Consider the following 129,723-nt stretch of genomic DNA (forward strand, 5'->3'; position numbering starts at 1 on the left):
GGGCAGGTACTAGAGGGAGATAGGGATATTGGGCGTGAGGGGCGGGTACTAGAGGGAGATAGGGATATTGGGCGTGAGGGGCAGGTACTAGAGGGAGATAGGGATATTGGGCGTGAGGGGCAGGTACTAGAGGGAGATAGGGATATTGGGCGTGAGGGGCGGGTACTAGAGAGAGATAGGGATATAGGGCCTGAGGGGCAGGTACTAGAGGGAGATAGGGATATTGGGCGTGAGGGGCAGGTACTAGAGGGAGATAGGGATATTGGGCGTGAGGGGCGGGTACTAGAGGGAGATAGGGATATTGGGCGTGAGGGGCAGGTACTAGAGGGAGATAGGGATATTGGGCGTGAGGGGCAGGTACTAGAGGGAGATTGGGATATTAGGAGTCAGGGGCGGGTACTAGAGGGAGATAGGGATATTGGGCGTGAGGGGCAGGTACTAGAGGGAGATAGGGATATTGGGCGTAAGGGGCAGGTACAAGAGGGAGATAGGGATATTGGGCGTGAGGGGCGGGTACTAGAGGGAGACAGGGATATTGGGCGTGAGGGGCAGGTACTAGGGGAGATAGGGATATTGGGCGTGAGGGTCAGGTACTAGAGGGAGATAGGGATATTGGGCATGAGGGCCAGGTACTAGAGGGAGATAGGGATAATGGGCGTGAGGGGCAGGTACTAGAGGGAGATAGGGATATAGGGCGTGAGGGGCAGGTACTAGAGGGAGATAGGGATATTGGGCGTGAGGGGCAGGTACTAGAGGGAGATAGGGATATTGGGCGTGAGGGGCGGGTACTAGAGGGAGATAGGGATATTGGGCGTGAGGGGCAGGTACTAAAGGAAGATAGGGATATTGGGCGTGAGGGGCAGGTACTAGAGGGAGATAGGGATATTGGGCGTGAGAGGCAGGTACTAGAGGGAGATAGGGATATTGGGCATGAGGGGCGGGTACTAGAGGGAGATAGGGATATTGGGCATGAGGGGCGGGTACTAGAGGGAGATAGGGATATAGGCCGTGAGGGGCGGTTACTAGAGGGAGATAGGGATATTGGGCGTGAGGGGCAGGTACAAGAGGGAGATAGGGATATTGGGCGTGAGGAGCAGGTACTAGAGTGAGATAGGGATATTGAGCGTGAGGGGCAGGTACTAGAGGGAGATTGGGATATTAGGCGTCAGGGGCGGGTACTAGAGGGAGATAGGGATATTGGGCGTAAGGGGCAGGTACAAGAGGGAGATAGGGATATTGGGCGTGAGGGGCGGGTACTAGAGGGAGACAGGGATATTGGGCGTGAGGGGCAGGTACTAGGGGAGATAGGGATATTGGGCGTGAGGGGCAGGTACTAGAGGGAGATAGGGATATTGGGCATGAGGGCCAGGTACTAGAGGGAGATAGGGATAATGGGCGTGAGGGGCAGGTACTAGAGGGAGATAGGGATATAGGGCGTGAGGGGCAGGTACTAGAGGGAGATAGGGATATTGGGCGTGAGGGGCAGGTACTAGAGGGAGATAGGGATATTGGGCGTGAGGGGCGGGTACTAGAGGGAGATAGGGATATTGGGCGTGAGGGGCAGGTACTAAAGGAAGATAGGGATATTGGGCGTGAGGGGCAGGTACTAGAGGGAGATAGGGATATTGGGCGTGAGAGGCAGGTACTAGAGGGAGATAGGGATATTGGGCATGAGGGGCGGGTACTAGAGGGAGATAGGGATATTGGGCATGAGGGGCGGGTACTAGAGGGAGATAGGGATATAGGCCGTGAGGGGCGGGTACTAGAGGGAGATAGGGATATAGGCCGTGAGGGGCGGGTACTAGAGGGAGATAGGGATATTGGGCGTGAGGGGCAGGTACAAGAGGGAGATAGGGATATTGGGCGTGAGGAGCAGGTACTAGAGTGAGATAGGGATATTGAGCGTGAGGGGCAGGTACTAGAGGGAGATAGGGATATTGGGCGTCAGGGGCAGGTACTAGAGGGAGATAGGGGTATTGGGCGTGAGGGGCAGGTACTAGAGGGAGATAGGGATATTGGGCGTGAGGGGCGGGTACGAGAGAGAGATAGGGATATTGGGTGTGAGGGGCAGGTACTAGAGGGAGATAGGGATATTGGACTTGAGAGGCGGGTACTAGAGGGAGACAGGGATATTGGGCGTGAGGGGCGGGTACTAGAGGGAGATAGGGATATTAGGCGTTAGGGGCGGGTACTAGAGGGAGATAGGGATATTGGGCGTGAGGGGCAGGTACTAGAGGGAGATAGGGATATTGGGTGTGAGGGGCGGTTACTAGAGGGAGATAGGGATATTGGGCTTGAGGGGCGGGTACTAGAGGGAGATAGGGATATTGGGCATGAGGGGTGGGTACTAGAGGGAGATAGGGATATAGGCCGTGAGGGGCGTTTACTAGAGGGAGATAGGGATATAGGGCGTGAGGGGCAGGTACTAGAGGGAGATAGGGATATTGGGCGTGAGGGGCAGGTACTAGAGGGAGATAGGGATATTGGGCGTGAGGGGCGGGTACTAGAGGGAGATAGGGATATTGGGCGTGAGGGGCAGGTACTAGAGGGAGACAGGGATATTGGGCATGAGGGGCGGGTACTAGAGGGAGATAGGGATATAGGCCGTGAGGGGCGGGTACTAGAGGGAGATAGGGATATAGGCCGTGAGGGGCGGGTACTAGAGGGAGATAGGGATATAGGCCGTGAGGGGCGGGTACTAGAGGGAGATAGGGATATTGGGCGTGAGGGGCAGGTACAAGAGGGAGATAGGGATATTGGGCGTGAGGAGCAGGTACTAGAGTGAGATAGGGATATTGAGCGTGAGGGGCAGGTACTAGAGGGAGATAGGGATATTGGGCGTCAGGGGCAGGTACTAGAGGGAGATAGGGGTATTGGGCGTGAGGGGCAGGTACTAGAGGGAGATAGGGATATTGGGCGTGAGGGGCGGGTACTAGAGGGAGATAGGGATATAGGCCGTGAGGGGCGTTTACTAGAGGGAGATAGTGATATAGGCCGTGAGGGGCGGGTACTAGAGGGAGATAGGGATATTGGGCGTGAGGGGCAGGTACTAGAGGGAGATAGGGATATTGGGCGTGAGGAGCAGGTACTAGAGTGAGATAGGGATATTGAGCGTGAGGGGCAGGTACTAGAGGGAGATAGGGATATTGGGCGTCAGGGGCAGGTACTAGAGGGAGATAGGGGTATTGGGCGTGAGGGGCAGGTACTAGAGGGAGATAGGGATATTGGGCGTGAGGGGCGGGTACTAGAGAGAGATAGGGATATAGGGCCTGAGGGGCAGGTACTAGAGGGAGATAGGGATATTGGGCGTGAGGGGCAGGTACTAGAGGGAGATAGGGATATTGGGCGTGAGGGGCGGGTACTAGAGGGAGATAGGGATATTGGGCGTGAGGGGCAGGTACTAGAGGGAGATAGGGATATTGGGCGTGAGGGGCAGGTACTAGAGGGAGATAGGGATATTGGGCGTGAGGGGCGGGTACTAGAGAGAGATAGGGATATAGGGCCTGAGGGGCAGGTACTAGAGGGAGATAGGGATATTGGGCGTGAGGGGCAGGTACTAGAGGGAGATAGGGATATTGGGCGTGAGGGGCGGGTACTAGAGGGAGATAGGGATATTGGGCGTGAGGGGCAGGTACTAGAGGGAGATAGGGATATTGGGCGTGAGGGGCAGGTACTAGAGGGAGATTGGGATATTAGGAGTCAGGGGCGGGTACTAGAGGGAGATAGGGATATTGGGCGTGAGGGGCAGGTACTAGAGGGAGATAGGGATATTGGGCGTAAGGGGCAGGTACAAGAGGGAGATAGGGATATTGGGCGTGAGGGGCGGGTACTAGAGGGAGACAGGGATATTGGGCGTGAGGGGCAGGTACTAGGGGAGATAGGGATATTGGGCGTGAGGGTCAGGTACTAGAGGGAGATAGGGATATTGGGCATGAGGGCCAGGTACTAGAGGGAGATAGGGATAATGGGCGTGAGGGGCAGGTACTAGAGGGAGATAGGGATATAGGGCGTGAGGGGCAGGTACTAGAGGGAGATAGGGATATTGGGCGTGAGGGGCAGGTACTAGAGGGAGATAGGGATATTGGGCGTGAGGGGCGGGTACTAGAGGGAGATAGGGATATTGGGCGTGAGGGGCAGGTACTAAAGGAAGATAGGGATATTGGGCGTGAGGGGCAGGTACTAGAGGGAGATAGGGATATTGGGCGTGAGAGGCAGGTACTAGAGGGAGATAGGGATATTGGGCATGAGGGGCGGGTACTAGAGGGAGATAGGGATATTGGGCATGAGGGGCGGGTACTAGAGGGAGATAGGGATATAGGCCGTGAGGGGCGGTTACTAGAGGGAGATAGGGATATTGGGCGTGAGGGGCAGGTACAAGAGGGAGATAGGGATATTGGGCGTGAGGAGCAGGTACTAGAGTGAGATAGGGATATTGAGCGTGAGGGGCAGGTACTAGAGGGAGATTGGGATATTAGGCGTCAGGGGCGGGTACTAGAGGGAGATAGGGATATTGGGCGTAAGGGGCAGGTACAAGAGGGAGATAGGGATATTGGGCGTGAGGGGCGGGTACTAGAGGGAGACAGGGATATTGGGCGTGAGGGGCAGGTACTAGGGGAGATAGGGATATTGGGCGTGAGGGGCAGGTACTAGAGGGAGATAGGGATATTGGGCATGAGGGCCAGGTACTAGAGGGAGATAGGGATAATGGGCGTGAGGGGCAGGTACTAGAGGGAGATAGGGATATAGGGCGTGAGGGGCAGGTACTAGAGGGAGATAGGGATATTGGGCGTGAGGGGCAGGTACTAGAGGGAGATAGGGATATTGGGCGTGAGGGGCGGGTACTAGAGGGAGATAGGGATATTGGGCGTGAGGGGCAGGTACTAAAGGAAGATAGGGATATTGGGCGTGAGGGGCAGGTACTAGAGGGAGATAGGGATATTGGGCGTGAGAGGCAGGTACTAGAGGGAGATAGGGATATTGGGCATGAGGGGCGGGTACTAGAGGGAGATAGGGATATTGGGCATGAGGGGCGGGTACTAGAGGGAGATAGGGATATAGGCCGTGAGGGGCGGGTACTAGAGGGAGATAGGGATATAGGCCGTGAGGGGCGGGTACTAGAGGGAGATAGGGATATTGGGCGTGAGGGGCAGGTACAAGAGGGAGATAGGGATATTGGGCGTGAGGAGCAGGTACTAGAGTGAGATAGGGATATTGAGCGTGAGGGGCAGGTACTAGAGGGAGATAGGGATATTGGGCGTCAGGGGCAGGTACTAGAGGGAGATAGGGGTATTGGGCGTGAGGGGCAGGTACTAGAGGGAGATAGGGATATTGGGCGTGAGGGGCGGGTACGAGAGAGAGATAGGGATATTGGGTGTGAGGGGCAGGTACTAGAGGGAGATAGGGATATTGGACTTGAGAGGCGGGTACTAGAGGGAGACAGGGATATTGGGCGTGAGGGGCGGGTACTAGAGGGAGATAGGGATATTAGGCGTTAGGGGCGGGTACTAGAGGGAGATAGGGATATTGGGCGTGAGGGGCAGGTACTAGAGGGAGATAGGGATATTGGGTGTGAGGGGCGGTTACTAGAGGGAGATAGGGATATTGGGCTTGAGGGGCGGGTACTAGAGGGAGATAGGGATATTGGGCATGAGGGGTGGGTACTAGAGGGAGATAGGGATATAGGCCGTGAGGGGCGTTTACTAGAGGGAGATAGGGATATAGGGCGTGAGGGGCAGGTACTAGAGGGAGATAGGGATATTGGGCGTGAGGGGCAGGTACTAGAGGGAGATAGGGATATTGGGCGTGAGGGGCGGGTACTAGAGGGAGATAGGGATATTGGGCGTGAGGGGCAGGTACTAGAGGGAGACAGGGATATTGGGCGTGAGGGGCAGGTACTAGGGGAGATAGGGATATTGGGCGTGAGGGGCAGGTACTAGAGGGAGATAGGGATATTGGGCATGAGGGCCAGGTACTAGAGGGAGATAGGGATAATGGGCGTGAGGGGCAGGTACTAGAGGGAGATAGGGATATAGGGCGTGAGGGGCAGGTACTAGAGGGAGATAGGGATATTGGGCGTGAGGGGCAGGTACTAGAGGGAGATAGGGATATTGGGCGTGAGGGGCGGGTACTAGAGGGAGATAGGGATATTGGGCGTGAGGGGCAGGTACTAAAGGAAGATAGGGATATTGGGCGTGAGGGGCAGGTACTAGAGGGAGATAGGGATATTGGGCGTGAGAGGCAGGTACTAGAGGGAGATAGGGATATTGGGCATGAGGGGCGGGTACTAGAGGGAGATAGGGATATTGGGCATGAGGGGCAGGTACTAGAGGGAGATAGGGATATTGGGCATGAGGGGCAGGTACTAGAGGGAGATAGGGATATTGGGCGTGAGAGGCAGGTACTAGAGGGAGATAGGGATAATGGGCGTGAGGGGCAGGTACTAGAGGGAGATAGGGATATAGGGCGTGAGGGGCAGGTACTAGAGGGAGATAGGGATATTGGGCGTGAGGGGCAGGTACTAGAGGGAGATAGGGATATTGGGCGTGAGGGGCGGGTACTAGAGGGAGATAGGGATATCGGGCGTGAGGGGAAGGTACTAGAGGGAGATAGGGATATTGGGCGTGAGGGGCAGGTACTAGAGGGAGATAGGGATATAGGGCGTGAGGGGCAGGTACTAGAGGGAGATAGGGATAATGGGCGTGAGGGGCAGGTACTAGAGGGAGATAGGGATATTGGGCGTGAGGGGCGGGTACTAGAGGGAGATAGGGATATTGGGCGTGAGGGGCGGGTACTAGAGGGAGATAGGGATATTGGGCGTGGGGGGCAGGTACTAGAGGGAGATAGGGATATTGGACTTGAGAGACAGGTACTAGAGGGAAATAGGGATATTGGGTGTGAGGGGCGGATACTAGAGGGAGATAGGGATATTGGGCTTGAGGGGCGGGTACTAGAGGGAGATAGGGATATTGGGCATGAGGGGCGGGTACTAGAGGGAGATAGGGATATAGGCCGTGAGGGGCGGGTACTAGAGGGAGATAGGGATATAGGCCGTGAGGGGCGGGTACTAGAGGGAGATAGGGATATTGGGCGTGAGGGGCAGGTACAAGAGGGAGATAGGGATATTGGGCGTGAGGAGCAGGTACTAGAGTGAGATAGGGATATTGAGCGTGAGGGGCAGGTACTAGAGGGAGATAGGGATATTGGGCGTCAGGGGCAGGTACTAGAGGGAGATAGGGGTATTGGGCGTGAGGGGCAGGTACTAGAGGGAGATAGGGATATTGGGCGTGAGGGGCGGGTACTAGAGAGAGATAGGGATATTGGGCGTGAGGGGCAGGTACTAGAGGGAGATAGGGATATTGGGCGTGAGGGGCGGGTACTAGAGGGAGATAGCGATATTGGGCGTGAGAGGCGGGTACTAGAGGGAGATAGGGATATTGGGCGTGAGGGGCAGGTACTAGAGGGAGATAGGGATATTGGGCGTGAGGGGCAGGTACTAAAGGGAGATAGGGATATTGGGCGTGAGGGGCGGGTACTAGAGGGAGATAGGGATATTGGGCGTGAGGGGCAGGTACTAGAGGGAGATAGGGATATTGGGCGTGAGAGGCAGGTACTAGAGGGAGATAGGGATATTGGGCATGAGGGGCAGGTACTAGGGGGAGATAGGGATATTGGGCATGAGGGGCAGGTACTAGCGGGAGATAGGGATATTGGGCGTGAGAGGCAGGTACTAGAGGGAGATAGGGATATTGGGCGTGAGGGGCGGGTACTAGAGGGAGATAGGGATATTGGGCGTGAGGGGCAGGTACTAAAGGGAGATAGGGATATTGGGCGTGAGGGGCAGGTACTAGAGGGAGATAGGGATATTGGGCGTGAGAGGCAGGTACTAGAGGGAGATAGGGATATTGGGCATGAGGGGCGGGTACTAGAGGGAGATAGGGATATTGGGCATGAGGGGCAGGTACTAGAGGGAGATAGGGATATTGGGCGTGAGAGGCAGGTACTAGAGGGAGATAGGGATATTGGGCATGAGGGGCAGGTACTAGAGGGAGATAGGGATATTGGGCGTGAGAGACAGGTACTAGAGGGAGATAGGGATATTGGGCGTGAGGGGAAGGTACTAGAGGGAGATAGGGATAATGGGCGTGAGGGGCAGGTACTAGAGGGAGATAGGGATATAGGGCGTGAGGGGCAGGTACTAGAGGGAGACAGGGATATTGGGCGTGAGGGGCAGGTACTAGAGGGAGATAGGGATATTGGGCGTGAGGGGCGGGTACTAGAGGGAGATAGGGATATAGGCCGTGAGGGGCGGGTACTAGAGGGAGATAGGGATATAGGCCGTGAGGGGCGGGTACTAGAGGGAGATAGGGATATTGGGCGTGAGGGGCAGGTACAAGAGGGAGATAGGGATATTGGGCGTGAGGGGCAGGTACTAGAGTGAGATAGGGATATTGAGCGTGAGGGGCAGGTACTACAGGGAGATAGGGATATTGGGCGTCAGGGGCAGGTACTAGAGGGAGATAGGGGTATTGGGCGTGAGGGGCAGGTACTAGAGGGAGATAGGGATATTGGGCGTGAGGGGCGGGTACGAGAGAGAGATAGGGATATTGGGTGTCAGGGGCAGGTACTAGAGGGAGATAGGGATATTGGACTTGAGAGGCGGGTACTAGAGGGAGACAGGGATATTGAGCGTGAGGGGCAGGTACTAGAGGGAGATAGGGATATTGGGCGTCAGGGGCAGGTACTAGAGGGAGATAGGGGTATTGGGCGTGAGGGGCAGGTACTAGAGGGAGATAGGGATATTGGGCGTGAGGGGCGGGTACGAGAGAGAGATAGGGATATTGGGTGTGAGGGGCAGGTACTAGAGGGAGATAGGGATATTGGACTTGAGAGGCGGGTACTAGAGGGAGACAGGGATATTGGGCGTGAGGGGCGGGTACTAGAGGGAGATAGGGATATTAGGCGTTAGGGGCAGGTACTAGAGGGAGATAGGGATATTGGTCGTGAGGGGCAGGTACTAGAGGGAGATAGGGATATTGGGCGTGAGGGGCAGGTACTAGAGGGAGATAGGGATATTGGGCATGAGGGGCAGGTACTAGAGGGAGATAGGGATATTGGGTGTGAGGGGCGGATACTAGAGGGAGATAGGGATATTGGGCTTGAGGGGCGGGTACTAGAGGGAGATAGGGATATTGGGCATGAGGGGCGGGTACTAGAGGGAGATAGGGATATAGGCCGTGAGGGGCGTTTACTAGAGGGAGATAGTGATATAGGCCGTGAGGAGCGGGTACTAGAGGGAGATAGGGATATTGGGCGTGAGGGGCAGGTACTAGAGGGAGATAGGGACATTGGGCGTGAGGAGCAGGTACTAGAGTGAGATAGGGATATTGAGCGTGAGGGGCAGGTACAAGAGGGAGATAGGGATATTGGGCGTGAGGGGCGGATACTAGAGGGAGACAGGGATATTGGGCGTGAGGGGCAGGTACTAGGGCAGATAGGGATATTGGGCATGAGGGCCAGGTACTAGAGGGAGATAGGGATAATGGGCGTGAGGGGCAGGTACTAAAGGGAGATAGGGATATTGGGCGTGAGGGGCAGGTACTAGAGGGAGATAGGGATATTGGGCATGAGGGGCAGGTACTAAAGGGAGATAGGGATATTGGGCGTGAGGGGCAGGTACTAGAGGGAGATAGGGATATTGGGCGTGAGAGGCAGGTACTAGAGGGAGATAGGGATAATGGGCGTGAGGGGCAGGTACTAGAGGGAGATAGGGATATAGGGCGTGAGGGGCAGGTACTAGAGGGAGATAGTGATATTGGGCGTGAGGGGCAGGTACTAGAGGGAGATAGGGATATTGGGCGTGAGGGGCGGGTACTAGAGGGAGATAGGGATATAGGCCGTGAGGGGCGGGTACTAGAGGGAGATAGGGATATAGGCCGTGAGGGGCGGGTACTAGAGGGAGATAGGGATATTGGGCGTGAGGGGCAGGTACAAGAGGGAGATAGGGATATTGGGCGTGAGGGGCAGGTACTAGAGTGAGATAGGGATATTGAGCGTGAGGGGCAGGTACTACAGGGAGATAGGGATATTGGGCGTCAGGGGCAGGTACTAGAGGGAGATAGGGGTATTGGGCGTGAGGGGCAGGTACTAGAGGGAGATAGGGATATTGGGCGTGAGGGGCGGGTACGAGAGAGAGATAGGGATATTGGGTGTGAGGGGCAGGTACTAGAGGGAGATAGGGATATTGGACTTGAGAGGCGGGTACTAGAGGGAGACAGGGATATTGAGCGTGAGGGGCAGGTACTAGAGGGAGATAGGGATATTGGGCGTGAGGGGCAGGTACTAGAGGGAGATAGGGATATTGGGCGTCAGGGGCAGGTACTAGAGGGAGATAGGGGTATTGGGCGTGAGGGGCAGGTACTAGAGGGAGATAGGGATATTGGGCGTGAGGGGCGGGTACGAGAGAGAGATAGGGATATTGGGTGTGAGGGGCAGGTACTAGAGGGAGATAGGGATATTGGACTTGAGAGGCGGGTACTAGAGGGAGACAGGGATATTGGGCGTGAGGGGCGGGTACTAGAGGGAGATAGGGATATTAGGCGTTAGGGGCAGGTACTAGAGGGAGATAGGGATATTGGTCGTGAGGGGCAGGTACTAGAGGGAGATAGGGATATTGGGCGTGAGGGGCAGGTACTAGAGGGAGATAGGGATATTGGGCATGAGGGGCAGGTACTAGAGGGAGATAGGGATATTGGGTGTGAGGGGCGGATACTAGAGGGAGATAGGGATATTGGGCTTGAGGGGCGGGTACTAGAGGGAGATAGGGATATTGGGCATGAGGGGCGGGTACTAGAGGGAGATAGGGATATAGGCTGTGAGGGGCGTTTACTAGAGGGAGATAGTGATATAGGCCGTGAGGAGCGGGTACTAGAGGGAGATAGGGATATTGGGCGTGAGGGGCAGGTACTAGAGGGAGATAGGGATATTGGGCGTGAGGAGCAGGTACTAGAGTGAGATAGGGATATTGAGCGTGAGGGGCAGGTACAAGAGGGAGATAGGGATATTGGGCGTGAGGGGCGGATACTAGAGGGAGACAGGGATATTGGGCGTGAGGGGCAGGTACTAGGGGAGATAGGGATATTGGGCATGAGGGCCAGGTACTAGAGGGAGATAGGGATAATGGGCGTGAGGGGCAGGTACTAAAGGGAGATAGGGATATTGGGCGTGAGGGGCAGGTACTAGAGGGAGATAGGGATATTGGGCATGAGGGGCAGGTACTAAAGGGAGATAGGGATATTGGGCGTGAGGGGCAGGTACTAGAGGGAGATAGGGATATTGGGCGTGAGAGGCAGGTACTAGAGGGAGATAGGGATAATGGGCGTGAGGGGCAGGTACTAGAGGGAGATAGGGATATAGGGCGTGAGGGGCAGGTACTAGAGGGAGATAGTGATATTGGGCGTGAGGGGCAGGTACTAGAGGGAGATAGGGATATTGGGCGTGAGGGGCGGGTACTAGAGGGAGATAGGGATATAGGCCGTGAGGGGCGGGTACTAGAGGGAGATAGGGATATAGGCCGTGAGGGGCGGGTACTAGAGGGAGATAGGGATATTGGGCGTGAGGGGCAGGTACAAGAGGGAGATAGGGATATTGGGCGTGAGGGGCAGGTACTAGAGTGAGATAGGGATATTGAGCGTGAGGGGCAGGTACTACAGGGAGATAGGGATATTGGGCGTCAGGGGCAGGTACTAGAGGGAGATAGGGGTATTGGGCGTGAGGGGCAGGTACTAGAGGGAGATAGGGATATTGGGCGTGAGGGGCGGGTACGAGAGAGAGATAGGGATATTGGGTGTGAGGGGCAGGTACTAGAGGGAGATAGGGATATTGGACTTGAGAGGCGGGTACTAGAGGGAGACAGGGATATTGAGCGTGAGGGGCAGGTACTAGAGGGAGATAGGGATATTGGGCGTCAGGGGCAGGTACTAGAGGGAGATAGGGGTATTGGGCGTGAGGGGCAGGTACTAGAGGGAGATAGGGATATTGGGCGTGAGGGGCGGGTACGAGAGAGAGATAGGGATATTGGGTGTGAGGGGCAGGTACTAGAGGGAGATAGGGATATTGGACTTGAGAGGCGGGTACTAGAGGGAGACAGGGATATTGGGCGTGAGGGGCGGGTACTAGAGGGAGATAGGGATATTAGGCGTTAGGGGCAGGTACTAGAGGGAGATAGGGATATTGGTCGTGAGGGGCAGGTACTAGAGGGAGATAGGGATATTGGGCGTGAGGGGCAGGTACTAGAGGGAGATAGGGATATTGGGCATGAGGGGCAGGTACTAGAGGGAGATAGGGATATTGGGTGTGAGGGGCGGATACTAGAGGGAGATAGGGATATTGGGCTTGAGGGGCGGGTACTAGAGGGAGATATGGATATTGGGCATGAGGGGCGGGTACTAGAGGGAGATAGGGATATAGGCCGTGAGGGGCGTTTACTAGAGGGAGATAGTGATATAGGCCGTGAGGGGCGGGTACTAGAGGGAGATAGGGATATTGGGCGTGAGGGGCAGGTACTAGAGGGAGATAGGGATATTGGGCGTGAGGAGCAGGTACTAGAGTGAGATAGGGATATTGAGCGTGAGGGGCAGGTACAAGAGGGAGATAGGGATATTGGGCGTGAGGGGCGGATACTAGAGGGAGACAGGGATATTGGGCGTGAGGGGCAGGTACTAGGGGAGATAGGGATATTGGGCATGAGGGCCAGGTACTAGAGGGAGATAGGGATAATGGGCGTGAGGGGCAGGTACTAAAGGGAGATAGGGATATTGGGCGTGAGGGGCAGGTACTAGAGGGAGATAGGGATATTGGGCATGAGGGGCAGGTACTAAAGGGAGATAGGGATATTGGGCGTGAGGGGCAGGTACTAGAGGGAGATAGGGATATTGGGCGTGAGAGGCAGGTACTAGAGGGAGATAGGGATATAGGGCATGAGGGGCAGGTACTAGAGGGAGATAGGGATATTGGGCGTGAGAGGCAGGTACTAGAGGGAGATAGGGATAATGGGCGTGAGGGGCAGGTACTAGAGGGAGATAGGGATATAGGGCGTGAGGGGCAGGTACTAGAGGGAGATAGGGATATTGGGCGTGAGGGGCAGGTACTAGAGGGAGATAGGGATATAGGGCGTGAGGGGCAGGTACTAGAGGGAGATAGGGATAATGGGCGTGAGGGGCAGGTACTAGAGGGAGATAGGGATATTGGGCGTGAGGGGCAGGTACTAGAGGGAGATAGGGATAATGGGCGTGAGGGGCAGATACTAGAGGGAGATAGGGATATTGGGCGTGAGGGGCGGGTACTAGAGGGAGATAGGGATATTGGGCGTGAGGGGCGGGTACTAGAGGGAGATAGGGATATTGGGTGTGAGGGGCGGATACTAGAGGGAGATAGGGATATTGGGCATGAGGGGCGGGTACTAGAGGGAGATAGGGATATAGGCCGTGAGGGGCGGGTACTAGAGGGAGATAGGGATATAGGCCGTGAGGGGCGGGTACTAGAGGGAGATAGGGATATTGGGCGTGAGGGGCAGGTACAAGAGGGAGATAGGGATATTGGACTTGAGAGGCGGGTACTAGAGGGAGACAGGGATATTGGGCGTGAGGGGCGGGTACTAGAGGGAGATAGGGATATTAGGCTTTAGGGGCAGGTACTAGAGGGAGATAGGGATATTGGGGCGTGAGGGGCAGGTACTAGAGGGAGATAGGGATATTGGGCGTGAGGGGCAGGTACTAGAGGGAGATAGGGATATTGGGCGTGAGGGGCGGGTACTAGAGGGAGATAGGGATATTGGGCGTGAGGGGCAGGTACTAAAGGGAGATAGGGATATTGGGCGTGAGGGGCAGGTACTAGAGGGAGATAGGGATATTGGGCGTGAGAGGCAGGTACTAGAGGGAGATAGGGATATTGGGCATGAGGGGCGGGTACTAGAGGGAGATAGGGATATTGGGTGTGAGGGGCGGATACTAGAGGGAGATAGGGATATTGGGCATGAGGGGCGGGTACTAGAGGGAGATAGGGATATAGGCCGTGAGGGGCGGGTACTAGAGGGAGATAGGGATATAGGCCGTGAGGGGCGGGTACTAGAGGGAGATAGGGATATTGGGCGTGAGGGGCAGGTACAAGAGGGAGATAGGGATATTGGGCGTGAGGAGCAGGTACTAGAGTGAGAGAGGGATATTGAGCGTGAGGGGCAGGTACTAGAGGGAGATAGGGATATTGGGCGTCAGGAGCAGGTACTAGAGGGAGATAGGGGTATTGGGCGTGAGGGGCAGGTACTAGAGGGAGATAGGGATATTGGGCGTGAGGGGCAGGTACTAAAGGGAGATAGGGATATTGGGCGTGAGGGGCAGGTACTAGAGGGAGATAGGGATATTGGGCGTGAGAGGCAGGTACTAGAGGGAGATAGGGATATTGGGCATGAGGGGCGGGTACTAGAGGGAGATAGGGATATTGGGCATGAGGGGCAGGTACTAGAGGGAGATAGGGATATTGGGCGTGAGAGGCAGGTACTAGAGGGAGATAGGGATATTGGGCGTGAGGGGCGGGTACTAGAGGGAGATAGGGATATTGGGCGTGAGGGGCAGGTACTAAAGGGAGATAGGGATATTGGGCGTGAGGGGCAGGTACTAGAGGGAGATAGGGATATTGGGCGTGAGAGGCAGGTACTAGAGGGAGATAGGGATATTGGGCACGAGGGGCGAGTACTAGAGGGAGATAGGGATATTGGGCATGAGGGGCAGGTACTAGAGGGAGATAGGGATATTGGGCGTGAGAGGCAGGTACTAGAGGGAGATAGGGATAATGGGCGTGAGGGGCAGGTACTAGAGGGAGATAGGGATATAGGGCGTGAGGGGCAGGTACTAGAGGGAGATAGGGATATTGGGCGTGAGGGGCAGGTACTAGAGGGAGATAGGGATATTGGGCGTGAGGGGCGGGTACTAGAGGGAGATAGGGATATTGGGCGTGAGGGGCAGGTACTAGAGGGAGATAGGGATATTGGGCGTGAGGGGCAGGTACTAGAGGGAGATAGGGATATAGGGCGTGAGGGGCAGGTACTAGAGGGAGATAGGGATAATGGACTTGAGAGGCGGGTACTAGAGGGAGACAGGGATATTGGACGTGAGGGGCGGGTACTAGAGGGAGATAGGGATATTAGGCGTTAGGGGCAGGTACTAGAGGGAGATAGGGATATTGGGCGTGAGGGGCAGGTACTAGAGGGAGATAGGGATATTGGGCGTGAGGGGCAGGTACTAGAGGGAGATAGGGATATTGGGCGTGAGGAGCAGGTACTAGAGGGAGATAGGGATATTGGGCGTGAGGGGCAGGTACTAGAGGGAGATAGGGATATTGGGCGTGAGGGGCAGGTACTAGGGGGAGATAGGGATATTGGGCGTGAGGGGCAGGTACTAGAGGGAGATAGGGATATTGGGCGTGAGAGGCAGGTACAAGAGGAAGATAGAGATATTGGGCGTGAGGGGCGGATACTAGAGGGAGATAGGGATATTGGGCGTGGGGGGCAGGTACTAGAGGGAGATAGGGATATTGGGCGTGGGGGGCAGGTACTAGAGGGAGATAGGGATATTGGGCGTGAGGGGCGGTTACTAGAGGGAGATAGGGATATTGGGCGTGAGGGGCGGGTACTAGAGGGAGATAGGGATATTGGGCGTGGGGGGCAGGTACTAGAGGGAGATAGGGATATTGGGCGTGAGGGGCAGGTACTAGAGGGAGATAGGGATATTGGGCGTGAGGGGCGGGTACTAGAGGGAGATAGGGATATTGGGCGTGAGGGGCGGGTACTAGAGGGAGATAGGGATATTGGGCGTGAGAGGGCGAGAGGGAGCCAGGAGCAGCGCCGGTGCACGGGTTACATGCGCCAGAGGCGAAACTTTATATTTTCGCCCCAGTTGTATAAAAAAAAATAAGATAAATAAAATAATAAACAGTGGCGTAGCTATCGGGGCTGCAGGGTGCGCCACCGCACCCAGCGCGACGCAAAATACAAATAAAAGGGCGCCAAAATACCGGATAAAAAAACAAAGAAAATAATTTTAAAAAAAAAGATAAATAAATTAAAAAAAATAATAAGAGGAAAAAATAATAATGATTATTAATGCGCCCCTAGGACCTCTGCGCGCTAGGCGACCGCCTATTGGACGACCGGCCCTGCGAGGTATGCGGGAGGAAAAGGGGTGAATAGGATAGATATGCAGGGGGATGGGGGAGCAGGTGAGTTATACACAGGGGCACAAGGGCCCCATCACCCGCATCTCTATATACTGAGTGTGCCCCTGTGTATAACAACGCTGATCTGTGCTGCTCCATCTGATCTCACTGCGCAGTGATCCAGGGACAATCCGATCGCCATTTAATGGGGTCAGGAAGGAATTTTTTTCCCCCATTGCACAGCAGGGGTTATGTTTCGCCTTCCTCTGGATCACAGCAGCAAACTGCCCTTTGTGCATGAACTATCAGTGAGATCTTTATACACCCTGCATTGGTCTTCACCCCTTTGCTGCCGGAGGGGCCTGCAATGCATTGCTCTGCGTGTTACTATATCGCTCTGCAATGTGCTGCAGGCCCCTACCAGCAAAGAGATTCATTATTTCAATAAAATATTCTCTTTAATCCAACCTATGTGTAGTGTCTTTTCTATCCGTTGTATCTATTGCTAACAGCTCAGTGATTCTTCCCCAGGACGCTGCACTAGTGTCACGCTGCCAAGCCCGGGTGTGAAGGAGGTTTATAGGGTCACATATACACTACTGCTAACACACAAGTGCAAACAGGAAGCCCCTCTGATCTGTCATATCTTTTATTACACAAAACGGTATCCAAAAAGGTAAAAAGAACATACATGGGATTCTGCTACAAATATCTCTAATTGCAAACCAATTAACAAATCATTTAGATTGGAGTCGAGTCAAAATTGAAGAGGAGTCAAATATAGGGTAATGGCATACAAATATCCCCAGAAAAGTAGGCTGAACATACTCCTTAGTCCAGGGGTGCACAAAGTTTTTAACCTGCGCCCCCTCATGACTGCTTACCTCCCGGCTCGCACCCCCCTCCTCCTCGGCTCCGGCGTCAAATGACGTCACGGTGTCATGTGACATCACGTTGCCATGGCAACACGACGTCACGTGACCCCCACGGCATCATCTGATGCCGGTTGCCATGGCGACGTGTCGCCAAAGATCAGATAGGAGAAGCTGCAGATGCATCGCGCAGACGGCATTTCATTTAAATGCCTTGGGGGAGAGAGCGGGACCTCTGTAGCCACCACGCCCCCCCTTAAAATCCTCCGGCCCCACTTTGCACACCCTGCCTTAGTCCATATGCATAAAAGGGTGAGCGGAACTGTACGTTCTAATTGTTAAACACAAAAATAATTACATTTTAATAGTAAAGGAGAACGCTGACAAACGTGATAATTATATACAGTGATAACAAAATGTCATTAAAATCCCCAGAGCTGAGAAGGCTGGTCGGGAAAATGCAGGGTAGGAGCCGGAGGCCTCAATATAAATACCCCTAGCAAGCAGATTGCTGTATGCAGCCACGGGAGGCCAACGGCATTAGGCAAGGTGTATGCAGCGGCTGGGAACAATAATGTCCATATAATTATCTGTTTAGGGGCCAGATGGAGTATCTATGGTGTAGGAGTGATTGACCCATACAGGTACATCCAAATAGATATATGCAGTCAGTAGTATATGCTGGTAATTATACAGAGCATTAGAATGCGCTGAAAGGCACAATAGCCATGGAAGGTATATACAGTATAAACACAGCCCCAATACAGCTGTGTCTCCCAGTGGCTCTAAACTTCCAATCTCTGTCTCGCTCGTGAGCGTCACCGGCGTGACGTCACTACACCCCAACGCGCGTTTTGCGTGACGAGTCACGCTTCTTCCGGGGGGAGGAGTCACGTATAGCTGCTTCAGTGTATCAGATATACCCTGTAGCATGGGTGGAGCTAGAGAAGTCAGCCAATAGAAATGTGTCCGGCGGAATAGAAGTCGTCACGGACACCCAAAGGTAAACAATGTTTGGAGGGCACTGTCATATATGGTCAGTATATAAAGGCGTATAGTAACCTGTCAGGGGAGTGATCCAGAGCTTCCCTTATACTGTAGCTCAATTACCACCGGGAGGCACCAAAATCAAAAGAGAAGAGACCAGCATACATAGGTCTCTGGTGTTACATGGATATAGGCACACGTTCATTAGGAGGCAGCAAAGGCCAAACTATCAGAGTCTCTCTCTCTCATGAATAGTTGCATGTCCTCTATCGTTGGCCAGGATGAATATGCACCAAGATGTAGAGGGGCCAGAAATATAGGTGGCTACCTAGATGGCTGATGTTACAATAATGACTGGTCATAAATAGCCACATGCAGCCCCACAGCTAACTTTCAGATAAAATATATTATAAATGTTGGCGAAGAGAGCTCGATTTTGTGCGGCGACTGCAGAAGAGGAGAAGGGTGACAGAAGGGTAGCAGAGTCGGATGGGGGCGAAACAGACTAGTGGGAAGAGTTGGAGTGATGTAGGTTTACATGACAGAGACCAGCCAAATTCATGATCGTCACTTATTTTTGAGTAAACACACACCTATACTTAAGGGGGCATCGCAATCATTTACAGTTAAACAAATTAAAACGATACACAGTACAATTGTTTTGTTAGACAGGAAAAGCGAGAAGGAAGAGGTAAGTCTGACACTGAGCCCCAAACAGTGGTAAAGTAGATATACACCAGAGTTCCAGACCTCTGAAGCTGCTGACATGAAGCCTCACCCACCCAGCATAGGGTGCAGCACCCTTGGCACGGAGAGGCGGAACCCCCTGAGAACCTGAGAAGACCCAGTATCCCTCCGGGGCTTCAAAAGAGACAGCAGATAGGCAGGCCCTGACCTTGCAAGGTTTTAAAGGCCCTTACGGCCAACATGAAGTGAACCCGGTTGACCAGTGGAAGCCGGTACAGATCACGTAAGGTGAGAGTGATATGCTCAAAGCGAGACATTCTGCTGAAACTGTAGGTGATGCAGGTTTACATTACGATGAACACCCACAGATCAATCTTAATGACCCGGAGACTTAATGTGACTATGTATTTGTAGTGCACAGAGTGTAACTGAAAGAAATCACACAACATCCCTTTCACAGCTGCACTCACTCTGTGCCCAGGACAAGCTTGAAAACGAGAGGTAACTCTTTATGTATTACTTCCTGGTAAAACATTTTATACATAAATAAACTTGGACAGCCATGAATAACAACGTTAGGTAGGAGATAGGAGGATTTTGAGTTGAGCAACAGAGATGCAATATTGTCTGTATACACACACACAAAATATATAGCTACTGTATATTCTAGCACCTAAATAGTGAACACAGAATTAGAGTGTGTGGCTATACGTGTGTCTAAGTCTGGAGTGAGGAAGCGCCCAGAATAGGGGGCTACAATTAAGCTCCTAAACGTCAGTATTACCCAAGCTGCTCTTGGAATAGCACGGCTGTAAAATACTAGCCTAATGTGCTACTGGAAGGAATTGCACCCAAGAGTGATGAAGGGTGGAGCCCAGTGCACCTAGGGGGGCCCGATATCATTCGATTCATTCCTACAATAAAATCACTACATGAGTTGACCCCACGGGATGCTGGTGGGTTTTCAGATAGGACAGGAAGGATAAGTCCAAAAGTGAATGACCTCCCTCTCCGGACACTCACCTGGTCCTATATGAGGCTCGGCTTCCTGCAGTACTACCTGCCCTGTTCCTGTGATGTGAGGGGAATAGGGACTTGTGCAAGGAATCCTGGGCCTGCAGGAGTACAGGGGAAAGCTATGATACTCTGAGCCCAAGAACTTACAATCTACTGAGTTGTCATCTCAAAGACTACTGATGGACAAGAAAAATCTATAATACTTTAATAAAACTAGTGTACAATCTACTTCGAGACTATAATCCTCGGGGCCTGCAGAAAAACTCTAACCCAAAGAGGGTACAATCTACTTCTGACAATGACTCCCTCCCCCTGCAGTCACATTGCAGACGTACCTTCTGCGTGATGACATGAGGCTTCCTGCAGTACTGGCCGTCCTGTACTGGGGATGACAAGGAACAGGATCTGTATCGTAGGGAGGAATAACACTGGTTATCATTGGGGTTGTCTCTGTAATAAAGGTGTAATCCCCCAGAATCAATGATCTAAACACATCATATGGGAGAGCAGCCAATTACATGTACGTCCCAAAATGTATCCCAAATTATCTCCATGTCTGACCAAGTGATATTGTCCATCTCAACTTCTGTTATATTGCTGGCTAGATCTCTTGAGATGAGTATATACTGTAGTCCAATTTGAGTGTATTGGCCGTGAGGGGCCGCGTAGTAAGAATAGCCTCTAGACGTAGGTTCATCATTCTCCAAAAGTCTATCGGCATTGTCAATGAAATTATTTTTCAGGACCTTGGAGTTTTTTACCTCTGTGTGGTGTTCTTTGCGGAGGGTTCTTGTCCTACAGTGGCGGCCGCCTTTAATCTCCTGCGGCCGTTTCCCCATGCAGCATGTTTTCAGCCGTTTTCGGCGCCGCGGGCGCTTTCAATGTTAAGCGTCATTAGTGCTGTCTGGGAAATGCGGCTGACGCGCGGCCAAATCCGTGAGAAACGGAAAACATCCCCGAATTTTTTCGGAGATGTAGTGGGTTAAAAGGGGCCACGGCTGTATCTCTAGTATTATCTAGTATGGGTTTAATCCCCACCAATTATCAAATGACCTTTCCTGTATTGCGTGATGGTGTGAAAAACGTCATTCAAATATTTGTCCTGGTTCTCATTTGGAGCATATAAGCTAACTATAGTCAGAACTTCCATGCCTATTTTACCTGTGACGATAACTATTCTGCCTGATTTGTCTCGGTTTAGCTGTACTGTATCAACGAGTTGTTGTGAACAAAACAGGCACTCCTGCTTTTTTGTTTTGCGCTGGTGAATGAAAAAAGTGGGAGAAAGATTTGTCCTTCAATCATGTTACATCCTCTCTATTTAAGTGTGTTTCTTGTATTATAAAGATGTCTCCTTGCCTAGACTTAAAGTTTCTCATCATTCTCCTTTTTGTAGCCGAATTTAGCCCTTTCACATTCAGTGACACAATTTTGAGGCTGCTAACCATTAATTTGTCTGGGGTCTTTTTTGAACTAATTCTCGTGTTTTTATCTCGTCAGTCTTGTTGGTCTCCCGCAGCTTCGTGAGTGGAAAAAGTTGGTGTCGCCTCGCTCACTGGGTTTAGAACAGTGGGAATGGGTAGACGGGTAAAAATGAAAATAATAAAGAGAAAAAAAAGAAGGGTTTTATCTTGGGTTGAAGCTCATGTTCATCTCGGGCCTGTGACTCTGCTTGTGGGGTAATTGTGGTATGCAGAGTCTAATATATGTATATATATTATGTATATGTTCGGGGTGCACTGTGGTACCCGAGATCATTTGTCTGTACATCGCACGATCTTGTCACTACATTCCCAGCGTGTGCCATTTACGTCGTACGTCTTACATCCTGAAAAAATGTCCTTATCCTGTGACTACTATATAAAAACATTGAGTTAACTTGAGCATCTTAAACATATTATACCTGGTTTTTTTTATATATATATAAAAGGTAAGTAATACTTTGGTTTTAACTTGCATTCTATAAAAAAAACAAACTCTGTCTTGTACCATTCTTTATTTTTATGGGACTTGAGTCTCCACCTGGAAGTTTTACAAAAGCCATAGGATTTTTGTAGAGCGCTCTTACTCCCTCAAGGAAGGGACCCCTGAACCCGAATGTAATCATGGTTTGGTCCAGGTTTTGGTCCCACCTTATCCTGTCGAATGCTTTTTCAGCATCCAAACACAAAAGGAATGCTTTTGCACCCACCAGGTGCACGTGGTCGACAATGTTGATTATTTTACGGGTGTTATCTGAGGCTTGTCTGCCTGAGACAAATCCCACCTGGTCTTTGTGCATCAAGCTCGGTAGAATCGGATTAAGCATGTTCGCTAGAATTTTACTATAAATTTTTAGGTCCGAATTTAGAAGAGAGATAGGCCTATAGCTGCCCCATTGAAGCGGATCTCTTCCCTCTTTTAATATTATTGCCAGGTTGGCCGAGGACATGGACGAGGGAACATCCTCTCCTCCCATAAAGGAGTCAAAAACCTCTAGTAGGTGCGGAGCCAGCACTGCCTTAAATTTATTATAATATTGATTTGAAAAACCGTCCGGGCCCGGGGTCGTATTTGTTTTTAGTTGTTTTATTACTTCAAATAGTTCGGTAGTTGTTATTTTCTCATTTAGTTTACGGACGGTTTCTTCCCACTTTCCCCACTTCTTTTCGCGCTATCGATTGAACCTCTGGCGGCAACAATTAGACGAGACCGGGATATAAAAGGGGTTGGCATTGGGGAAAGAGAACACAAAATCTCCCTGTTCGCTGATGATATCTTGTCGCTGGTCTCCCCCATGACAACCTTACCCAATCTCCAGTCCCAATTAGAAAAATTTGGTCGGATCTCGGGATACAAAACCAACAGCGATAAATCAGAAGCCCTGAACCTATCCCTTTTAGCCCACGAAGCAAAACTCTTACAAACAAACTTTAGCTATAAGTGGAGCTCCACGAAGATAAAATACTTGCGGGTCAAAATAACCAACTCCTACTCAGCACTATTTGATTGTAACTCCCCCCCCCCTATTTGCTGAACTTAGAAAAGACCTCCAGAGATGGAACAAATATCATATTTCGTGGCTCGGTAGTGTGGCGTCTGTTAAGATGAACATCCTGCCCAGACTTCTATATTTCTTCCAGACTCTCCCGGTCTGCATATCGTTGGCAGACCTCAAAGACATCCAAAATAGAATCTTCCAATTTATATTGAGAGAGAAAAGACCACGATTGGGCAGATCGGTAATGTTGGCGCCAAAGGAGTGTGGAGGACTGGATGTACCAGATATAATCAAGTACTACCATGCGGCCCACATAAAACAAGCAGTGACATGGAATAATAATCCAGCGTCTAGTTGCTGGTTGGAAATTGAGGCCTCCTAAGTCTCTCCCCTCTCACACAGGGCAATCCTTTGGTCTAGAGGGGGCGGAGAGATACTGTAATAACGGGCGGGACGGGCCTGGGAGCCATAAGATGCATGTGGAAGATATGGTCTAAAAGTAAAGATAGACATGGTCTGACATCCTCCCCCTCCATACTGACTCCTATTTTTGATAACCCGGATTTTCCCCCGGGCTGCGACCCTAGGGATTTCAAACTATTCAAAGAGTCTAATCTAAAAACAGCTTCATATCTTTTGAACAACTGGCATACTTTATTGCATCGGAAATGGCGACTGCCCAGCAGAGGAGCACCATGTGCGATTACAGCAGAAGTGAAAAGACACAGAACTCGCTAAGAGCAGCGTCCACACATCGGGGTCATCTCTCCACCTTTACTATACACACTTGCACAGCCGATTCTGTATATCTTAATTCTAATACAGACCCAGACTTCCCAGCAGTCCTGATGTTGCAGGGACACTTTCATTTCTTAATGTCCCTGTAAAATGCAGTTAAGGGCCGTGACTCCCAGACAGGCAGAAAGCTGCAGTGATACCCAGGGGGAGGTGGAGAGACCTCTGATCGCTTCCTCCTCTCCTGCAGCATCTCCTCCAGTGTATCATCCCGTACAGGAGCCACAGCTTGGGGGGGAAAGGACCCATCCTATAATGCAGAGGAAGGATAGCAGTGCCTGTCCTACCCCTCTTCGTCACATAGGATTAGGGCTATGTTATTGAGTGAGGGGTTGTATGCTTGTATTAGTAGGGACAGGTAAGGCCGGAGCCAGAGGGGTTTCTCCTGCCTCTGTCCTCCCTGTCTCTTGACCCTTCCTGTAGCCGGACATACAGGATATTGGGAAGAGAAGGGGAAATATAACTAAGAGGTGCCGAGAGGAGAAGGCCGTGTCATATCTATTCTTATTAAAGTTATATCACGTTTTGTGCCTTGATCATTCATTTAATTAACACAAAGAAAATATGAAACAGAGGCAGTTCCAGGTGCAAACTGTCATATATTCCCTTTATAATAACGCACAAAGCAGCTCCTCCCCTAACTAGGGTGACCAGATTTTGAAAATGAAAAACCGGGACACAAAAAAAATTATTAATACTGTACAACAAATGACATTGCTAAAAATGAATATTATAATGATATTTATCTAATAGTGTCACCATTGATGCTGTATTATTCATTTTACCTCTTCCCATTCTCTCTCTACATTCTCCCCCAGCAGGGCCGCCAACAGAAATCATGCCTCCCCCACCCCCAAAAAAAAAATCTGCTCGCCCAACCAAATAGAATAAATTCCTAGTAAGAACTAATAACAGGATTCGTTTTTAACATAACAGTTAATTTATTGTATAACACTTATACTGTACTACAATTAGTCCTTGTAACATAGTTGTGTGTGTGTGTGTGTGTGTGCGTGCGTGCGTGCGTGCGCCAGATGACCTCACTAATCGGGAAAAAAAAGTCAGATGTGAATAACTTCTGAACCCATTAACCAGTGTCAGGATGCCCCCTCTTCACAATTTCTAAAGCAGTAATCCCGCCTGGGATCTTACCTGATCCGCAGTCCCTCAAGTTACTATACTGGAGGGGAGGTGTTCCCCACCTGTCTTCTGAGGTCTCACGTGTGAAACTTGAGAGTCAAATCTGGAAGAAAGCCGTATAAGTTATTTCGGTGTAGGTATACGGCAGTTGAGATAAGACAGAGAAAGTGAGTGACAGAGAGAACGTGAGAGTAGAGAGTGAGAGACAGAGTAGAGAGTGAGAGAGAGAGGGACAGAGAGAGAGAGAGGGACAGAGAGACAGAGGGAGAGAGAGAGAGGGACAGAGAGAGGGTGGGGGGGACAGAGAGTAAGAGAGAGACAGAGAGGGACATAGAGAGATAAAGGGACAAAGAGAGAGAGAGAGGGACAGAGAGAGCGAGAGAGGGACAGAGAGAGAGAGACAGACAGAAAGAAAGAGGGACAGAGAGAGGTACAAAGAGAGAGAGAGGGACAGAGAGATAGAGAGGGACAGTGAGAGAGAGGGGGGGACAGAGAGAGAGAGTGGAACAGAGAGAGAGAGATGGACAGAGGCAGACAGAGAGAGAGAGGGACAGAGAGGGGGGAGAGAGAGACAGAGAGGAAGAGGGAGACAGAGAGAGAGGGGGACAGAGAGAGAGGGACAGAGAGAGAGAGAGAGGGACAGAGAGAGATGGAGGGAATGAAGGACATAGAGAGAGAGAGGGGGACAGAGAGAGAGAGGGACAGAGAGAGAGAGAGGGACAGAGAGAGACAGAGAGAGAGAGGGACAGAGAGAGAGAGAGAGAGGGACAGAGAGAGAGGGACACAGAGAGAGAGAGAGACAGAGAGAGAGAGGGACAGAGAGAGAGAGACAGACAGAGAGAGAGAGGGACAGAGAGAGGTACGGAGAGAGAGAGAGAGGGACAGAGAGATAGAGAGGGACAGTGAGAGAGAGAGGGGGACAGAGAGAGAGAGAGGGGAACAGAGAGAGAGAGATGGACAGAGACAGACAGAGAGAGAGAGAGAGAGAGAGGGACAGAGAGGGGGGAGAGAGACAGAGAGGAAGAGGGAGACAGAGAGAGAGAGGGGGACAGAGAGAGAGAGGGGGACAGAGAGAGATGGAGGGAGAGAGGGACAGAGAGAGAGAGAGGGACAGAGAGAGAGAGAGTGGGACAGATAGAGATGGAGGGAGAGAGGGACAGAGAGAGAGAGAGAGGGACAGAGAGAGAGAGGGACAGAGAGAGAGGGACAGAGAGAGAGAGAGAGGGACAGAGAGAGAAAGAGAGAGGGACAGAGAGAGAGAGAGACAGAGAGAGGGACAGAGAGAGAGAGAGGGACAGAGAGAGGTACGGAGAGAGAGAGAGAGAGAGAGAGAGAGAGAGAGAGAGAGAGAGAGAGAGAGAGAGAGAGAGGGGGGGGGCAGAGAGAGCGGGAGAGGGAGAGAGATAGGGACAGAGAGAGAGAGGGGGACAGAGAGAGAGAGATGAAAATATTCAACAGCATCATCACACCCATCCTTCTGTATGGCAGCGAGGTGTGGGGCCCTGTAACATTCCCAGACTCCAAAAAATGGGATACCAGCCCAACAGAAATACTGCATCTGAAATTCTGCAAACACCTTCTCCAAGTACACAGGAATACATCAAACAATGCATGTCGGGCTGAGCTGGGCCGCTTTCCTCTACTGCTCACTGTACAGAAGAGAGCACTGACATTCTGGGCTCACCTAAACAAGAGCCATCTACTAGAGCAATGCAAAGCCAGGACCTCCTCACTAAACCCTGCGCCATCAAACAACTTGTCCTCTCACTCCAAGGACAAAACCCCACACAGATCAACAACCTGCCGAAAAAAGAAATCAATTCACTCTCCAACGAAATGAAGAAGAAGTATGTGACAATGTGGGAAAATGATATCCAACGCTCAAAGAAGCTGGAAACCTACCAAAGCCTAAAGAGAGAATACCCTCTGGCACCCTACCTACTGAAGGTAAAAGACCCAAAACAGAGACAGACCCTGGGCCAGTACAGAATAAGTGCCCACAGCCTAGAAATAGAAACAGGCAGACACAGACAGAACTGGAAGCCCCGGAAGATGAGACTGTGCCAGCGATGTGAGCTAGGAGAGGTGTGTGAGAGACACAGGCAGACACAGACAGAACTGGAAGCCCCAGGAGATGAAACTGTGCCAGCGATGTGAGCTAGGAGAGGTAGAAGATGAAACTCACTTCCTGTTGCGTTGCACACAATACTCTGAAGTGAGGAGTGCCCACCTAGAGAAACTCACTGCTGTTATCCAGAACTTTAATAATATAGAGGAGAACCAAAAAATAGCGATCCTCCTGGGAGAAGATGAAACCCCCGCAGAACTGGCTGCACACTATATCAGCACCTGCCACAAGCTGAGAGACGTCCACTAACCCCCACATCCCTGTGGGAAACTGTTACCCATATACCGTGCAATCATTATACCCTACACTCTAGTATTCGTGTAATTATTATCCCCCACCCCCTATTATTCACGCTTTGGCAATACTGAAATGACCTTTCGTCATGCCAATAAACCTGGTTTGATTTGATTTGAGAGAGAGACACACAGAGGGAGAGAGAGAGAGGAGAGAGAGAGAGAGAGAGAGAGAGAGAGAGAGAGAGAGAGAGAGAGAGAGAGAGAGAGAGAAAGAGAGAGAGAGAGAGAGAGATGGACACAGAGAGAGAGAGAGATGGACACAGAGAGAGAGAGAGATGGACAGAGCGAGAGAGAGGGACAGAGAGAGAGAGAGGGACAGAGAGAGAGAGAGGGACAGAGAGAGAGAGGGACAGAGAGAGAGGGGGGAGAGAGAGAGGGGGACAGAGAGAGAGAGGGACAGAGAGAGGGACAGAGAGAGAGAGAGGGATATCTATAGAGAGAGGGACAGAGAGAGAGAGAGGGATATCTATAGAGAGAGAGACAGAGAGAGAGACAGAGAGAGAGACAGAGAGAGAGACAGAGAGAGAGACAGAGAGAGGGACAGAGAGTGAGAGACACAGAGAGAGAGAGACACAGAGAGTGAGAGACACAGAGAGAGAGAGGGACAGAGAGTGAGAGACACAGAGAGTGAGAGACACAGAGAGAGAGAGACACAGAGAGAGAGAGGGAGAGAGAGACAGAGACAGAGAGACACAGAGAGAGAGAGAGAGAGAGAGAGAGAGAGAGAGAGAGAGAGAGAGAGAGAGAGAGAATACAGATACTTTTCCATGGAGGGATTTACCGAATAGGGAAGGTGATTCAGTAGTGGGTATTATAGTTTTGGCATCAGCATTCACATTTCGTTTGCAGCACATCATAGGGTCACATTGATACTCACCTCAGCTGTGTGTTATATTATCTTTTGCATGGTTTATTTAATTTTCCTGTGTTCTGGTTTGTTCTACCATCTATATATTTTTTTGAGTTATTTGCTACAAATCGGCCGATCTTTGTCACATCACTGGGGGAATTTCCTTTCCCCTGGTTTTGTTATGTTATATCTTAACTCCCTTGAATTGGTTCTTACCAGACTTTTGTGCCTTTTTGGTGTCTAATTTTCAACCTTTGCATCACACAGTTATTTATCATGTGGAATTTGTGTGGGTCTGTCTTATGTGTTTTTTAATACTCATTGCCAATAAAGTCAATTTTTTCTACTTTTTCATTATATATTGTTTGAGTGCACCTTTTTGACCCTTCTTTCTCTCCTTTTGTGTTACATATCATTTGTGGGTCGGTAGCACCACCAGAGGGTCACTCTCTACCCTGACCCCTGGTTATTTCTCATTAACAGGTCATCCAGGGGTGATTTGATTGCGGCATCTATTTTGTGTCTTATTTATATATATATATATATATCTGTCTGTCTGTCTGTCTGTCTATATACAGGGACAAATCCTGGTAGACAGATTTGTAGAGAGGTTATGATATCAAAATCATTCAAAGGGCGTTTGAGCCGCAAAACGGACGGAGATAAAAACTCTTTTGGAAAAATCAAAAAAGAAATATCAGACTTCTAAACCAGTTGAGCAGAAAATTATATTATCAACAACAACTACATGTGTTCCCATAGTCATCACCCAATATAATAATACAGCATTCAGGATTAAAGAAATCCTTAATAAACATTGGGGGATTATACTAAATGATCCTATCATTGGATATAAACTACCACCTACTGTAAGATACCAATTGTATTTCAAAAAGCAAGAAGTATCCAATCTATGATAGCACCTCGCAGGTTATGAACAGAAAACAAGGGGAGTTTAATGAATGGACGTTCCTCAAATAGTCATTTCTCCTGTGGGAGAACACGGTGCCTTACGTGTAAACATCGTAAGAAAGTGGATACGGTTACCTCCCACTCCAATGGAGTGTCATATCCAGTAGTAGGACATACAGACTGTTTGTCTACACATTGTAACGGATCGGGGGACTCGCTCTTCCCAGCGTGTCCCCGTCACCTTGCATCCTCCACCGGCTAACCTCTCCTTACCTCCTCAATCTCTGCCTCATCCCCTCGCGGCGCGGTCTGCACGCTCCGGCTCACGCTCTGCGCGCACGCGCGGTCCCCTCACTGTGCGCGCGCGTTCCCGGTCCCTGGTCTCCCATCGGCGTGCATCCGTCACCCCAGCCCCTTCCCTACCCGATTCCTCCGCTTCTCCATCCTCTCTGACTCCTCTGCCGAACACCTCCTCCGCGATGCTTCCCCCACGCTCTGGTGCTCGTGCGATGCACGCGCGTAACAGTGTTACAGAGGGCGTGCGCACCCGCTCTCCAGGCACTGGCTCCACCCCCATAGGTTGCAGGCTATTTCCCTTGATTACTTCCCTGTCTCCTCCCCTGCTCTCACTGACCTATCCCTGCGAGCTCCCAGACAAACTCCTGCTCCACCCCTTCCTGCTGTTTGTCCTCCTTCCTTTATAACCCCACTCTGTCCTCTCTTTCCTTGCTCTGCATAGCTTTCCTGTAGCTCCTGTGTGTGCAGTGTCTATGCCCAGCACCCTTGTCTGTTTCAGCCCTGGTTCCTGTCCCAGCCCGTTTGGATTCCTTTGGTTTGAACTTGAACTCTGCTTTGGATTTGACTACGCTGCCTTCTCCTGCCCTTCAATTCTGGCTTACGGAAATCACTACGCTGCTCTCTCCAATCCTTGAACTCTGGCACTTGGACATTACCCTCCGACCTCTGGCACCCCGGACTCAGCAAGTATACCTTAACCCTTTCTCACCAGGCCCGGCAACGCTAATTACCACACTCTGGGCACGCCCTCACTGCTGTGGGTGCGTGTGATACCCTTACCCACCTCAGTACTGGGGACTGGCCAGGTCTGCGGGCATACAGGCGTTACACACATATAGTATATCTGCTCACCTGTCCAGGCGGTCCCCAAGTATGTTGAGCGGACAGTGCGTACATGAAGTACGTGCTTCCTAGTATTTCCAGACATTATTCCCAAATACATAATAAGGATCCAGGGTCTTTATCTCTGATCGGCTTTGAAGCTATTCCGTCTTATCTATTAAGTGGTGTGATAGGTTCAAAAGATTGAGCCTTAGGGAAACATATTAGATTTATGTCATGGGAACATTAACATTTTTTCCCCTCATTCATCAAAGGCAAATTTTTGTCAACTTTTGAGAGTCTCGTAGAACGAGACTTAATTCTTTTACATAAGGGTTTCACTTTTGATTCTCGCAGACATACTCACTTTGGCAATTATCTAACTATGGGTGAACGTCAAGCACTTAACAATCTTAAAGCTAACACATCGCTTGTTATTAAAAATGCTGATGAGGGGGCAGTTGTAGTGCAGCATAGGGACGACTATCACAGGGAGGCTTTGCGCCAGCTCTGTGATACTTGTTCCTATGCTGTACTGCAATCTGACCCTACCCCCAAATTCCTTGCTGAACTGAGGGAACTACTTGATGAGGGTTCTATGCTGGGTGTTCTTAATGATAATGATATGACATTTTTGTATAACTCCAGTCCTACCACGGCCGTGTTTCACCATCTCCCAAAGATTCACAAATCGCTGATCTCCCCCCCTGGGAGACCTATTATATCCAGCATTGATTCTTTGGGAGATGGTGTCTCGTGGTACGTGGATCGTTTTTTGCAGCCGATGGTACAGTTATTGCCTTCTTATATCTTAGATAGTGGAGATCTCCTCAAACAAATTGAAGGTATCACATGGAAAAAGAACTGTCTATGGGTGATCCTGGACGTTACCTCGCTCTATACCATGATATCTCATTCTCAAGGGGTTCATTATCTCCAAACGCGTGGAACGGCCATGGGTACGAGCTTTGCTCCCTCATACGCCAATCTCTTTATGGGATGGTGGGAGTCGTTCCACGTGTTTGGAGATATGAACATTTATAGGGAGCACATTTTATTTTATCGACGGTTTATTGACAATTTGTTATTCATTTGGGAGGGTGATGTTCCTACACTATTATCTTTTATTAACACACTTAATGTTAATGACCTAAACCTTCACTTCACGTACACTTATAATTATCACCATATACACTATTTAGATTTTTACTTATATATTGATAACGCACTTAATATTCATACACAGTGTTCGACAAACCTATACATTTGCTCGCCCCGGACGAGTGGATTTAACATCGTGGCGAGCTCCTATTGGCCCAGGCATCACACGTTTGGTACTAGGCGGCGAGTAGATTTTTTTGTTGGGCGAGTAGATTTTTTGGTGATTTGTCGACCACTGTTCATACTGATGTCTTTCGTAAACCAAATTCACGAAACACTTTAAAAAGTATACCAAAAGGGCAGTTGATACGCCTTCGTCGCAATTGCTCTACAGATGAGTTGTATAATATTCAGGTAAAAGATTTGTATGATCGGTTCATCAAGCGAGGTTATAACCATGATAATCTCATTAAAACAATACAGGAGGTCTCCTCTATGGATAGAAGGCAATTGCTCCAACGGTCCCCAAAAAACCTTTATTGGATGATTGTCCTTTGTCCATCACATCCTATAGCAATCAAGGAGAACAGATTAAACAAATTAAAAAAAACACTGGTCCGTTTTGTCATTGCACCCTGTTCTCAGACCTATAATCTCTACAGGCCCTAGGGTTGTATTCAAAAAAGCTAGGACGGTAGCGAGTACACTCTCACCCAGTCTTTTTAAAGCACCAACCAATATCCAACCGAAACTCCCCAAAGGTTCGTTTAGATGCAATAAATGCAAAATTTGCCCTAAAATGAAACAATGTAATACATTCACCTCCACTGTTAATTGGACAACACATAAAACTATGATGTTTATCAATTGTAATTCATCATTTGTTATTTATCTGATCACATGTGGATGTGGATGTCAATATGTGGGACGAACAAACAGGTGTCTCAAAATTAGAATGATGGAACACTTTAGACTTATATCTAATGGAGATCTCAGTCACCCTGTTTCTAAACATTTTCTAGCTGTATTAAGGGAGGTTCTGATCATTTTTTCCTTTCAGGGAATTGAAATAGTTGCCCCCCTAGATAGGGGTGGCAATAGGACCCTACAGCTGGATCGTCGTGAGGCATTCTGGATCTTCACTTTGAGGACCAGAGTGCCTCACGGAATGAACATAGACTGGGATCTCACTCATTTTTTATGATTATTCACTATATATATTCTTTGTGATCATTTTTCATTCGTTTTTTCATATTCGTATTTTTTATATCTTATCCTTTATATCTTATTATTTTTTATGATTATTCTTTTTCTTTTTGCACTTTTTTTTAGTGCGTTTCCATCATTCTTCTTTTGTACTATTAGATGGATAATATATAATTGGTTCTCTTATGTAGATAATTTGTTATTAAGAGTATATCATCTGTGGTTTGGCAGTCAGACTTTTTACAAATTATTGTCTTGTATTTCATGATTCCTGTAGATCTGGGGTGGGGAACCTTTTTTCTGCCAAGGGCCATTTTGATATTTATAAAATCATTTGAGGGCCATCAAAAATTATCAACTTAAAAATTAGCCTGCTGTATTTGTCAAACATTTAATGAACTCACCCCTAATGTGATGGCTGGAACTGCTTCTCTTTGGGTGACTGACTCTTGGGTGGTGGGTGACTATGACTGACTATGGGTTGGTGTCTGTGCACACGCAAATGCACACGCACACACACACACAGAAATCGGGCAGGGGGTAGGGAAATTAGACTCTCAGACCCACTCTCTCTCTCAGACCCTCAGACCCACTCTCTCTCTCAGACCCTCAGACCCACTCAGTCTCAGACCCTCAGACCCACTCTCTCGCTCAGACCCTCAGACCCACTCTCTCTCTCTCTCTCTCAGACCCTCAGACCCACTCTCTCTCTCAGACCCTCAGACCCACTCTCTCTCTGACCCTCAGACCCACTCTCTCTCTGACCCTCAGACCCACTCTCTCTCTGACCCTCAGACCCACTCTCTCTCAGACCCTCAGACCCACTCTCTCTCAGACCCTCAGACCCACTCTCTCTCTCAGACCCTCAGACCCAATCTCTCTCAGACCCTCAGACCCACTCTCCCTCAGACCCTCAGACCCATTCTCCCTCAGAGCCTCAGACCCACTCTCCCTCAGACCCACTCTCTCGCTCAGACCCTCAGACCCACTCTCTCTCTCTCTCAGACCCTCAGACCCACTCTCTCTCTCAGACCCTCAGACCCACTCTCTCTCTGACCCTCAGACCCACTCTCTCTCTGACCCTCAGACCCACTCTCTCTCAGACCCTCAGACCCACTCTCTCTCAGACCCTCAGACCCACTCTCTCTCAGACCCACTCTCTCTCTCAGACCCTCAGACCCAATCTCTCTCAGACCCTCAGACCCACTCTCCCTCAGACCCTCAGACCCATTCTCCCTCAGAGCCTCAGACCCACTCTCCCTCAGACCCACTCTCCCGCTCAGGCTCTCAGACCCACTCACAGACTCTCAGACCCACTCACAGACTCTCAGAACCACTCACAGACTGTCACGGTTGTGCTCGCCACAAACTCGGGTCGGACCGCGTGGCTGAGGTAGGGTTGTAAAAGCACCGACCTTGAACCTCGCAGGCTGATCCGGATTGCGCAGTTCATAGTCGTACGTAGCAGGGTCTGGATTGGAGAAGACAGCATCGTCGTTGTACAAGCCAGGGTCAGGATAGGAGACGTCAGAATAAACATTGTCCAAGCAAGAGTTCGGCAACAGGGAGTCAGGAGAACCCCGCTTCGGCTTATGAGCGCGGGGGGGTTCTCTGCGCGTGCGGCGACCATGGCCCATGGTACTGGTCTCAGGAGGTGGAAGACAGACCAGATTTACACACCGCCTAGCTGCACGGTTAAACCAGCGCTACAGCGCAAGAGTCCTGAGCGGGTTAGGGAATCCTCTGTAGCAGCGCAGGAACCAGGACACGGCCTCTCTAGATTAGGGAAAGAGTAGGCCCCAGGAACCAGGAAGCTGTAGATACACAGGGAGACCTCCGCTTCAGTGTAGGAATCCAGGAGACTGAAGGACGCAGGGGCGAAACCTCCGCTTCAGTGCAGGAATCCAGGAGGCTGAAGGACGCAGGGACGAGACCTCTGCTTCAGCACAGGAGAACAGGAAGCTGACGGACGCAGGGACGAAACCTCTGCTTCAGCACAGGAGAACAGGAAGCTGAAGGACGCAAGGGAAACCTCCGCTTCAGCACAAGAGAACAAGCAAGAGCTTGTGGCAGAACAGTTGGTGACATCCGGTAAGGACTATGCTCGGCAAGGAGCATTATGGGAAGGCAATACTTAAAGGCCAGCAGGCCAATCCCCAGCGGGGGTGTGAAGATATTGCTCCAATGAATGAATGCAAGTCTAGGTTGCATAATAGGCTGCACAGCTGCAGTAGATACCAGAGGGAGTGTGAATAGCTTTGGTGAGTGAATCCAGGCTGCAGCAAACATCAGGAGAGCTGTTCCAGAACTGCACCGGTCTGCAAGGTAAGGTAACCAGTAACCCGCGGAGCGGATTCCTGACACAGACTGTCAGACCCACTATCTCTCAGACTGTCAGACCCACTATCTTTCAGACTGTCAGACCCACTATCTTTCAGACTGTCAGACCCACTATCTCTCAGACTGTCAGACCCACTATCTCTCAGACTGTCAGACCCACTATCTCTCAGACTGTCAGACCCACTATCTCTCAGACTGTCAGACCCACTATCTCTCAGACTGTCAGACCCACTATCTTTCAGACTGTCAGACCCACTATCTCTCAGACTGTCAGACCCACTATCTCTCAGACTGTCAGACCCACTATCTCTCAGACTGTCAGACCCACTATCTCTCAGACTGTCAGACCCACTATCTCTCAGACTGTCAGACCCACTATCTCTCAGACTGTCAGACCCACTATCTCTCAGACTGTCAGACCCACTATCTCACAGACTGTCAGACCCACTCTGTCAGACCCTCTCTCTCTCTCTGACACACTCTCTATCTCTCTCAGACACTCTCTCTCTCTCTCTCTCTCTCTCTCATACACACTCTCTCTCTCTCTCTCTCTCTCTCTCTCTCAGACGCACACTCTCCCTCTCTCTCAGACACACACTCTCCCTCTCTCTCTCAGACACACACTCTCCCTCTCTCCCTCTCAGACACACACTCTCCCTCTCTCCCTCTCAGACACACACTCTCCCTCTCAGACACACACTCTCCCTCTCAGACACACACTCTCCCTCTCAGACACACACTCTCCCTCTCAGACACACACTCTCCCTCTCAGACACACACTCTCCCTCTCTCTCAGACACACACTCTCCCTCTCAGACACACACTCTCCCTCTCAGACACACACTCTCCCTCTCTCTTTCAGACAAACACTCTCCCTCAGACACACACTCTCCCTTAGACAAACACTCTCCCTCAGACACACACTCTCCCTCAGACACACACTCTCCCTCAGACACACACTCTCCCTCAGACACACACTCTCCCTCTCTCTCTCAGACACACACTCTCCCTCTCTCTCTCAGACACACACTCTCCCTCTCTCTCTGACACACACTCTCCCTCTCTCTCTGACACACACTCTCCCTCAGACACCCACTCTCCCTCTCTCTCTCAGACACACACTCCCTCTCTCTCTCTCTCAGACACACACTCGCTCAGACACACACACACACACTCGCTCAGACACACTCTCTCAGACGCACACACACTCTCTCTGACACACACAGGGGGAGGTAAATCTGATTGGGGGGGGATCGGATCAGGTGCCCTCCGCAACTGCTTCTCGGTGTGGGGAGAAGAAGGATCGTGTAAGTGCGCAAGGGGGGGGAGTCTGAGCAGGGGGGATCGGAGCAGGTGCCCTCCGCAACTGCTACCCGGTGTGGGGAGGAGGGCCGTGTAAGTGCACGGGGGGGGGGGAAGGGGCAGAGCATGGGGAGATCGGAGCAGGTACCCTCCACAACTGCTGCCCGGTGTGGGGAGGAGGAGGAGAGGCGGTAGTGAGGTGTCTCTCCCACCGCAGACTCGTTCTTCTATCCCCCAAGCCTCTTATACCCCTTCCCCCCCCATCCCCCACTCCTCTTATACCCTCTCCCCCCCGGAGCGCTGCTTACCCGCGCCGCCCTGGTGATACTCAGGTCCTTCATCACCTCAGGTGGCTGCTGCCACACACAGACAGTGACACACAAACACAGTGACCGTGACACAGACAGTGACACAAACACACACACAGTGACAGTGAGACAGTGACACACAGAGAGATAGTGACACACACACACACACCGTGAGAGTGACACACACACAGTGAGAGTGACACACACACACACACACAGTGAGAGTGACACACACACACACACACAGTGAGTGACACACACACACAGTGAGAGTGACACACACACACACACAGTGAGAGTGACACACACACACAGTGAGAGTGACACACACACACACACACAGTGAGAGTGACACACACACAGTGAGAGTGACACACACAGACACAGTGAGAGTGACACACACACACACACACACACACACAGTGAGAGTGACACACACACACACACAGTGAGTGACACACACACACAGTGAGTGACACACACAGTAAGAGTGACACACACACACACACACAGTGAGAGTGACACACACACACACACACAGTGACAGTGACACACACAGTGACAGTGACACACACACAGTGACACACACACAGAGACACACAGTGACAGTGCCAGTCACACACACACACACACACACACACACACACACACACACACACACACACACACAGTGACATTGACACACACACACACACACACAGTGAAATTGACACACACACACAGTGACATTGACACACACACACACACACACACAATAAGCCCACCTCTGTAAACACACACACACACACACACACACAATAAGCCCACCTCTGTAAACACACACACACACACACAGTGACATTGACACACACACACACACACACACACACACACACACACACACACACACACACACTGACATTGACACACACACACACACACACACACACACACACACACACAGTGACATTGACACACACACACACACACACACAGTGAAATTGACACACACACACAGTGACATTGACACACACACACACACACACACAATAAGCCCACCTCTGTAAACACACACACACACACACACACACACACAATAAGCCCACCTCTGTAAACACACACACACACACACACACACACAGTGACATTGACACACACACACACACACACACACACACACACACACACACACTGACATTGACACACACACACACACACACACACACACACACAGTGACATTGACACACACACACACAGTGACAGATACACACACAGTGACACACACACACAATAAGCCCACCTCTGCAAACACACAATAATAAGGCCTCTCCCCCCTTGGGGTGGGTAAGGTGCCTGGGAGGGGGTATGTGGGTTACCTGGGGCCCGTGGATGGGCTGCTGGAGCAGCATGGCCAGTGCAGCTGAGACTGGCAGGCCCGCGGAGCCTAAAGGGAGGGGCGGAGCCTAAGGAGCCCGGCATTACTGGAGGAGAGAAGGGAGGGAGGCGGTGCTGTAGGAAGAGGCGAGCCAAAAAAAAAAAATCTTGGCAGAGTGACAGCACGGGCAGCCAATCAGGAGAGGGGGAGTTTTTAAAAAAAAAATATATATATATATTTATTTTTATTTTTTTTAATCTTGCAGGCTTCCCGGGGGCCGGACGTTCCCCACCCCTGCTGTAGATTCAGTATTCTTTTTATCCTTAAGGATAGACAATTTCTGCTAAGACTCATGATTTAGTTCATGAGTATGGCGTATCTTGGTCTTACCCTTAATATATATATGTACAGTGTTCGACAAACATATACATTTGCACGCCCCGGGCGAGTGGATTTAACATCGTGGCGAGCTCCTATTGGCCCAAGCAACACCCGTTTGGTACTAGGTGGCGAGTAGATTTTTTTGTTTGGCGAGTAGATTTTTTGGTGATTTGTCGACCACTGCATATGTATATATAGCTATACTACACACACATATATATATATATCGTTTTTAATATATTGTGTTATGCATTTTCTGTGCGGTTTCTGTATGGGCAGGTATATGTGTGTCATAAATCTATTAATAATCTTACTAGCTAATTCATTAGCTTTTTTGTATTATTTTGATCTGTAGCTTGTTGGCACACATGTACTTTCCTGTTGTTTATAGGATGGAGGGTCTGTTTATCCTCTTGGAACCTAATTTTGATATATGTTCTGTGCGGTGGCGGTCACACATAGGTATCTTAGAGAACTTACTCATATTATTCTTTGTTTATACCTTTTTGATTGTGTTGACATCCCTTGCATTTTACATATATTTTATTTTTATATATTCTTTTTCTCTTTTTTTTCTTTTAATATTGGTCCTTCTTTGGTTCCTGAGGTGTGTAGTAGTACTGTTTTATTTTTTTTTTTTTTCATATTTAGAGTAGTTATTACTTTGTTTAATGTTTTGTTATGTCTTTTTGTACTGTTATGATTAAAGTTATGCTATTCAATATGTTTTTTTTATTTCTAGCAGCCAATCCTGGCACCCAGTGAACCTCTTCTGTTACGAGCGCGGCTCAGCTCTGAATCACTCAGTAATAATGCGACTCGGTTTCGGGATGCATGATGATGACGTCATGGGTAGCTAATTTTGGCACAAAGCTTTTTCAGATAAATAGTAAGTCACTATGTCTCTCCCTACACCTTGAGAAAGTCCTGAGGGATGAAATGCGTTTGTGTGTGGTCCTGTACTGTTGCCAAGCTGATCATTAAAGGCTAATAGATATTTTTTTCCATGTCTGGTGTTGCCCTTATTTTTCTGCGTTCATGGACGCTGTGAGCTCTGCTCCTCTTCTCTTCTATTTCTCTGGATTCTTCACCTGAGGACTGCACGCTGAAGAATCTATTTATCTGGAACTGCACCAAGACAGGTAAAGGGCTACGGCCCCTCATTTATTACCTTCTTTTGCTGGACTGTGTTATATTATACCCCAGTGGTGAATTCATGCATATTGGAGACCAAGTTTTGGGGTAGCTGTGTGGGCACCAACAGGTCCCTGTTTTTCACCCTGGGATGTTTATTCTTTTCAATATATTGCTGTTCCTGGATTCTGGATTCATCTAATGGAATTTATATTATCTGAGCTTACTGTGGTGATGCACCAATATACCACACAACCCATGGGAACATTAAGTCCTAAAGGTTTGAATGAATGCATTGGCATTAGTACAGTTGTTTAAATTTGGGGTTCCTCCATTTCCGGTTGTGGATAGGAACAGAGTTCTGGGGGTGAATGTTTTATTACATTTCCTCTGGAACTAGTTCGCAAATAGGATCTTTGGCAGGAATTTATATATACACTATATCTTCTTTAAAACCAGAGACAGAACATGAAACACAGACAGAGCTCAGTGCACATCCAGTGAAACTTATACACGGTACAGTGCCTAAATATATATGTACATTACCAGGAAGAATGATTTATAATAAATCTGTCAAAATTAGTTGCATAGTTCTAAGTCTGATTGAAGCTCTTATTAACCTGTACATTACCAGGAAAAGCACTCTGTATTAGGTTTGTCACAATCAAACTGCAAGCAAGCAAGTTCCCCTGAGAGTGGGAGATGCAATGGAGTGAGCTTTTAACCATTTAAATGTGGGAGGGGGTGAGCTTCAATTAGGTAGGAGGTTGCCACCCTCCAATCAGCTAAGACCAGCTGAACAAGAATTGTAAAACAAACAGGACATCTACAAGCTCATATTGAACCCCCAAAATAACCACAACATATATCTAAGCATATAAGTGTCACAGAGGAGTGTTACTGAGCATAGCAATATATATTTAAAACCAGGGACAGAACATGAAACACAGACAGAGCTCAGTGCACATCTAGTGAAACTTATACACGGTACAGTGCCTAAATATATATGTATAGATATCTATGAAATAAAATGGTCTTTTAGTTTAACATTTTGGCCAAAGTGTTGTAAGCCCTTGAGCCACTACACGGCAGACCACATCTCAAGGGTACCTAACACTAATAAAAATTCTTAATAACCTGTACATTACCAGGATAGATATCTATACATATATATTTAGCCACTATACCGTGTATAAGTTTCACTGGATGTGCACTGAGCTCTGTCTGTGTTTCATGTTCTATATCTGGTTTTAAATATATATTGCCATGCTCAGTAGCACTCCTCTGTGACACTTATATGCTTATATATATGTTGTGGTTATTTTGGGGGTTTAATATGAGTTTGTAGGTGTCCTGTATGTTTTTGTGACGACTCAGAAGATTCCTTCCTCTCCTTGTCCCTCTCTCCCATCTCCTGTCACCCTTTCTATTCCTTCTCACTCCTCTCCTTCACCTTCTACCTCTCTCCCCTTACCACAGCGCGTTCCCTGCAGGTCCCGCATACCCATGCGCTCCCTTAACCCTTGCCTTGATCCTCCCCGTTCTATCTCCCCCGCGATAGCTCCGTTACCTTCTCCTATGGTGACATCCGTCCCATTGCCTCCTCCTCTCGTGGTGCCCGCGGCGCGGCGTTCCGCGCGCCTGGTGACGCGTCCGGTGTGTGCGTCCCCTCAGCCCACAGAGGACGTGCGTGCATGCTCCTCCCTGCCCTTGCTGGCCATCGCGCGGGCACAGGCCTCGCGTGCGTTCCCCTCCTCTTGGCTCCGTCCTCCTCCTGCGGTCTTCCCCTGCTCCGTGCGGGCTGCGTCTGTATTACAACCTGTGCGCGCGCATCCCCAGCTTACAGGGGGCGCGCGCAAAGACGCCTCTTATCAGCTTTCCCTGTCTCCGCCTCCCAAGCTGTACAAGCCATTCCCCTGTCTGCCCCTTCTGTCTCCTCCTCTTCTCTCCCTGACCTATCTCCCACTTCTCTCTCTACTCCTCCCCTCTCTGTCATTGGTGCACCTTCCTTTATAATCCCTGTCTGTCCACCTCTTCCTCGCTCTGCATAGTTCCTGTTTCCCTGTGTGTACCTGACCTATGCTGTGCTCCCTCTGTGCTCCTGTGATTTCCAGCTCCTGTGATACTTTGGATTTCCCTGGCTTTGACCCCTGCTGACCCTGGACTACTCTGCTCTCTGGTATCCCTTGAACTCTGCTACACGTACGACTTCGCTGACCTCTGGCTTCCTAGGACCTGGCTTGCCCTCTGACGACTCTACCCTCTGGATCCCTGGACATTGGCTAACGGACACAACTATTCTTACGGACACTCCCCAAGCGTTGCAAGTATACTTTAACAACTCTTCCAACAGGCCCAGCAATGCTATACCACACTCCAGGCTTGCTCCCACTGCTGTGGGTGTGTGGTATCATACCGTTCCCACCTCAGTACTGGGGTCTAGCTTGGTCTGCGGGCATACAGGCGTGACAGTTTTACACTATATCTTCATCATATTCATAGTAATGAAATTAAAAACACATCTATTCACAGAATTAAGTAGTCACTATGTGGGATTAGTTTAAGATGTATTTATTAGATAATCTATCACTATGTAACACACTTTAAATCACAAATAAATAGATATCACTTTATTGCAATGTATTCAGTTGTGGTAAGATATTAATGTTATTTGTAACACACATTAGATTAGAAACATTGTCACAATAATTAAGTATTACATTTAATATTTAGAGATCACTATAGTACTATTAGAATTTGTTGGCATGGTAACCTATAACAGGGGGACACAAACTTTTGAAGCTACGCCCCCCCCCTGCTGGCCTCCCCTGGTCTCGCGCTCCCTCTCCTACCTACCAGCTGCATCAAATGATGCTACAGGGGCGCGTGACATCACATCACATGACCCCGCGGTGTAATTTGCCGCCACGTTGCCATGGAGACGCGTCTGAATCCCAGTCAGTGTTACTGTTGCAGAGGCCTCACGTGATCCCCGGCATTTAATTTAAATGCCTTGGGGAGGAGCGTGGGACCTCTGCAACCGCCCGCGCCCCCCCAGACAAATCTCCCGCCCCCCAGTTTGCGCACCGCTGACCTATAACATTATGTAGCTTTGTAGTTAGGTTTAAATTCTCTGGATTAGTCTAATTGGATTTCATTCATTCCAGGACTCTGACCATAATCATTGGGTTCAAATCAAGGACACTTTCCATTGAAAAATAGACAAAAGTTTGGGGTCACTGAGTACTGAGCACTCATAGTTATCACAATTTAGTCAAATATGAGTGTGTTCAGTTTCTCCGCACACTATCTATCCTTATCAAATGTTGTCTTCCTTTTCAATTTTAATATGTATTTTTCTCATGTATTGTGTTGCATTGCATAACTATGTGTTGATATTACATCATCATTCCTCTATAAATATATATATACACTGTATATATATATATATACATATATATATATATCTCATACAAGAATCTATTATTATCTAAATCGGTAACATCTGTGATCTATTATGCCATTACCAATTGGACTGTGGGACTATAAAACCTTTACGAGTGAGTTGTAGCATTATCCCCTGATGAAATCAGCCGTGTGCTGAAGAAACGCGTAGGTACTTTCTTCTCGTTGCTATTGCCGCACTATACGTCCTGACGCCGGAAGGGAAGTTGGTACGCGACCAAGACGAGACACCAGAATTACAGAGTGGAATCACAACTGCACGCCACAGATTGCCGGAGGACCGCATTGCGAGGGGCGCAGCCTACCGAGTTTCCCGGTCAACATCCAACGCGTGGAGCTGCGGAGGGACTTCCGGATTACCACGGAGCACGAGCTTGTCTCACACAATGCTTTTACCAAACGGGCGTTTGTGAGTTTGTTATTTTTATCTTGTCCAGGAAATGAAATTGTTAAACCGAATTTACACATGGAGCGGGCGCTTTCTCTTCTTTTTTTTGTTTAGATATCTATCGAGGAGGTGGTTGTTTCCACGAAGAGAGCTGCCAGGACTCCAGAGGACACCCGAAGTGGATCCTTTAATGATTTAGTTATAACATAGCTATTAGAGCTAGGTTTCTGGACTTTTATTGTGTTTAGGCAGAGTGTTTATTATTATTTTATCACAGCTACTTTTTAGTAATTGCACGGTTATTAATTCTGGCCACTAATTCTCACTACCACTATCATCTCTCTCTAGCCACCACCAAATTGCTATATCAGCTATATTAATTATTGGTTATACCAGGGGAGTACAAACTTTTGCAGCTGCGCCCCCCTGCCTTCCCTCCGCTGGTGCTCGCGCCCCCCCCCTTATCTTGATGCGGCGTCACGTGACCTGCAGTGTCTTTTGACGAGGGTGACGTCACATGACCCCGCGGCTTCATTTGACACCGCGTTGCCATGGACACGAGTGACGCCGGCAGAGTCAAGGTAAGTATAGAGTTGCAGAGGCCTCACGCGATCCCCCGGCATTTAATTTTAATGCCTCGGGGAAGTGCGCAGGGGAAGTGTGCGGGGGAAGTGCGCGGGGCCTCTGCAACTGCCAGCGCCCACCCAGAAAAATCTCCCACCCTCCTGGGGGGCGCACCCCCCAGTTTGCGCACCTATGGGTTATACCACAGATGTCAAATGCTAAATAGAATTAATATAAGGTTTAAACTAAGCGCTGTCCTATATTCTTTTATATATATATACATACATATATACATATATATATATATATACTGTAAATATTCCTGTATATTCATTTGCATGTCTTAGACAGGTCTGCAACCCTGTCTTTCACCATTATCACCCAGCAAACAGCACTTCCACTGCAGCAAGGGATTCTGGGAAATGACATGCAAATGAGCACACAGTGCCACCTTTTATCTCATGCTCACATTACATGAGCAACCCTTAGTCAATGCATGCGGCTTTAAACACAGCTTTTAAGCAAGGACTTGGGAGACGCAAAGTCAGTTAACCCACTCACAGACATGTTTCAACCTTGATGGGTATCAGCAGTGTGAGGTTGGCTGCTGACATTTGCTCAAATGAGATAAGAGTAGGTAATCACCACGACTATTAAGGTTATGGTGGGTAAAAAAAGTGACTAAAACCCTCCACAGTAAAGCATAAAGCAACTGTAAATATTCCTGTATATTCATTTGCATGTCTTAGACAGGTCTGCAACATATATATATATATATATATACACACACACACACACACGTGTGTATATATATATATATATATATATATAAAACATACTATATATATAGTATAGTGCACACTATAAAACGTTTACTATATATATAGTGCACACACATATAAAGTTTTATCCAACTTTTAATTTATTATTTGTAGAGAAAATGAACAATGTCGCCAGAAGTGCTATTTTTCCAAATGTAGCATCTCTACTAATTAGTGTAAATGATACTTCATATAAAGCAGGTTATGGGACACAGTATTATTGTAAATGACCATCATGTCTCTTATCACATCCCAGTGTATGGATATCTTCTCTTATCACAAGCTGGTAACATCTGACAGGGCTCAGAGTCTGAGCCCAGAATGTGACTTAAGGAACATTCTCATTCTAAATTTCAAATAATATTGTGTTTATTTCTGACCTGACTGCCGTGGTTACAGCTCAACCGCTCTGTGCCTGGGTTCTACTCTATGTCACCACTTTCTGCCACAACCAGCTGACGGTGGATCTGCAAGGAGTTCAACGCTCATTGGCATCAAATCTGTGGCTTGGTTGAAGTATAATTTCTCCATCTTTTTATTGGATTGTTTTTAAATAGATTTTATTTAGTTTAATAGATTATATTTCTTAGTTTAATAGATATTTATTTAGTATACTTGAATATATTTATTTGTTAAATAGATTATATTTCTTAGTTTAATAGATTATATTTATTAGTTTATTAGATTATATTTGTTAGTACAGTAGATTATATTAACTAGTATTTAAGTCTCCCCCTCAGAGCCCCATTAGAGAAATATTTTAGGATTGTGCACATATTTAACATCTTTTCGGAGTCGCTTATTTTTTAGATCCCTCGGAGCCGAAACCTAAAGGGGTTAGCTAAAAAAGTTCGAATCAAGAGGAGCCGCACAGCTTAAAGCCAGAACATTTCCAAGCGAGATGGAGACTGACTGGGTAAGATCTGATTAAAGGACAACCTTTGGGGAAGGAAAGGGTGATGGGGGAGTGTAAGAGCAAGGTGGTGTGTGGGAATGGGTCAGAGCAAGAGAACGCAAAAATGATGGGGATTTGCTGCACACCAAAAAAACAATAAGTAGTGATACTTTTAACGGTGTTCCTCAGTCCCAGGGAAGACCGGCATTTCGTTCAATGTATAGAATATGATTGATGGAAAAGGGCACACGGATTTGAATCAAGAAAGATCATTTATTGTACCACAGACTGCAACGTTTCGGCTGCTGGCCTTTCATTACTCGCTTTAGTGGGTTTAGCCACTTTACCTGAGAGAGGCCAGCAGGCCGAAATGTTGTAGTCTATGGCAGTGCAAGAGAAAACAGGTTGGGGGGGGTTCTAGCAAGGTCGCCGATCCATGGGTGAGGGGCCCCGGGGGAAACTAGTCCTGGGCCCCGGGAAAGCTGTCTGTGGCCCATACATGCTGAGTAACATGTAGAAAGGACACATGTATGTTCAGAATGAGTTAGCATGTTATTTTGTGAGGCATCATAGCAGGTAATACTGTGCACTGCAAGCTCAGTCAGTGTGAGGAAGGGTCCGATGGAGGAGTTGGATGGTCCCAGAATATCTCAAAACTGAGGGGCGCGACATTTTCTTGGGGTGGTGGGGTTCGGCGCTTACAGAGGCCCCACGCTCTTCCCCACAGCCTTTAAATTAAATGCCGGCGATCGCGCGCAAGGCCTCTGTAAGTTCCCTTTCCTTGTCTCCGGCGGCTTCTGGAGACTACAACGTGGCGTCACCTGATGTGGCGTTGCCATAGAAACGTGATATCACATGACGTCGTTCGTCAGAACGCCGGAGACAAAGTAAGGAGGGGGGGGGGAGCAGGGGAAAAGGGTGCGCAACCCTGTCTTAAAGCATTGTCCTGCATACAGATCGAAGAATGGCAATGCGAAGAGGCGCCGAGAATCAGACGGAAAAGAAGACTGAAAAGAAGACAGAAAAGAAGACGGGCGAAGCAGGTGAGGGATGAAATAGCCGTCACTGTGTAACTCTTCCAATTAACAAAACACACAGAGGTAAATGAGAATTTAAATCCTCATAGAGATATATTAGTATTTTATCTGGTAGTGTTAGGACTCGCGAACAGGTGTCTGCCTTGCCGTGGCTCGCAAGCTTACAACGCTTTGGCCAAAGGGTTAAACTAAATGACCCTATTTCAAGAGAATATATAAGTATTTTACTGTGTATTTTTGTCATATTGGATGTAGCATTGGATTTCTCTGTCCTAACGCTTCCAATTACCTGCAACGTCATGCAGGGAAATAGCAACGCTTGTTTTTAATGCGTTAAGCGCCAAGGGGGAATTCAACTGCTGAGAGGTTAAGGGAGTTACTAACCCAAACTCAGCGACGTTTCTGTGTCTCTGTGATAACTCCCCCAGGACATGCCTGAAAACCAGAGGTAACTCAGAGCATTTTTTCCTGGTAAAATATTTGATAAATAGAAACATGATCTCGGAGACTGTGAGACACCGCCCTCCCCCCCTCCCCCCCTCCATCCTCTCCCCCTCCCCCCCTCCCTTCCCTTCTACACTTGGCGTCCCAAACCCCACCATAACCAATACATAAATAACCACAAACACGAGGTCTGGCGGTGCGAGGCCGCGGCTTTTTATTAAAACAGCAATTAACCTAAAAAGTGCCACCCCCTGCCAGAGTGCTCGCTCATTGGGTAAAGGCCAAAGGCCCCCGATCCAGTGGCCCGTAACTGCCCCCTAGCCGGGCCCCGCCCCGGCCGTCTGGCGAGAATTGGCCCAAGGAACGCACGTGTAAATGAGCCGCGCCTACTCGCCGCTCCCAGCCTCCTTTTATTTTATTTCTGTTATTCATTTTCATTGTTTATTTATTCTTTTTTTATTTTAAACACGTACAACCAACATATTTACCAGAATTCACAATAAAGGGCAGGGTGGGCGGGAAGCTCATGGCAGGGCGCAGACTGACCCCGCGCCCCCGCCTCTGTCTAATTCTAACCTCCCTGGCCCTTCCCCCTGCCATGTCACCCTCACTGCCAGAGGGGGGGAGGAGCAGGGGACACAGTCCACACTCACAGGTAAGGGAGAGCCAAGTCCCTCTGGTCACAGCGCCCGGTCACCGAGGGCTCAAGGCTACTTTTCTGGGTTATTTTGTAGCGAGCTACAGTGGGGATTATTTAGGGGTCTCCCCAGACACAGAGAGAACATTTAGGGGTCTCCCCAGACACAGAGAGAACATTTAGGGGTCTCCCCAGACACAGAGAGAACATTTAGGGGTCTCCCCAGACACAGAGAGAACATTTAGGGGTCTCCCCAGACACAGACAGAACATTTAGGGGTCTCCCCAGACACAGAGAGAACATTTAGGGGTCTCCCCAGACACAAAGAGAGAACATTTAGGGGTCTCCCCAGACACAGAGAGAACATTTATGGGTCTCCCCAGACACAGAGAGAACATTTAGGGCTCTCCCCAGACACAGACAGAACATTTAGGGGTCTCCCCAGACACAAAGAGAGAACATTTAGGGGTCTCCCCAGACACAAAGAGAGAACATTTAGGGGTCTCCCCAGACACAGAGAGAACATTTATGGGTCTCCCCAGACACAGAGAGAATATTTTGGGGTCTCCCCAGACACAGAGAGAACATTTAGGGCTCTCCCCAGACACAGAGAGAACATTTAGGGCTCTCCCCAGACACAGAGAGAGCATTTAGGGCTCTCCCCAGACACAGAGAACCCCACACACTTAGATCCCAAAACCCCAGCCTTTCCCAAACTGCAGGCGGAGGGGTCAGGATTCCAGGTGTTTAAATAAAACGTTGTTACCCGGAGCGTGTCTGGCTTTTATTGGAACTTGTCCTGATTCTGTCACCAATACAGGTTATCTATATCATCACTTCTCTGTGTGTATCCGACTGTCTCTTTTCTTATTAACCCTGAGTATGTCTGTCACTTGTTATACTAGATCTGTCACATTTCATGTTCCTTTTGAGTGTATCTTGTGTCTCTTCATGTCTCGCTGTATCTCTGTGTCTGCTAAGACTCTCACTGCTACAGTGCTAGAGTCCTAAAAAAGGTGTGTTGGTAGGTGTGTGTGTATAGGTGGGTGTGTGTGTGTAGGTAGGGGTGTGTGTGTAGGTAGGGGTGTGTGTGTGTAGGTAGGGGTGTGTGTGTGTAGGTAGGGGTGTGTGTGTAGGTAGGGGTGTGTGTGTGTAGGTAGGGGTGTGTGTGTGTAAGTAGGGGTGTGTGTGTAGGTAGGGGTGTGTGTGTAGGTAGGGGTGTGTGTGTAGGTAGGGGTGTGTGTGTGTAAGTAGGGGTGTGTGTGATAGAGCAAGAGAGTGCGAGAGAGAGAGTGAGAGAGATAGCGGCACAACGTTTCGGTCCTATATATATACACACACCTATACACACACACGTTCCTGCTCCTAAAAAACTGCAGGAACGGAGTACCAACAGGTTCCTGCTCCTAAAATACAAATGCACAATCAGTCATATTCACACACACTAGTTATACGAAATCGATTGTAACGGCGCTAACTTGTGAACATGCCCTAAAGTAATATATATAACAATAACCTAATGTATAACAGAAATAAATATCTTAGAGTGAATAATTGACGTGAACTGTGATCAATTAGTAAATATAGTGAAAAATCTGCCACCCAGTGTGAAAGTGCTAATAGAAAAGCTACTCAAAACCCTTGTACAGACTGTTCTCTTAGTCTGTTCGGTTCCAGAATTCTTCAAAGATTCAGGGGAGCGCCAGCGTTCACGTCGTCATTATGTAAAGGAATAATAAAAGCGACATAGTATGGTACAATTTCAACCCGGTGTAACTTTCTTTAAGGTGAAAAGATAATCCACTCACACTTTTCTTCTTATTAAAAAGGCATTACAGAGACACTCCTCTCTCTGAACTGAGCAACAGATCAGGATATCCACGGACACAGACCTCTTTCTCTTCCTCTCAGGCGTAATCCGTATACCCCAGGAATAACAAGAGAAACCAAATAGCGCAATACGTCTCAAATTGTATTAGAGATCATCACAAGTAAAACATATGGATGTGCACTCACATGAGGTATAAAAACGCAGTCATGGTACGAAATCCCCATATAAGGTACAAACAATTCACCCAATTCACCCAATTCACCCAATTCACTCAGTGTGAATTGTTTGTACCTTATATGGGGATTTCGTACCATGACTGCGTTTTTATACCTCATGTGAGTGCACATCCATATGTTTTACTTGTGATGATGAGGAAGAGAAAGAGGTCTGTGTCCGTGGATATCCTGATCTGTTGCTCAGTTCAGAGAGAGGAGTATCTCTGTAATGCCTTTTTAATAAGAAGAAAAGTGTGAGTGGATTATCTTATCACCTTAAAGAAAGTTACACCGGGTTGAAATTGTACCATACTATGTCGCTTTTATTATTCCTTTACATAATGACGACGTGAACGCTGGCGCTCCCCTGAATCTTTGAAGAAATATTCACACACACACCCACTAAAATACACACACATTGATACTCTTGTAGAAGCACAGACACACGCTACAATATATATGTCGGTGGCCCTGGTCACGTGGGAACGGGCCTTGAAGGAGTCTATCACTCCGAAGCATTGCTAACATTGCGAAGCAACGTTGGGTTGTGAAGATTGTTACTGTTTGAATACTGTGGACAATTGGTTTAACCGTCAAATACAGCACCAGGACATGTCTAGGAGTGAGGAATACATGTGATTACATTACTATCCTCTGTATCACAGGCATGGGCGGAGGAGCACAGTGACGAGGAGCTAGACGCAAGAATCAAAGTTTCACGGGTAAATGGGAATGGCGGAGCTGTGAACCTGCCGCACACACGGTGCTATTAGTGTCCTGTACAACAGCTATTTATGGAAAAGTCTGTAACACTTTACAGTGTAATAATACAGAACCTGCTGGAGATGTTTTAATGAAGGTTAGTGGGTCCCTGTTTCCTCGGCTCTCATGGGATGGGAGCGTTCCCCAAATCTGAGGTTTGTGCCCCTATTACATGGGGGGGGGGAGAAATACATAGAAACAAAAATAAGGAGGGACAGAGATAAATAAAAGAGATAAGATTAAAGGTTAGAGAGAGACTGACAGGAGAGAGAAAGGAAAGGCAGAGAGTAGGGAGACTTCTCATCCAAGGTGATAAAACAGCTGTGACACATGGACACCTTCTCTGGGAAACTTTCCACTACCCATGTGACATTACACCTCCACTGTAGGGCGTACTGCGTCTGGGGAGGGGGTGTGTAAAGGATTCTGGGGAGGGGAGTATAATGGAGTTCTGGGCCTGGGGAGGGGTGTATAATGGGGGCCTGGGGAGGGGTGTATAATGGGGTACTGGGCCTGGGGAGGTGAGTATAATGGGGTACTGGGCCTGGGCAGGGGCATATAACCGAGTACTGGGCCTGGGCTGGGGCATATAACCGAGTACTGGGCCTGGGTAGGTGGGTATAACTGGGTACTGGGGAGGGGGGTATAAGTAGGGTTGCCAGGTGTCCGGTATTGAACTAGACTGTCCTGTATTTGGACACTCTGTCCAGTAAAGAATGAGAGGTACTGTAATACTGGACATGTATGTGTCTGGTATTACCTCCCTGGACATAGTGACCTGACGCACCTTTCACCATTGAGTCCAGTATTTTTGGAGATGCCACCTGGCACCCCTAGGTATAAGTGGCACAGGAGCTCTTGCGATACAGAGTATCACTGTCCCTGGTTACAAACACTTCATGTCTCCTGCAGTTCCGGAGAAACACGATGGTGGTGCCCTTTGGGCTACAGGACGACGAGGTGGGCTACGAGGCGGGCTACGAGGTGGGCTACGAGGCGGACTACGAGGTGGACGAGGTGGGCTACGAGGCGGACGACGAGGCGGGCTTCAAGGAGGACGAAGTGGACGACAAGTGGGGTGACGAGGCGGGCTTCAAGGAGGACGAAGTGGACGACAAGTGGGGTGACGAGGCGGGCTTCAAGGAGGACGAAGTGGACGACAAGTGGGGTGACGAGGCGGGCTTCAAGGAGGACGAAGTGGACGACAAGTGGGGTGACGAAGCGAGCTTCAAGGAGGACGAAGTGGACGACAAGTGGGAAGACGAGGTGGAATACGAGAGGTGTGGAGGGACGTGCTGCTTCCCCTTTCTCAGGCGGGGGAGGAGATCCAGGGTGCAAGTACCAGAGGGGTCAGGGCGTGGAAACAGGGGTATTCTTGGGGCCCTGAGAAGATGGTTTGACCGCAGGAGAGGCAGATAAGAGCAGGAAGGCTGCGGGACGGGCAGGTACTAGAGGGAGATAGGGATATTGGGCGTGAGGGGCGGGTACAAGAGGGAGATAGGGATATTGGGCGTGAGGGGCGGGTACTAGAGGGAGATAGGGATATTGGGCGTGAGGGGCGGGTACTAGAGGGAGATAGGGATATTGGGCGTGAGGGGCGGGTACTAGAGGGAGATAGGGATATTGGGCGTGATGGGCGGGTACTAGAGGGAGATAGGGATATTGGGCGTGGGAGGGTGAGAGAACCAGGAGCAGGGCCGGTACACGGGTAAAATGCGCCCGAGGCGAAACTTTATATTTGCGCCCCAGTTGTATAATAAATAATAGGATAAATAAAATAATAAACAGTGGCGTAGCTATCGGGGCTGCAGGGGGCGCCACCGCACCCAGCGCGACGCAAAATACAAATAAAAGGGCTCCAAAATACTGGATAAAAAAAAAGAAAAATAATTAAAAAAAAAAAGATAAATAAATTTAAAAAAATAATAAGAGGAAAAAATAATAATGATTATTAATGCGCCCCTAGGACCTCTGCGCGCTAGGCGACCGCCTAATGGACGGCCGGCCCTGCGAGATATGCGGGAGGAAAAGGGGTGAATGGGATAGATATGCAGGGGGATGGGGGAGCAGGTGAGTTATACACAGGGGCACAAGGGCCCCATCACCCGCCTCTCTATATACTGAGTGTGCCCCTGTGTATAACAACGCTGATCTGTGCTGCTCCATCTGATCTCACTGCGCAGTGATCCAGGGACCCTCCGATCGCCATTTAATGGGGTCAGGAAGGAATTTTTTTCCCCCATTGCACAGCAGGGGTTATGTTTCGCCTTCCTCTGGATCACAGCAACAAACTGCCCTTTGTGCATGAATCATCAGTGAGATCTTTATACACCCTGCATTGGTCTTCACCCCTTTGCTGCCGGAGGGGCCTGCAGTGCATTGCTCTGCGTGTTACTATATCGCTCTGCAATGTGCTGCAGACCCCTACCAGCAGAGAGATTCATTATTTCAATAAAATACTCTCTTTAATCCAACCTATGTGTAGTGTCTTTTCTATCCGTTGTATCTATTGCCAACAGCTCAGTGATTCTCACCCAGGACGCTGCACTAGTGTCACGCTGCCAAGCCCGGGTGTGAAGGAGGTTTATAGGGTCACATATACACTTCTGCTAACACACAAGTGCAAACAGGAAGCCCCTCTGGTCTGTCATATCTTTTATTACACAAAACGGTATCTAAAAAGGTAAAAAGAACATACATGGGATTCTGCTACAAATATCTCTAATTGCAAACCAATTAACAAATCATTTAGATTGGAGTCGAGTCAAAATTGAAGAGGAGTCAAATATAGGGTAATGGCATACAAATATCCCCAGAAAAGTAGGCTGAACATACTCCTTAGTCCAGGGGTGCACAAACTTTTTAACCTGCGCCCCCTCCTGACTGCTTACCTCCCGGCTCGCACCCCCCTCCTCCTCGGCTCCGGCGTCAAATGACGTCACGGTGCCATGTGACATCACGTTGCCATGGCAACACGACGTCACGTGACCCCACGGCATCATCTGATGCCGGTTGCCATGGCAACGCGTCACCAAAGGTCAGGTAGGAGAAGCTGCAGAGGCATCGCGCAGACGGCATTTCATTTAAATGCCTTGGGGGAGAGAGCGGGACCTCTGTAGCCACCACGCCCCCCCTGAAAATCCTCCGGCCCCACTTTGCACACCCTGCCTTAGTCCATATGCATAAAAGGGTGAGCGGAACTGTACGTTCTAATTGTTAAAAACAAAAATAATTACATTTTAATAGTAAAGGAGAACGCTGAAAAACGTGATAATTATATACAGTGATAACAAAATGTCATTAAAATCCCCAGAGCTGAGAAGGCTGGTCGGGAAAATGCAGGGTAGGAGCCGGAGGCCTCAATATAAATACCCCTAGCAAGCAGATTGCTGTATGAGCCACGGGAGGCCATCGGCATTAGGCAAGGTGTATGCAGCGGCTGGGAACAATAATGTCCCTATAATTATCTGTTTAAGGGCCAGATGGAGTATCTATGGGGTAGGAGTGATTGACCCATACAGGTACACCCAAATAGATATATGCACAGTCAGTAGTATATGCTGGTAAATATACAGAGCATCAGAATGCACTGAAAGGCACAATAACCATGGAAGGTATATACAGTATAAACACAGCCCCAATACAGCCGTGTCTCCCAGTGGCTCTAAACTTCCAATCTCTGTCTCGCTCGTGAGCGTCACCGGCGTGACGTCACTACACCCCAACGCGCGTTTTGCGTGACGAGTCACGCTTCTTCCGGGGGGAGGAGTCACGTATAGCTGCTTCAGTGTATCAGATATACCCTGTAGCATGGGTGGAGCTAGAGAAGTCAGCCAATAGAAAGGTGTCCGGCGGAATAGAAGTCGTCACGGACACCCAAAGGTAAACAAGGTTTGGAGGGCACTGTCATATATGGTCAGTATATAAAGGAGTATAGTAACCTGTCAGGGGAGTGATCCAGAGCTTCCCTTATACTGTAGCTCAAATACCGCCGGGAGGCACCAAAATCAAAAGAGAAGAGACCAGCAGACATAGGTCTCTGGTGTTACATGGATATAGGCACGCGTTCATTAGGAGGCAGCAAAGGCAAACTATCAAAGAGTATCTCTCTCTCATGAATAGTTGCATGCCCTCTATCGTTGGCCAGGATGAATATGCACCAAGATGTAGAGGGGCCAGAAATATAGGTGGCTACCTAGATGGCTGATGTTACAATAATGACTGGTCATAAATAGCCACATGCAGCCCCACAGCTAACTTTCAGATAAAATATATTATAAATGTTGGCGAAGAGAGCTCGATTTTGTGCGGCGACTGCAGAAGAGGAGAAGGGTGACAGAAGGGTAGCAGAGTCGGATGGGGGCGAAACAGACTAGTGGGAAGAGTTGGAGTGATGTAGGTTTACATGACAGAGACCAGCCAAATTCATGATCGTCACTTATTTTTGAGTAAACACATACCTATACTTAAGGGGGCATCGCAATCATTTACAGTTAAACAAATTAAAACGATACACAGTACAATTGTTTTGTTAGACAGGAAAAGCGAGAAGGAAGAGGTAAGTCTTACTCTGAGCCCCAAACAGTGGTAAAGTAGATATACACCAGAGTTCCAGACCTCTGAAGCTGCACACATGAAGCCTCACCCACCCATCATAGGGTGCAGTACCCTTGGCACGGAGAGGCGGAACCCCCTGAGAACCTGAGAAGACCCAGTATCCCTCCGGGGCTTCAAAAGAGACAGCAGATAGGCAGGCCCTGACCTTGCAAGGTTTTAAAGGCCCTTACGGCCAACATGAAGCGAACCCGGTTGACCAGTGGAAGCCGGTACAGATCACGTAAGGGGAGAGTGATATGCTCAAAGCGAGACATTCTGCTGAAACTGTAGGTGATGCAGGTTTACATTACGATGAACACCCACAGATCAATCTTAATGACCCGGAGACTTAATGTGACTATGTATTTGTAGCGCACAGAGTGTAACTGAAAGAAATCACACAAGATCCCTTTCACAGCTGCACTCACTCTGTGCCCAGGACAAGCTTGAAAACGAGAGGTAACTCTTTATGTATTACTTCCTGGTAAAACATTTTATACATAAATAAACTTGGACAGCCATGAATGACAACGTTAGGTAGAAGATAGGAGGATTTTGAGTTGAGCAACAGAGATGCAATATTGTCTGTATACACACACACACAATATATAGCTACTGTATATTCTAGCACCTAAATAGTGAACACAGAATTAGAGTGTGTGGCTATACGTGTGTCTAAGTCTGGAGTGAGGAAGCGCCCAGAATAGGGGGCTACAATAAGCTCCTAAACGTCAGTATTACCCAAGCTGCTCTTGGAATAGCACGGCTGTAAAATACTAGCCTAATGTGCTACTGGAAGGAATTGCACCCAAGAGTGATGAAGGGTGGAGCCCAATGCACCTAGGGGGGCCCGATATCATTCGATTCATTCCTACAATAAAATCACTACATGAGTTGACCCCACGGGATGCTGGTGGGTTTTCAGATAGGACAGGAAGGATAAGTCCAAAAGTGAATGACCTCCCTCTCCGGACACTCACCTGGTCCTATATGAGGCTCGGCTTCCTGCAGTACTACCTGCCCTGTTCCTGTGATGTGAGGGGAATAGGGACTTGTGCAAGGAATCCTGGGCCTGCAGGAGTACAGGGGAAAGCTATGATACTCTGAGCCCAAGAACTTACAATCTACTGAGTTGTCATCTCAAAGACTACTGAAGGACAAGAAAAATCTATAATACTTTAATAAAACTAGTGTACAATCTACTTCGAGACTATAATCCTCGGGGCCTGCAGAAAAACTCTAACCCAAAGAGGGTACAATCTACTTCTGACAATGACTCCCTCCCCCTGCAGTCACATTGCAGACGTACCTTCTGTGTGATGACATGAGGCTTCCTGCAGTACTGGCCGTCCTGTCCTGGGGATGACAAGGAACAGGATCTGTATCGTAGGGAGGAATAACACTGGTTATCATTGGGGTTGTCTCTGTAATAAAGGTGTAATCCCCCAGAATCAATGATCTAAACACATCATATGGGAGAGCAGCCAATTACATGTACGTCCCAAAATGTATCCCAAATTATCTCCATGTCTGACCAAGTGATATTGTCCATCTCAACTTCTGTTATATTGCTGGCTAGATCTCTTGAGATGAGTATATACTGTAGTCCAATTTGAGTGTATTGGCCGTGAGGGGCCACGTAGTAAGAATAGCCTCTAGACGTAGGTTCATCATTCTCCAAAAGTCTATCAGGGCATTGTCAATGAAATTATTTTTCAGGACCTTGGAGTTTTTTACCTCTGTGTGGTGTTCTTTGCGGAGGGTTCTTGTCCTACAGTGGCGGCCGCCTTTAATCTCCTGCGGCCGTTTCCCCATGCAGCATGTTTTCAGACGTTTTCGGCGCCGCGGGCGCTTTCAATGTTAAGCGTCATTAGTGCTGTCTGGGAAATGCGGCTGACGCGCGGCCAAATCCGTGAGAAACGGAAAACATCCCCGAATTTTTTCGGAGATGTAGAGGGTTAAAAGGGGCCACGGCTGTATCTCTAGTATTATCTAGTATGGGTTTAATCCCCACCAATTATCAAATGACCTTTCCTGTATTGCGTGATGGTGTGAAAAACGTCATTCAAATATTTGTCCTGGTTCTCATTTGGAGCATATAAGCTAACTATAGTCAGAACTTCCATGCCTATTTTACCTGTGACGATAACTATTCTGCCTGATTTGTCTCTGTTTAGCTGTAATGTATCAACGAGTTGTTGTGAACAAAACAGGCACTCCTGCTTTTTTGTTTTGCGCTGGTGAATGAAAAAAGTAGGAGAAAGATTTGTCCTTCAATCATGTTACATCCTCTCTATTTAAGTGTGTTTCTTGTATTATAAAGATGTCTCCTTGCCTAGACTTAAAGTTTCTCATCATTCTCCTTTTTGTAGCCGAATTCAGCTCTTTCACATTCAGTGACACAATTTTGAGGCTGCTAACCATTAATTTGTCTGGGGTCTTTTTTGAACTAATTCTCGTGTTTTTATCTCGTTAGTCTTGTTGGTCTCCCGCAGCTTCGTGGGTGGAAAAAGTTGGTGTCGCCTCGCTCACTGGGTTTAGAACAGTGGGAATGGGTAGACGGGTAAAAATGAAAATAATAAAGAGAAAAAAAAGAAGGGTTTTATCTTGGGTTGAAGCTCATGTTCATCTCGGGCCTGTGACTCTGCTTGTGGGGTAATTGTGGTATGCAGAGTCTAATATATGTATATATATTATGTATATGTTCGGGGTGCACTGTGGTACCCGAGATCATTTGTCTGTACATCGCACGATCTTGTCACTACATTCCCAGCGTGTGCCATTTACGTCGTACGTCTTACATCCTGAAAAAATGTCCTTATCCTGTGACTACTATATAAAAACATTGAGTTAACTTGAGCATCTTAAACATATTATACCTGTTTTTTTTTATATATATATAAAAGGTAAGTAATACTTTGGTTTTAACTTGCATTCTATAAAAAAAACAAACTCTGTCTTGTACCATTCTTTATTTTTATGGGACTTGAGTCTCCACCTGGAAGTTTTACAAAAGCCATAGGATTTTTGTAGAGCGCTCTTACTCCCTCAAGGAAGGGACCCCTGAACCCGAATGTAATCATGGTTTGGTCCAGGTTTTGGTCCCACCTTATCCTGTCGAATGCTTTTTCAGCATCCAAACACAAAAGGAATGCTTTTGCACCCACCAGGTGCACGTGGTCGACAATGTTGATTATTTTACGGGTGTTATCTGAGGCTTGTCTGCCTGAGACAAATCCCACCTGGTCTTTGTGCATCAAGCTCGGTAGAATCGGATTAAGCCTGTTCGCTAGAATTTTACTATAAATTTTTAGGTCCGAATTTAGAAGAGAGATAGGCCTATAGCTGCCCCATTGAAGCGGATCTCTTCCCTCTTTTAATATTATTGCCAGGTTGGCCGAGGACATGGACGAGGGAACATCCTCTCCTCCCATAAAGGAATCAAAAACCTCTAGTAGGTGCGGAGCCAGCACTGCCTTAAATTTCTTATAATATTGATTTGAAAAAACGTCCGGTCCCGGGGTCGTATTTGTTTTTAGTTGTTTTATTACTTCAAATAGTTCGGTAGTTGTTATTTTCTCATTTAGTTTACGGACGGTTTCTTCCCACTTTCCCCACTCCTTTTCGCGCTATCGATTGAACCTCTGGCGGCAACAATTAGACGAGACCGGGATATAAAAGGGGTTGTCATTGGGGAAAGAGAACACAAAATCTCCCTGTTCGCTGATGATATCTTGTCGCTGGTCTCCCCCATGACAACCTTACCCAATCTCCAGTCCCAATTAGAAAAATTTGGTTGGATCTCGGGGTACAAAACCAACAGCGATAAATCAGAAGCCCTGAACCTATCCCTTTTAGCCCACGAAGCAAAACTCTTACAAACAAACTTTAGCTATAAGTGGAGCTCCACGAAGATAAAATACTTGGGGGTCAAAATAACCAACTCCAACTCAGCACTATTTGATTGTAACTCCCCCCCACCCCTATTTGCTGAACTTAAAAAAGACCTCCAGAGATGGAACAAATATCATATTTCGTGGCTCGGTAGTGTGGCGTCTGTTAAGATGAACATCCTGCCCAGACTTCTATATTTCTTCCAGACTCTCCCAGTCTGCATATCGTTGGCAGACCTCAAAGACATCCAAAATAGAATCTTCCAATTTATATGGAGAGAGAAAAGACCACGAGTGGGCAGATCGGTAATGTTGGCGCCAAAGGAGTGTGGAGGCCTGGATGTACCAGATATAATCAAGTACTACCATGCGGCCCACCTAAAACAAGCAGTGACATGGAATAATAATCCAGCGTCTAGTTGCTGGTTGGAAATTGAGGCCTCCTAAGTCTCTCCCCTCTCACACAGGGCAATCCTTTGGTCTAGAGGGGGCGGAGAGATAATAACGGGCGGGACGGGCCTGGGAGCCATAAGATGCATGTGGAAGATATGGTCTAAAAGTAAAGATAGACATGGTCTGACATCCTCCCTCTCCATACTGACTCCAATTTTTGATAACCCGGATTTTCCCCCGGGCTGCGACCCTAGGGATTTCAAACTATTCAAAGAGTCTAATCTAAAAACAGCTTCATATCTTTTGAACAACTGGCATACTTTATTGCATCGGAAATGGCGACTGCCCAGCAGAGGAGCACCATGTGCGATTACAGCAGAAGTGAAAAGACACAGAACTCGCTAAGAGCAGCGTCCACACATCGGGGTCATCTCTCCACCTTTACTATACACACTTGCACAGCCGATTCTGTATATCTTAATTCTAATACAGACCCAGACTTCCCAGCAGTCCTGATGTTGCAGGGACACTTTCATTTCTTAATGTCCCTGTAAAATGCAGTTAAGGGCCGTGACTCCCAGACAGGCAGAAAGCTGCAGTGATACCCAGGGGGAGGTGGAGAGACCTCTGATCGCTTCCTCCTCTCCTGCAGCATCTCCTCCAGTGTATCATCCCGTACAGGAGCCACAGCTTGGGGGGGAAAGGACCCATCCTATAATGCAGAGGAAGGATAGCAGTGCCTGTCCTACCCCTCTTCGTCACATAGGATTAGGGCTATGTTATTGAGTGAGGGGTTGTATGCTTGTATTAGTAGGGACAGGTAAGGCCGGAGCCAGGGGGGTTTCTCCTGCCTCTGTCCTCCCTGTCTCTTGACCCTTCCTGTAGCCGGACATACAGGATATTGGGAAGAGAAGGGGAAATAAAACTAAGAGGTGCCGAGAGGAGAAGGCCGTGTCATATCTATTCTTATTAAAGTTATATCACGTTTTGTGCCTTGATCATTCATTTAATTAACACAAAGAAAATATGAAACAGAGGCAGTTCCAGGTGCAAACTGTCATATATTCCCTTTATAATAACGCACAAAGCAGCTCCTCCCCTAACTAGGGTGGCCAGATTTTGAAAATGAAAAACCGGGACACAAAAAAAATTATTAATACAACAAATGACATTGCTAAAAATGAATATTATAATGATATTTATCTAATAGTGTCACCATTGATGCTGTATTATTCATTTTACCTCTTCCCATTCTCTCTCTACATTCTCCCCCAGCAGGGCCGCCAACAGAAATCATGCCTCCCCCACCCCCAAAAAAAAAATCTACTCGCCCAACCAAATAGAATAAATTCCTAGTAAGAACTAATAACAGGATTCGTTTTTTACATAACAGTTAATTTATTGTATAACACTTATACTGTACTACAATTAGTCCTTGTAACATAGTTGTGTGTGTGTGTGTGTGTGTGCGTGCGTGCGTGCGCCAGATGACCTCACTAATCGGGAAAAAAAGTCAGATGTGGATAACTTCTGAACCCATTAACCAGTGTCAGGATGCCCTCTCTTCACAATTTCTAAAGCAGCAATCCCGCCTGGGATCTTACCTGATCCGCAGTCCCTCAAGTTACTATACTGGAGGGGAGGTGTTCCCCACCTGTCTTCTGAGGTCTCACGTGTGAAACTTGAGAGTCAAATCTGGAAGAAAGCAGTATAAGTTATTTCGGTGTAGGTATACGGCAGTTGAGATAAGACAGAGAAAGTGAGTGACAGAGAGAACGTGAGAGTAGAGAGTGAGAGACAGAGTAGAGAGTGAGAGAGAGGGACAGAGAGAGAGAGGGACAGAGAGACAGGGAGAGAGAGAGAGGGACAGAGAGAGGGTGGGGGGGACAGAGAGTAAGAGAGAGACAGAGAGGGACATAGAGAGATAAAGGGACAAAGAGAGAGAGAGAGGGACAGAGAGAGAGAGAGAGGGACAGAGAGAGCAAGAGAGGGACAGAGAGAGAGAGAGAGACAGAGAGAGAGAGATGGACAGAGGCAGACAGAGAGAGAGAGAGGGACAGAGAGGGGGGGAGAGAGAGACAGAGAGGAAGAGGGAGACAGAGAGAGAGGGGGACAGAGAGAGAGAGAGGGACAGAGAGAGAGAGAGAGAGAGGGACAGAGAGAGATGGAGGGAATGAAGGACAGAGAGAGAGAGAGAGAGAGGGACAGAGAGAGAGAGGGACAGAGAGAGATGGAGGGAGAGAGGGACAGAGAGAGAGAGAGAGGGACAGAGAGAGAGAGGGACAGAGAGAGAGAGAGGGACACAGAGAGAGAGAGAGGGACAGAGAGAGAGAGGGGCAGAGAGAGAGAGAGACAGACAGAGAGAGAGAGGGACAGAGAGAGGTACGGAGAGAGAGAGAGGGACAGAGAGATAGAGAGGGACAGTGAGAGAGAGAGGGGGACAGAGAGAGAGAGAGGGGAACACAGAGAGAGAGAGAGAGAGAGAGAGAGAGATGGACAGAGACAGACAGAGAGAGAGAGAGAGAGAGAGAGAGAGAGGGGGGGAAGAGAGAGCGGGACAGAGAGAGAGAGAGATAGGGACAGAGAGAGAGAGATGAAAATATTCAACAGCATCATCACACCCATCCTTCTGTATGGCAGCGAGGTGTGGGGCCCTGTAACATTCCCAGACTCCAAAAAATGGGATACCAGCCCAACAGAAATACTGCATCTGGAATTCTGCAAACACCTTCTCCAAGTACACAGGAATACATCAAACAATGCATGTCGGGCTGAGCTGGGCCGCTTTCCTCTACTGCTCACTGTACAGAAGAGAGCACTGACATTCTGGGCTCACCTAAACAAGAGCCATCCACAGTCTTACTGCTACAGAGCAATGCAAAGCCAGGACCTCCTCACTAAACCCTGTGCCATCAAACAACTTGTCCTCTCACTCCAAGGACAAAACCCCACACAGATCAACAACCTGCCGAAAAAAGAAATCAATTCACTCTCCAACGAAATGAAGAAGCAGAATGTGACAATGTGGGAAAATGATATCCAACGCTCAAAGAAGCTGGAAACCTACCAAAGCCTAAAGAGAGAATACCCTCTGGCACCCTACCTACTGAAGGTAAAAGACCCAAAACAGAGACAGACCCTGGGCCAGTACAGAATAAGTGCCCACAGCCTAGAAATAGAAACAGGCAGACACAGACAGAACTGGAAGCCCCGGGAGATGAGACTGTGCCAGCGATGTGAGCTAGGAGAGGTGTGTGAGAGACACAGGCAGACACAGACAGAACTGGAAGCCCCAGGAGATGAGACTGTGCCAGCGATGTGAGCTAGGAGAGGTAGAAGATGAAACTCACTTCCTGTTGCGTTGCACACAATACTCTGAAGTGAGGAGTGCCCACCTAGAGAAACTCACTGCTGTTATCCAGAACTTTAATAATACAGAGGAGAACCAAAAAATAGCGATCCTCCTGGGAGAAGATGAAACCCCCGCAGAACTGGCTGCACACTATATCAGCACCTGCCACAAGCTGAGAGACGTCCACTAACCCCCACATCCCTGTGGGAAACTGTTACCCATATACCCTGCAATCATTATACCCTACACTCTAGTATTCGTGTAATTATTATCCCCCACCCCCTATTATTCACGCTTTGGCAATACTGAAATGACCTTTCGTCATGCCAATAAAGCTGGTTTGATTTGATTTGAGAGAGAGACACACAGAGGGAGAGAGAGATAGATAGATAGAGAGAGAGAGAGAGAGAGAGAGAGAGAGAGAGAGAGAGAGAGAGAGAGAGAGAGAGAGAGAGAGAGAGAGAGAGAGAGAGAGAGAGAGATGGACACAGAGAGAGAGAGAGATGGACAGAGCGAGAGAGAGGGACAGAGAGAAAGAGGGACAGAGAGAGAGAGGGACAGAGAGAGAGATAGGGGGACAGAGAGAGAGAGACAGAGAGAGGGACAGAGAGAGAGGGGCAGAGAGAGAGAGAGGGGGGGTAGAGAGAAAGAGAGAGAGAGGGGAGACAGAGAGAGAGGGACAGAGAGAGAGAGGGGAGAGAGAGAGGGACAGAGAGAGGGACAGAGAGAGAGAGAGGGATATCTATAGAGAGAGAGACAGAGAGAGAGTAGAGAGTGAGAGACCGAGAGAGAGACAGAGAGAGAGAGAGGGACAGAGAGAGAGGGACAGAGAGAGAGAGAGAGAGAGAGAGAGAGAGAGAGAGAGAGAGAGAGAGAGAGAGAGAGGAGAGAGAGAGAGAGAGAGAGAGAGAGAGAAAGAGAGAGTAGAGAGTGAGAGACAGAGAGAAGAGAGAGGGACAGAGAGACAGGTACAGAGAGAGAGGGACAAAGAGAGAGAGAAAGAGAGAGGAGGGGGGGACAGAGAGAAGGAGAGAGAGGGGGGGCAGAGAGGGACAGTGAGAGAAAGAGAGAGAGAGAGAGACACAGGGGGGACACAGAGAGAGAAAGGGACAGAGAGAGAGAGACAGAGAGAGAGAGTAGAGAGATAGAGAGAGAGAGAGAGAGAGAGAGAGAGAGAGAGAGAGAGAGAGAGAGAGAGAGAGAGAGAGAGAGAGTAGAGAGTGAGAGACAGAGAGTAGAGAGATAGGGACAGAGAGAGAGGTGGGGACAGAGAGAGGGAGAGACAGAGAGAGGGGGCAGAGAGAGAGAGGGACAGAGAGAGAGGGACAGTGAGAGAGAGGGACAGTGAGAGAGAGGGACAGTGAGAGAGAGGGACAGTGAGAGAGAGAGACAGAGAGAGAAAGAGAGGAACAGAGAGAGAGGGATAGAGAGAGACAGAGAGAGAGGAGAGAGAGTGTAGAGAGTGAGAAATAGAGAGTAGAGAGAGAGAGGGGGGGAGAGAGAGAGAGAGAGAGACACACACAGAATGAGGCGCCTATTGTCTTGTAAGCCGGTTCAGGAGTACAGAAGGTTAGAGTGGTCGTTTACAGTATACTTTCCTGGTCTGGATTGGAAAATAGTGGATCGTTGGGTACTTTGCCAAGGTCAGGATTGGAGAGTTCAGGATGGTCGCACGTAAGCCGGGTCAGGAGAGTAGAGATGCGGAGTCCAATGAACGTAGCAGGGTCAGGCAGCAGCAGGAACAAGGCAGAATGCAGCAAGGCTCGGCGTCACACAAGGTTATGCTCAGCAATGAGAGACTGAGCGAGGCAGGTATATAAAAGCCTCCAACGGTGAGCCCGGGCGGAACAAGGAGGAGGAAGCGGATAAGCTGCTGGGTCGCGCAGGTGCGCCCCATGGGGCAGCCAGATTAGACCTGGGGGGGAACGTCAGAGCGAGGACAAAGATTGGAGGCGGAACCCGCGGACAGAAAGATTGATCGCGCGCCGTCCGCGCAGCGGGACCGCCGTGGCATCGCGCATCTTGAGTGCCTGAAGGAGTGGGATGTAGAGGTAAGTTCCGGCCATCAGGATGGCGAATCCTCACAGTAAGTAACAATATGAGAGTTATATCTCACACTTATCCTGCCCCTGTAACAGACCTGTGATCTCACACTTATCCTGCTCCTGTAACAGACCTATAATCTCACACTTATCCTGCCCCTGTAACAGACCTGTGATCTCACACTTATCCTGCCCCTGTAACAGACCTGTGATCTCACACTTATCCTGCCCCTGTAACAGACCTGTGATCTCACACTTATCCTGCCCCTGTAACAGACCTGTGATCTCACACTTATCCTGCCCCTGTAACAGACCTGTGATCTCACACTTATCCTGCCCCTGTAACAGACCTGTGATCTCACACTAATCCTGCCCCTGTAACAGACCTGTGATCTCACACTTATCCTGCCCCTGTAACAGACCTGTGATCTCACACTTATCCTGCTCCTGTAACAGACCTGTGATCTCACACTTATCCTGCCCCTGTAACAGACCTGTGATCTCACACTTATCCTGCCCCTGTAACAGACCTGTGATCTCACACATATCCTGCCCCTGTAACAGACCTGTGATCTCACACTTATCCTGCCCCTGTAACAGACCTGTGATCTCACACTTATCCTGCCCCTGTAACAGACCTGTGATCTCACACTTATCCTGCTCCTGTAACAGACCTGTGATCTCACACTTATCCTGCCCCTGTAACAGACCTGTGATCTCACACTTATCCTGCCCCTGTAACATACCTAACTGTGATCTCACACTTATCCTGCCCCTGTAACAGACCTGTGATCTCACACTTATCCTGCCCCTGTAACAGACCTGTGATCTCACACTTATCCTGCCCCTGTAACAGACCTGTGACCTCACACTTATCCTGCCCCTGTAACAGACCTGTGATCTCACACTTATCCTGCCCCTGTACCAGACCTAACTGTGATCTCACACTTATCCTGCTCCTGTAACAGACCTGTGATCTCACACTTATCCTGCCCCTGTAACAGACCTGTGATCTCACACTTATCCTGCCCCTGTACCAGACCTACCTGTGATCTCACACTTATCCTGCCCCTGTAACAGACCTGTGATCTCACACTTATCCTGCCCCTGTACCAGACCTACCTGTGATCTCACACTTATCCTGCCCCTGTAACAGACCTGTGATCTCACACTTATCCTGCCCCTGTAACACACCTGTGACCTCACACTTATCCTGCCCCTGTAACAGACCTGTGATCTCACACTTATCCTGCCCCTGTAACAGACCTAACTGTGATCTCACGCTTATCCTGCCCCTGTAACAGACCTAACTGTGATCTCACACTTATCCTGCCCCTGTAACACACTTAACTGTGATCTCACACTTAGACAGACAGGAAACACACAAGCAGACAAATAGACAGGACACACACAGACAGACAGGAAACACACACACACACACTGACAAGCAGTGCAGCTCACTACATCCGCCCCCGGTACAAGGCCCCGCCACCAGCATCCTGTGACCTCCAACCAATCCCCTGATTCTACTCTAAAGCCCCCGCCCCCGGCATTCTACCATTGAAAAAAATACTCACTGGCTACCGCATCTTCCTTACACCCCTGCGCTCCGTCGCCAACTCGCGCACGGGACCAGGGGCAAAAAACGGGACATTTCTTGGACGGACCAGCAATCGGGACAGCCCAGAAAAAACCAGGGCTGTCCCGGCAAAACCAGGACATCTGGTCACCCTAATCCAAGCGCCGGTACAGGGTCAGCGCACCCGCTCTGGTGTTAATTCTCTTTGACTTGAATAGGAGTTAATGGATTGGGTGCGCTGACCCTGTACCGGTGCTTGATGAATCTGCGCATGTGTCATTGAGGCTATGTCCTTAAACTGTGCTAGTTCCGATCAGGACACTGTGGCAAGGAAAAAATTGGAAGTTTCTGTGTGAGTGACCCGATCGGCACTATCGCAGTATAATGAATAACTCTCATTGGGTGCCTATGTCTGTGCATGTATTTATGTATATACACATATAATGACAGCCTAACTTACTGGAATTACAGTAAGAAGGTATATATAAATATGATCCCACGTCACAGACATTTCATATTACACTAGCGCCTGCGCCCACAGCCCGGGCCTCCACCAGGGGGGGACAGCTGGGACTCCAGTCCTGGTGCAGAGGGGGCCTGCTGGAGGCTGTCTTTAGAGCTGCCTGTCTGAAGAGGGAGGCTCCCCTGACAGGCACCTCTCTGGGCAGCTCTGCAGGCCCCCTTAATCCTCCAGGGGAGCAGGTAGGCAGTGGGCTCCTTTCCTCCCTCCCTCTCTCTTTCTCCCCTCCACTCTCCTCCCCACCAATTTCCCCTCTCCCCTTACATCTCTTTCCCCTCGCTCTCCCTCCTTCCCTCTCTCCTCCCACCCTTCTCTCTCCCCCTCCTCTCCTCTTTCTCTCCCCCTTCACCTCTCTCTCCCCATTAGAGGATAAGGAGGAGGTGCTGCACGATAGACATGTTGTTGTTTAAATGATAACAAATAGAAAGCATGTGACATTATAATAGTAATAATCCCCGAAGGGCAGGACATTACCTGGCCATGAATGGACGTAATTAACATATATAAGCACAACGCAATGTATAGCAGCCAGAGAATCGCTTTATTTGGGGAAAATTACAAGGTGGAAATGTTGCTGTAAACGGATAAAATCGAGTCTGCAAACGTCACAGCACCTGGGGGATTCTGGGTAACCGCGGTTGCCGGCGCATGTTATCTGTTTGGTAAATCCTAATATACCGCAGCTTCACAAAATAGTGCCAGCGTTCATGAGGAAGAACAGGGGTATAGGGGCTGTTAGAAGGGCCATTATAGGGGCTCTTATAGGGGATGTGAGCTGCTTATAGAGCATTGGGGTATAACCAGCCCCTAATAACATCCCTGCATATTGTGTGTTCAGGGGAATTTGCTGTTATGTTTTAAGAGTTTTAGGGACTAATTAACCCTTTGAGTGCCACAGCCGCTACGGCACAGTGTGGTCATGTGATCACGGCAGCCATTTTGGAGGAAACAGATGAAGAGGGATCATCCTCCATTTCCTCACTGGTTAGAACGCGTCTGGCGCTCCATGGGAACACAGGACGCGGTCTAACCCGGAAAAACAACACGCACACACGTAGTCACTATGTCACTATGTCTGAGATGGAGGGGAGGGGGGAAGGGGGGCCCATTATGCACAGAGGAAACGGTCCCAGAATTCCTGGCGCTGACGCACGGTATCTTGTTTCTTTACATTGATGATGTCATTTAAAAGGTGCAAACCCACGTAGTTATCCAAAGATAATCTCTGTAAAGAACTTTAATACTTTACCAAATGCAACCGGGCTAAAAGCAAAAAATATGTCTTCCTATTGTTTGTTTGTTTGGAAATGACAAAATGTGCATTTGTTGAGGGCCTTTAAATGGGTGGGATTGTCAATTGTTTCCTCTGCACTGAACCCTCCCCCCCAATCAGAGGGCCAATCATAATAAGGGATGGAGAGAGGGGGCTATTCCTGTGCAAACTCCTGTAGGACACAGTGACATCCCTCCCAAATCCCAGCTCCCCATGATGTGTGTGTATCAGTGTGTTACTAAATATGTGCAGTGGTTAAAGAGCATCAGATGCTGCATTAGGGCCGGGGGTTGACATTGGAGGCTAACCCGGAGATAACATCTGTTACATTTATCTTCTTTATATATGTTTATTTCTCTTACCTTCAGCGGCGTCTTCCGGCTCCTCCCGGCATCGCCCCGGCATCCTCCCGGCATCGCTCCGGCATCTCCCCCTGCAAATCCCATCAACATGGCTGTGTGACATCAAATGGGACCGCGTTGCCACCCGGAGATTTACCAGGTAAACCTATAGCCCGGAGATAAGTGGCCGACACCCGTAGTCTCCGGATCAAACCCGGAGTGGTGGCAAACACTGATTAGGGCCCCGCAGGCAGAGGGCAGCATTAGCCCCATTACTGCCCGAGGGGCCATGTACACAGCGCTGCCCATGTTATTATTATATCGCTCTGCGGGCCCCTGTGGCAGTGATTGGGTTACATTTGGGCTTATCTGACCCCCATATATATATATATATATATGTATATATACATACATACATACGTGTGTGTGTGTGTGTGTGTGTGTGTGTCTCTGTCTGTCTATATATATATATATATATCTGTAACACAAAAGGAGAGAAAGAAGGGTCAAAAAGGTGCACTCAAACAATATATAATGAAAAAGTAGAAAAAATGGACTTTATTGGCAAGGTGATGAGAAAGGTCCCGTGTGGAGGACCGAAACGTTGGTTTATATGTCACATTAAATACCAATTTTTTTTTGACTATCTTCTGGAGTGCTGCCTCTGATATCTGCTCACACGGTATCGTATAGCCTATATATATATATATATATACACACATATATATATATATATATACACACACACACATATACGTATATGTATATATATATATATATATATATATATATATATATATATATATAAAAAAACAAAAAAGTGTGGCGCCAAAAAATAATAATATAACTGTGATATGATAAATAGAATATAACTATAATTAATGAATAAAGAGTTGTGTAAAGTGAATAATGTTTGAAAATATTAATATATCTCTTAAACTAATGTGACCTTAGTGCATACTATTATAACACAACCAATAAGAGTAAACAAAACAGTGCATAAACGTGCTAGAAAAAAGAAAAAAGAAAGACACAAAAATCAAAAAACTCCAACCAGTCCTTCCATAATTAGTCCATGATGATAAGGTTTCTGATGTTGAAAGGGGTCTTTAGGCTGCTCTCACACGGGGTAAACCAACTCCACAGATATCTACAGACAGAAAAAGAGAGAGAGCGCACGCCCCATAGCATAATACTGCATAAAATTTATTAAAACAAGGAAGGGGGATGGGAGGTGGGGGGGGTAGGAATCGCACTCACAGGATGCAAATAGTTAAAAGGCAATTTGTGATTATATCACCACCATCCGGTTCTGGATACTGGAACACGTCTCCGTGGACTCCTTCAGGGCTGCCAGACACGATCACCAGGGACCAGATGTTAAAGGCTCCGTCCGCTGTCTGTATAGAGTCCAAAACTCCAGCTCGCACTTCCAATGGCCGCCGATCGTATTCCCGCGCTTGGTGTAGGCTGCTGCGCGTGCGCGGCGTCGTCGTGATGACGTAATCGCGCTCTCAGTACCCTAACGCGTTTCGTCACCTGACCGGTAACTTTCTCAAAGGGCTGAATATATATATATATACACACACACACACACACACACATGTATATATATATATATATATACACACACACACACACACACGTGTATATATATATATATATATATATATATATATAAAACATACTATATATATATAGTATAGTGCACACTATAAAACGTTTACTATATATATAGTGCACACACATATAAAGTTTTATCCAACTTTTAATTTATTATTTGTAGAGAAAATGAACAATGTCGCCAGAAGCGCTATTTTTCAAAATGTAGCATCTCTACTAATTAGTGTAAATGATACTTCATATAAAGCAGGTTATGGGACACAGTAAATGACCATCATGTCTCTTATCACATCCCAGTGTATGTATATCTTCTCTTATCACAAGCTGCTAACATGTGACAGGGCTCAGAGTCTGAGCCCAGAATATGACATACAGAACATTCTCATTCTAAATTTCAAATAATATTGTGTTTATTTCTGACCTGACTGCCGTGGTTACAGCTCAACCGCTCTGTGCCTGGGTTCTACTCTATGTCACCACTTTCTCCCACAACCAGCTGACGGTGGATCTGCAAGGAGTTCAACGCTCAGTGGCATCAAATCTGTGGCTTGGTTGGCGTATAATTTCTCCATTTTTATTGGATTGTTTTAAATAGATTTTATTTAGTATACTTAAAGCCAGAACATTTCCAAGCGAGATGGAGACTGACTGGGTAAGATCTGATTAAAGGACAACCTTTGGGGAAGGAAAGGGTGACGAGGGAGTGTAAGAGCAAGGTGGTGTGTGGGAATGGGTCAGAGCAAGAGAACGCAAAAAGGATGGGGATTTGCTGCACACCAAAAAAACAATAAGTAGTGATACTTTTACCGGTGTTCCTGAGTCCCAGGGAAGACCGGCATTTCGTTCAATGTATACAATATGATTGATGGAAAAGGGCACACGGATTTGAATCAAGAAAGATCATTTATTGTGCCACAGACTGCAACGTTTCGGCTGCTGGCCTTTCTTTACTGGCTTTAGTGGGTTTAGCCACTTTACCTGAGAGAGGCCAGCAGGCCGAAATGTTGTAGTCTATGGCAGTGCAAGAGAAAACAGGCTGGGGGGGGTTCTAGCAAGGTCGCCGATCCATGGGTGAGGGGCCCCGGGGGAAACTAGTCCTGGGCCCCGGGAAAGCTGTCTGTGGCCCATACAAGCTGAGTAACATGTAGAAAGGACACATGTATGTTCAGAATGAGTTAGCATGGTATTTTGTGAGGCATCATAGCAGGTAATACTGTGCACTGCAAGCTCAGTCAGTGTGAGGAAGGGTCCGATGGAGGAGTTGGAGGGTTCCAGGATATCTCAAAACTAAGGGGCGCGACATTTTCTTGGGGTGGTGGGGCTCGGCGCTTACAGAGGCCCCACGCTCTTCCCCACAGCCTTTAAATTAAATGCCGGCGATCGCGTGCAAGGCCTCTAAGTTCCCTTTCCGTGTCTCCGGCGGCTTCTGGAGACTACAACGTGGCGTCACCTGATGTGGCGTTGCCATAGCAACGTGATATCACATGACGCCATTAGATCAGGACGCCGGAGACAAGGTAAGGAGGGGGGGGGCACGGGAAAAAGGGTGCGCAACCCTGTCTTAAAGCCTTGTCCTGCATACAGATCGAAGCCTTGCTATGCGGAGAGGAGCCGAGAATCAGACGGAAAAGAAGACTGAAAAGAAGACGGGCGAAGCAGGTGAGGGATGAAATAGCCGTCACTGTGTAACTCTTCCAATTAACAAAACACACAGAGGTAAATGGGAATTTAAATCCTCAGACATATATATTAGTATTTTATCTGGTAGTGTTAGGACTTGCGAACAGGTGTCTGCCTTGTCGTGGCTCGCAAGCTTACAACGCTTTGGCCAAAGGGTTAAACTAAATGACCCTTTTTCAAGAGAATATATAAGTATTTTACTGGGTATTTTTGTCATATTGGATGTAGCTTTGGGCTTCTCTGTCCTAACGCTTACAATTAATTACCTGCAACTTCATGCAGGGAAATAGCAACGCTTGTTTTTAACGCATTAAGCGCCGAGGGGGAATTCAACTGCTGAGAGGTTAAGGGAGTTACTAACCCAAACTCAGCGACGTTTCTGTGTCTCTGTGATAACTCCCCCAGGACATGCCTGAAAACCAGAGGTAACTCAAAGCATTTTTTCCTGGTAAAATATTTGATAAATAGAAACATGACCTCGGAGACTGTGAGACACCCCTCCCCCTTCCCCCTTCCCTCTCCCCCCCTCACCCTCCCCCCTTCCCTTCTACACTTGGCGTCCCAAACCCCACCATAACCAATACATAAATAACCACAAACACGAGGTCTGGCGGTGTGAAGCCGCGGCTTTTTATTAAAACAGCAATTAACCTAATAAGTGCCACCCCCTGCCAGAGTGCTCGCTCATTGGGTAAAGGCCAAAGGTACCTGATCCAATGGCCCGTAACTGCCCCCTAGCCGGGCCCCGCCCCGGCCGTCTGGCGAGAATTGGCCCAAGGAACGCACGTGTAAATGAGCCGCTCCCAGCCACCTTTTATTTTATTTCTGTTATTCATTTTCATTGTTTATTTATTCTTTTATTATTTTTAACACGTTCAACCAACATATTTACCAGAATTCACAATAAAGGGCAGGGTGGGCGGGAAGCTCATGGCAGGGCGCAGACTGACCCCGCGCCTCTATCTAATTTTAACCTCCCTGGCCCTTCCCCCTGCTGTGTCACCCTCACTGCCAGACGGTGGGGGGGGACACAGTCCACACTCACAGGTAAGGGGAGCCAAGTCCCTCTGGTTATAGCGCCGGTCACCGAGGGTTCAAGGCTACTTTTCTGGGTTATTTTCAGTGTTCGACAAACCTATACATTTGCTCGCCCCGGGCGAGTGGATTTAACCGCCGGGCGAGTAAATATTGGCCCAAGCAGCACACGTTTGGTACTAGGTGGCGAGTAGATTTGTTTGTGTGGCGAGTAGATTTTTTGGTGATTTGTCAACCACTGGTTATTTTGATGCGAGCTACACTGGGGAATATTTAGGGGTCTCCCCAGACACAGAGAGAACATTTAAGGGTCTCCCCAGACACAAAGAGAGAACATTTAGGGGTCTCCCAGACACAGAGAACATTTTGAGATCTCCCCAGACACAAAGAGAGAACATTTTGGGGTCTCTCCAGACACAGAGAGAACATTTAGGGGTCTCCCCAGACACAAAGAGAACATTTTGGGGTCTCTCCAGACACAGAGAGAACATTTTGGGGTCTCTCCAGACACAGAGAGAACATTTAGGGCTCTCCCCAGACACAGAGAGAACATTTAGGGCTCTCCCCAGACACAGAGAGAACATTTAGGGCTCTCCCCAGACACAGAGAGAACATTTAGGGGTCTCCCCAGACACAGAGAGAACATTTAGGGCTCTCCCCAGACACAGAGAGAACATTTAGGGCTCTCCCCAGACACAGAGAGAACATTTAGGGCTCTCCCCAGACACAGAGAGAACATTTAGGGCTCTCCCCAGACACAGAACCCCACACACTTAGATCCCAAAACCTCAGCCTTTCCCAAACTGCAGGCGGAGGGGACAAGATTCCAGGTGCTTAAATAAAACGTTGTTACCCGGAGCGTGTCTGGCTTTTATTGGAACTTGTCCTGATTCTGTCACCAATACAGGTTATCTATATCATCACTTCTCTGTGTGTATCCGACTGTCTCTTTTCTTATTAACCCTGCGTATGTCTGTCACTTGTTATACTAGATCTGTCACATTCCATGTTCCTTTTGAGTGTATCTTGTGTCTCTTCATGTCTCGCTGTATCTCTGTGTCTGCTAAGACTCTCACTGCTACAGTGCTAGAGTCCTAAAAAAGGTGTGTAGGTAGGTGTGTGTGTATAGGTGAGTGTGTGTGTATAGGTGAGTGTGTGTAGGTAGGTGTGTGTGTAGGTAGGGGTGTGTGATAGAGCGAGAGAGAGATAGCGGCACAGCGTTTCGGTCCTATATATACACGCACACCTATACACACACGTTCCTGCTCCTAAAAACTGCAGGGACGGAGTACCAACAGGTTCCTGCTCCTAAAATACAAATGCACAATCAGTTATATTCACACACACACCCACTAAAATACACACACATTGATACTCTTGTAGAAGCACAGACACACACTACAATATATATGTCGGTGGCCCTGGTCACGTGGGAAGGGCATTGAAGGAGTCTATCACTCCGAAGCATTGCTAACATTGCGAAGCAACGTTGGGTTGTGAAGATTGTTACTGTTTGGGTGCTGTGGACAATTGGCTTAACCGTCAAACCCCCCATACAGCACCAGGACATGTATAGGAGTGAGGAATACATGTGATCACATTACTATCCTCTGTATCACAGGCATGGGCGTGGGAGGAGGAGGACAGTGAGGAGGAGGAAGTCGCAAGAATCAAAGCTTTCCGGGTAAATGGGAATGGCGGATCTGTGAATTTGCCGCACACACGGTGTTATTAGCTGTTGTACAGGACACTCTTTATGGAAAAGTCTGTAACACTTTACAGTGTAATAATACAGAACTGCTGGAGATGTTTTAATGAAGGTTAGTGGGTCCCTGTTTCCTCGGCTCTCATGGGATGGGAGCGTTCCCCAAATCTGAGGTTTGTGCCCCTATTACATGGGGGTGGTGGGGGAGAAATACATAGGAACAAAAATAAAGAGAGACGGAGATAAATAAAAGAGATAAGATTAAAGGGGGAGAGAGGGACTGACAGGAGAGGGAAAGGAAAGGCAGAGAGTAGGGAGACTTCTCATCCAAGGTGATGAAACAGCTGTGACACATGGACACCTTCTCTGAGAAACCTTCCACTACCCATTACACCTCCACCGTAGGGCGTACTGCGTCTGGGGAGGGGGTGTGTAAAGGATCCTGGGGAGGGGCGTATAATGGAGTTCTGGGCCTGGGGAGGGGTGTATAACAGGGTACTTGGCCTGGGGGTATAATGGGGAACTGGGTCTGGGGGTATAATGGGGTACTGGGCCTGGGGAGGGGTGTATAATGGGGTACTGGGCCAGGGGACGGGGTTATAACGGGGTACTGGGCCTGGGGAGGTGAGTATAATGGGGTAGTGGGCCTGGGGAGGGGCATATAACCGAGTACAGGGCCTGGGCAGGGGCAAGTAACCAAGTACTGGGCCTGGGGAGGTGGGTATAACCGAGTACTGGGCCTGGGCAGGGGCATATAACCGAGTACTGGGCCTGGCCACGGGCATATAACCGAGTTCTGGGCCTGGGGAGGTGGGTATAACTGGGTACTGGGGAGGGGGTATAAGTAGGTTTGCCAGGTGTCCGGTCTTGAACTGGACTGTCCTGTATTTGGATACTCTGTCCAGTAAAGAATGAGCGGTACTGTAATACTGGACATGTATGTGTCCAGTATTTTCCTCCCTGGACATAGTGACCTGACACACCTTTCACCATTGAGTCCAGTATTTTTGGAGATGCCACCTGGCACCCCTAGGTATAAGTGGCACAGGAGCTCCTGCGATACAGAGTATAACTGTCCCTGGTTACAAACACTTCATGTCTCCTGCAGGTCCGGAGACACACAAAGGTGTTGCCCTTTGTGCTACAGGAAGACGAGGCAGGCTACGAGACGGACGAGGCGGACGAGGCGGACTACGAAGCGGACGACGAGGCGGGCTTCAAGGAGGACGATGCGGACGACAAGTGGGGCGACGAGAGGTGCGGAGGGACGTGCTGCTTCCCCTTCCTCAGGCTGGGGATGACATCCCGGGTGCAGGTACCAGAGGGGCCAGGCCGCAGAAACACGGGGATTCTAGGGGCCCTGAGAAGATCCCAGGAGCAGGTACCAGAGGGGCCAGGCCGCAGAAACAGGGGGATTCTAGGGGCCCTGAGAAGATCCCGGGTACAAGTACTAGAGGGGCCAGGGCGCAGAAACAGGGAGATTCTAGGGGCCCCAAGAAGATCCCGGGAGCAGGTACCAGAGGGGCCAGGCCGCAGAAACAGGGAGATTCTAGGGGCCCTGAGAAGATCCCAGGAGCAGGTACCAGAGGGGCCAGGCCGCAGAAACAGGATTCTTGGGGCCCTGAGAAGATCCCGGGTACAAGTACTAGAGGGGCCAGGGCGCGGAAACGGGGGGATTCTTGGGGCCCTGAGAAGATCCCAGGAGCAGGTACCAGAGGGGCCAGGGCGCAGAAACAGGGAGATTCTAGGGGCCCTGAGAAGATCCCAGGAGCAGGTACCAGAGGGGCCAGGCCGCAGAAACAGGATTCTTGGGGCCCTGAGAAGATCCTGGGTACAAGTACTAGAGGGGCCAGGGCGCGGAAACGGGATTCTTGGGGCCCCAAGAAGATCCCAGGAGCAGGTACCAGAGGGGCCAGGCCGCAGAAACAGGATTCTTGGGGCCCTGAGAAGATCCCGGGTACAAGTAATAGAGGGGCCAGGGCGCGGAAACGGGGGGATTCTTGGGGCCCTGAGAAGATCCCAGGAGCAGGTACCAGAGGGGCCAGGCCGCAGAAACAGGATTCTTGGGGCCCTGAGAAGATCCCGGGTACAAGTACTAGAGGGGCCAGGGCGCGGAAACGGGGGGATTCTTGGGGCCCCAAGAAGATCCCAGGAGCAGGTACCAGAGGGGCCAGGCCGCAGAAACGGGGGGATTCTTGGGGCCCTGAGAAGATCCCGGGTACAAGTACTAGAGGGGCCAGGGCACGGAAACGGGGGGATTCTTGGGGCCCTGAGAAGATCCCAGGAGCAGGTACCAGAGGGGCCAGGCCGCAGAAACAGGATTCTTGGGGCCCTGAGAAGATCCCGGGTACAAGTACTAGAGGGGCCAGGGCGCGGAAACGGGATTCTTGGGGCCCCAAGAAGATCCCAGGAGCAGGTACCAGAGGGGCCAGGCCGCAGAAACAGGATTCTTGGGGCCCTGAGAAGATCCCGGGTACAAGTACTAGAGGGGCCAGGGCGCGGAAACGGGGGGATTCTTGGGGCCCTGAGAAGATCCCAGGAGCAGGTACCAGAGGGGCCAGGCCGCAGAAACAGGATTCTTGGGGCCCTGAGAAGATCCCGGGTACAAGTACTAGAGGGGCCAGGGCGCGGAAACGGGGGGATTCTTGGGGCCCCAAGAAGATCCCAGGAGCAGGTACCAGAGGGGCCAGGCCGCAGAAACGGGGGGATTCTTGGGGCCCTGAGAAGATCCCGGGTACAAGTACTAGAGGGGCCAGGGCACGGAAACGGGGGGATTCTTGGGGCCCTGAGAAGATCCCAGGAGCAGGTACCAGAGGGGCCAGGCCGCAGAAACAGGATTCTTGGGGCCCTGAGAAGATCCCGGGTACAAGTACTAGAGGGGCCAGGGCGCGGAAACGGGGGGATTCTTGGGGCCCCAAGAAGATCCCAGGAGCAGGTACCAGAGGGGCCAGGCCGCAGAAACAGGATTCTTGGGGCCCTGAGAAGATCCCGGGTACAAGTACTAGAGGGGCCAGGGCGCGGAAACGGGGGGATTCTTGGGGCCCTGAGAAGATCCCAGGAGCAGGTACCAGAGGGGCCAGGCCGCAGAAACAGGATTCTTGGGGCCCTGAGAAGATCCCGGGTACAATTACTAGAGGGGCCAGGGCGCGGAAACGGGGGGATTCTTGGGGCCCCAAGAAGATCCCAGGAGCAGGTACAAGAGGGGCCAGGCCGCAGAAACAGGATTCTTGGGGCCCTGAGAAGATCCCGGGTACAAGTACTAGAGGGGCCAGGGCGCGGAAACGGGGGGATTCTTGGGGCCCTGAGAAGATCCCAGGAGCAGGTACCAGAGGGGCCAGGCCGCAGAAACGGGATTCTTGGGGCCCTGAGAAGATCCCGGGTACAAGTACTAGAGGGGCCAGGGCGCGGAAACGGGGGGATTCTTGGGGCCCTGAGAAGATCCCAGGAGCAGGTACCAGAGGGGCCAGGCCGCAGAAACGGGGGGATTCTTGGGGACCTGAGAAGATGGTTTGACCGCAGGACAGGTAGATAGGGATATTGGGCGTGAGGGGCAGGTACTAGAGGGAGATAGGGATATTGGGCGTGAGGGGCAGGTACAAGAGGGAGATAGGGATATTGGGCGTGAGGGGCGGGTACTAGAGGGAGATAGGGATATTGGGCGTGAGGGGCAGGTATTAGAGGGAGATAGGGATATTGGGCGTGAGGGGCGGGTACTAGAGGGAGATAGGGATATTGGGAATGAGGGGCGGGTACTAGAGGGAGATAGGGATATAGGCCGTGAGGGGCGGGTACTAGAGGGAGATAGGGAAATAGGCCGTGAGGGGCGGGTACTAGAGGGAGATAGGGATATTGGGCGTGAGGGGCAGGTACTAGAGGGAGATAGGGATATTGGGCGTGAGGGGCAGGTACTAGAGGGAGATAGGGATATTGGGCGTGAGGGGCGGGTACTAGAGGGAGACAGGGATATTGGGCGTGAGGGGTGGGTACTAAAGGGAGATAGGGATATTGGGCGTGAGGGGCGGGTACTAGAGGGAGACAGGGATATTGGGCGTGAGGGGCGGGTACTGAAGGGAGATAGGGATATTGGGCGTGAGGGGCAGGTACTAGGGGGAGATAGGGATATTGGGCGTGAGGGGCAGGTACTAGAGGGAGATAGGGATATTGGGCGTGAGGGGCAGCTACTAGAGGGAGATAGGGATATTGGGTGTGAGGGGCAGGTACTGGAGGGAGATAGGGATATTGGGCGTGAGGGGCAGGTACAAGAGGGAGATAGGGATATTGGGCGTGAGGGGCGGGTACTAGAGGGAGATAGGGATATTGGGCGTGAGGGGCAGGTATTAGAGGGAGATAGGGATATTGGGCGTGAGGGGCGGGTACTAGAGGGAGATAGGGATATTGGGAATGAGGGGCGGGTACTAGAGGGAGATAGGGATATAGGCCGTGAGGGGCGGGTACTAGAGGGAGATAGGGAAATAGGCCGTGATGGGCGGGTACTAGAGGGAGATAGGGATATTGGGCGTGAGGGGCAGGTACTAGAGGGAGATAGGGATATTGGGCGTGAGGGGCAGGTACTAGAGGGAGATAGGGATATTGGGCGTGAGGGGCGGGTACTAGAGGGAGACAGGGATATTGGGCGTGAGGGGTGGGTACTAAAGGGAGATACGGATATTGGGCGTGAGGGGCGGGTACTAGAGGGAGACAGGGATATTGGGCGTGAGGGGCGGGTACTGAAGGGAGATAGGGATATTGGGCGTGAGGGGCAGGTACTAGGGGGAGATAGGGATATTGGGCGTGAGGGGCAGGTACTAGAGGGAGATAGGGATATTGGGCGTGAGGGGCAGGTACTAGAGGGAGATAGGGATATTGGGCGTGAGGGGCGAATACTAGAGGGAGATAGGGATATTGAGCATGAGGGGCAGGTACTAGAGGGAGATAGGGATATTGGGCGTGAGGGGCAAGTACTGGAGGGAGATAGGGATATTGGGCGTGAGGGGTGGGTACTAGAGGGCGATAGGGATAATGGGCGTGAGGGGCGGGTACTAGAGGGAGATAGGGATATTGGGTGTGAGGGGCAGGTACTAGAGGGAGATAGGGATAATGGGCGTGAGGGGCAGGTAATAGAGGGAGATAGGGATATTGGGCGTGAGGGGCGGGTACTAGAGGGAGATAGGGATAATGGGCGTGAGGGGTGGGTACTAGAGGGAGATAGGTATATTGGGCGTGAGGGGCAGGTACTAGTGGGAGATAGGGATAATGGGCGTGAGGGGCGGGTACTAGAGGGAGATAGGGATATTGGGTGTGAGGAGCACGTACTAGAGGGAGATAGGGATAATGGGCGTGAGGGGCGGGTACTAGAGGGAGATAGGTATATTGGGCGTGAGGGGCGGGTACTAGTGGGAGATAGGGATATTGGGCGTGAGGGGCAGGTACTAGAGGGAGATAGGGATATAGGGCGTGAGGGGCAGGTACTAGAGAGAGATAGGGATAATGGGCGTGTGGGGCAGGTACTAGAGGGAGATAGGGATATTGGGCGTGAGGGGCGGGTACTAGAGGGAGATAGGGATATTGGGCGTGAGGGGCAGGTACTAGAGGGAGATAGGGATATTGGGTGTGAGGGGCGGATACTAGAGGGAGATAGGGATATTGGGCACGAGGGGCGGGTACTAGAGGGAGATAGGGATATTGGGCATGTGGGGCGGGTACTAGAGGGAGATAGGGATATAGGCCGTGAGGGGCGGGTACTAGAGGGAGATAGGGATATTGGGCGTGAGGGGCAGGTACTAGAGGGAGATAGGGATATTGGGCGTGAGGGGCGGGTACTAGAGGGAGATAGGGATATTGGGCGTGAGGGGCGGGTACTAGAGGGAGATAGGGATATTGGGCGTGAGGGGCGGGTACTAGAGGGAGATAGGGATATTGGGCGTGAGGGGCGGATACTAGAGGGGGATAGGGATATTGAGCGTGAGGGGCAGGTACTAGAGCGAGATAGGGATATTGGGCGTGAGGGGCGGGTACTAGAGGGAGATAGGGATATTGGGCGTGAGGGGCAGGTACAAGAGGAAGATAGAGATATTGGGCGTGAGGGGCGGATACTAGAGGGAGATAGGGATATTGGGCGTGAGGGGCGGGTACTAGAGGGAGATAGGGATATTGGGCATGAGGGGCGGGTACTAGAGGGAGATAGGGATATAGGCCGTGGGGGGCGGGTACTAGAGGGAGATAGGGATATAGGCCGTGAGGGGCGGGTACTAGAGGGAGATAGGGATATTGGGCGTGAGGGGCAGGTACAAGAGGGAGATAGGGATATTGGGCGTGAGGAGCAGGTACTAGAGTGAGATAGGGATATTGAGCGTGAGGGGCAGGTACTAGAGGGAGATAGGGATATTGGGCGTCAGGGGCAGGTACTAGAGGGAGATAGGGATGTTGGGCGTGAGGGGCAGGCACTAGAGGGAGAAAGGAATATTGGGCGTGAGGGGCGGGTACTAGAGAGAGATAGGGATATTGGGTGTGAGGGGCAGGTACTAGAGGGAGACAGGGATATTGGGCGTGAGGGGCGGGTACTAGAGGGAGATAGGGATATTGGGTGTGAGGGGCAGGTACTAGAGGGAGATAGGGATAATGGGCGTGAGGGGAAGGTAATAGAGGGAGATAGGGATATTGGGCGTGAGGGGTGGGTACTAGAGGGAGATAGGTATATTGGGCGTGAGGGGCGGGTACTAGTGGGAGATAGGGATATTGGGCGTGAGGGGCAGGTACTAGAGGGAGATAGGGATATAGGGCGTGAGGGGCAGGAACTAGAGAGAGATAGGGATAATGGGCGTGTGGGGCAGGTACTAGAGGGAGATAGGGATATTGGGCGTGAGGGGCGGGTACTAGAGGGAGATAGGGATATTGGGCACGAGGGGCGGGTACTAGAGGGAGATAGGGATATTGGGCATGTGGGGCGGGTACTAGAGGGATATAGGCCGTGAGGGGCGGGTACTAGAGGGAGATAGGGATATTGGGCGTGAGGGGCAGGTACTAGAGGGAGATAGGGATATTGGGCGTGAGGGGCGGGTACTAGAGGGAGATAGGGATATTGGGTGTTAGGGGCAGGTACTAGAGGGAGATAGGGATATTGGGCGTCAGGTGCAGGTACAAGAGGGAGATAGGGATATTGGGTCGTGAAGGGCGGATATTAGAGGGAGATAGGGATATTGGGCGTGAGGGGCGGGTACTAGAGGGAGATAGGGATATTGGGCATGAGGGGCGGGTACTAGAGGGAGATAGGGATATAGGCCGTGAGGGGCGGGTACTAGAGGGAGATAGGGAAATAGGCCGTGAGGGGCGGGTACTAGAGGGAGATAGGGATATTGGGCGTGAGGGGCAGGTACAAGAGGGAGATAGGGATATTGGGCATGAGGGGCGGGTACTAGAGGGAGATAGGGATATTGGTCGTGAGGGGCGGGTACTAGAGCGAGATAGGGATATTGGGCGTGAGGGGCGGGTACTAGAGGGAGATAGGGATATTGGGCGTGAGGGGCAGGTACAAGAGGAAGATAGAGATATTGGGCGTGAGGGGCGGATACTAGAGGAAGATAGGGATATTGGGCGTGAGGGGCAGGTACTAGAGGGAGATAGGGATATAGGGCGTGAGGGGCAGGTACTAGAGGGAGATAGGGATATTGAGCGTGAAGGGTGGGTACTAGAGGGAGATATGGATATTGGGCGTGAGGGGCAGGTACTAGAGGGAGATAGGGATATTGGGCGTGAGGGGCGGCTACTAGAGGGAGACAGGGATATTGGGCGTGAGGGGCGGGTACTAAAGGGAGATAGGGATATTGGGCGTGAGGGGCAGGTACTACAGGGAGATAGGGATATTGGGCGTGAGGGGCAGGTACTAGAGGGAGATAGTGATATTGGGCGTGAGGGGCAGCTACTAGAGGGAGATAGGGATATTGGGTGTGAGGGGCAGGTACTGGAGGGAGATAGGGATATAGGGCGTGAGGGGCAGGTACTAGAGGGAGATAGGGATATTGGGCGTGAGGGGCAGGTACTAGAGGGAGATAGGGATATTGGGCGTGAGGGGTGGGTACTAGAGGGAGATAGGGATAATGGGCGTGAGGGGCGGGTACTAGAGGGAGATAGTGATATTGGGCTTGAGGGGCGGGTACTAGAGGGAGATAGGGATATTGGGCGTGAGGGGCAGGTACTAGAGGGAGATAGGGATATTGGGCGTGAGAGGCAGGTACAAGAGGGAGATAGGGATATTGGGCGTGAGAGGCAGGTACTAGAGGGAGATAGGGATATTGGGCGTGAGAGGCAGGTACTAGAGGGAGATAGGGATATTGGGCGTGAGGGGCGGGTACTAGAGGGAGATAGGGATATTGGGCTTGAGGGGCGGGTACTAGAGGGAGATAGGGATATTGGGCGTGAGGGGCAGGTACTAGAGGGAGATAGGGATATTGGGCGTGAGAGGCAGGTACTAGAGGGAGATTGGGATATTGGGCGTGAGGGGCGTTTACTAGAGGGAGATAGTGATATAGGCCGTGAGGGGCGGGTACTAGAGGGAGATAGGGATATTGGGCGTGAGGGGCAGGTACAAGAGGGAGATAAGGATATTGGGCGTGAGGGGCGGGTACTAGAGGGAGATAGGGATATTGGGCGTGAGGGGCATGTACTAGAGGGAGATAGGGATATTGGGCGTGAGGGGCAGGTATTAGAGGGAGATAGGGATAATGGGCGTGAGGGGCAGGTACTAGAGGGAGATAGGGATATTGGGCGTGAGGGGCAGGTACAAGAGGGAGATAAGGATATTGGGCGTGAGGGGCGGGTACTAGAGGGAGATAGGGATATTGGGCGTGAGGGGCGGGTACTAGAGGGAGATAGGGATATTGGGCGTGAGGGGCGGGTACTAGAGGGAGATAGGGATATTGGGCATGAGGGGCGGGTACTAGAGGGAGATAGGGATATTGGGCGTGAGGGGCGGGTACTAGAGGGAGATAGGGATATTGGGCATGAGGGGCGGGTACTAGAGGGAGATAGAGATATTGGGCATGAGGGGCGGGTACTAGAGGGAGATAGGGATATAGGCCGTGAGGGGCGGGTACTAGAGGGAGATAGGGATATAGGCCGTGAGGGGCGGGTACTAGAGGGAGATAGGGATATTGGGCGTGAGGGGCGGGTACTAGAGGGAGATAGGGATATTGGGCGTAAGGGGCAGGTACTAGAGGGAGATAGGGATATTGGGCGTGAGGGGCGGGTACTAGAGGGAGATAGGGAGATTGGGCGTGAGGGGCGGGTACTAGAGGGAGATAGGGATATTGGGCTTGAGGGGCGGATACTAGAGGGGGATAGGGATATTGGGCGTGAGGGGCAGGTACTAGAGGGAGATAGGGATATTGGGCGTGAGGGGCGGATACTAGAGGGAGATAGGGATATTGGGCGTGAGGGGCAGGTATTAGAGGGAGATAGGGATATTGGGCATGAGGGGCGGGTACTAGAGGGAGATAGGGATATAGGCCGTGAGGGGCGGGTACTAGAGGGAGATAGGGAAATAGGCCGTGAGGGGCGGGTACTAGAGGGAGATAGGGATATTGGGCGTGAGGGGCGGGTACTAGAGGGAGATAGGGATATTGGGCGTGAGGGGCAGGTATTAGAGGGAGATAGGCGTATAATGGGCGTGAGGGGCAGGTACTAGAGGGAGATAGGGATATTGGGCGTGAGGGGCAGGTACAAGAGGGAGATAAGGATATTGGGCGTGAGGGGCAGGTACTAGAGGAAGATAGGGATATTGGGCGTGAGGGGCAGGTACTAAAGGGAGATAGGGATAATGGGCGTGAGGGGCAGGTAATAGAGGGAGATAGGGATATTGGGCGTGAGGGGCGGGTACTAGAGGGAGATAGGGATATTGGGCGTGAGGAGCGGGTACTAGAGGGAGATAGGGATATTGGGCGTGAGGGCAGGTACTAGAGGGAGATAGGGATATTGGGCGTGAGGGGCAGGTATTAGAGGGAGATAGGGATAATGGGCGTGAGGGGCAGGTACTAGAGGGAGATAGGGATATTGGGCGTGAGGGGCAGGTACAAGAGGGAGATAAGGATATTGGGCGTGAGGGGCGGGTACTAGAGGGAGATAGGGATATTGGGCGTGAGGGGCGGGTACTAGAGGGAGATAGGGATATTGGGCGTGAGGGGCGGGTACTAGAGGGAGATAGGGATATTGGGCATGAGGGGCGGGTACTAGAGGGAGATAGGGATATTGGGCGTGAGGGGCGGGTACTAGAGGGAGATAGGGATATTGGGCATGAGGGGCGGGTACTAGAGGGAGATAGAGATATTGGGCATGAGGGGCGGGTACTAGAGGGAGATAGGGATATAGGCCGTGAGGGGCGGGTACTAGAGGGAGATAGGGATATAGGCCGTGAGGGGCGGGTACTAGAGGGAGATAGGGATATTGGGCGTGAGGGGCGGGTACTAGAGGGAGATAGGGATATTGGGCGTAAGGGGCAGGTACTAGAGGGAGATAGGGATATTGGGCGTGAGGGGCGGGTACTAGAGGGAGATAGGGAGATTGGGCGTGAGGGGCGGGTACTAGAGGGAGATAGGGATATTGGGCTTGAGGGGCGGATACTAGAGGGGGATAGGGATATTGGGCGTGAGGGGCAGGTACTAGAGGGAGATAGGGATATTGGGCGTGAGGGGCGGATACTAGAGGGAGATAGGGATATTGGGCGTGAGGGGCAGGTATTAGAGGGAGATAGGGATATTGGGCATGAGGGGCGGGTACTAGAGGGAGATAGGGATATAGGCCGTGAGGGGCGGGTACTAGAGGGAGATAGGGAAATAGGCCGTGAGGGGCGGGTACTAGAGGGAGATAGGGATATTGGGCGTGAGGGGCGGGTACTAGAGGGAGATAGGGATATTGGGCGTGAGGGGCAGGTATTAGAGGGAGATAGGCGTATAATGGGCGTGAGGGGCAGGTACTAGAGGGAGATAGGGATATTGGGCGTGAGGGGCAGGTACAAGAGGGAGATAAGGATATTGGGCGTGAGGGGCAGGTACTAGAGGAAGATAGGGATATTGGGCGTGAGGGGCAGGTACTAAAGGGAGATAGGGATAATGGGCGTGAGGGGCAGGTAATAGAGGGAGATAGGGATATTGGGCGTGAGGGGCGGGTACTAGAGGGAGATAGGGATATTGGGCGTGAGGAGCGGGTACTAGAGGGAGATAGGGATATTGGGCGTGAGGGCAGGTACTAGAGGGAGATAGGGATAATGGGCGTGAGGGGCAGGTACTAGAGGGAGATAGGGATATTGGGCGTGAGGGGTGGGTACTAGAGGGAGATAGGGATATTGGGAGTGAGGGGCGGGTACTAGAGGGAGATAGGGATAATGGGCGTGAGGGGCGGGTACTAGAGGGAGATAGGGATATTGGGCGTGAGGGGCGGGTACTAGAGGGAGATAGGGATATTGGGCGTGAGGGGCGGGTACTAGAGGGAGATAGGAATATTGGGCGTGAGGGGCGGGTACCAGAGGGAGATGGGAATATTGGGCGTGAGGGGCGGGTACCAGAGGGAGATAGGGATATTGGGCGTGAGGGGCAGGTACTAAAGGGAGATAGGGATATTGGGCGTGAGGGGCAGGTACTAGAGGGAGATAGGGATATTGGGCGTGAGGGGCAGGTACTAGAGGGAGATAGGGATATTGGGCGTGAGGGGCAGGTATTAGAGGGAGATAGGGATATTGGGCGTGAGGGGCAGGTACTAGAGGGAGATAGGGATATTGGGCGTGAGGGGCAGGTATTAGAGGGAGATAGGGATATAGGGCGTGAGGGGCAGGTACTAGAGGGAGATAGGGATAATGGGCGTGAGGGGCGGGAACTAGAGGGAGATAGGGATATTGGGCGTGAGGGGCGGGTACTAGAGGGAGATAGGGATATTGGGCGTGAGGGGAGGGTACTAGAGGGAGATAGGAATATTGGGCTTGAGGGGCAGGTACTAGAGGGAGATAGGGATATTGGGCATGAGGGGCGGGTACTAGAGGGAGATAGGGATATTGGGCGGAGGGGCAGGTACTATAGGGAGATAGGGATATTGGGCGTGAGGGGCGGGTACTAGAGGGAGATAGGGATATTGGTCGTGAGGGGAAGGTACTAGAGGGAGATAGGGATATTGGGCGTGAGGGGCAGGTACTAGAGGGAGATTGGGATATTAGGCGTGAGGGTCGGGTACTAGAGGGAGACAGGGATATTGGGCGTGAGGGGCAGGTACTAATGGGAGATAGGTATATTGAGCGTGAGGGGCAGGTACTAGAGGGAGATAGGGATATTGGGCGTCAGGGGCAGGTACTGGAGGGAGATAGGGATATTGGGCATGAGGGCCAGGTACTAGAGGGAGATAGGGATAATGGGCGTGAGGGGCAGGTACTAGAGGGAGATAGGGATATAGGGCGTGAGGGGCAGGTACTAGAGGGAGATAGGGATAATGGGAGTGAGGGGCAGGTACTAGAGGGAGATAGGGATATTGGGCGTGAGGGGCGGGTACTAGAGGGAGATAGGGATATTGGGCGTGAGGGGCAGGTACTAAAGGGAGATAGGGATATTGGGCGTGAGGGGCAGCTACTAGAGGGAGATAGGGATATTGGGCGTGAGGGGCAGGTACTAGAGGGAGATAGGGATATTGGGCGTGAGGGGCAGGTAGTAGAGGGAGATAGGGATAATGGGCGTGAGGGGCAGATACTAGAGGGAGATAGGGATATTGGGCGTGAGGGGCGGGTACTAGAGGGAGATAGGGATATTGGGCGTGAGGGGCGGGTACTAGAGGGAGATAGGGATATTGGACTTGAGAGGCAGGTACTAGAGGGAGATAGGGATATTGGGCGTGAGGGGCGGATACTAGAGGGAGATAGTGATATTGGGCATGAGGGGCGGGTACTAGAGGGAGATAGGGATATTGGGCATGAGGGGCGGGTACTAGAGGGAGATGGGGATATAGGCCGTGAGGGGCGGGTACTAGAGGGAGATAGGGATATAGGCCGTGAGGGGCGGGTACTAGAGGGAGATAGGGATATTGGGCGTGAGGAGCAGGTACTAGAGTGAGATAGGGATATTGAGCGTGAGGGGCAGGTACTAGACGGAGATAGGGATATTGGGCGTCAGGGGCAGGTACTAGAGGGAGATAGGGATGTTGGGCGTGAGGGGCAGGCACTAGAGGGAGAAAGGAAAATTGGGCGTGAGGGGCGGGTACTAGAGAGAGATAGGGATATTGGGTGTGAGGGGCAGGTACTAGAGGGAGCTAGGGATATTGGGCGTGAGGGACGGATACTAGAGGGGGATAGGGATATTGGGCGTGAGGGGCAGGTACTAATGGGAGATTGGGATATTGGGCGTGAGGGGCAGGTACTAGAGGGAGATAGGGATATTGGGCGTGAGGGGCGGGTACTAGAGGGAGATAGGGATATTGGGCGTGAGGGGCGGGTACTAGAGGGAGATAGGGATATTGGGCGTGAGGGGCAGGTTCTAGAGGGAGATAGGGATATTGGGCGTGAGGGGCGGGTACTAGAGGGAGATAGGGATATTGGGCGTGAGGGGCAGGTACTAGAGGGAGCTAGGGATATTGGGCGTGAGGGACGGATACTAGAGGGGGATAGGGATATTGGGCGTGAGGGGCAGGTACTAATGGGAGATTGGGATATTGGGCGTCAGGGGCAGGTACTAGAGGGAGATAGGGATATTGGGCGTGAGGGGCGGGTACTAGAGGGAGATAGGGATATTGGGCGTGAGGGGCGGGTACTAGAGGGAGATAGGGATATTGGGCGTGAGGGGCAGGTTCTAGAGGGAGATAGGGATATTGGGCGTGAGGGGCAGGTACTAGAGGGAGATAGGGATATTGGGCGTGAGGGGCAGGTACTCGAGGGAGATTGGGATATTAGGCGTGAGGGGCGGGTACTAGAGGGAGATAGGGATATTGGGCGAGAGGAGCAGGTACTAGAGGGAGATAGGGATATTGGGCGTAAGGGGCAGGTACAAGAGGGAGATAAGGATATTGGGCGTGAGGGGCGGGTACTAGAGGGAGACAGGGATATTGGGCGTGAGGGGCAGGTACTAAAGGGAGATAGGTATATTGAGCGTGAGGGGCAGGTACTAGAGGGAGATAGGGATATTGGGCGTGAGGGGCAGGTACTAGAGGGAGATAGGGATATTGGGCATGAGGGCCAGGTACTAGAGGGAGATAGGGATAATGGGCGTGAGGGGCAGGTACTAGAGGGAGATAGGGATATAGGGCGTGAGGGGCAGGTACTAGAGGGAGATAGGGATATTGGGCGTGAGGGGCGGGTACTAGAGGGAGATAGGGATATTGGGCGTGAGGGGCGGGTACTAGAGGGAGATAGGGATATTGGGCGTGAGGGGCAGGTACTAAAGGGAGATAGGGATATTGGGCGTGAGGGGCAGGTACTAGAGGGAGATAGGGATATTGGGCGTGAGGGGCAGGTACTAGAGGGAGATAGGGATATTGGGCGTATGGGGCAGGTACTAGAGGGAGATAGGGATATTGGGCGTGAGGGGCGGGTACTAGAGGGAGATAGGGATATTGGGCGTGATTGGCAGGTACTAGAGGGAGATAGGGATATTGGGCGTGAGGGGCAGGTACTAGAGGGAGATTGGGATATTAGGCGTCAGGGGCGGGTACTAGAGGGAGATAGGGATATTGGGCGTGAGGGGCAGGTACTAGAGGGAGATAGGGATATTGGGCGTAAGGGGCAGGTACAAGAGGGAGATAGGGATATTGGGCGTGAGGGGCGGGTACTAGAGGGAGACAGGGATATTGGGCGTGAGGGGCAGGTACTAGGGGAGATAGGGATATTGGGCGTGAGGGGCAGGTACTAGAGGGAGATAGGGATATTGGGCGTGAGAGGCAGGTACTAGAGGGAGATAGGGATATTGGGCATGAGGGGCGGGTACTAGAGGGAGATAGGGATATTGGGCATGAGGGGCAGGTACTAGAGGGAGATAGGGATATTGGGCGTGAGAGGCAGCTACTAGAGGGAGATAGGGAAAATGGGCGTGAGGGGCAGGTACTAGAGGGAGATAGGGATATAGGGCGTGAGGGGCAGGTACTAGAGGGAGATAGGGATATTGGGCGTGAGGGGCAGGTACTAGAGGGAGATAGGGATATTGGGCGTGAGGGGCGGGTACTAGAGGGAGATAGGGATATTGGGCGTGAGGGGCAGGTACTAAAGGGAGATAGGGATATTGGGCGTGAGGGGCAGGTACTAGAGGGAGATAGGGATATTGGGCGTGAGGGGCGGGTACTAGAGGGAGATAGGGAGTGAGGGGCGGGTACTAGAGGGAGATAGGGATATTGGGCGTGGGGGGCAGGTACTAGAGGGAGATAGGGATATTGGACTTGAGAGGCAGGTACTAGAGGGAGATAGGGATATTGGTTGTGAGGGGCGGATTCTAGAGGGAGATAGGGATATTGGGCTTGAGGGGCGGGTACTAGAGGGAGATAGGGATATTGGGCATAAGGGGCGGGTACTAGAGGGAGATAGGGATATAGGCCGTGAGGGGCAGGTACTAGAGGGAGATAGGGATATAGGCCGTGAGGGGCGGGTACTAGAGGGAGATAGGGATATTGGGCGTGAGGGGCAGGTACTAGAGGGAGATAGGGATATTGGGCGTGTGGAGCAGTTACTAGAGTGAGATAGGGATATTGAGCGTGAGGGGCAGGTACTAGAGGGAGATAGGGATATTGGGCGTCAGGGGCAGGTACTAGAGGGAGATAGGGGTATTGGGCGTGAGGGGCAGGTACTAGAGGGAGATAGGGATATTGGGCGTGAGGGGCGGGTACTAGAGAGAGATAGGGATATTGGGTGTGAGGGGCAGGTACTAGAGGGAGATAGGGATATTGGAATTGAGAGGCGGGTACTAGAGGGAGACAGGGATATTGGGCGTGAGGGGCGGGTACTAGAGGGAGATAGGGATATTAGGCGTTAGGGGCAGGTACTAGAGGGAGATAGGGATATTGGGCATGAGGGGCGGGTACTAGAGGGAGATAGGGATATTGGGCGTGAGGGGCAGGTACTAGAGGGAGATAGGGATATTGGGCGTGAGGGGCGGGTACTAGAGGGAGATAGGGATATTGGGCGTGAGGGGCAGGTACTAGAGGGAGATAGGGATATTGGGAGTGAGGGGCAGGTACTAGAGGGAGATTGGGATATTAGGCGTGAGGGGCGGGTACTAGAGGGAGATAGGGATATTGGGCGTGAGGTGCAGGTACTAGAGGGAGATAGGGATATTGGGCGTGAGGGGCAGGTACAAGAGGGAGATAAGGATATTGGGCGTGAGGGGCGGGTACTAGAGGGAGATAGGGATATTGGGCGTGAGGGGCGGGTACTAGAGGGAGATAGGGATATTGGGCGTGAGGGGCGGGTACTAGAGGGAGATAGGAATATTGGGCATGAGGGGCGGGTACTAGAGGGAGATAGGGATATTGGGCGTGAGGGGCGGGTACTAGAGGGAGATAGGGATATTGGGCATGAGAGGCAGGTACTAGAGGGAGATAGGGATAATGGGCGTGAGGGGCAGGTACTAGAGGGAGATAGGGATATAGGGCGTGAGGGGCAGGTACTAGAGGGAGATAGGGATATAGGGCGTGAGGGGCGGGTACTAGAGGGAGATAAGGATATTGGGCGTGAGGGGCGGGTACTAGAGGGAGATAGGGATATTGGGCATGAGGGGCGGGTACTAGAGGGAGATAGGGATATTGGGCGTGAGGGGCGGGTACTAGAGGGAGATAGGGATATTGGGCATGAGAGGCAGGTACTAGAGGGAGATAGGGATAATGGGCGTGAGGGGCAGGTACTAGAGGGAGATAGGGATATAGGGCGTGAGGGGCAGGTACTAGAGGGAGATAGGGATATTGGGCGTGAGGGGCAGGTACTAGAGGGAGATAGGGATATTGGGCGTGAGGGGCGGGTACTAGAGGGAGATAGGGATATTGGGCATGAGGGGCAGGTACTAAAGGGAGATAGGGATATTGGGCGTGAGGGGCAGGTACTAGAGGGAGATAGGGATATTGGGCGTGAGGGGCAGGTACTAGAGGGAGATAGGGATATTGGGCGTGAGGGGCAGGTACTAGAGGGAGATAGGGATATAGGGCGTGAGGGGCAGGTACTAGAGGGAGATAGGGATAATGGGCGTGAGGGGCAGGTACTAGAGGGAGATAGGGATATTGGGCGTGAGGGGCGAGTACTAGAGGGAGATAGGGATATTGGGCGTGAGGGGCGGGTACTAGAGGGAGATAGGGATATTGGGCATGGGGGGCAGGTACTAGAGGGAGATAGGGATATTGGACTTGAGAGGCAGGTACTAGAGGGAGATAGGGATATTGGGTGTGAGGGGCGGATACTAGAGGGAGATAGGGATATTGGGCTTGAGGGGCGGGTACTAGAGGGAGATAGGGATATTGGGCATGAGGGGCGGGTACTAGAGGGAGATAGGGATATAGGCCGTGAGGGGCGTTTACTAGAGGGAGATAGTGATATAGGCCGTGAGGGGCGGGTACTAGAGGGAGATAGGGATATTGGGCGTGAGGGGCAGGTACAAGAGGGAGATAGGGATATTGGGCGTCAGGGGCAGGTACTAGAGGGAGATAGGGGTATTGGGCGTGAGGGACAGGTACTAGAGGGAGATAGGGATATTGGGCGTGAGGGGCGGGTACTAGAGAGAGATAGGGATATTGGGTGTGAGGGGCAGGTACTAGAGGGAGATAGAGATATTGGACTTGAGAGGCGGGTACTAGAGGGAGACAGGGATATTGGGCGTGAGGGGCGGGTACTAGAGGGAGATAGGGATATTGGGCGTTAGGGGCAGGTACTAGAGGGAGATAGGGATATTGGACTTGAGAGGCGGGTACTAGAGGGAGACAGGGATATTGGGCGTGAGGGGCTGGTACTAGAGGGAGATAGGGATATTAGGCGTTAGGGGCAGGTACTAGAGGGAGATAGGGATATTGGGCGTGAGGGGCAGGTACTAGAGGGAGATAGGGATATTGGGCGTGAGGGGCAGGTACTAGAGGGAGATAGGGATATTGGGCGTGAGGGGCGGGTATTAGAGGGAGATAGGGATAATGGGCGTGAGGGGCAGGTACTAGAGGGAGATAGGGATATTGGGCGTGAGGGGCGGGTACTAGAGGGAGATAGGGATATTGGGCGTGAGGGGCAGGTACTAGAGGGAGATTGGGATATTAGGCGTCAGGGGCGGGTACTAGAGGGAGATAGGGATATTGGGCGTGAGGGGCAGGTATTAGAGGGAGATAGGGATATTGGGCGTGAGAGGCAGGTACTAGAGGGAGATAGGGATAATGGGCGTGAGGGGCAGGTACTAGAGGGAGATAGGGATATAGGGCGTGAGGGGCAGGTACTAGAGGGAGATAGGGATATTGGGCGTGAGGGGCAGGTACTAGAGGGAGATAGGGATATTGGGCGTAAGGGGCAGGTACAAGAGGGAGATAGGGATATTGGGCGTGAGGGGCGGGTACTAGAGGGAGACAGGGATATTGGGCGTGAGGGGCAGGTACTAGAGGGATATAGGGATATTGGGCGTGAGGGGCGGGTACTAGAGGGAGATATGGATAATGGGAGTGAGGGGCAGGTACTAGAGGGAGATAGGGATATTGGGCGTGAGAGGCAGGTACTAGAGGGAGATAGGGATATTGGGCATGAGGGGCGGGTACTAGAGGGAGATAGGGATATTGGGCATGAGGGGCAGGTACTAGAGGGAGATAGGGATATTGGGCGTGAGAGGCAGGTACTAGAGGGAGATAGGGATAATGGGCGTGAGGGGCAGGTACTAGAGGGAGATAGGGATATAGGGCGTGAGGGGCAGGTACTAGAGGGAGATAGGGATATTGGGCGTGAGGGGCAGGTACTAGAGGGAGATAGGGATATTGGGCGTGAGGGGCGGGTACTAGAGGGAGATAGGGATATTGGGCGTGAGGGGCAGGTACTAAAGGGAGATAGGGATATTGGGCGTGAGGGGCAGGTACTAGAGGGAGATAGGGATATTGGGCGTGAGGGGCAGGTACTAGAGGGAGATAGGGATATTGGGCGTGAGGGGCAGGTACTAGAGGGAGATAGGGATATAGGGCGTGAGGGGCAGGTACTAGAGGGAGATAGGGATAATGGGCGTGAGGGGCAGGTACTAGAGGGAGATAGGGATATTGGGCGTGAGGGGCGAGTACTAGAGGGAGATAGGGATATTGGGCGTGAGGGGCGGGTACTAGAGGGAGATAGGGATATAGGGCGTGGGGGGCAGGTACTAGAGGGAGATAGGGATATTGGACTTGAGAGGCAGGTACTAGAGGGAAATAGGGATATTGGGTGTGAGGGGCGGATACTAGAGGGAGATAGGGATATTGGGCTTGAGGGGCGGGTACTAGAGGGAGATAGGGATATTGGGCATGAGGGGCGGGTACTAGAGGGAGATAGGGATATAGGCCGTGAGGGGCGTTTACTAGAGGGAGATAGTGATATAGGCCGTGAGGGGCGGGTACTAGAGGGAGATAGGGATATTGGGCGTGAGGGGCAGGTACAAGAGGGAGATAGGGATATTGGGCGTGAGGAGCAGGTACTAGAGTGAGATAGGGATATTGAGCGTGAGGGGCAGGTACTAGAGGGAGATAGGGATATTGGGCGTCAGGGGCAGGTACTAGAGGGAGATAGGGGTATTGGGCGTGAGGGGCAGGTAGTAGAGGGAGATAGGGATATTGGGCGTGAGGGGCGGGTACTAGAGAGAGATAGGGATATTGGGTGTGAGGGGCAGGTACTAGAGGGAGATAGAGATATTGGACTTGAGAGGCGGGTACTAGAGGGAGACAGGGATATTGGGCGTGAGGGGCGGGTACTAGAGGGAGATAGGGATATTGGGCGTTAGGGGCAGGTACTAGAGGGAGATAGGGATATTGGACTTGAGAGGCGGGTACTAGAGGGAGACAGGGATATTGGGCGTGAGGGGCGGGTACTAGAGGGAGATAGGGATATTAGGCGTTAGGGGCAGGTACTAGAGGGAGATAGGGATATTGGGCGTGAGGGGCAGGTACTAGAGGGAGATAGGTTTATTGGGCGTGAGGGGCAGGTACTAGAGGGAGATAGGGATATTGGGCGTGAGGGGCGGGTATTAGAGGGAGATAGGGATAATGGGCGTGAGGGGCAGGTACTAGAGGGAGATAGGGATATTGGGCGTGAGGGGCAGGTACTAGAGGGAGATTGGGATATTAGGCGTCAGGGGCGGGTACTAGAGGGAGATAGGGATATTGGGCGTGAGGGGCAGGTACTAGAGGGAGATAGGGATATTGGGCGTAAGGGGCAGGTACAAGAGGGAGATAGGGATATTGGGCATGAGGGGCGGGTACTAGAGGGAGACAGGGATATTGGGCGTGAGGGGCAGGTACTAGGGGAGATAGGGATATTGGGCGTGAGGGGCAGGTACTAGAGGGAGATAGGGATATTGGGCTTGAGGGGCGGGTACTAGAGGGAGATAGGGATATTGGGCGTGAGGGGCAGGTACTAAAGGGAGATAGGGATATTGGGCGTGAGGGGCAGGTACTAGAGGGAGATAGGGATATTGGGCGTGAGGGGCAGGTACTAGAGGGAGATAGGGATATAGGGCGTGAGGGGCAGGTACTAGAGGGAGATAGGGATATAGGGCGTGAGGGGCAGGTACTAGAGGGAGATAGGGATAATGGGCGTGAGGGGCAGGTACTAGAGGGAGATAGGGATATTGGGCGTGAGGGGCGAGTACTAGAGGGAGATAGGGATATTGGGCGTTAAGGGCGGGTACTAGAGGGAGATAGGGATATTGGGCGTGGGGGGCAGGTACTAGAGGGAGATAGGGATATTGGACTTGAGAGGCAGGTACTAGAGGGAGATAGGGATATTGGGTGTGAGGGGCGGATACTAGAGGGAGATAGGGATATTGGGCTTGAGGGGCGGGTACTAGAGGGAGATAGGGATATTGGGTGTGAGGGGCAGGTACTAGAGGGAGATAGGGATATTGGAATTGAGAGGCGGGTACTAGAGGGAGACAGGGATATTGGGCGTGAGGGGCGGGTACTAGAGGGAGATAGGGATATTAGGCGTTAGGGGCAGGTACTAGAGGGAGATAGGGATATTGGGCATGAGGGGCGGGTACTAGAGGGAGATAGGGATATTGGGCGTGAGGGGCGAGTACTAGAGGGAGATAGGGATATTGGGCGTGAGGGGCGGGTACTAGAGGGAGATAGGGATATTGGGCATGGGGGGCAGGTACTAGAGGGAGATAGGGATATTGGACTTGAGAGGCAGGTACTAGAGGGAGATAGGGATATTGGGTGTGAGGGGCGGGTACTAGAGGGAGATAGGGATATTGGGCATGGGGGGCAGGTACTAGAGGGAGATAGGGATATTGGACTTGAGAGGCAGGTACTAGAGGGAGATAGGGATATTGGGTGTGAGGGGCGGATACTAGAGGGAGATAGGGATATTGGGCTTGAGGGGCGGGTACTAGAGGGAGACAGGGATATTGGGCGTGAGGGGCGGGTACTAGAGGGAGATAGGGATATTAGGCGTTAGGGGCAGGTACTAGAGGGAGATAGGGATATTGGGCATGAGGGGCGGGTACTAGAGGGAGATAGGGATATTGGGCGTGAGGGGCGGGTACTAGAGGGAGATAGGGATATTGGGCGTGAGGGGCAGGTACTAGAGGGAGATAGGGATATTGGGAGTGAGGGGCAGGTACTAGAGGGAGATTGGGATATTAGGCGTGAGGGGCGGGTACTAGAGGGAGATAGGGATATTGGGCGTGAGGGGCAGGTACTAGAGGGAGATAGGGATATTGGGCGTGAGGGGCAGGTACAAGAGGGAGATAAGGATATTGGGCGTGAGGGGCGGGTACTAGAGGGAGATAGGGATATTGGGCGTGAGGGGCGGGTACTAGAGGGAGATAGGGATATTGGGCATGAGGGGCGGGTACTAGAGGGAGATAGGGATATTGGGCGTGAGGGGCGGGTACTAGAGCGAGATAGGGATATTGGGCGTGAGGGGCGGGTACTAGAGGGAGATAGGGATATTGGGCGTGAGGGGCAGGTACAAGAGGAAGATAGAGATATTGGGCGTGAGGGGCGGATACTAGAGGGAGATAGGGATATTGGGCGTGAGGGGCGGGTACTAGAGGGAGATAGGGATATTGGGCATGAGGGGCGGGTACTAGAGGGAGATAGGGATATAGGCCGTGGGGGGCGGGTACTAGAGGGAGATAGGGATATAGGCCGTGAGGGGCGGGTACTAGAGGGAGATAGGGATATTGGGCGTGAGGGGCAGGTACAAGAGGGAGATAGGGATATTGGGCGTGAGGAGCAGGTACTAGAGTGAGATAGGGATATTGAGCGTGAGGGGCAGGTACTAGAGGGAGATAGGGATATTGGGCGTCAGGGGCAGGTACTAGAGGGAGATAGGGATGTTGGGCGTGATGGGCAGGCACTAGAGGGAGAAAGGAATATTGGGCGTGAGGGGCGGGTACTAGAGAGAGATAGGGATATTGGGTGTGAGGGGCAGGTACTAGAGGGAGACAGGGATATTGGGCGTGAGGGGCGGGTACTAGAGGGAGATAGGGATATTGGGTGTGAGGGGCAGGTACTAGAGGGAGATAGGGATAATGGGCGTGAGGGGCAGGTACTAGAGGGAGATAGGGATATTGGGCGTGAGAGGCAGGCACTAGAGGGAGATAGGGATATTGGGCGTGAGAGGCAGCTACTAGAGGGAGATAGGGAAAATGGGCGTGAGGGGCAGGTACTAGAGGGAGATAGGGATACAGGGCGTGAGGGGCAGGTACTAGAGGGAGATAGGGATATTGGGCGTCAGGGGCAGGTACTAGAGGGAGATAGGGATATTGGGCGTGAGGGGCAGGCACTAGAGGGAGAAAGGAATATTGGGCGTGAGGGGCGGGTACTAGAGAGAGATAGGGATATTGGGTGTGAGGGGCAGGTACTAGGGGAGATAGGGATATTGGGCATGAGGGGCAGGTACTAGAGGGAGATAGGGATATTGGGCGTGAGAGGCAGGTACTAGAGGGAGATAGGGATATTGGGCATGAGGGGCGGGTACTAGAGGGAGATAGGGATATTGGGGATGAGGGGCAGGTCTAGAGGGAGATAGGGATATTGGGCGTGAGAGGCAGCTACTAGAGGGAGATAGGGAAAATGGGCGTGAGGGGCAGGTACTAGAGGGAGATAGGGATATAGGGCGTGAGGGGCAGGTACTAGAGGGAGATAGGGATATTGGGCGTGATGGGCAGGTACTAGAGGGAGATAGGGATATTGGGCGTGAGGGGCGGGTACTAGAGGGAGATAGGGATATTGGGCGTGAGGGGCAGGTACTAAAGGGAGATAGGGATATTGGGCGTGAGGGGCAGGTACTAGAGGGAGATAGGGATATTGGGCGTGAGGGGCGGGTACTAGAGGGAGATAGGGAGTGAGGGGCGGGTACTAGAGGGAGATAGGGATATTGGGCGTGGGGGGCAGGTACTAGAGGGAGATAGGGATATTGGACTTGAGAGGCAGGTACTAGAGGGAGATAGGGATATTGGTTGTGAGGGGCGGATTCTAGAGGGAGATAGGGATATTGGGCTTGAGGGGCGGGTACTAGAGGGAGATAGGGATATTGGGCATAAGGGGCGGGTACTAGAGGGAGATAGGGATATAGGCCGTGAGGGGCAGGTACTAGAGGGAGATAGGGATATAGGCCGTGAGGGGCGGGTACTAGAGGGAGATAGGGATATTGGGCGTGAGGGGCAGGTACAAGAGGGAGATAGGGATATTGGGCGTGTGGAGCAGGTACTAGAGTGAGATAGGGATATTGAGCGTGAGGGGCAGGTACTAGAGGGAGATAGGGATATTGGGCGTCAGGGGCAGGTACTAGAGGGAGATAGGGGTATTGGGCGTGAGGGGCAGGTACTAGAGGGAGATAGGGATATTGGGCGTGAGGGGCGGGTACTAGAGAGAGATAGGGATATTGGGTGTGAGGGGCAGGTACTAGAGGGAGATAGGGATATTGGAATTGAGAGGCGGGTACTAGAGGGAGACAGGGATATTGGGCGTGAGGGGCGGGTACTAGAGGGAGATAGGGATATTAGGCGTTAGGGGCAGGTACTAGAGGGAGATAGGGATATTGGGCATGAGGGGCGGGTACTAGAGGGAGATAGGGATATTGGGCGTGAGGGGCAGGTACTAGAGGGAGATAGGGATATTGGGCGTGAGGGGCGGGTACTAGAGGGAGATAGGGATATTGGGCGTGAGGGGCAGGTACTAGAGGGAGATAGGGATATTGGGAGTGAGGGGCAGGTACTAGAGGGAGATTGGGATATTAGGCGTGAGGGGCGGGTACTAGAGGGAGATAGGGATATTGGGCGTGAGGGGCAGGTACTAGAGGGAGATAGGGATATTGGGCGTGAGGGGCAGGTACAAGAGGGAGATAAGGATATTGGGCGTGAGGGGCGGGTACTAGAGGGAGATAGGGATATTGGGCGTGAGGGGCGGGTACTAGAGGGAGATACGGATATTGGGCGTTAGGGGCGGGTACTAGAGGGAGATAGGGATATTGGGCATGAGGGGCGGGTACTAGAGGGAGATAGGGATATTGGGCGTGAGGGGCGGGTACTGGAGGGAGATAGGGATATTGGGCATGAGAGGCAGGTACTAGAGGGAGATAGGGATAATGGGCGTGAGGGGCAGGTACTAGAGGGAGATAGGGATATAGGGCGTGAGGGGCAGGTACTAGAGGGAGATAGGGATATAGGGCGTGAGGGGCGGGTACTAGAGGGAGATAAGGATATTGGGCGTGAGGGGCGGGTACTAGAGGGAGATAGGGATATTGGGCATGAGGGGCGGGTACTAGAGGGAGATAGGGATATTGGGCGTGAGGGGCGGGTACTAGAGGGAGATAGGGATATTGGGCATGAGAGGCAGGTACTAGAGGGAGATAGGGATAATGGGCGTGAGGGGCAGGTACAAGAGGGAGATAGGGATATTGGGCGTGTGGAGCAGGTACTAGAGTGAGATAGGGATATTGAGCGTGAGGGGCAGGTACTAGAGGGAGATAGGGATATTGGGCGTCAGGGGCAGGTACTAGAGGGAGATAGGGGTATTGGGCGTGAGGGGCAGGTACTAGAGGGAGATAGGGATATTGGGCGTGAGGGGCGGGTACTAGAGAGAGATAGGGATATTGGGTGTGAGGGGCAGGTACTAGAGGGAGATAGGGATATTGGAATTGAGAGGCGGGTACTAGAGGGAGACAGGGATATTGGGCGTGAGGGGCGGGTACTAGAGGGAGATAGGGATATTAGGCGTTAGGGGCAGGTACTAGAGGGAGATAGGGATATTGGGCATGAGGGGCGGGTACTAGAGGGAGATAGGGATATTGGGCGTGAGGGGCAGGTACTAGAGGGAGATAGGGATATTGGGCGTGAGGGGCGGGTACTAGAGGGAGATAGGGATATTGGGCGTGAGGGGCAGGTACTAGAGGGAGATAGGGATATTGGGAGTGAGGGGCAGGTACTAGAGGGAGATTGGGATATTAGGCGTGAGGGGCGGGTACTAGAGGGAGATAGGGATATTGGGCGTGAGGGGCAGGTACTAGAGGGAGATAGGGATATTGGGCGTGAGGGGCAGGTACAAGAGGGAGATAAGGATATTGGGCTTGAGGGGCGGGTACTAGAGGGAGATAGGGATATTGGGCGTGAGGGGCGGGTACTAGAGGGAGATACGGATATTGGGCGTTAGGGGCGGGTACTAGAGGGAGATAGGGATATTGGGCATGAGGGGCGGGTACTAGAGGGAGATAGGGATATTGGGCGTGAGGGGCGGGTACTGGAGGGAGATAGGGATATTGGGCATGAGAGGCAGGTACTAGAGGGAGATAGGGATAATGGGCGTGAGGGGCAGGTACTAGAGGGAGATAGGGATATAGGGCGTGAGGGGCAGGTACTAGAGGGAGATAGGGATATAGGGCGTGAGGGGCGGGTACTAGAGGGAGATAAGGATATTGGGCGTGAGGGGCGGGTACTAGAGGGAGATAGGGATATTGGGCATGAGGGGCGGGTACTAGAGGGAGATAGGGATATTGGGCGTGAGGGGCGGGTACTAGAGGGAGATAGGGATATTGGGCATGAGAGGCAGGTACTAGAGGGAGATAGGGATAATGGGCGTGAGGGGCAGGTACTAGAGGGAGATAGGGATATAGGGCTTGAGGGGCAGGTACTAGAGGGAGATAGGGATATTGGGCGTGAGGGGCAGGTACTAGAGGGAGATAGGGATATTGGGCGTGAGGGGCGGGTACTAGAGGGAGATAGGGATATTGGGCATGAGGGGCAGGTACTAAAGGGAGATAGGGATATTGGGCGTGAGGGGCAGGTACTAGAGGGAGATAGGGATATTGGGCGTGAGGGGCAGGTACTAGAGGGAGATAGGGATATTGGGCGTGAGGGGCAGGTACTAGAGGGAGATAGGGATATAGGGCGTGAGGGGCAGGTACTAGAGGGAGATAGGGATAATGGGCGTGAGGGGCAGGTACTAGAGGGAGATAGGGATATTGGGCGTGAGGGGCGAGTACTAGAGGGAGATAGGGATATTGGGCGTGAGGGGCGGGTACTAGAGGGAGATAGGGATATTGGGCATGGGGGGCAGGTACTAGAGGGAGATAGGGATATTGGACTTGAGAGGCAGGTACTAGAGGGAGATAGGGATATTGGGTGTGAGGGGCGGATACTAGAGGGAGATAGGGATATTGGGCTTGAGGGGCGGGTACTAGAGGGAGATAGGGATATTGGGCATGAGGGGCGGGTACTAGAGGGAGATAGGGATATAGGCCGTGAGGGGCGTTTACTAGAGGGAGATAGTGATATAGGCCGTGAGGGGCGGGTACTAGAGGGAGATAGGGATATTGGGCGTGAGGGGCAGGTACAAGAGGGAGATAGGGATATTGGGCGTCAGGGGCAGGTACTAGAGGGAGATAGGGGTATTGGGCGTGAGGGGCAGGTACTAGAGGGAGATAGGGATATTGGGCGTGAGGGGCGGGTACTAGAGAGAGATAGGGATATTGGGTGTGAGGGGCAGGTACTAGAGGGAGATAGAGATATTGGACTTGAGAGGCGGGTACTAGAGGGAGACAGGGATATTGGGCGTGAGGGGCGGGTACTAGAGGGAGATAGGGATATTGGGCGTTAGGGGCAGGTACTAGAGGGAGATAGGGATATTGGACTTGAGAGGCGGGTACTAGAGGGAGACAGGGATATTGGGCGTGAGGGGCTGGTACTAGAGGGAGATAGGGATATTAGGCGTTAGGGGCAGGTACTAGAGGGAGATAGGGATATTGGGCGTGAGGGGCAGGTACTAGAGGGAGATAGGGATATTGGGCGTGAGGGGCAGGTACTAGAGGGAGATAGGGATATTGGGCGTGAGGGGCGGGTATTAGAGGGAGATAGGGATAATGGGCGTGAGGGGCAGGTACTAGAGGGAGATAGGGATATAGGGCGTGAGGGGCAGGTACTAGAGGGAGATTGGGATATTAGGCGTCAGGGGCGGGTACTAGAGGGAGATAGGGATATTGGGCGTGAGGGGCAGGTACTAGAGGGAGATAGGGATATTGGGCGTGAGAGGCAGGTACTAGAGGGAGATAGGGATAATGGGCGTGAGGGGCAGGTACTAGAGGGAGATAGGGATATAGGGCGTGAGGGGCAGGTACTAGAGGGAGATAGGGATATTGGGCGTGAGGGGCAGGTACTAGAGGGAGATAGGGATATTGGGCGTAAGGGGCAGGTACAAGAGGGAGATAGGGATATTGGGCGTGAGGGGCGGGTACTAGAGGGAGACAGGGATATTGGGCGTGAGGGGCAGGTACTAGAGGGATATAGGGATATTGGGCGTGAGGGGCGGGTACTAGAGGGAGATATGGATAATGGGAGTGAGGGGCAGGTACTAGAGGGAGATAGGGATATTGGGCGTGAGAGGCAGGTACTAGAGGGAGATAGGGATATTGGGCATGAGGGGCGGGTACTAGAGGGAGATAGGGATATTGGGCATGAGGGGCAGGTACTAGAGGGAGATAGGGATATTGGGCGTGACAGGCAGGTACTAGAGGGAGATAGGGATAATGGGCGTGAGGGGCAGGTACTAGAGGGAGATAGGGATATAGGGCGTGAGGGGCAGGTACTAGAGGGAGATAGGGATATTGGGTGTGAGGGGCAGGTACTAGAGGGAGATAGGGATATTGGGCGTGAGGGGCGGGTACTAGAGGGAGATAGGGATATTGGGCGTGAGGGGCAGGTACTAGAGGGAGATAGGGATATAGGGCGTGAGGGGCAGGTACTAGAGGGAGATAGGGATAATGGGCGTGAGGGGCAGGTACTAGAGGGAGATAGGGATATTGGGCGTGAGGGGCGAGTACTAGAGGGAGATAGGGATATTGGGCGTGAGGGGCGGGTACTAGAGGGAGATAGGGATATTGGACTTGAGAGGCAGGTACTAGAGGGAGATAGGGATATTGGGTGTGAGGGGCGGATACTAGAGGGAGATAGGGATATTGGGCGTGAGGGGCGGGTACTAGAGGGAGATAGGGATATTGGGCATGGGGGGCAGGTACTAGAGGGAGATAGGGATATTGGACTTGAGAGGCAGGTACTAGAGGGAGATAGGGATATTGGGTGTGAGGGGCGGATACTAGAGGGAGATAGGGATATTGGGCTTGAGGGGCGGGTACTAGAGGGAGATAGGGATATTGGGCATGAGGGGCGGGTACTAGAGGGAGATAGGGATATAGGCCGTGAGGGGCGTTTACTAGAGGGAGATAGTGATATAGGCCGTGAGGGGCGGGTACTAGAGGGAGATAGGGATATTGGGCGTGAGGGGCAGGTACAAGAGGGAGATAGGGATATTGGGCGTCAGGGGCAGGTACTAGAGGGAGATAGGGGTATTGGGCGTGAGGGGCAGGTACTAGAGGGAGATAGGGATATTGGGCGTGAGGGGCGGGTACTAGAGAGAGATAGGGATATTGGGTGTGAGGGGCAGGTACTAGAGGGAGATAGAGATATTGGACTTGAGAGGCGGGTACTAGAGGGAGACAGGGATATTGGGCGTGAGGGGCGGGTACTAGAGGGAGATAGGGATATTGGGCGTTAGGGGCAGGTACTAGAGGGAGATAGGGATATTGGACTTGAGAGGCGGGTACTAGAGGGAGACAGGGATATTGGGCGTGAGGGGCTGGTACTAGAGGGAGATAGGGATATTAGGCGTTAGGGGCAGGTACTAGAGGGAGATAGGGATATTGGGCGTGAGGGGCAGGTACTAGAGGGAGATAGGGATATTGGGCGTGAGGGGCAGGTACTAGAGGGAGATAGGGATATTGGGCGTGAGGGGCGGGTATTAGAGGGAGATAGGGATAATGGGCGTGAGGGGCAGGTACTAGAGGGAGATAGGGATATAGGGCGTGAGGGGCAGGTACTAGAGGGAGATTGGGATATTAGGCGTCAGGGGCGGGTACTAGAGGGAGATAGGGATATTGGGCGTGAGGGGCAGGTACTAGAGGGAGATAGGGATATTGGGCGTGAGAGGCAGGTACTAGAGGGAGATAGGGATAATGGGCGTGAGGGGCAGGTACTAGAGGGAGATAGGGATATAGGGCGTGAGGGGCAGGTACTAGAGGGAGATAGGGATATTGGGCGTAAGGGGCAGGTACAAGAGGGAGATAGGGATATTGGGCGTGAGGGGCGGGTACTAGAGGGAGACAGGGATATTGGGCGTGAGGGGCAGGTACTAGAGGGATATAGGGATATTGGGCGTGAGGGGCGGGTACTAGAGGGAGATATGGATAATGGGAGTGAGGGGCAGGTACTAGAGGGAGATAGGGATATTGGGCGTGAGAGGCAGGTACTAGAGGGAGATAGGGATATTGGGCATGAGGGGCGGGTACTAGAGGGAGATAGGGATATTGGGCATGAGGGGCAGGTACTAGAGGGAGATAGGGATATTGGGCGTGACAGGCAGGTACTAGAGGGAGATAGGGATAATGGGCGTGAGGGGCAGGTACTAGAGGGAGATAGGGATATAGGGCGTGAGGGGCAGGTACTAGAGGGAGACAGGGATATTGGGCGTGAGGGGCAGGTACTAGAGGGATATAGGGATATTGGGCGTGAGGGGCGGGTACTAGAGGGAGATATGGATAATGGGAGTGAGGGGCAGGTACTAGAGGGAGATAGGGATATTGGGCGTGAGAGGCAGGTACTAGAGGGAGATAGGGATATTGGGCATGAGGGGCGGGTACTAGAGGGAGATAGGGATATTGGGCATGAGGGGCAGGTACTAGAGGGAGATAGGGATATTGGGCGTGACAGGCAGGTACTAGAGGGAGATAGGGATAATGGGCGTGAGGGGCAGGTACTAGAGGGAGATAGGGATATAGGGCGTGAGGGGCAGGTACTAGAGGGAGATAGGGATATTGGGTGTGAGGGGCAGGTACTAGAGGGAGATAGGGATATTGGGCGTGAGGGGCGGGTACTAGAGGGAGATAGGGATATTGGGCGTGAGGGGCAGGTACTAAAGGGAGATAGGGATATTGGGCGTGAGGGGCAGGTACTAGAGGGAGATAGGGATATTGGGCGTGAGGGGCAGGTACTAGAGGGAGATAGGGATATTGGGCGTGAGGGGCAGGTACTAGAGGGAGATAGGGATATAGGGCGTGAGGGGCAGGTACTAGAGGGAGATAGGGATAATGGGCGTGAGGGGCAGGTACTAGAGGGAGATAGGGATATTGGGCGTGAGGGGCGAGTACTAGAGGGAGATAGGGATATTGGGCGTGAGGGGCGGGTACTAGAGGGAGATAGGGATATTGGGCGTGGGGGGCAGGTACTAGAGGGAGATAGGGATATTGGACTTGAGAGGCAGGTACTAGAGGGAGATAGGGATATTGGGTGTGAGGGGCGGATACTAGAGGGAGATAGGGATATTGGGCTTGAGGGGCGGGTACTAGAGGGAGATAGGGATATTGGGCATGAGGGGCGGGTACTAGAGGGAGATAGGGATATAGGCCGTGAGGGGCGTTTACTAGAGGGAGATAGTGATATAGGCCGTGAGGGGCGGGTACTAGAGGGAGATAGGGATATTGGGCGTGAGGGGCAGGTACAAAAGGGAGATAGGGATATTGGGCGTGAGGAGCAGGTACTAGAGTGAGATAGGGATATTGAGCGTGAGGGGCAGGTACTAGAGGGAGATAGGGATATTGGGCGTCAGGGGCAGGTACTAGAGGGAGATAGGGGTATTGGGCGTGAGGGGCAGGTACTAGAGGGAGATAGGGATATTGGGCGTGAGGGGCGGGTACTAGAGAGAGATAGGGATATTGGGTGTGAGGGGCAGGTACTAGAGGGAGATAGAGATATTGGACTTGAGAGGCGGGTACTAGAGGGAGACAGGGATATTGGGCGTGAGGGGCGGGTACTAGAGGGAGATAGGGATATTGGGCGTTAGGGGCAGGTACTAGAGGGAGATAGGGATATTGGACTTGAGAGGCGGGTACTAGAGGGAGACAGGGATATTGGGGCGTGAGGGGCGGGTACTAGAGGGAGATAGGGATATTAGGCGTTAGGGGCAGGTACTAGAGGGAGATAGGGATATTGGGCGTGAGGGGCAGGTACTAGAGGGAGATAGGTTTATTGGGCGTGAGGGGCAGGTACTAGAGGGAGATAGGGATATTGGGCGTGAGGGGCGGGTATTAGAGGGAGATAGGGATAATGGGCGTGAGGGGCAGGTACTAGAGGGAGATAGGGATATTGGGCGTGAGGGGCAGGTACTAGAGGGAGATTGGGATATTAGGCGTCAGGGGCGGGTACTAGAGGGAGATAGGGATATTGGGCGTGAGGGGCAGGTACTAGAGGGAGATAGGGATATTGGGCGTAAGGGGCAGGTACAAGAGGGAGATAGAGATATTGGGCATGAGGGGCGGGTACTAGAGGGAGACAGGGATATTGGGCGTGAGGGGCAGGTACTAGGGGAGATAGGGATATTGGGCGTGAGGGGCAGGTACTAGAGGGAGATAGGGATATTGGGCGTGAGGGGCGGGTACTAGAGGGAGATAGGGATATTGGGCGTGAGGGGCAGGTACTAAAGGGAGATAGGGATATTGGGCGTGAGGGGCAGGTACTAGAGGGAGATAGGGATATTGGGCGTGAGGGGCAGGTACTAGAGGGAGATAGGGATATAGGGCGTGAGGGGCAGGTACTAGAGGGAGATAGGGATATAGGGCGTGAGGGGCAGGTACTAGAGGGAGATAGGGATAATGGGCGTGAGGGGCAGGTACTAGAGGGAGATAGGGATATTGGGCGTGAGGGGCGAGTACTAGAGGGAGATAGGGATATTGGGCGTTAGGGGCGGGTACTAGAGGGAGATAGGGATATTGGGCGTGGGGGGCAGGTACTAGAGGGAGATAGGGATATTGGACTTGAGAGGCAGGTACTAGAGGGAGATAGGGATATTGGGTGTGAGGGGCGGATACTAGAGGGAGATAGGGATATTGGGCTTGAGGGGCGGGTACTAGAGGGAGATAGGGATATTGGGTGTGAGGGGCAGGTACTAGAGGGAGATAGGGATATTGGAATTGAGAGGCGGGTACTAGAGGGAGACAGGGATATTGGGCGTGAGGGGCGGGTACTAGAGGGAGATAGGGATATTAGGCGTTAGGGGCAGGTACTAGAGGGAGATAGGGATATTGGGCATGAGGGGCGGGTACTAGAGGGAGATAGGGATATTGGGCGTGAGGGGCAGGTACTAGAGGGAGATAGGGATATTGGGCGTGAGGGGCGGGTACTAGAGGGAGATAGGGATATTGGGCGTGAGGGGCAGGTACTAGAGGGAGATAGGGATATTGGGCGTGAGGGGCAGGTACTAGAGGGAGATTGGGATATTAGGCGTGAGGGGCGGGTACTAGAGGGAGATAGGGATATTGGGCGTGAGGGGCAGGTACTAGAGGGAGATAGGGATATTGGGCGTGAGGGGCAGGTACAAGAGGGAGATAAGGATATTGGGCGTGAGGGGCGGGTACTAGAGGGAGATAGGGATATTGGGCGTGAGGGGCGGGTACTAGAGGGAGATAGGGATATTGGGCGTGAGGGGCGGGTACTAGAGGGAGATAGGGATATTGGGCATGAGGGGCGGGTACTAGAGGGAGATAGGGATATTGGGCGTGAGGGGCGGGTACTAGAGGGAGATAGGGATATTGGGCATGAGAGGCAGGTACTAGAGGGAGATAGGGATAATGGGCGTGAGGGGCAGGTACTAGAGGGAGATAGGGATATAGGGCGTGAGGGGCAGGTACTAGAGGGAGATAGGGATATAGGGCGTGAGGGGCGGGTACTAGAGGGAGATAAGGATATTGGGCGTGAGGGGCGGGTACTAGAGGGAGATAGGGATATTGGGCATGAGGGGCGGGTACTAGAGGGAGATAGGGATATTGGGCGTGAGGGGCGGGTACTAGAGGGAGATAGGGATATTGGGCATGAGAGGCAGGTACTAGAGGGAGATAGGGATAATGGGCGTGAGGGGCAGGTACTAGAGGGAGATAGGGATATAGGGCATGAGGGGCAGGTACTAGAGGGAGATAGGGATATTGGGCGTGAGGGGCAGGTACTAGAGGGAGATAGGGATATTGGGCGTGAGGGGCGGGTACTAGAGGGAGATAGGGATATTGGGCGTGAGGGGCAGGTACTAAAGGGAGATAGGGATATTGGGCGTGAGGGGCAGGTACTAGAGGGAGATAGGGATATTGGGCGTGAGGGGCAGGTACTAGAGGGAGATAGGGATATTGGGCGTGAGGGGCAGGTACTAGAGGGAGATAGGGATATAGGGCGTGAGGGGCAGGTACTAGAGGGAGATAGGGATAATGGGCGTGAGGGGCAGGTACTAGAGGGAGATAGGGATATTGGGCGTGAGGGGCGAGTACTAGAGGGAGATAGGGATATTGGGCGTGAGGGGCGGGTACTAGAGGGAGATAGGGATATTGGACGTGGGGGGCAGGTACTAGAGGGAGATAGGGATATTGGACTTGAGAGGCAGGTACTAGAGGGAGATAGGGATATTGGGTGTGAGGGGCGGATACTAGAGGGAGATAGGGATATTGGGCTTGAGGGGCGGGTACTAGAGGGAGATAGGGATATTGGGCATGAGGGGCGTTTACTAGAGGGAGATAGTGATATAGGCCGTGAGGGGCGGGTACTAGAGGGAGATAGGGATATTGGGCGTGAGGGGCAGGTACAAGAGGGAGATAGGGATATTGGGCGTCAGGGGCAGGTACTAGAGGGAGATAGGGGTATTGGGCGTGAGGGGCAGGTACTAGAGGGAGATAGGGATATTGGGCGTGAGGGGCGGGTACTAGAGAGAGATAGGGATATTGGGTGTGAGGGGCAGGTACTAGAGGGAGATAGAGATATTGGACTTGAGAGGCGGGTACTAGAGGGAGACAGGGATATTGGGCGCGAGGGGCGGGTACTAGAGGGAGATAGGGATATTGGGCGTTAGGGGCAGGTACTAGAGGGAGATAGGGATATTGGACTTGAGAGGCGGGTACTAGAGGGAGACAGGGATATTGGGCGTGAGGGGCTGGTACTAGAGGGAGATAGGGATATTAGGCGTTAGGGGCAGGTACTAGAGGGAGATAGGGATATTGGGCGTGAGGGGCAGGTACTAGAGGGAGATAGGGATATTGGGCGTGAGAGGCAGGTACTAGAGGGAGATAGGGATAATGGGCGTGAGGGGCAGGTACTAGAGGGAGATAGGGATATAGGGCGTGAGGGGCAGGTACTAGAGGGAGATAGGGATATTGGGCGTGAGGGGCAGGTACTAGAGGGAGATAGGGATATTGGGCGTAAGGGGCGGGTACTAGAGGGAGACAGGGATATTGGGCGTGAGGGGCAGGTACTAGAGGGATATAGGGATATTGGGCGTGAGGGGCGGGTACTAGAGGGAGATATGGATAATGGGCGTGAGGGGCAGGTACTAGAGGGAGATAGGGATATTGGGCGTGAGGGGCGAGTACTAGAGGGAGATAGGGATATTGGGCGTGAGGGGCGGGTACTAGAGGGAGATAGGGATATTGGGCGTGGGGGGCAGGTACTAGAGGGAGATAGGGATATTGGACTTGAGAGGCAGGTACTAGAGGGAGATAGGGATATTGGGTGTGAGGGGCGGATACTAGAGGGAGATAGGGATATTGGGCTTGAGGGGCGGGTACTAGAGGGAGATAGGGATATAGGCCGTGAGGGGCGTTTACTAGAGGGAGATAATGATATAGGCCGTGAGGGGCGGGTACTAGAGGGAGATAGGGATATTGGGCGTGAGGGGCAGGTACAAGAGGGAGATAGGGATATTGGGCGTGAGGAGCAGGTACTAGAGTGAGATAGGGATATTGAGCGTGAGGGGCAGGTACTAGAGGGAGATAGGGATATTGGGCGTCAGGGGCAGGTACTAGAGGGAGATAGGGGTATTGGGCGTGAGGGGCAGGTACTAGAGGGAGATAGGGATATTGGGCGTGAGGGGCAGGTACTAGAGGGAGATAGGGATATTGGGCGTAAGGGGCAGGTACAAGAGGGAGATAGGGATATTGGGCATGAGGGGCGGGTACTAGAGGGAGACAGGGATATTGGGCGTGAGGGGCAGGTACTAGGGGAGATAGGGATATTGGGCGTGAGGGGCAGGTACTAGAGGGAGATAGGGATATTGGGCGTGAGGGGCGGGTACTAGAGGGAGATAGGGATATTGGGCGTGAGGGGCAGGTACTAAAGGGAGATAGGGATATTGGGCGTGAGGGGCAGGTACTAGAGGGAGATAGGGATATTGGGCGTGAGGGGCAGGTACTAGAGGGAGATAGGGATATAGGGCGTGAGGGGCAGGTACTAGAGGGAGATAGGGATATAGGGCGTGAGGGGCAGGTACTAGAGGGAGATAGGGATAATGGGCGTGAGGGGCAGGTACTAGAGGGAGATAGGGATATTGGGCGTGAGGGGCGAGTACTAGAGGGAGATAGGGATATTGGGCGTTAGGGGCGGGTACTAGAGGGAGATAGGGATATTGGGCGTGGGGGGCAGGTACTAGAGGGAGATAGGGATATTGGACTGGAGAGGCAGGTACTAGAGGGAGATAGGGATATTGGGTGTGAGGGGCGGATACTAGAGGGAGATAGGGATATTGGGCTTGAGGGGCGGGTACTAGAGGGAGATAGGGATATTGGGCATGAGGGGCGGGTACTAGAGGGAGATAGGGATATAGGCCGTGAGGGGCGTTTACTAGATGGAGATAGTGATATAGGCCGTGAGGGGCGGGTACTAGAGGGAGATAGGGATATTGGGCGTGAGGGGCAGGTACAAGAGGGAGATAGGGATATAGGGCGTGAGGAGCAGGTACTAGAGTGAGATAGGGATATTGAGCGTGAGGGGCAGGTACTAGAGGGAGATAGGGATATTGAGCGTGAGGAGCAGGTACTAGAGGGAGATAGGGATATTGGGTGTGAGGGGCAGGTACTAGAGGGAGATAGAGATATTGGACTTGAGAGGCGGGTACTAGAGGGAGACAGGGATATTGGGCGTGAGGGGCGGGTACTAGAGGGAGATAGGGATATTGGGCGTTAGGGGCAGGTACTAGAGGGAGATAGAGATATTGGACTTGAGAGGCGGGTACTAGAGGGAGACAGGGATATTGGGCGTGAGGGGCGGGTACTAGAGGGAGATAGGGATATTGGGCGTTAGGGGCAGGTACTAGAGGGAGATAGGGATATTGGACTTGAGAGGCGGGTACTAGAGGGAGACAGGGATATTGGGCGTGAGGGGCGGGTACTAGAGGGAGATAGGGATATTGGACTTGAGAGGCGGGTACTAGAGGGAGACAGGGATATTGGGCGTGAGGGGCGGGTACTAGAGGGAGATAGGGATATTAGGCGTTAGGGGCAGGTACTAGAGGGAGATAGGGATATTGGGCGTGAGGGGCAGGTACTAGAGGGAGATAGGGATATTGGGCGTGAGGGGCAGGTACTAGAGGGAGATAGGGATATTGGGCGTGAGGGGCGGGTATTAGAGGGAGATAGGGATAATGGGCGTGAGGGGCAGGTACTAGAGGGAGATAGGGATATTGGGCGTGAGGGGCAGGTACTAGAGGGAGATTGGGATATTAGGCGTCAGGGGCGGGTACTAGAGGGAGATAGGGATATTGGGCGTGAGGGGCAGGTACTAGAGGGAGATAGGGATATTGGGCGTAAGGGGCAGGTACAAGAGGGAGATAGGGATATTGGGCGTGAGGGGCGGGTACTAGAGGGAGACAGGGATATTGGGCGTGAGGGGCAGGTACTAGGGGAGATAGGGATATTGGGCGTGAGGGGCAGGTACTAGAGGGAGATAGGGATATTGGGCATGAGGGCCAGGTACTAGAGGGAGATAGGGATAATGGGCGTGAGGGGCAGGTACTAGAGGGATATAGGGCGTGAGGGGCAGGTACTAGAGGGAGATAGGGATATTGGGCGTGAGGGGCAGGTACTAGAGGGAGACAGGGATATTGGGCGTGAGGGGCGGGTACTAGAGGGAGATAGGGATATTGGGCGTTAGGGGCAGGTACTAGAGGGAGATAGGGATATTGGACTTGAGAGGCGGGTACTAGAGGGAGATAGGGATATTGGGCTTGAGGGGCGGGTACTAGAGGGAGATAGGGATATTGGGCATGAGGGGCGGGGACTAGAGGGAGATAGGGATATAGGCCATGAGGGGCGGGTACTAGAGGGAGATAGGGATATAGGCCGTGAGGGGCGGGTACTAGAGGGAGATAGGGATATTAGGCGTTAGGGGCAGGTACTAGAGGGAGATAGGGATAATGGGTGTGAGGGGCAGGTACAAGAGGGAGATAGGGATATTGGGCGTGAGGAGCAGGTACTAGAGGGAGATATGGATATTGAGCGTGAGGGGCAGGTACTAGAGGGAGATAGGGATATTGGGCGTGAGGGGCAGGTACTAGAGGGAGATAGGGATATTGGGCGTGAGGGGCAGGTACTAGAGGGAGATAGGGATATTGGGCGTGAGGAGCAGGTACTAGAGGGAGATAGGGATATTGGGCGTGAGGGGCGGGTACTAGAGGGAGATAGGGATATTGGGCGTGAGGGGCAGGTACTAGAGGGAGATAGGGATATTGGGCGTGAGGGGCAGGTACTAGAGGGAGATAGGGATATTGGGCGTGAGAGGCAGGTACAAGAGGAAGATAGAGATATTGGGTGTGAGGGGCAGATACTAGAGGGAGATAGGGATATTGGGCGTGGGGGGCAGGTACTAGAGGGAGATAGGGATATTGGGCGTGAGGGGCAGGTACTAGAGGGAGATAGGGATATTGGGCGTGAGAGGCAGGTACAAGAGGAAGATAGAGATATTGGGCGTGAGGGGCGGTTACTAGAGGGAGATAGGGATACTGGGCGTGAGGGGCAGGTACAAGAGGGAGATAGGGATATTGGGCGTGAGGAGCAGGTACTAGAGGGAGATAGGGATATTGGGCGTGAGGGGCAGGTACTAGAGGGAGATTGGGATATTAGGCGTCAGGGGCGGGTACTAGAGGGAGATAGGGATATTGGGCGTGAGGGGCAGGTACTAGAGGGAGATAGGGATATTGGGCGTGAGGGGCGGGTACTAGAGGGAGATAGGGATATTTGGCGTGAGGGGCAGGTACTAAAGGGAGATAGGGATATTGGGCGTGAGGGGCAGGTACTAGAGGGAGATAGGGATATTGGGCGTGAGGGGCAGGTACTAGAGGGAGATAGGGATATAGGGCGTGAGGGGCAGGTACTAGAGGGAGATTGGGATAATGGGCGTGAGGGGCAGGTACTAGAGGGAGATAGGGATATTGGGCGTGAGGGGCGGGTACTAGAGGGAGATAGGGATATTGGGCGTGAGGGGCGGGTACTAGAGGGAGATAGGAATATTGGGCGTGGGGGGCAGGTACTAGAGGGAGATAGGGATATTGGACTTGAGAGACAGGTACTAGAGGGAGATAGGGATATTGGGTGTGAGGGGCGGATACTAGAGGGAGATAGGGATATTGGGCTTGAGGGGCGGGTACTAGAGGGAGATAGGGATATTGGGCATGAGGGGCGGGGACTAGAGGGAGATAGGGATATAGGCCATGAGGGGCGGGTACTAGAGGGAGATAGGGATATAGGCCGTGAGGGGCGGGTACTAGAGGGAGATAGGGATATTAGGCGTTAGGGGCAGGTACTAGAGGGAGATAGGGATAATGGGTGTGAGGGGCAGGTACAAGAGGGAGATAGGGATATTGGGCGTGAGGAGCAGGTACTAGAGGGAGATAGGGATATTGAGCGTGAGGGGCAGGTACTAGAGGGAGATAGGGATATTGGGCGTGAGGGGCAGGTACTAGAGGGAGATAGGGATATTGGGCGTGAGGGGCAGGTACTAGAGGGAGATAGGGATATTGGGCGTGAGGAGCAGGTACTAGAGGGAGATAGGGATATTGGGCGTGAGGGGCGGGTACTAGAGGGAGATAGGGATATTGGGCGTGAGGGGCAGGTACTAGAGGGAGATAGGGATATTGGGCGTGAGGGGCAGGTACTAGAGGGAGATAGGGATATTGGGCGTGAGAGGCAGGTACAAGAGGAAGATAGAGATATTGGGTGTGAGGGGCAGATACTAGAGGGAGATAGGGATATTGGGCGTGGGGGGCAGGTACTAGAGGGAGATAGGGATATTGGGCGTGAGGGGCAGGTACTAGAGGGAGATAGGGATATTGGGCGTGAGAGGCAGGTACAAGAGGAAGATAGAGATATTGGGCGTGAGGGGCGGTTACTAGAGGGAGATAGGGATACTGGGCGTGAGGGGCAGGTACAAGAGGGAGATAGGGATATTGGGCGTGAGGAGCAGGTACTAGAGTGAGATAGGGATATTGAGCGTGAGGGGCAGGTACTAGAGGGAGATAGGGATATTGGGCGTGAGGGGCGGGTACTAGAGGGAGATAGGGATATTTGGCGTGAGGGGCAGGTACTAAAGGGAGATAGGGATATTGGGCGTGAGGGGCAGGTACTAGAGGGAGATAGGGATATTGGGCGTGAGGGGCAGGTACTAGAGGGAGATAGGGATATAGGGCGTGAGGGGCAGGTACTAGAGGGAGATTGGGATAATGGGCGTGAGGGGCAGGTACTAGAGGGAGATAGGGATATTGGGCGTGAGGGGCGGGTACTAGAGGGAGATAGGGATATTGGGCGTGAGGGGCGGGTACTAGAGGGAGATAGGAATATTGGGCGTGGGGGGCAGGTACTAGAGGGAGATAGGGATATTGGACTTGAGAGACAGGTACTAGAGGGAGATAGGGATATTGGGTGTGAGGGGCGGATACTAGAGGGAGATAGGGATATTGGGCTTGAGGGGCGGGTACTAGAGGGAGATAGGGATATTGGGCATGAGGGGCGGGGACTAGAGGGAGATAGGGATATAGGCCATGAGGGGCGGGTACTAGAGGGAGATAGGGATATAGGCCGTGAGGGGCGGGTACTAGAGGGAGATAGGGATAATGGGTGTGAGGGGCAGGTACAAGAGGGAGATAGGGATATTGGGTGTGAGGGGCAGGTACAAGAGGGAGATAGGGATATTGGGCGTGAGGAGCAGGTACTAGAGGGAGATAGGGATATTGAGCGTGAGGGGCAGGTACTAGAGGGAGATAGGGATATTGGGCGTGAGGGGCAGGTACTAGAGGGAGATAGGGATATTGGGCGTGAGGGGCAGGTACTAGAGGGAGATAGGGATATTGGGCGTGAGGAGCAGGTACTAGAGGGAGATAGGGATATTGGGCGTGAGGGGCGGGTACTAGAGGGAGATAGGGATAATGGGTGTGAGGGGCAGGTACAAGAGGGAGATAGGGATATTGGGCGTGAGGAGCAGGTACTAGAGGGAGATAGGGATATTGAGCGTGAGGGGCAGGTACTAGAGGGAGATAGGGATATTGGGCGTGAGGGGCAGGTACTAGAGGGAGATAGGGATATTGGGCGTGAGGGGCAGGTACTAGAGGGAGATAGGGATATTGGGCGTGAGGAGCAGGTACTAGAGGGAGATAGGGATATTGGGCGTGAGGGGCGGGTACTAGAGGGAGATAGGGATATTGGGCGTGAGGGGCAGGTACTAGAGGGAGATAGGGATATTGGGCGTGAGGGGCAGGTACTAGAGGGAGATAGGGATATTGGGCGTGAGAGGCAGGTACAAGAGGAAGATAGAGATATTGGGTGTGAGGGGCAGATACTAGAGGGAGATAGGGATATTGGGCGTGGGGGGCAGGTACTAGAGGGAGATAGGGATATTGGGCGTGAGGGGCAGGTACTAGAGGGAGATAGGGATATTGGGCGTGAGAGGCAGGTACAAGAGGAAGATAGAGATATTGGGCGTGAGGGGCGGTTACTAGAGGGAGATAGGGATACTGGGCGTGAGGGGCAGGTACAAGAGGGAGATAGGGATATTGGGCGTGAGGAGCAGGTACTAGAGTGAGATAGGGATATTGAGCGTGAGGGGCAGGTACTAGAGGGAGATAGGGATATTGGGCGTGAGGGGCAGGTACTAGAGGGAGATAGGGATATTGGGCGTGAGGGGCAGGTACTAGAGGGAGATAGGGATATTGGGCGTGAGGAGCAGGTACTAGAGGGAGATAGGGATATTGGGCGTGAGGGGCGGGTACTAGAGGGAGATAGGGATATTGGGCGTGAGGGGCAGGTACTAGAGGGAGATAGGGATATTGGGCGTGAGGGGCAGGTACTAGAGGGAGATAGGGATATTGGGCGTGAGAGGCAGGTACAAGAGGAAGATAGAGATATTGGGTGTGAGGGGCGGATACTAGAGGGAGATAGGGATATTGGGCGTGAGAGGCAGGTACAAGAGGAAGATAGAGATATTGGGTGTGAGGGGCGGATACTAGAGGGAGATAGGGATATTGGGCGTGGGGGGCAGGTACTAGAGGGAGATAGGGATATTGGGCGTGAGGGGCAGGTACTAGAGGGAGATAGGGATATTGGGCGTGAGAGGCAGGTACAAGAGGAAGATAGAGATATTGGGCGTGAGGGGCGGTTACTAGAGGGAGATAGGGATATTGGGCGTGAGGGGCGGGTACTAGAGGGAGATAGGGATATTGGGCGTGGGGGCAGGTACTAGAGGGAGATAGGGATATTGGGCGTGAGGGGCAGGTACTAGAGGGAGATAGGGATATTGGGCGTGAGGGGCGGGTACTAGAGGGAGATAGGGATATTGGGCGTGAGGGGCGGGTACTAGAGGGAGATAGGGATATTGGGCGTGAGAGGGTGAGAGGGAGCCAGGAGCAGCGCCGGTGCACGGGTTACATGCACCAGAGGCGAAACTTTATATTTTCGCCCCAGTTGTATAAAAAAAAATAAGATAAATAAAATAATAAACAGTGGCGTAGCTATCGGGGCTGCAGGGTGCGCCACCGCACCCAGCGCGACGCAAAATACAAATAAAAGGGTGCCAAAATACCGGATAAAAAAACAAAGAAAATAATTTTTAAAAAAAAGATAAATAAATTAAAAAAAATAATAAGAGGAAAAAATAATAATGATTATTAACGCGCCCCTAGGACCTCTGCGCGCTAGGCGACCGCCTAATGGACGACCGGCCCTGCGAGGTTTGCGGGAGGAAAAGGGGTGAATAGGATAGATATGCAGGGGGATGGGGGAGCAGGTGAGTTATACACAGGGGCACAAGGGCCCCATCACCCGCATCTCTATATACTGAGTGTGCCCCTGTGTATAACAACGCTGATCTGTGCTGCTCCATCTGATCTCACTGCGCAGTGATCCAGGGACAATCCGATCGCCATTTAATGGGGTCAGGAAGGAATTTTTTTCCCCATTGCACAGCAGGGGTTATGTTTCGCCTTCCTCTGGATCACAGCAACAAACTGCCCTTTGTGCATGAATTATCAGTGAGATCTTTATACACCCTGCATTGGTCTTCACCCCTTTGCTGCCGGAGGGGCCTGCAATGCATTGCTCTGCGTGTTACTATATCGCTCTGCAATGTGCTGCAGGCCCCTACCAGCAAAGAGATTCATTATTTCAATAAAATATTCTCTTTAATCCAACCTATGTGTAGTGTCTTTTCTATCCGTTGTATCTATTGCTAACAGCTCAGTGATTCTTCCCCAGGACGCTGCACTAGTGTCACGCTGCCAAGCCCGGGTGTGAAGGAGGTTTATAGGGTCACATATACACTTCTGCTAACACACAAGTGCAAATAGGAAGCCCATCTGATCTGTCATATCTTTTATTACACAAAACGGTATCTAAAAAGGTAAAAAGAACATACATGGGATTCTGCTACAAATATCTCTAATTGCAAACCAATTAACAAATCATTTAGATTGGAGTCGAGTCAAAATTGAAGAGGAGTCAAATATAGGGTAATGACATACAAATATCCCAGAAAAGTAGGCTGAACATACTCCTTAGTCCAGGGGTGCACAAACTTTTTAACCTGCACCCCTCCTGACTGCTTACCTCCCGGCTCGCACCCCCCTCCTCCTCGGCTCCGGCGTCAAATGACGTCACGGTGTCATGTGACATCACGTTGCCATGGCAACACGACGTCACGTGACCCCCATGGCATCATCTGATGACGGTTGCCATGGCGACTCGTCGCCAAAGATCAGGTAGGAGAAGCTGCAGAGACATCGCGCAGTCGGCATTTCATTTAAATGCCTTGGGGGAGAGAGCGGGACCTCTGTAGCCACCACGCCCCCCCTTAAAACCCTCCGGCCCCACTTTGCACACCCTGCCTTAGTCCATATGCATAAAAGGGTGAGCGGAACTGTACGTTCTAATTGTTAAAAACAAAAATAATAGCATTTTAATAGTAAAGGAGAACGCTGAAAAACGTGATAATTATATACAGTGATAACAAAATGTCATTAAAATCCCCAGAGCTGAGAAGGCTGGTCGGGAAAATGCAGGGTAGGAGCCGGAGGCCTCAATATAAATACCCCTAGCAAGCAGATTGCTGTATGAGCCACGGGAGGCCAACGGCATTAGGCAAGGTGCATGCAGCGGCTGGGAACAATAATGTCCATATAATTATCTGTTTAGGGGCCAGATGGAGTATCTATGGTGTAGGAGTGATTGACCCATACAGGTACACCCAAATAGATATATGCACAGTCAGTAGTATATGCCGGTAAATATACAGAGCATTAGAATGCGCTGAAAGGCACAATAGCCATGGAAGGTATATACAGTATAAACACAGCCCCAATACAGCCGTGTCTCCCAGTGGCTCTAAACTTCCAATCTCTGTCTCGCTCGTGAGCGTCACCGGCGTGACGTCACTACACCCCAACGCGGGTTTGCGTGACGAGTCGCGCTTCTTCCGGGAGGAGGTGTCACGTATAGCTGCATCAGTGTATCAGATATACCCTGTTGCATGGGTGGAGCTAGAGAAGTCAGCCAATAGAAAGGTGTCCGGCGGAATAGAAGTCGTCACGGACACCCAAAGGTAAACAAGGTTTGGAGGGCACTGTCATATATGGTCAGTATATAAAGGCGTATAGTAACCTGTCAGGGGAGTGATCCAGAGCTTCCCTTATACTGTAGCTCAAATACCGCCGGGAGGCACCAAAATCAAAAGAGAAGAGACCAGCAGACATAGGTCTCTGGTGTTACATGGATATAGGCACACGTGCATTAGGAGGCAGCAAAGGCCAAACTATCAAAGAGTATCTCTCTCTCATGAATAGTTGCATGTCCTCTATCGTTGGCCAGGATGAATATGCACCAAGATGTAGAGGGGCCAGAAATATAGGTGGCTACCTAGATGGCTGATGTTACAATAATGACTGGTCATAAATAGCCATATGCAGCCCCACAGCTAACTTCCAGATAAAATATATTATAAATAAATGTTGGCGAAGAGAGCTCGATTTTGTGCGGCGACTGCAGCAGAGGAGAAGGGTGACAGAGAAGGGTAGCAGAGTCGGCTGTGGGCGAAACAGACTAGTGGGAAGAGTTGGGGTGATGTAGGTTTACATTACAGAGACCAGCCAAATTCATGATCATCACTTATTTTTCAGTAAACACACACCTATACTTAAGGGGGCATCGCAATCATTTACAGTTAAACAAATTAAAACGATATACTGTACAATTGTTTTGTTAGACCGGAAAAGCGAGAAGGAAGAGGTAAGTCTGACACTGAGCCCCAAACAGTGGTAAAGTAGATATACTACAGAGTTCCAGACCTCTGAAGCTGCAGACATGAAGCCTCACCCACCCAGCACAGGGTGCAGTACCCTTGGCCCGGAGAGGCGGAACCCCCTGAGAACCTGAGAAGACCCAGTATCCCTCCGGGGCTTCAAAAGAGACAGCAGATAGGCAGGCCCTGACCTTGCAAGGTATTAAAGGCCCTTACGGCCAACATGAAGCGAACCCGGTTGATCAGTGGAAGCCGGTACAGATCACGTAAGGTGAGAGTGATATGCTCAAAGCGAGACATTCTGCTGAAACTGTAGGTGATGCAGGTTTACATTACGATGAACACCCACAGATCAATCTTAATGACCCGGAGACTTAGGGCTGGGACCCGCTGTGCCCGGCGGCGCCGCGAGCGTTCCCCACCAGCAGGGGAATCCTCCCGAGCCGGTCCCAGTCCCCCCTCGCTGACGGCTCACTACGCACTGTGACGCGTCAGCCGGCAGGGGATTCAAGAAAATTGTGATCCCGAACGGTGACGCGTCACGTAGTGCACTGATGAGCCAATCAGCGGCGAGAGCGGGAGCTGTCATCAGGCAGCTTCCTACTCAAGGTAGTGTGTGTGTGTGTGTGTGTTTTTTTTGTGGCAGAAGGGGGAGGGAGCTGCTTACCTAACAGCAGCCCACAGCAGCTCCCTCCTGCAGCCCGTGGAGGGAGGGGGGGAGTAACGGGTCCCTCCGCTCAAGCCACGCCCCCCTCCCGCTCCCTACAGACCGCATATCGCGGTCTGCGTCTGTCAGCGCCCCGCCTGTGTGCAGTGCGGGCGCGCTGACTGAGGGAGCGGGGCCTTAGCCTAAATGTGACTATGTATTTGTAGCGCATAGAGTGTAACTGAAAGAAATCACACTAGATCCCTTTCACAGGTGCACTATCTCTGTGCCCAGGACAAGCTTGAAAATGAGAGGTAACTCTTTATGTATTACTTCCTGGTAAAACATTTTATACATAAATAAACTTGGACAGCCATCAATGACAACGTTAGGTAGGAGATAGGAGGATTTTGAGTTGAGCAACAGAGATGCAATATTGTCTGTATACACACACACACAATATATAGCTACTGTATATTCTAGCACCTAAATAGTGAACACAGAATTAGAGTGTGTGGCTTGGAAGTGTGTGCCTATATGTGCGTCTAAGTCTGGAGTGAGGAAGCGCCCAGAATAGGGGGCTACAATTAAGCGCCTAAACGTCAGTATTACCCAAGCTGCTCTTGGAATAGCACGGCTGTAAAATACCAGCCTAATGTGCTACTGGAATGAATTGCACCCAAGAGTGATGAAGGGTGGAGCACAGTGCACCTAGGGGGCCCCGATATCATTCGATTCATTCCTACAATGAAATCACTACATGAGTTGACCCCACGGGATGCTGGTGGGTTTTCAGATAGGACAGGAAGGATAAGTCCAAAAGTGAATGACCTCCCTCTTCGGACACTCACCTGGTCCTATATGAGGCTCTGCTTCCTGCAGTACTACCTGCCCTGTTCCTGTGATGTGAGGGGAATAGGGACTTGTGCAAGGAATCCTGGGCCTGCAGGAGTACAGGGGAAAACTATGATACTCTGAGCCCAAGAACTTACAATCTACTGAGTTGTCATCTCAAAGACTACTGAAGGACAGGAAAAATCTATAATACTTTAATAAAACTAGTGTACAATCTACTTCGAGACTATAATCCTCGGGGCCTGCAGAAAAACTCTAACCCAAAGAGGGTACAATCTACTTCTGACAATGACTCCCTCCCCCTGCAGTCACATTGCAGACGTACCTTCTGCGTGACGACATGAGGCTTCCTGCAGTACTGGCCGTCCTGTCCTGGGGATGACAAGGAACAGGATCTGTATCATAGGGAGGAATGACAATGGTTATCATTGGGGTTGTCTCTGTAATAAAGGTGTAATCCCCCAGAATCAATGAGCTAAACACATCATATGGGAGAGCAGCCAATTACATGTACGTCCCAAAATGTATCCCAAATTATCTCCATGTCTGACCAAGTGATATTGTCCATCTCAACTTCTGTTATATTGCTGGCTAGATCTCTTGAGATGAGTATATACTGTAGTCCAATTCGAGTGTATTGGCCGTGAGGGGCCGCGTAGTAAGAATAGCCTCTAGACGTAGGTTCATCATTCTCCAAAAGTCTATCAGGGCATTGTCAATGAAATTATTTTTCAGGACCTTGGAGTTTTTTACCTCTGTGTGGTGTTCTTTGCGGAGGGTTCTTGTCCTATCTCTAGTATTATCTACTATGGTGTTTAATCCCCACCAATTATCAAATGACCTTTCCTGTGTTGCGTGATGGTGTGAAAAACGTCATTCAAATATTTGTCCTGGTTCTCATTTGGAGCATATAAGCTGACTATAGTCAGAACTTCCATGCCTATTTTACCTGTGACGATAACTATTCTGCCTGATTTGTCTCTGTTTAGCTGTACTGTATCAACGAGTTGTTGTGAACAAAACAGGCACTCCTGCTTTTTTGTTTTGCGCTGGTGAATGAAAAAAGTGGGAGAAAGATTTGTCCTTCAATCATGTTACATCCTCTCTATTTAAGTGTGTTTCTTGTATTATAAAGATGTCTCCTTGCCTAGACTTAAAGTTTCTCATCATTCTCCTTTTTATAGGTGAATTCAACCCTTTCACATTCAGTGGCACAATTTTGAGGCTGCTAACCATTAATTTGTCTGGGGTCTTTTTTGAACTAATTCTCGTGTTTTTATCTCGTTAGTCTTGTTGGTCTCCCGCAGCTTCGCGAGTGAAAAAAGTTGGTGTCGCCTCGCTCACTGGGTTTAGAACAGTGGGAATGGGTAGACGGGTAAAAATGAAAATAATAAAGAGAAAAATAAAAAGAAGGGTTTTATCTTGGGTTGAAGCTCATGTTCATCTTGGGCCTGTGACTCTGCTTGTGGGGTACTTGTGGTGTGCAGAGTCTAATAGTGTATATGTTCGGGGTGCACTGTGGTACCTGAGATCATTTGTCTGTACATCGCACAATCTTGTCACTACATTTCCAGCGTGTGCCATTTACGTCGTACGTCTTACATCCTGAAGAAAATTTCCTTATCCTGTGACTACTATATAAAAACATTGAGTTAACTTGAGCATCTTAAACATATTATACTTTTTTTTTTATATATATGTAGCCCCCTGTAAACAGCACAGGCTATAACTATCTCCCTTCTACTGTGGTAAGTCCTGTTAAGATCAGGCACCAGTAATCATCATGGGTTTTCCCCCTTCATAGCCCTGCCCTGAGTGGTAGAGGCAGGCCTGGACTCTGCTGCAGGCGTGAGCAAGAGGGGAGGTTCTGCCGACATCACGAGAGGTTGGGCTAGCTCTATATTTGGCAGCCAACTCCTGTGAGTTAGAGTTAGTCTGCCGCAGTAGTCTGTTCGGAGTAGTATGCCGAGAGTCTGCAGTGGGACATGTTCGAGTAGTGAGTCCTGCGGATCGGTCCAAGGAGTTGGAGGAGACCGCGGTCTCACCTGCACAGCCGTGCAGGAGCAGAGAGAGGAGTGGAGAGACTCAGCCCCTTTAGTAGAGCTGATAGCGTTATATACCTGGTGGACCAATGCCCCTCACCCCTCTGCCTGGGGGGATGGGGAGAATTCAAGCCTCACCGCGAGGATAACCTCGGGGGGTGGGCCGCGGGGTATTGAAGCCTCAGCCCAGACCATCCTGTCGGAGGAGAGACTTGGAGGGAAGGAGAGGAGGAGATATCTGGGTGTGAGGAGAGCGGAGTAATAAGTACAACTTGGCTGTTGTTGTTGCGGCTGCTGGACGCCACTACCGTTGGGAGTTGCTGATCTGATAATAAAAGAGACTATCCTTTGTTACCAAAGACTGTGTGTGAGTTGGAAGCTATTACCCTGGGACCCAAGGGGTTCTTCTATACAGTTCCTGTCCCATATTCCTGGGAGTATAGAAGATGGAGGCGCTGCAACACTAAGAGATCATGGAGGCTACCACCCCAGAAGCCCGGTCCTGGCTCCCCAATAATATCGCGGGAAGCTCAGGCCCTCCTGTTCCTCACAGGAATGCACCACACTGCATGTAATCTGCCCTCATGCACCCTAGACACCACCGTAGAGTCTGGGGGAAGGGGGGAAGCAGGGTTACATATATAAAAGGTAAGTAATACTTTGGTTTTAACTTGCATTCTGAATATTAAAAAAAAAAAAAACTCTGTCTTGTACCATTCTTTATTTTTATGGGACTTGAGTCTCCACCTGGAAGTTTTACAAACGCTATAGGATTTTTGTTGAGCGCTCTTACTCCCTCAAGGAAGGGACCCCTGAACCCGAATGTAATCATGGTTTGGTCCAGGTTTTGGTCCCACCTTATCCTGTCGAATGCTTTTTCAGCATCCAAACACAAAAGGAATGCTTTTGCACCCACCAGGTGCACGAGGTCGACAATGTTGATTATTTTACGGGTGTTATCTGAGGCTTGTCTGCCTGAGACAAATCCCACCTGGTCTTTGTGGATCAAGCTCGGTAGAATCGGATTAAGCCTGTTCGCTAGAATTTTACTATAAATTTTTAGGTCCGAATTTAGAAGAGAGATAGGCCTATAGCTGCCCCATTGAAGCGGATCTCTTCCCTCTTTTAATATTATTGCCAGGTTGGCCGAGGACATGGACTAGGGGACATCCTCCTCTCCCATAAAGGAGTCAAAAACCTCTAGTAGGTGCGGAGCCAGCACTGCCTTAAATATCTTACAATATTTATTTGAAAAACCGTCCGGTCCCGGGGTCTTATTTGTTTTTAGTTGTTTTATTACTTTAAATAGTTCGGTAAAAACAAAAATTGTGAACTAGCGCTAAAGTGTGATACACAGTGTGATAATATAAAAAACTTTAAATAAAGTATGGCTGCCCGGTGATACTGCCAGTACTAACAGAATAACACAAAATAAAGAAAAACCTGGCGCCAAATTGTCAGTGGAATGTCCTGTACTCCTCAAGGGATCCGCACACTTGCTTGACAGACCATGCAAAGAAAGAAACACAAACAAACAAAGATCATAGCGCAACACTGTAGGGTAAACAGTACTGCACTAATACACACAGACAGTTAAGAATCCTAGCGACATTTAAAACAACTATTTATTAAAAAGAACTATGCCAAGACAGACAATGGCAAATGCAAAGAACCGCAGGTCATCCGGAGCACAAAAATTGGAGCCCTACTTACATATAGCAAGGTTTAAACTCGCATGGTAGGAACAAGTCCTAGATACAGATGGTCTCCCTGGCGGGTGATGTCTCTGCTCCACTGCGGTTCAGACTCCAGTCAGTCCTTACGATGGTAACCGGAACAGCTCCGGCCGTGGAGGCTGGTGTGCGGGGTCCACAGCTCTGCACCGCATGTAGACACACGCCTCACTTCCTCCTCCGGAGCAACAGGAAGTCTCTGCGCGCCCGCGCGCGATAGTGCCTGTTGCCTTAAAGGAACAGCTGGCAGGCTGAAGGGAAAGTTGGGCTCCAAAGCCAAATGACCTTAAAACGTCCAAAGTCAGTCAAATAGTGGCAGTGCCACTAGCCCCGATTGGGCTAGTGGCACTGCCACTATTTGACTGACTTTGGACGTTTTAAGGTCATTTGGCTTTGGAGCCCAACTTTCCCTTCAGCCTGCCAGCTGTTCCTTTAAGGCAACAGGCACTATCGCGCGCGGGCGCGCAGAGACTTCCTGTTGCTCCGGAGGAGGAAGTGAGGCGTGTGTCTACATGCGGTGCAGAGCTGTGGACCCCGCACACCAGCCTCCACGGCCGGAGCTGTTCCGGTTACCATCGTAAGGACTGACTGGAGTCTGAACCGCAGTGGAGCAGAGACATCACCCGCCAGGGAGACCATCTGTATCTAGGACTTGTTCCTACCATGCGAGTTTAAACCTTGCTATATGTAAGTAGGGCTCCAATTTTTGTGCTCCGGATGACCTGCGGTTCTTTGCATTTGCCATTGTCTGTCTTGGCATAGTTCTTTTTAATAAATAGTTGTTTTAAATGTCGCTAGGATTCTTAACTGTCTGTGTGTATTAGTGCAGTACTGTTTACCCTACAGTGTTGCGCTATGATCTTTGTTTGTTTGTGTTTCTTTCTTTGCATGGTCTGTCAAGCAAGTGTGCGGATCCCTTGAGGAGTACAGGACATTCTACTGACAATTTGGCGCCAGGTTTTTCTTTATTTTAAATAGTTCGGTAGTTGTTATTTTCTCATTTAGTTTACGGACGGTTTCTTCCCACTTTCCCCACTCCTTTTCGCGCTATCGATTGAACCTCTGGTGGCAACAATTAGACGAGACCGGGATATAAAAGGGGTTGTCATTGGGGAAAGAGAACACAAAATCTCCCTGTTCGCTGATATCATCTTGTCGCTGGTCTCCCCCATGACAACCCTACCCAATCTCCAGTCAGAAAAATTTGGTCGGATCTCGGGATACAAAACCAACAGCGATACATCAGAAGCCCTGAACCTATCCCTTTTAGCCCACGAAGCGAAACTCTTACAAACAAACTTTAGCTATAAGTGAAGCTCCACGAAGATAAAATACTTGGGGGTCAAAATAACCAACTCCTACTCAGCACTATTTCATTGTAACTCCCCCCCCCCCTATTTGCTGAACTTAAAAAAGACCTCCAGAGATGGAACAAATATCATATTTCGTGGCTCGGTATGGTGGCGTCTAACAAATATCATATTTCGTGGCTCGGTATGGTGGCGTCTGTTAAGATGAACATCCTGCCCAGACTTCTATATTTCTTCCAGACTCTCCCGGTCTGCATATCGTTGGCAGACCTCAAAGACATCCAAAATAGAATCTTCCAATTTATATGGAGAGAGAAAAGACCACGAGTGGGCAGATCGGTAATGTTGGCGCCAAAGGAGTGTGGAGGCCTGGATGTACCAGATATAATCAAGTACTACCATGCGGCCCACCTAAAACAAGCAGTGACATGGAATAATGATCCAGCGTCTTGTTGCTGGTTGGAAATTGAGGCCTCCTACGTCTCTCCCCTCTCTCTCGGGGCAATCCTTTGGTCTAGAGGGGGCGGAGAGATAATAACGGGCGGGACGGGCCTGGGAGCCATGAGATGCACGTCGAAGATATGGTCTAAAAGTAAAGATAGACATGGTCTGACATCCTCCCCCTCCATACTGACTCCTATTTTTGGTAACCCGGATTTTCCCCCGGGCTGCGACCCTAGGGATTTCAAACAATTCAAAGAGTCTAATCTAAAAACAGCTTCGGATCTTTTGAACAAAGGAACCTTGATCCAATTCTGGAATTGCAGGAAAAATATAAACCGGTGAAACTTCCTCTATTCGGGTTCCTCCAGATCAGACACTTCCTTCAGGCGATATCCCATAAGTCTAAGTTCAATGGCCCTACCCTTTTCGAGGGGATCTGTGCAGTTGGCACATACCAGATGGGTCTGATCTCGAGGATTTACTCGGAGCTAGCGCGGTCCAGGATTCCCGTCAACCACAACTATATGTTGAAATGGGCTGAGGACCTCAATATAGACATAGATAGAGATGAGTGGGAGGACATCTGGGAAGCAGCAGCCAAAACCTCTATTTGCACCTCCATTAAGTAAAACCCTACAAAATTCTATTCCAATGGTACCCTGTCTCCAAGTAAACTGAGCCAGATCTTCCCTGGCCTGCCCGATCTGTGTTGGAGGGGGTGTGGCCAGCGAGGGGATCTGGTACACATTCTATGGACATGCCCGGAGTCCAGGTCTTCTGGAGCATGACCCGCTCCCCCCACCCCCTCTATCTCTTCTTCTGTCCCATTTCAAACCTCTCTGAGGAGTTAGTCTGACGAATACCTCAGGGTCTACGTGACACCGGCTGGGTTCACAAAGTATGCCATAAAGGGCCCTTTCAGCACTTTGAGGCCGTCATCACATATATGCCGTCTTTATGTTCCCATTTCCCGGCCTATATACCTATCTCATTATACTGTATAGGATAAGTATTTCGTATATGATTTAGGCACTGTACTGTATATGTTATAGAATTTTTCTCTTTTGACTAAGCTGCATACAACGGACTCTGTATCAATATGCGACTTCTCCCAGAAAACCAATAAAAACACACGTAAAAAAAAAAAAAAAAACTCTTAGTTAATGCCAAACATTGTCTGACCGGGACTGCGGCCTTCTCGCGCCCTTTCTTATATTGGCTGCTGCTAACATCGTTGTCCAAGGTCCCAGTAACTCCGGACACCTGTCCGGCCCAGCCAACAATCAACCGTTATTTGAGCTCATATTTATGATTGAGCTTATTTATTGAAACTTTAACAATATTGTCTAAGGGGGAAGGGACACAGGGGAGAAATCGCTAACGCTGACTCTGCACTGGTGGTTACCTTAGAATTACGTTAGTGGCTGAGAAACACTGATGTAAATATATCAGATATCAATAGAGAAATGGTCTAATTCTCCCCTCGGGGGCAATATATCCCAGGGTCCCCACACCCTTGCTGGAGGTCTGTTTCCCATATATGTTTATATCGCGAGCCCAAAGTCTGTAATCTTTAGGTGGCCCAAACTGTCCTTTAATATGTTCTCCGGCTTCAGGTCCCTATGAAGAGAGAATCTCTGAGCTTGGTCTGAGGGTGTATATTTATTTATATAAGGTCAATACACAAAATGCTTCAATAAGGGGTTAGTGAGTACTGTGGGGAAGGGAGTTTAGAAAGAGTTGGTATTCCCAAGAGTTGGTATTCGCAGCAGGTAAGTAGAGTCAAGAAGGCTGGAAAGGAGACAGACCTGAGCAGAGTGCAGAAAGAGAGCGGGGATAAGGAGATGTGATAGAAAGACGTCCTGAGCAGAGTGACAGCAGAGCTGAGATATAAGGACAGAAAAGACATGGACCTGAGCAGAGAGCGGAGCTGAGATATGAGAGTGGAAAATAGACAGCTGGAGCACAGCGAGAGACCATACACAATATAGAAGACAGAAAATAGACAGCCCTGAGCAGAGGGAGGATGAGATAGCACAGAAAAGGACGCTTTAAATTACCGGTGAATAATGCCCGTAGAATGGAGAAACTGGATCCCACAGACTATCTCAGCAGCGTAGAATCTGATGGAGAAAGAAGAAAAGACTTACCAGCCCAGCACGGGGTATATTCCCACCCAAACATCATTACCAGCCCAGCACGGGGTATATTCCCAACCAAACATCATTACCAGCCCAGCACGGGGTATATTCCCACCCAAACATCATTACCAGCCCAGCACGGGGTATATTCCCACCCAAGCATCATTCCCAGCAGGTATGTAGCACGCCCCCTTGCCCCAGTCAGTTCATTCTCCTACCAGCTATGAAGCTTCAGACCTCATTAGATCCCTGACTTTTACCCATATTTAGGATCTCTTGTGCCTACCCTGAGCGATGGTGCTATATAATCACCCACCACCTCTGTGGAAGGCTGTTCCCTGAACCACTACTCTTTTATTGAAGGACTTCCTCACACTTCCCTGTTGCCTCTCACCCTCCTGTTTACATGCGAGATCCGTAGGTATAGATCATAGAGTACTACTTGTGCACTGTTATAGCAGCTACTGATACTCTTAAGATTTATTGAGTCTTGTGACACCTGGCATACGCAGGTGTTCACTGTGACTACTTACCATAGAGCGCATCTGTCCACACCCTTACTGAGGGTACTCATTATATCACTCACCATATAACTGTGGTGGGGACATCAGTACTACTCTAGCTATCTTGGGCAGCTGTGTACGCTACTAGTACTGTTCTTAGGAGTTCAGACAGTATAACGACCACTATCTAGTATTCATTCGTCCTATTTTATATTCGCTGTATACTGGCTCATAATAGTATTTCACTTGATCCACAGCGTTCCCCCCATTATTTTTATCATTCTGAGTTACGACTCAAAGATTTTTCTTTTTATTACTCACTCACTCCTCCCATTCAACACATGGTTCCCAGGTACACCTGTTAATATATAGTGTGTGAGTGCTCTCCTTGGGGCTCTTTTTCTTTCATTGCTATATATATCACTGTTTCCCCTGATAGTAGCACCACCACTCCAGGTACTTCCATTTAGCAGTAGCGAGGGCCCCCCCCCTCCCCTCAAGTTCGTGTTCGTTTTCGTTTTTTACATAACAGTTTCAATTATTGTATTACACTTATACTGTACTACAATTAGTCCTTGTTACATA

At 50.9% G+C, this 129,723-nt stretch overlaps 1 protein-coding gene and 1 long non-coding RNA gene across 2 annotated transcripts; one reads left to right on the plus strand and one right to left on the minus strand.

The window, feature by feature from the left end:
• Positions 1-44,945: 44,945 nt before the first annotated feature.
• LOC142485747 (uncharacterized) lies at positions 44,946-51,637 on the plus strand. Its single transcript, XM_075584531.1, has 4 exons — positions 44,946-45,267; positions 46,203-46,289; positions 50,076-50,132; positions 51,085-51,637. Exons 1-4 carry the CDS (start codon positions 45,253-45,255, stop codon positions 51,589-51,591), a joined length of 666 nt encoding a protein of 221 aa, XP_075440646.1. The 5' UTR covers positions 44,946-45,252; the 3' UTR covers positions 51,592-51,637.
• Positions 51,638-56,904: 5,267 nt separating this feature from the next.
• On the minus strand, positions 56,905-121,334 carry LOC142485748 (uncharacterized). The gene is made up of 3 exons (XR_012798695.1): positions 121,291-121,334; positions 120,962-121,053; positions 56,905-57,005 (listed from the first exon to the last, which is right to left on the minus strand). It is a non-coding gene; the product is annotated as an uncharacterized LOC142485748 (long non-coding RNA).
• Between the last annotated feature and the right edge of the window lie 8,389 nt (positions 121,335-129,723).

This window comes from Ascaphus truei, unplaced genomic scaffold (genome assembly GCF_040206685.1).
Source record: "Ascaphus truei isolate aAscTru1 unplaced genomic scaffold, aAscTru1.hap1 HAP1_SCAFFOLD_631, whole genome shotgun sequence".
Taxonomy (NCBI): Eukaryota; Metazoa; Chordata; class Amphibia; order Anura; family Ascaphidae; genus Ascaphus; species Ascaphus truei.

Excerpts from the sequence above, each read along its gene's own strand:
- LOC142485747 (XM_075584531.1), top strand. Across the intron at positions 46,290-50,075 it reads AAAGAAGACGGGCGAAGCAG|GCATGGGCGGAGGAGCACAG; the intron begins GTGAGGGATGAA and ends TCTGTATCACAG. Across the intron at positions 50,133-51,084 it reads CAAGAATCAAAGTTTCACGG|TTCCGGAGAAACACGATGGT; the intron begins GTAAATGGGAAT and ends TGTCTCCTGCAG.